Source organism: Nelumbo nucifera, chromosome 1 (genome assembly GCF_055504915.1).
Source record: "Nelumbo nucifera cultivar China Antique chromosome 1, China Antique-T2T, whole genome shotgun sequence".
Lineage (NCBI taxonomy): Eukaryota > Viridiplantae > Streptophyta > Magnoliopsida > Proteales > Nelumbonaceae > Nelumbo > Nelumbo nucifera.
The window spans coordinates 117565791-117709969 of record NC_142649.1 but is presented as its reverse complement, the minus strand read 5'-3'; the positions used below and the strand labels follow the sequence as shown (position 1 = coordinate 117709969).

Genomic DNA, 144179 nt, shown 5'->3' with positions numbered 1-144179 from the left:
AACCTGTAAAGGCCCAGTTTTTAGTTGTTAAAACTGCTAAAAGCCCACTCTGCGAATAAAGCTATATGGGTTGAACTGATCAACCCTCATTCAGCCCATATACCTAGATAATATTAATGGTTAATATTATGGATTAAAAATGAGATTTACAGATATTTAATTGATTGGATCAATTTATCCTTGCATGTGATGTATGGATGTGTGATGTGCTACGTACATGGGCCATAAGTGTTTGGCCCATGCTGAATCGATAGTGGCTCTTGCGCACCCATGGCTGAATGCACATCATTGCAATGGTGTCCCTTTTGGTCATTGGATGACCTCCCTCAATGGTGGGCCCCACACATCATGGAGAGGTTACGTGTAGAACCCTAGCCGATTTGTGCCCACCGAAATCTGGCTTTATGAAAGTCAGTGGGAGCCACTTTGGTTTGACCTAGATCAAACTAGGGCGTAATTTACTATTCCCTCCAGCTAATATGAGTGCATGTGATAGGGAGATTCATATGATGAACTCTCTAAAGGCCTTCCATCATTAGCACGAGGATGGGTCCTTCAGTAATGAGGAAACGCACCAGAAAATGGGTTATCCATTTGTTGTTGGGCTTGTCTGAGTGTTTCATAAAATGATAGGGGCGTCATAGACCGATGTGGGAGGGGCTTCACCAGAAAATGGGAACTCTCTCACGGTACCTTAGCATTCACGAATATGATGGGTAAGGACTCACTAGGCAGAAAGGTTTACCTGAAAACGACTCTGAACCTTGTCTGACAGAGGCCAAAGGGAAAGCTCATGTGATGAGTGGATATGATCATTCACAAAAAGGTGGTGGGTTTATGCAGCTGAAACAGTTGGCTCCAAGCACCCTATGTGATTTCCCACATTTCCAGAGACAACTCGCAGTCTCCGTCACTGAGATGGGAGGGAAATCTCAGAGATGAATAAATGAGAATGGAACATAGATTAAAAGCCATATCTATGTAATGAACATGAATCAAATTAGGTTGTAGACTGATGCTTGCTCTTTTATCAGAAAATGGCAAACGGACAATTTGCAAAGCTTCTTGATGACAACAAGTTGAAGGGCCTGAACTATGCCGACTGGTATAGGAATGGCTAAAAATCCTGCCCCGGAGCGTCTGGGTGATAGGGCTTCTGAGGCCCGAAGGAGAGACTATCAGGATTGGGAGGAGAAAAACTCCCTTGCCCGGTGTTACATCATTGTCTCCTTGGACAATCCAATACAGAGGCAGTTCGATCATATCGAGCTCGCCAAGGACATATTGGATAGTTTAAGAACAATGTATGAAGAGCAAAATCGTTCTATTCGACAAAAGGTCTTGAAACAGTTCATGACCGCACAAATGTCCAAAGGGCAACAAGTTCATGACCATTGTCTTCGGATGATGGGCTACATATATGAGCTTGAAGCTCTTGGATCCGCTGGACCTTGCGACCCAGCTGACAAGAGCTCAGAAATATGTTGCAACGAGTAGAAGAACTGATTAAAAAGGATGAGCCTGTAGCTATGCTTGTTGAAGCTGGCAAGACAGGCAAGAGAAAGAGGAAGGCAAAGAAGCCTCAGAAGAAAGCCACTAAGGGTAAGAAGCAGAAGAAAAACAAAGCATCGGATGCTTGTCACTTCTGCAAGAAGATCGGCCACTGGAAAAGGAGAAGTTACGCTCTGGGGCTTCAACTTGGGGACTTCTGCATCCTGGTGTATTGACTCTGGGTCTTCAACTCATGCGTGTAATTCACTGCAGGGGTTCAAGGTAAGCAGAAGGCTGGGTGAAGGAGAAGTTACGCTCTACTTGGGGACTTCTGCAAGTGTTGTAGCCGCGGCCATAGGAACCTGGAGTTAATTTTTAGAGAATGAACTATTGTACTGAAAAATTGTCTTTATGTACAAAATTTAAGAAGAAATTTGATTTTTGTCTCAAAACTATGTTCGGATGGTTATTCTGTCTTCTTTAGTAATACGATTACTATTAAAAGAAACAACAAATTCATCGCATACGGGGAACTAGAGAACGGTCTCTATGTTCTACATCCTTCTCTAGAAACTAACATAACCGAAACTATGTCGGCTGAAATCCCCAAGAAAAGAGTCTGTGATGCAGTTAATCCCACGTGCTTGTGGCATTACCGACTTGGCCATATCGGTGTTGATCAAATCACAAGGTTGGTAAAGGATGGTCCTTTGGATTTTCTAATTGTAGAAGATCTTCCCACTTGTGAGCCTTGCCTACAATGTAAGATGACGAAAGGACCATTTAATGGTAAGCCTGAAAGATGTACAGGCACACTTGACCTTATACATACTGATGTATGTGGTCCCCTGAGTGTTAGGACATGGAATCAACATGTGTATTTCATCACCTTTTGATTCATGTTCCTGTGGTGTGTTTCTGTGTAATACCCTTAAACTGGACACTTATTGAGACTCGTGTTAGTTTAGAATGTTCACAGCCAATGGATCGGTCTGGGGAGACCTATCCTGATAAGGCAGACACTGATGTGCCACCAAGTCAGTTGGGGTGGCCTGTCTCAGCCGCCAGGGTGAGACCCAAGGCACATACAATGTAAGATTAATTGAATCTTTGAACCGGACTAGATTTTCAGTATTGCCCTGGACCTTGGAGATTAATGGGCAAAACTGGAAATTTGCACCCGACCCCTAGACTCGATTATGATAATGCACTGGGTGTCGGATTGGGCTGTCTTTGATGTACCAATCAGTGAGATCCTTTGCGGGGGTCAAAACCTGGGTATGCTGGGACAGTCTGAGAATTCATCTGAGTGGGTGATCATAGTGACAGGATCAGCCCCTTTGTCGGATAAAGGTAATGATTGGGGATGCACTCTCTCTGATGGAAACCAAGACTACCGGTAGCCGATTTCAACCGTTGAGATTTGTTTTGCAAAATATATTTTATATGAGATATAAAAGTATATATATATATATATATATATTATGGTTTTCAAAATGCTTGCAAAAGGTTTTAATTCCCGGGATCCATATAAGAAGAGAGTGCAACACTGTTCCTTGCAACTGAGGGAGAGGTCCTCTCTTGTCGGGCAGTGTTTTATCGTTATGGGCATTGAGGTTAAGTGTAAAACCATTGAGGGTAATACCTAATGGGCTAATCTTGCATCTGCCCACAGTCCCTGGGTGTTACAAGGTGGCTTGGCCCAGGGACCACTTAGGGTAAATGTTGGGCCCACAGAGCCCGATATGATAGGTTTCAGAGGGTGCACTGTCCATAACAGTGTATTCGGCCAGGCCTTGTAACAAAGGCTGGGCCGAACCCATGTGGCTGATGTGTAGATCAATGTTTGGGTCCCACGCCATAACTGGGCAGCAGTTAGGAAGGCTAAATTAGCACATAACCTTAATGGGCCTAAAGCCCATTTTGAACTAGGCTAATTTAATCAGTTAAATAAGGGGCGAATTCTGGGAATGGATTAGCAGATAGGATAGGGTCTTAACCCTATCCACTCAGAGAGTCCATTCAGATCTGGAAACCTCCTAATGAGATTAGGAGAAGGCTGATCTAATCTGCAAATAAGATAAGGGTTTGCCCTTATCACCTAAAGGGATGACTGATCCAAATATGATTTGGATCAGCAACTCCTAATGGGATTAGGAGCTAATCCCTTTAAGGTTACAAAAGAAGGAGGGGGCGGCAGCCTTTAGAAGACATATTCACATCCTCTTCAGAGCTGAAAACACAGAAGGAAGAATTAAGCATCCCTGCGAAATTCATTCTTGCCGCCTCCTTCCTGTTGCCGCCTCACCTACCAGTTCGATCTCCAGTTCGGTGGGAGAAATCAAGATTCGATCTTGATATCAGTTCTTTGTGAAGGGACTGATAGGAAGCTGTGCTCACGTGCCATCCTGCTATTTCCTATGAAGGATTAGGTTCTTGGAGACAACACTGCTGATTCTGCTCCATCCTACACTGTGGCATATTCAGTGGGAGCAGTCTTTGGATCCTTCCTTGGGTGTGAACACCTTCGTTGGGAGATATTATCTCCGTATTAGGTATAATCCTCCCCTACTGCTTTTATTCAGATTTGGTTCAGTTTATGGTTCAAGATTGATCCTTGAAAATATGATTTTTTAAAATAGGGAATGCGATTCCCAATTGAAGGGAGAGAAATTTTTGAAATTCGCCCACCTTATTCTGCAAGATTTGGGCGTCCATACGATGGATCTCTCATCCCTTCACAACCTAACTTCTCTACTTAATTAGCTTAAGCCTTGTTTGGCATGTCTTTTTGTGCGGGCTGTCGGATTTTTAGAAGCTTGGTGATGTAACGGGTTCCGATCACGTATCATTTTTTCATGATGTATCAAATTTTTTGGCTAAGTACCTCATCAGTGACGTCTGCTCCCAAGTGGCCTGTGACTCAAAGGCTGAACTGGAGCTCCCTGGTGGTGAACTGCCTGGTGGGGAACTACCTTGCTGGGCTGCTTGGAGGTGAGCTACCTTGATGAGCTAACTAGAGGTGAGCTACCTTGATGAGCCGCGTGGAGGTGAGCTACCTTGATGAGTCTCTTGGAGGTGAGCTACCTTGATGAGCCTCCTGGAGATGATCTACCTTGATTACGAGCTCCCTAGTGTAGTGCAACCCGACTGCTACTCGTAGGAGGTGATCTGGCTACTAGCAAAGATGGGAACTGAACTGGCTACTCCCTGCTGGCAATGATCTACTCATCTTTGTAAGCAGTGGGAGCTGAGGGTCCTGCGAAAACTAAATCAGAGAACCCGGGGGTGTTTACCCGGTGAGGTTACTCCGACGGCTAAGTTAGAGCAGTATAGTAGTAGAGAGCTTGAAGATGATAAGAGAATGAGAGATCTAGAGAGCAGAGGTTACCCATCCCTTTTCGCATCATACTCTTGCCCCTGGGGGGTGAGCTCTTTATATACTAGAGTCCTCATGGGTTATGTGGAGCAGCTCCTGGATCCCAACTGTGATGGGACTGGCTTGTGTGTTTGGTGGGTGAAATGCCATCAAACGGTAAAACTGTCCCTTCTTGTCAGAACTGGGGAGTGGGTGAGCTAATATAGTCGTTACAAGTCACAATCCCGTAAAATGCGGGGTACGGTGGTGAGCTCCTTGAGGTTGTCAAGTGGGCACCTGTGTCAGGCTTCCAGGTCGGTGCCTGGGCCAGGCCGCCAGCTCGTGCCAGGGCCAGGCTGCCAGCTCGTGCTAGGGCCAGGCTGCCAGCTCGCGCTTGTGCCAGGTCGTGCCTGTGCTAGGCTGCCTGGTGGGACACCACCAACTTAGCAAAGGCAAGTTGTCGTCTGGGTGTCACCACATACTCTCATAGTAGACTGCGAGCTAGAAATCATAATCTAAGAGCTAGAGCTTGCTTACTTGTTTCTAAGGCTGGTGCCTTTTCAATTCGTCAGTTCGCGCCTGGGCCAGGCCACCAGGTTGGCGCCCGTGCCAGGTCATGCCAGGGCCAGGCTGCCAAGCCGCGCGCAGGCCGCACCAGGCCACCAGAGGGGCATCTTAGAGCTACTTAGTCTGCTAGCTCCCTGCACAGTCTTTGAGTTCATAAAAAAAGGAAACTATAAAGCGAGAGCTTCAGTATCTAAAAAGGGGAGGACTTAACTTTCAGGGAGAAGAGGACTTAGTCTTTTTGTAAGATAAGAACTTAGCTTTGGTTGGATGAGAACTTAGCTTTTGTAGGATGAGAACTTAGCTTTTTGTAGCATTTTCCCACAAATGACGCCAATTGATGTAACCGGTTCCGGTCACGTATCATTTTTTCGTGATGTATCATTTTTTTTGGCTAATTACCTCATCAGTGACGTCTGCTCCCAAGTGGCCTGTGACTCAGAGGCTGAAGTGGAGCTCCATAGTGGCAAATTGCCTGGTGGGGAACTACCTTGATGGGCTGCTTGGACGTGAGCTACCTTGATGAGCTGACTGAGGTGAGCTACCTTGATGAGCCCCCTGGAGGTGAGCTACCTTGATGAGCCTCCTAGAGGTGAGCTACCTTGATGAGCCGCCTGGAGGTGAGCTACCTTGATGAGCCTCCTAGAGGTGAGCTACCTTGATGAGCCTCTTGGAGGTGAGCTACCTTGATGGCAAGCTCCCTAGTGTAGTGCAACCCGACTGCTACCGGCAGGAGGTGATCTGGCTACCAGTAACAACAGGAACTGAACTGGCTATTCCCTACTAGCGATGATCTACTCATCTTTGTAAGCGGCGGGAGCTGAGGGACCTGCGAGAACTAAATCAGAGAACCCGGGGGTGTTTACCCGGTAAGGTTACTCCAATGGCTAAGTTAGCGTAGTATAGTAGTAGAGAGCTTGAAGATGATAAGAGAATGAGAAAGCTAGAGAGCAGAGGTTACCCATCCCTTTTCCCATCATACTCTTGCCCCTAGGGGGTGAGGTCTTTATATACTGGAGTCCTCATGGGTTAGGTGGAGCAGTTCCTGGATCCGAGCTGTGATGGGACTGGCTTGCGTGTTAGGTGGGTGAAATGCCATCAAACGGTAAAGCTGTCCCTTCTCGTCAGAACCGGGGAGTGGGTGACCTAATATAGTCGTTACAAGTCACAATCCTGTAAAATGCGGGGTACGGTGGTGAGCTCCTCGAGGTTGTCAGGTGGGCGCCTGTGTCAGGCCGCTAGCTCGTGCCAGGGCCAGGTCGCGCCAGGGCTAGGCTGCCAACTCGCGCCTGTGCCAGGCTGCTTGGTGGGACACCACCAACTTAGCAAAGGCAAGTTGTCGTTCGGGTGTCACCTAGTTGTTCTGAGGTGCCAGGCTACATGAGGGTGAGCTTGTTAGACAGTTTTGTATCCCCTTAGCTTCAATCAGAATGATGTACATTATGAGTTTATTGTAAATGAATAAAAGTACATATTTGATTCATGTTCCCTTGGTATGTTTCTGTGTAATACCCTTAAACTGGACACCTAATGAGACTCGTGTTAGTTTAGAATGTTCACAGCCAGTGGGTCGGTCTAGGAAGACCTATCCTGATAAGGCAGACACTGTTGTGCCACCAAGTCGGTTGGGGTGGCCTGTCTTAGCTACCAGGGTGAGACCCTAGGCACATACAGTGTAGGATTAATTGAATCTTTGAACTGGACCAGATTTCCAATATTGCCCTGGACCTTGGAGATTAATGGGCAAAACTGGAAAGTTACACTCGACCCTTAGACTCGATTATGATACTGTAGTAGGTGTCGGATTGGACTGTCTTTGATGTACCAATCAGTGAGATCCTTAGCGGGGGTCAAAACCTGGGTATGTTGGGACAGTCTGAGAATTCATCTGAGTGGGTGATCATAATGACAGGATCAGCCCCTTTGTCGGACAAAGGTAATGATCGGGGATGCACTCTAACTGATGGAAACCAAGACTACTAGCAGCCGATTTCAATCGTTGAGATTTGTTTTGCAAAATATATTTTATATGAGATATAAAAGTATATGTATATTATGGTTTTATAAAATGTTTGCAAAATGTTTCAATTCCCGAGATCCATATAAGCAGAGAGTGCAACACTGTTCCTTGCAGCTGAGGGAGAGGTCATCTCTTGTCGGGCGGTGTTTGATCATTATGGGCTGAGAGGTTGAGTGTAAGACCATTGAGGATAATACCTGATGGGTAAATCTTGCATCTGCCCATAGTCCTTGGGTGTTACAAGGTGGCTTGGCCCAGGGACCACTTAAGGTAAGTGTTGGGCCCATAGAGCCCATTTGATGGGTTTCAGGGGGTGCACTGTCCATAACGGTGTATTCGGCCAGGCCTTGTAACAAAGGCTGGGCCGAACCCATGTGGCTGATGTGTAGATCAATGCTTGGGTCCCACGCCATACAAGGAAGCCCAACTGGGCAGCAAATAGGAAGACTAAGTGAGCACATAAGCTTAGTGGGCCTAAAGCCCATTTCGAACTGGACTAATTTAATAAGTTAAATATGGGCGAATTCTGAGATGGATTAGCAGATAGGATAGGGTCTAAACCCTATCCACTAAGAGAGTCAAAATCTGAATGTGATTCAAATCTAGAAACCTCGTAATGAGATTAGGAGAAGGCTAATCTAATCTGCAGATAAGATAAGGGTTTATCCTTATCACCTAAAGGAATGTCTGATCCAAATCAGATTTGGATCAGCAGCTCCTAATTGGATTGGGAGCTGATCCTTTAGGGTTACAAAAGAAGGAAGGGGCGGCAGCCTTTAGATAGATACTCACATCCTCTTCAGAGCTGAAATCACAGAAGGAAGAATTAAGCAACCCTGCAGAATTCTTTTTGCCGCCTCCTTGTTCTTGCCACCCAAGTTTGCCAGTTCGATCTCTAGTTGTGGGAGAAGTCAAGATTCGATCTTGACATTAGTTCTTTGTGAGAGGAATGATAGGAAGCTGTGCTCACGTGCCATTCTGTTGTTTCTTGCGAAGGACAGAGTTCTTGAAGAAGAACACTGCTGATTCTGCTCCATCCTACACTGCGCCATCTTTAGTGGGAGCAGTCTTTGGATCCTTCCTTGGGTGTGAACACCTTCATTGAGAGATAATATTTCTCTGTATTAGGTATACCTCTCTCCTACTCCTTTTGGTTCAGATCTAGTTCAGTCTATGGTTCAAGATTAATCATTGAAAATATGATTTTCTAAATAGGGAATGCGATTCCCAGTTGAAGGGAGAGAAAAATTTTTGAAATTCGCCCCCTTTATTCCGCAAGCTTTGGGCGTCCATATGATGGATTTCTCATCCCTTCAGAGCTGCCTGTGGCGAGCTGCCTAGTTGTCAAGAGGCTGCACTTAGTTGTCAAGAGGCTGTCAGGTGTCATATGGTCATTGGAGGGCGAAATCCGCCCTCATCACTTGGCAACCTACGTTTTGTTCTTTTCCCATTTGGTTGAGAAAAGATCTAGTCATCGAAATCGTAGCTTCGAAAAGATGTGGGAAGCCATTTCGGGCTATTTTAGGAAGCTCCAAATGGAGCTTTTTGCCTTTTTTTCAACTCATTTTTGTGTGAAAAGACATGCCTTAACCAAACGGTCTTCAAGCTGTTAAGAACTTAATGCAAAAGCTCACATCGTCTTTTGGATGTCAAGTCTGCTAGAAGATCTTTTAAAAAAGACTTGCCAAACAACACGTTAATATATGTTTTATATTCTCCTTGCTCCATTACCCCCACCCTATATTCTCCTTTGACTCTCTATCATCTCCCCTTCCCATCACTCCCATTAAGCCAAGTCACCATTCTCAACTCCACTACCTAAAAGTATTACTATAATCTCTCTCCTAAGGTATCTCCTCTAAGTCATTAGGAACGAATCATGTTACCCCACTCCCTAATCAATTCCTAAATATTCTCTCCCAATCTATATCCACTCTCTCTCATTAAAATATTCTTATTAATTAATAAATAGTTAAGTATTGTAAATATTTAATCCAACCCATATTCAATGAGTATTAAATAATGTTATTACCAAAAGTTAATAAATACAATTAATAAATTAACAAAAATTAAATGTTCTCATTAGTATGGCTAGTAAATTTCCAAAAATTAATAATTATTGTCATTAATTAACTCATCATGACTTTTTGAAGTATTTTGGGTAAATATTGTAATATTCATGTTAATTAACAACATTTTATAGAAATTGAAAACTCTTTAATTAATTTCTATAAAATTGAGAATTATATTTAACATTTATCAAAAAGTATAAAATTTTGTTATCATTATTATTATAGTTAATAACCAAATGCAGATGGGGGAATAAAATATTATAATGTTGGAAAATGAAAATATTAATTAATTTATATAGGAAAATAAAAGATAAATTAGTGTAATTTTGTTAGTAAACTACCTAATAAAAATAAATCTTTAATAACAATTTAAAATGATTTTCAATAAATCTCCATAATTACACAAATGTAATAAATTTTTCATAAAACTACATTTTCATAAAATAAAATTTTAGAAATTAAAAGATATAAAATTTTTGAAAGTTTATTTAAAATGTATTAAATAATTATTAAAAATTATTAGAATATTTTAGAAATTTTAGGAAAATTTATTATATTTGATAGATTTTGGAAGATTATTGAAAAATTATGTAATTTTCATTGTATATTATTGAAAGTTATTAAAGATAAATGAATATGGAAAAGGGAAAATTGTAATTTGAAACAATAATTACACAAATTATTAAGATAAATTAGTATAATATTGGAAAAAGAAAATTACTAATTAATTTGTATTAGAAAATATTAGACAAATTAGTGCAATTCTGTAAGTAAACCATTTTAAAAGAAAATAAATTATTTAATAACAATTTAAAAATAAATTTGAATAAATTTCCAAAATTGCATAAATGTAATAAATTTTCCAAATTTTCATAAAATTACATTTTTTAAAATTAAAGAAAATTTAGTGTACTTTTAGGAATTTACTATGTGATTGATACTCAGTATATCCTTTTGATCATTTTTGTCATCAAACTAAATATTGGGTTGATGGGGAGCGGATGCCTTGCCTTGAACCCGCTTGACACTAGGGATGGGGTGGGGGAAATTAAAGGATCCCCCATCCTTGATGAGTAGTGGATGCTTTTCCCTAAATTTTCCTGACACTGATGACGAGGCGAGGAAGTTTGAGAATTTCCCATCCCTAATGGGGAGTAGGTGCCTTACCTTGAACCCACCTGGCACTGGGAACGGATGGAGATGGGGTAGTGTGCCTTGACTATGGGGCGGGGACAAGGGTGGGGTGGCTTGCCTCGATCCTACCTAGTTGTCATTCCTATATAATTGTTAATTATTAGTGAAATTAATAAAAATGTTAGCTTTTGTAATTATTTTTATTTATTTAAAGTCAAACAAAATTTCATTTAAAATAATGAAAATAATAACAATTATTAAAATTACTATAAAGGATTAATAAAATTAAATTTATTAAAAAATATTTATTCATATTAAATTAACAATAATTATTTTTTGTAAATCAACATTAAATGAAAAATGTAATTATTAAAATTTTAAATATTAACAATAACATAAATACTTTTAATTAATTAACAATAAATTTTGATTATTAATTTAACAATTAATTAACAGTAAATAAAATTATTCAATCTTTCAATTTTCGGATGCATAGGACGAGTTCCTACTAATAGTACAACTATTCCATTCCTTGAATCACTTCCCTAACCGCCCACACTATAGCCCAGTAGCTGAAGCATCAAAATTTACTTTTGCTTGCCGAGTTAACTAGGTATATTCATTAATACTGGATGTACTTTGACTCAGATATCAATATGTTAAAATTTATTTACTTTTCATTGAATTACATTTTACAAAGTATACTTTTAATTAATATTAATTTACATTTTATAAAATATACTTTTATGATATTTATCAACACATTCAATTAATCATATCTTATATTTGCATGTGAAGCAATGCACCATAGATTTTTTTCTTGTTTTTATTCACTTTATTTATCTTAAAATATGAAAAAATAGTTGATGACAATGTGTGTTTGGTTCCATACGCATTTATAGAAGAGTCGTTTATTACTTTAAAACATTTACTAGAAAAACTATGTTTTTTGTTTCTATTATTTGGTTGGGTCCGTAACCATTTCATTTCAAAAAATATCTAGACATTTGAAGAAACAAGAATTTGTCGTTTTTTCAAATACCTCGTATAAATCCAAACATTTATGTTTTTTAATATTTATTTGATAAACACCGAAACCAAAGAAGTTTTCATACAAATGCGAATGCCTATATGGCACTGGCACTGAGACGACGGTGAACCCATGGAAATTAAAAGAATTAGTTCACGTGTTAACTTTATTTCCATAGTTGGCGTATTTATCCTTTTCCATAGTTGGCAAGAAAGGGCAGTGGACATGGTCGTAAAGTGCAAGCCACGTAATCGGATCGTTCTTTTACCTTTTTTTCCGATACCTCCGCCCCGGAACATTATTAGCTGGGATTCTGGGTGGAGTTGCATTAGATATTAATAGCAGTTGCTGACATGGCGACCTTTTCATTTTATGACACGTGTAAAAGCGAAGCCACGTGGAACGTTTTACGTCCCCAACAGCAGCACCGTCCCCAGATTCCGTCCTCTGTCTCCCTCTCTTGATTTCATACTCTTTTTCATCTCCCTCTTCTCTTCCAAAACTCTCCTCCAACAGAAACACAGCAGAAATTCAAATTATTTACTTAGAGAAGATTATTCTTTCTTTCCTTCGTTTTTTCTTAGACTTCGAGGAAAAATAGAAGGAAATCTCCGCCAAGCGACACCGACGAGACTGCCTGATCGAGAAATGCAGGGTTACAGGAGGGAGAGTAGTACGGGCTCCGAGCTGTCGGAACTAACCGGTCGCAATTCTAGACATTTCCTTGGAGATGTCGAGGTTGAGATCCCCGTAATTTCTTTCTTTCTTTCTTTTTTACTTTGTTCATTCCTTTTCTTCTTGTTCCTTTTGGTTATTATTACTGAGTGTAGTTTTGGGGTTTCTGTAGAAGGCTGAACATGGATTGTTTGTTTTTTATCTTTTATGATTCTGGAGCTGATTTCTTAGATGAATCTTCTTTATGCCTGAAGTTCTAATTTATTTGCTTCACTGTTTCTAGAAGAGTTCCTTATTTTCATTTTGTTTTTTTTTTCATGGTGCATTCTTACTGACTAAAGCTGGTTTTGAATCGCTTTTGACGGTTTCCAGAAGAGTTCCTTATTCTGATTTATCTTAAGGTTGTTGCTTTTGACGGAAGATATTTGTTTCAATTGACCACTTCTTAGATAGAGAATATTTGCAGTTTGATGGGCTTCTAACATTTAATGAGGTTTTCTGAAAGATATTGATCAACATGACGGTCAATCTCTTTTATGTTAGCAGAGGGATGAGCTTCTTTCTTTCTGTCTAATATGACAAAGTTTGACAAAGTAGATGACTAGTGCAGGTGTTGATTAGTTTCTCAAACAATAAAAGAATTATAAGATGGGAAACTCTGTTATTCCAGATCGAGTGGTGATATTAGTTTCTAGGTTGTTCTGCCTAGATTTAATCACTTTGTTAATAGGAACTCAACGTGATTTTGCTTCTTGAGATTTTTTTTTTTTCGTTGCTGGATTTCACGTGTGGACTTGCAGATGGAAGAACCCATCTGGACAGATGAGAAGCACAGTTTGTACCTCAATTTCATGGAAGCATTGTTTGTTAAAGACCTTTATGACCACAAGTATGATTCCGTAGACTTTCTTGGTTGGTGCCCACAGAAAGAAAACCTACCAGATCGAAACTCATCAGGACAATCAAGTTCCGAATCCCCTATATCCTCTGGCAAGGTACAAAATATAATTTTCTTATCATAATTATATATACTATGTTCTCCAGGAATGGGTAAATATGTTCACCTGGTTTACTAATGTCTTATTATTGTATTTTATCATTTTTCTTATATTTTTTCCAGTTCACAGTTCTTCAAGATGGCTCATGGCAGACGAAATTTTTTGAAAGAGCTAAACCTCAATCAGGGAATGCAGGTGAGTGTTGTGGCTTTCTGGAAATTCCACAGATCCAATATTTCATTTCTGCTGGGAAACACCAAGAAGTTACATCAGCCATTTCACAACAAAATGGTTCACTGCATACTTCTGCAATTGGCATAAGAGGCAACAACACAGCGTCTCATGGAAAAACAACAAGCTCAAAACAGTTGTCAGTGTGTCAGTTTCACTTGTTTCATCAGGAATCTGTTGGGAACAGTACAGGTAGCTATCAACTGTAATTTTGTAACTGTCCATTCTTAGCCATTTCCACAGCGTAATTATACATACTGCTTAAGATGCATATCCACTTTGTTTACCCTTTCCATGCAATATGCATGCACCATGCGCTTATTCTTGAGTATTAACTGCTCCCTCCTTGAAAGAGAAACCAGTATTATGGTATGCCATACAAGTCCCATGAAATTATGCCTACTTATTTACCAAATAAAAAATAATGAAATGATAAATGTGAAAGCCACTTGCATTGTTTTGAAAAGTTTAGTATGAAAATAATGTTTTTGGAAATCATTAATGAGGTAAAATCAGTAGTAGCTCTAACTTTATATTCAGATCATAGATGCACTACAAAATCTGGAATGGAATCATGCAAGTAGAATTATGAAGTAAAACCAGAGAAAATATTTACACTTTGGTTATCAATGCACCAATGAAACCTGAACATAGAACCTAAATCTTAGATGCACCAATAGTCAGTGGAAATGTGGAACTTGAAGTGGATATGACTAAATTGAAATATGGGGCAGACTTGTGGAGTGATATGATTTAGGTCCAAAGAAATATTCTGAACCCAATGAACTCCCTTTAGGTATTTGAAACAACACTGGATGACCAATGAAACCTGAACACAACATCTAAATCTTAGATGCACCAATAGTCAGATCATGGATCACCATGAGATGAAAATGTAGAAATTTACAGTATCCTTTTTCTTTTCCCTTCCTTTTCTTTGGGGGAAGGGGGTTAGATATATTCCGGGTGTTTGAGGTTTGGCTATATGAAGTAAGCTTTTCAATGAATGAAATAAGCATGTATTACCTTTCTTCCCTTTGGGTATCAAAACCAAGGAGGAATTTTTTAGTTAGTGTTTTAAAATGCATCTAGGAAGAAAAATAAATGACTGTATTTAGTTCAATGAACTATGTCTTCACTGAGAAAAAGAGAAAAAGAATGAAGTAACTATTGTAGGACTAATGAGAAATGAAAAGTTTTGCATTTAGAGTGTGGAAGAAATCCTACGGTTCTATATGAAAAATACTCTTTTAGGCATTAGTAAACTATGTTAAACCAACCCCATGGAACAACTTCAGAATGAAAGAATGACAATCACAGAGCTTGGTTGCTAATGATAAAGTCCAACATATGAGCAACCCCCCCCCCCCAGCAGGAAAGTAAATTAATTCTATAATCACCAACAATTATTATACTGTTAATTATTGTTACATATTTGTTGCTTAACTTTGCTTTCTATATTCTTTCTACCGTTGTTACTGTTTTTATCAAAAGCTCTTTTTATCTTTCCATTTGTTCAACATGTTCTCTTACTCTTTTTATCTTTGCATTACTAAAAACTCCAATGCAGGCTAAAGTTAAGTGAGTTGACATGTTTTTCTGTTTTAGAATTTCTGCGGAATGCAATCTACATTTAAGATAACCACCACTCCTCCTTCTGTAGGGCTTGGCCCTCTTCTTCAGTCACTAGCCATTTAAAAAAAGAAATAAAAAATAAACATAACCCATCAACAAGAATTGAATTCCTTTTACACCATTATTAGTAACTGATACTTTTTCCCAAGGAAAATATTACAACCTAGTTGGTAATAAATTTCATTTTATTACCAAAAAACGTTGAGTAATCAAATCATTCCACTATTTTCTCTCTCAAAGAAGAACAGGCTGACCCACTTGCATACTCAAAAAAAAAAAAACTTTATAACCAATCTAAACCATTTCTAATAGTATTTTTACTGAATAAAAATTTTAGGCCTTTCTCCAATTCTCCATAAATAATAGGGTAAAATATAAAAACCTCCCTTGAAGTTTCACTTTAACAAAAACCTCCCTTGTAGTTTGAAAAAACCCACATTTACCTCCCTTCCATCATTGTCCCAGTAACACAGACTTGGAAGTTACTAAGTTGCCCTAGTACTTGTTAGAGCATCTTTTAACATAATTAAAAATACCAGATTTGCCCTTCTGGACTTCACTCGACCTGATGAGTTTACATAGTAAAGTTACTTTACTCTTTTCAATTTGACCCTAGGAAATTTTTTAGTTCAAAGTTCTTTTGGGGGTATTTTAGTAAATCCTCATCTAAATTGATAGACATAAGGTCAAAATGGGTATTTTCAAAAAAATAATGCATTAGTTCAACATTTTCCATCTAGGACAATGATGGAAGGGAGGTAACTGCAGTTTTTTTTTTCTCAAAACTACAGGGGAAGTTTTTGTTAAAATGAAACCTGAGGAGAGGCCTTTATGATTGTCAAAACCTCAGGGTGGTTTTTTATATTCTTACCCTAAAAAATAAGATGATTTCTTTTATAGCAATATGTTTAACATGCATCCCTTTTATTTTCTTTTAGTATATCTAATTGAGACTTCTTAATTTCATAGATCTTACAAAATCGTCTTAGATTTTATTTATTATCACATTCATGATATCAGTATTTCTAATAATGTGTTTTGCAAGTCCTTTGTATGTTATGTACAACTTCAGTTTCTATCCTCTTATCTTTTTCTATATAGCCATCTTCACTACACTTTTTCTTGTAAGGCCTTGAATTTGAAAGGGAAAGCTAATTTATAGATCTTATTACATATTCTATTTGGATTTAAAAATGAGGAGAAAGCATAGTAGAAATGAATGATGAGTTAAGCGAATAAAAATGTATAAGCTCTTAATAGAATTTTATAATTTGATATAATTACTATCCTCTGCTAAAAAAATCCCCAAAAGAAGAAAGAAGGAAACATTCCTGGCTCCACCCATGCCTTTGGTTTGACCTGTTAGCTATTACACCAAATTTGTGCTAATTAAAAAAGGAAATAAATGAAGGAAACTAAAAAGCATATCATAAAAATAAGGGAAAATTCCCAATTAGTACCCTGTACTTTGGATCTAGTGCCACTTTTGTCCCCGAACTTTAAAACATGACAATCCAGTACCCAAACTTTCAAAACACAACAATCCAGTACCTGCCATTAACAGACCGTCAGTCAAGGCCATCACGTGACATAATGTGCGGTTTAAATAATTTAAAAATGGCAAAACTACCCTTTATGATATTAGTTGGACCATTTTAACCTTTTCTTTTAAACGTTAAAAGAAAGGGAAAGGGTTCTTTTTCTCTTCAATTTGGGTTGAACGAATGAAGGAGACACAACACAGAGCAGCAGCGAACAAAAGCAGTGAACTCCCTCACTCTCAATTTTTTTTCCTTTCTCTCTCTCTCTCTCTCTCTCATTCTCCCATCCTCTTTCCATCTCCTTCCCTCCTTTTCTTTTTTCTTTTTCTTTTCTTCTTGGCACCCCTGTTTCACCACCGCCGCTGCAACTCGAACCAGTGGTGGTAGCAACCTTCCTCCTCCATCCATTCCGGCTCCCCCCCCCCTCTCTCTCTCTCTCATTCTCCCATCTTCTTTCCCTCTCCTTCCCTCCTTCCTTTTCATTTTTCATTTTTTTTCTTTTCTTCTTGGCACCCCTGTTCCTCCACTGCCACTGCAACTCAAATCAGTGGCGGTAGCAACCTCCCTCCTCCATCCATCTCAGCTCCTCTCTCTCTCTCTCTCTTCCTCTTATTCATTCTCTTCTTCACTGTCATTACCGTCCAGCAAACCAGATCTGAAAATCCCTCCTCTCATTCCCCCCAAACTGATACTCTCTAACCCTCCACTTTCCATCTTCTTCTTCTCTGAATTGAACCCATCCTCTTCTTTCTCTCCCCCCATTCTCCTTCCCAATCATTCCTTTGCAATCGAATCCGCTTCTGCAACCCAATCCACACAACTGTTGGTGCCGCCATGACGTTGCAAGCAAATATTCAACATAGCACCCCCTGCTGAAAGAACCCATGGAGCAATTGTCAATGCCTCCTTCTAACTGTGCTAAACCACCAGTCCCCATTGATCTTTAGCTTCCAATTGAAGTGCAGCCCACTGTCTTCCCTGCCCACGTCCATATTGCCATCCCAACTTTTTGAGTTTTCTCCTGTCCACTTGGAATCTCGACAGCATCGTTGTCATCTGCAGCTGAACCCCTGAATGTCCAAGCAAAACTAGAGGCGTTTCCGGCATCGTTGTCCAAGAATTTCACCATCAAACCCCTACTTCACTACACATGACCAGCTGTCAAGGTGTTCTTCTTGCTAAGTTCTTCAATGGAGAGTTACTAAATCGTTCAATCACCTGTGTTGAAAAGCCAAAGGGTAATTGCATCTTTTTGCATGCTGACTGACGGTTTGTTAATGGCAGGTACTAGATTGTCACGTTTTAAAGTTCAGGGACCAAAGTGGCACTAGACCCAAAGTACAGGGTACTAATCAGGAAATTTCCCTAAAAATAGAAGTGAAAGAAACTATGGGACTGACTTCAAACCACCAAAGCTAAAAATAAAAATTATAAAAATTTATAATGCCCTCTTCACTGGATTTTTTTCCTTTTTTTTTTAAATTTCACTGGATTTTATCTTCATTTATTGAATTAGTTGCAGACTCTTCATGATGAAAATCCTAAGTAGCTTTTACTGAAACGGATATTTTTTAAACAAGAAAAGCAAGGGGTAACACAACCTAACTAGCTATTTTAGCATATGAAATGAGCAAGACCACTTTTCCTGTGTAAACATTTATAATGCATTTTTTGGTGCTAAATTCCAGCCATTTTAGCTGCAACCTGGAATTTTCAAGCCTAGGGTTCTTCCTGTAACTGTAACAAGATCTCTATCTGGACCATTTACCATTTTTATAAGTTCATCTGATGCTGTAATTGAAACTTCTTTGGACAATTGTTTCTGTATCAGTGGTAATTCATGTCTATTGTATGTCTGTTTAACTTTGTTCTGAAGCAAGAAGCCTTTAGGTATCCTACCTTGTCTATTTCCAATTTATCCAAAGTTTACTTTCTCTAATCTCTATTTGTTTTCTGTTTATTGTCACATCAGGTCCCTTTTTCTTTATACATTCATTACCTTATTGGAAGACCCTTCCCGTTCTCTGCTAATAAATTTTCTTTGGAATAGCCCAGTGGAATGAGGATAGTTGCTTTTTTTATCACTATAAGGATAACATACGAACTATGTTTAAAATCAAGTATTCTCTAATCTCTAGGTGTTTTTGTATGTCACTTTTCATTCTCAGTGATCATTTATTTATTTTTTTCATGAGGGCGTTTTAGACAACCACCCTTCTTAATGTTGGTTAATAGAATTGTTAAACATGCCCATATATTTGTGTAAGCACAATATTTCATTTTATTATTTACTGATTCTTTTTTTGGTAAAAATACAAAAATTATTTACTGATTCAAGCTGCAAAGAAGTCATTGCAAAGGTCTTTCATGGTTTAGGGTGGGTTACACCCTCTTTCATATTGGCTAATGCTGGTGGGAAATAGCTTTGTCCATCTCTCCCTCGGTTCTTCCTCTTGCTTAAGATTTGGCTAACAAATAGAGCCATAGTTCGTTTATAGTCATTTATTTCTGTTGATTGGACCCCCTAGCATTATAGCTTTGAGATGGGAAACCTAGAATAAACGGGACTTCACTCTAGTCTCCTGTTAGATTTCTTTTAGCTCAAAAACTCTAATAGATAAAACTTAGATTTAATGTGGCGCACCTTTGGCTCGGTTGCAGATCCAAATTACCACATCTAGTTATCTACTGCATGGTACCAGTTATAGAAAAAACTCCCCATGTTTCATGGTTTGCTACACGGTAACAAAGGGAAGGAAAAGGCATTTTCTGTGTGGACAAGAAAAATTTACAAGGCCCCTACAATTAATTGGATGTGTATGCATGCATTTGGAGCACTCAATTGGTACACCACTTGAATGACAACACAAAACTAAGAAATCAATGCAAGGGGTCAAACCTACCTACACACTAGCACCCGATGTTGACCTTTTCCATCAGGGTTAAAATAGATGTGTTTTTATCTTCTCAGTGGATGGTAAATGTCACCCATCAGCATGGTTTTCAGTCATGAATTATCTTTGATCCAAGTGGGAGGTGGAGCAGAACCAGTGTTGGAGCAGAGAGGTCCTCAAGTGCCAGCCTTATCTCATAGGTCCAGAGCACATCTAAAGCATTTGTGCAGTGATATCAATAGATTACGAGCAGTCTGTAAGTTTTGTGATATCGATACTGAGGGATTGACTAAAGTTCAACGGTGCGATGAAACTTCTTTTCCACTAGTATATTACTTTCTTCTTTATTGTCTCATCAAAGCTATTCGATCTTATTAATCCATGTTTTGTATGGTTATTGGATTCCTAGCATTTTCATGGAAAGAAATTAGAGAAGGTGGAGACTTTCCCGTATGGTCCTGGGATATCTAAAATGTATTCCTATATTTGTTGGAGTGAGGTTCTATACTGGATCAGCTCCCAAACGGCAGATTATATGTCCCAAAATAGGGTTACCTACAGTAGGGCAGTTAGTGCACCATGCTACAGACTAGATATTCCTTAATCGATCTGCTCTCCTATAGTAACCAAAACATTAAGGTTTTTCATCCATATTGGGCATACAAGTATAGCGAGTAATGGTTTTACATTGCTCTTTATTTGTGGTAATTTGTTGCTTAATTTTTTTTTCTTTTTCCTGTACCGAAATGATTGGACTATTTCCACTGTTGCAGAGGTATCAGATCAGAACTTCATAGATGAAGACCAAGAAGAAAAGCTAAGCAGTCCATGCAGGACAAAGAGGATGAAGAGTGGGTTTGAATAGTTGGCAGCATTAAGCCGTAGGAATTGTATGCATGTGAAAATCACGTGTTTTGGAAAATCTAGCTTCCATATATACATATTACTCTGTTAACCATGTATGTTGGAGAATCTAACTTCCATTTTACTCTCTGTTAAATGTTGTCTCAGGTTGTTCCATTTGGGGAATCTTTATATCTGTGGATCCTAATGAAAGTTGTTCTCCGGTGAAACAACAAAAAGTTCATGGTGACTGCAATGGGGAATCATGGACAGTTTATTGTGACCAAAGTCCAGGCTTCCAGGCATTGGTTAAGGTCAAGAGCTGAAATGGTAACATGCAACGTAGTGATTACGAAGGATTGAAGTTCTAAGAAAGTGAGAAGTTGGTATAAGGATATGGAAAGGACCAGTCTTTATTACCAGGTTGAGAGATACATATAGAGAGATGAAGACAATGAGGCATCAAGGAGATTACTGCGCAGAGTAGTTAGCTTTACGCAATAATTTTGTCATGTCTAAATTCAGCGAATTAGGGCTTGCTATTGAAGATATTGGCGGTAGACAAGAGTTGACGACTTTAAACAGGTTAATAGCTGCATCGGAAGTATATATAGTATATATAGTATACGACTTTAAACAGGTTAATTTTGCATGAGGAATACAAGTACTGAATTCCGGGTGCGTGAGAACAGTACAAGTATAACATTGCATAATGCTTTCTCTTTCCATCATCTCCAAAATTCTCAAATTCTCTCTCTGATGTATTGATTTTTTTTTTTCTTTTGGTACAGCGATGTATTGAATTGAAACCCTCACATGCATAAGGGAAGGCTGTATACCCTAGTACTCTACTACTACTTTTGTCTAATCTGCACACCGCATGCACATCTTAGCGTGCATTGGGAACATCTCCTACTTGTCATTGGGAGATGTTTGTTCTGTGGGGTGCATTCTGTGGGGCACAGTTGTGAATTCCCTTTTATCCTCTTCAAACCCATTAGAGCTGCAAGGCAGAAAAAAAGTATAAAAAGCAAAATGAGTACAGATGAAGTGCCCAATTTGTTTGAAATGGAATCCTAGCGTGAAGGTTATATGGGCTTTAATGAAACATTTTAGTATTTCGTTACAAATGGTTGGTGTGATGTTCATGAGCATTTTATAATTACAAGAATGTCATTATTTGTCTTTTTAAATTTTCTACTAATTATAAAATTGATATTATTTATAACCTTTAAGTACCATAAAACAATCATTGACTTTTTTAATTGTGCATATCATATAATTACATTTGTTATCTACAAAAATGTCATTGAAAGCAATATTGCCACATTTTTCATTTATTACCTCTCTCATTTTAGGGTTGTCAAAGGATTGGATCGGACCTGATGGACACAAACTGATTGGATGAATTTAGTTTTGGTTCTTAATATATTGTCTCAATTCTTATTAGGGTAAATTACAGATACCTTATACTTTGAGTGACAGATTGGTACTTGAATTTTCAATTGTAACACTTGAATAATAGACACTAGGGTCCATTATTCCATGTTTCTATGTATGATAAAATTATTGAAATGCCCATATAATTTTTAAATTATTAAAATAAAATGTCCAAAACAGCACTGATTAAAAGCACTTCACTGATAAGGGTAATAAATCGCAAGGAGTCACTGGTGCTGGTCAAGCCTACAGCGTCACAATCATCCGATGTTACAAGTGGCGGCCTTGTAGGTGCGCAGTTGAGTGAGATTACAGGTGGAAGCGATGGAGGAGGAGGAGGTGGTGGTGGTGGTGGTGAGGCAGGTGGAAGCCTGCCTTGCCCATTTCATTTCATATATAGCAAAGCAAAATTAGGAACTATATAGGAGATGATTGCAGTAGAATAAAGAAAATAGTTGTAATTTCATAGGGGATACAACTCGTGTTATATATGCATGCAAAAGGGAAAAAACAGATGAAGCCTATCCAACTAACAGATAAAATCCAGTGTGAAAGAACTGAATCAAAGGAGATGGTATTTCTTTGACGCGCAACCTCGAGAACAGAGTAGTGCAGCGGAAGTAGCAAAAAATAAAACAACCAAGAATCTAACTTTGGTTGTGCCGATGACTTTACTCTGTATTTTCATCGAAGAAGTGATGATGGGTGGGAGACTGGGCGGTTGATGCCTTATGGTGTGTTCGACTACGGTCCTGCCATTTCTCCTTCTGGGGTTTGGATGGTTGTGGCTTTGTCTGCGAAGAAAGGACGAGACGGGGAGGTTGAAGAGCTTATTACAGGTATCTATATTTTCAAGACTCAAGATGGGTCCGAGAGGATAAAAGTGGTTGAATATGGTGGTTAGCCTTGTTGGGTCGATGACTTTAATCTGTAGTTTCATCGAAGAAGTGACGATAGGTGGTGGACTGTCTACAAAGTGTTCCTTCCTCAACACGGGACGGAACAATTCATCCCGGGTTAGTGGTAGTAGAATGAGAAGGGTAGTTTTGATATTATGTAATATTTAACTGACGGAATCCTAACATATGGATCCAAGTGTAGAGTTTAGGGCACTCAAGTGTTGTAATTAAAAGTTTTAGGTACCTATTTGTCACTCCCACAAAGTATATGGTACCTATATATAATTTATCCTAATAAATTAATAATATATATATATATATAATAAACCTATTTTCAATAGGTTTATTATAATTGGGTCTATCGGGTTAGATCTAATTGACTCGAGAACTGATCAATTTGGTTCTAAGTCTAAAATTATAAACCCTATTAAGTTTGATTCAATTCTTAAGTCTTTACTAGTTCTTGTTGGGTTGATTTTGGTTCTACTTGGACTCGACCCATTGACAACCCAATCTCTCTATCCACTCCCACTATAATACTATTTTTAATTTTTCATTTATCTATATTTTCAAATTTTCATTTATCTTCAATCACTCTCTCAATGAACTTTTACAAGATAATGGATGTTTAATATATTTTTTCAATTAATTGATTAATTAATTAAGTCTTCTAATTCTGTTTAATCTAGGCAAGCCCCAAGCTGGGATTGAAGTATTGGAAACAAACCCAATTTGGAAACTTATGGGCCTAATGCACACTCTCAAGCCCAAGGCCAGGCTTGAACAAAAAACCTAGGCCCAAGCCTTGAATTTTGAGTTTAGGTTGGTTGGGCCCAAGTTTGACTTGGGAATTTGTGAGCCTAATGTGAGATCAAGCTAGGCTAAAGTATTGGGCCAAAACTTGGACTAAAAATTTGTAGGGTAAGTCTAAACACAAAACTTAGGACCAAGCCTAGAATTTTTGGGCCAAACCAGGCCTTTTCATCTAAATCTTTTTAACATTTCAATCGAATTCCATGGAACAAAAGCAAACTAATGTTTTAAAACATTTTCTCTTTTGTCACTCTCTCCCTCCAAGAATTCAATCACTCTCTCCCATCCCTCCCCCCAACCCCTCCAATAGTATACGCATATCATATGTTAAGTTATTTAATTCTACTTAAGTGTATTTTTTAAGATTTTATTAATTATTTTAAAGTTATTAATTGTAATTATAAAATGATTTTTTAATTTGATAATTAATGTAATTTAAGTATTTAATTAGATTAATTAAATTAATAATTAATTAATTTACCATATTTAATCAATTAAGTTAAATTACACTAAATTAATTTGCTTCATTTACCCAAATAGCTAATTTTAAATCTGCCTAGATGAATAAAAATTGCCTATAATCTGATTGGATTGAAAGTTTGGAACAGACCATGCTTTCTGTTCAGAAACCATGTACTAAAGACGTTTAAATGCCATTTCAAAGACGTTAGTATTATTTGGCCTTTTCTTTGGAAAAGGTGGATTGTGGTCCGGCCATTCGAGGAAATTGTTTGTTAAGAGATTACCCTCAACTTTCTATTTGTCATTTATTTTCTGTCAAATTTTACACATCGGCAGTACTTTGTATTTAGGCCTAGTTGTCATGGGGGTAGTTCTACAGCGGAAGAAACCCGTGCGGCGTCCTGGCCAAGGTAGGCCAGGACAAGCCTTTATGCGCTTAGAGGCTAGGAGTTGCCCGATGGGATGGCTCCACCAACGTCAATAGCACTGGATCATGACCTCAAGTCCAATGGCCGGGGCACTCTCCTGGCTCAGACCGGTCCATGGGAGGCGCCGCTTACGTGCTAAAGGGGGACAACCATAATGGAAGGCGACCATGCGCCGATGAGGTGACTTGGCACCGATGTGAAGGGTCTCTTGTATGCCGATGATGACAGACACCTGTGTGCCATGATGATAGGCAACTGCTTGGGCCGGAGCACACCCGTGCGCTAGGGGCAACGGGATAGCTCAATTAGCTTGGGCAAGGGGCTCATGAGGAACCCTGGTAGCCATGCTAGCCGTTAACCAGGGCCGCCCCGCAAGGGGATGAAGGTCTAGGAGTGCCAAGGTTAGGCACCCAAGGAGGTCAACCACCCCTCCTCAAAGAGTACGTTAAGCTTTTGGTGGTCTGCCTGAAGATGACATCAGTTCTCCCAAAAATCTTATAGGCAAAAATGACGGGCATGTCCCTAACGTAAGCCTGCCAAGCGTAGGCAAGGCTAAGCCTGTGCTGAACCGTAACAGGCTCCCCCACTCAATCCATTATCGTCCTCGACAATGGGTCTTCCTCGTGAATGGGCGTCTGTGTCCCGCGCCATCCACTTCCTTGCCAGTTCCAGGGCTCGTCTGGCTAGCCCGGGTCTTGCCTATATTGGTGTCCATTTATGGGGACGGAACCATTTCACCATGCCGGCCTGCCTGGACTTCACCCCCAGTGTCGAGGTTACTCAAACCGCGCAATGGCTATGCCGTTGAACTGTGAAAGAAGGGCCCTCGAAGAAATGTGTGTGGTGCTTCGCGGAGGTCCGCCCCATGTATCATCTTACCTCAAGGCTCAACCGTCTTCTTGGTAGCTTTTCAGTGATGCTACCGAACACGTTGATAGGTCTACTCCTGTTGTTGGCGATGGATGCTGGGTGTACCCTTTCACCATGCTGGCCTGCGGTCTTCACCTCGCCCTGCGCGGGTTACTCAAACCTAGTCATGGCTTATGCTCTCACGGCCCTCGAAACTACGCTTCACCTCGCTGGTTCGGGCTACATGTTCGCTCCGAGGGGGCCCCACGCTGCTGCCTCAAGGAGATCTGACCGCTTCAAACGCGAGTGTGGCAACTTTTACCCATGAGTTGCCGAACATGCACTCGCCTTGTGATGAGCTTCTGCTGTTGCAAGTGTTCAACCTGAAAACTGAGCATGTCCACCTGAAACTTTTCCGGTGTAGGGCCGCCATGCTCCAACGGCTAGCGTAACCGCATTCCTAACAAGGCCCACGCGTCTGCCCCCGCATGAGGACAACAACCGATGCGTCTACACCCGCAAGGGAAGCTGTTTTAGGGTCATTGGAATGGGAACGCGAACATTGAATGGCCTCTTGATAGGCCTGATAAACAATCTGCTCGGGCAGTGTACCCACATTCCTATCAAGGCTCATGCGTCTGCCACCGCATGAAGACAACGACCATCGCGTCTGCAACCGCGAGGGAAGCTGTTTTAATGTCATTGGAATGGGGACACGAACTATGAAATGGCCTCTTGCCAGGCCTGATCTGAATTCTGCTCGATCCTGGGTGGAGGTGACTAGGGACCGCACCCCACAAAATGCTACTTGTCGAAATGACCGCTTCAACTGGCTCTGGGCTAATCTGCTGAAAACCAACTGCTGTTGCAATTAGCCAACTTGCTCTGATACCAACTGTCACGGGGGTAGTTCTACAGCGGAAGAAACCCGTGCGGCGTCCTGGCCAAGGCAGGCCAGGACAAGCCTTTATGCGCTTAGAGGCTAGGAGTTGCCCGATGGGATGGCTCCACCAACGTCAGTAGCACTGGATCATGACCTCAAGTCCAATGGCTGGGGCACTCTCCTGGCTCAGACCGGTCCATGGGAGGCGCCGCTTACGTGCTAAAGGGGGACAACCATAATGGAAGGCGACCATGCGCCGATGAGATGACTTGGCATTGATGTGAAGGGTCTCCTGTATGCCGATGATGACAGGCACCTGTGTGCCATGATGATAGGCAACCGCTTGGGCCGGAGCACACCCGTGCGCTAGGGGCAACGGGATAGCTCAATCAGCTTGGGCAAGGGGCTGGCGAGGTAAAGGGACATGCTTGAGCCAGACCCGCATGCCAAGCCTCCCTTGAGTATCGGTAGCGCAGTGCCAGTCCAACATTGTCCCCATGAGCAAGTGTGTGCCCATGAGGAACCCTGGTAGCCATGCTAGCCGTTAACCAGGGCCGCCCCGCAAGGGGATGAAGGTCTAGGAGTGCCAAGGTTAGGCACCCAAGGAGGTCGACCACCCCTCCTCAAAGAGTACGTTAAGCTTTTGGTGATCTGCCTGAAGATGACATCAGTTCTCCCAAAAATCTTACAGGCGAAAATGACGGGCATGTCCCTAACGTAAGCCTGCCAAGCGTAGGCAAGGCTAAGCCTGTGCTGAACCGTAACATAGTGCCAATTTTGTCCTGAACTTTAAAATGAGACGAATCACATGGCTGTATATGCAGTTTGAATATTTTCAACATGACAAAAGTATCCTCTATGACATTATTCAGACCGTTTTACCCTTTTCCAAAAAGAAAGGAAAATTTTCCCCTTCTCTTCGTTTTGGGTTGAAGGAGCAAGACTGGTTTCTTAATTCCAAACACCCACAAGGCTCCATTGAGCAAGGCTGGTTTCTTCATTCCCAACACCCGCAAGCCTCCATTGTTAAACATATGCCATTCATCCATTTCGTCATATCAAACCATGTTTACTTAAAATAAGGGAATAAAAAACATTAAAAAATCTTGCATCAAAATCAACCAGAAATTGATGTATCATAATGATATCAGTAAAAAAGCATAGAAAATAATAGCAAAAATAGCAAAAAAAAAATACCTTGATTGTCCCCTTTGGCATCGGCAACAAGAGGTTGTCTTCTCCAGCAATGGTTGAGTCGAATGGGTTCCGGAAAATATCATGGGAAGCCATGCAGCAATAGTGCAACGTGAGTAGGCTATGTTGAAGAAATGGCATTTGTGTCTGCACGCTAATGCCCAAGTGCTCATGCCCACCTGGTTACTATTGGTATACTGATGGTATAGAAGAGTAGAGTATATGATAGGAAGTAGGAGAGAGAATTCTCAGTAGCTTTTGTATTTTTTGTTTCTCTCATGCACATTTGCAATACAAGAGGTTGTATTTATAGTAGCTAGAGTCGGTGGTTGCAAGGTAAACCGACTTTACATTTGTGGTTAATATTATTTGCTCTAGATTCTTCTTTTAATGAAGGAATTTTGACCACACAAATTTACTTGCTTCTCAAGTATAACTAGGAAGTTCTAGAGTAAAGTATTCTAAAAATGTGTAGCAACTTCTAATACTCCTCCTTGGTGCATATTTCAGTAACTCCAATCATGTTTCGTAATAGTTTGAACTTGCCTTTTGGTAGTGCCTTTGTGAATATGTCTACTAATTGTTCTTCAATCTTGCAGTATTTGAGTTCTATTTCTTTGTTTGCTTCAGCTTCTCTAATGAAGTGATACTTGATGCCTATATATTTGGTTCTGCTGTGAAATACGAGATTCTTTTCCATTGCTATAGTTGATCTGCTATCGCAATAGATTTTTGTAGCTTCCACTTGTGGTTCTCCCATATCTTCAAGTATTCTTTTTATCCATATAGCTTGGCTTGTTGTCATTGTTGCTGCAATATACTCTGCTTCAGCTGATAATTGCGCAACTGTTGCTTGTTTCTTTGATGCCCAAGAAAATATCCCTGATCCAATTGTGAAAGCATATCCTAACGTGCTTTTCATGTCGTCTACTGATCCTGCCCAGTCACTATTTGTGTAGCCAATTAGTTTTGAGTCATGCGTGACTCCGTACCATATTCCGTAGTTTTTTATTCCTTGCAAGTATCTAAGTACTCTCTTAGCTGCTCCATAGTGAACTTGACTTGGACTCTGCATGAATCTTGATAGCAGACTAACTGCATACATGATGTCTGGTCTTGTAGCTATTAAATAGAGTAAGTTTCCAACTATACTTCGAAATTGTGATTCATCTGCTTTTGGTGAGCCGTCTTCTTTCTTGAATGCTTTATTGTTGTCTAATGGAGTTGATACTGTCTTACAGCCCTCCATTTTGAATTTCTTCAAGAAAGTCTCTGTATACTTCTTTTGTGAGATGAAGATCCCATCTTCTTCTTGAGTTATTTCGATCCCAAAAAAATAGTGCATTAAACCCAAATCGGTCATCTCGAAAGTCTTCATCATGTCTTCTTTAAATTTCTTGATCATCTTCTCATTATTTCTTGTGTAAATGAGATCATCGACATATAAAGAGACAATAAGTGTGTCATTTGTACCTTGAGTCTTGATGTAGAGTGTTGGCTCACTTTTGCTCCTCATGAATCCTTGCTCAAAAAAGTAGTTGTCGATTCTATTGTACCAGGCTCGCGGAGCTTGCTTTAGGCCATATAATGCCTTCTTTAATTTGAGAACTTTATCTTCTTGTCCTTGTACCCCGAACCCTTGAGATTGCTCCACATAGATTTCTTCCTTAAGGTAGCCATTGAGGAACGCTGACTTCACATCTAGTTGGAAAATCTTAAATTTACTCATGAATCCTTGCTCAAAAAAGTAGTTGTCGATTCTATTGTACCAGGCTCGCGGAGCTTGCTTTAGGCCATATAATGCCTTCTTTAATCTAAGAACCTTATCTTCTTGTCCTTGCACCATGAACCCTTGAGATTGCTCCACAGATTTCTTCCTTAAGGTAGTCATTGAGGAACGCTGACTTCACATCTAGTTGGAAAATCTTAAATTTATTCTGTGCAACTAGTGCAATCAATGCCCTGATTGTGTCAAGGTGTGCAACTAGAGCAAATGCCTCATTGTAGTCGACACCATATTGTTGTGAGTATCCTTTTCCAACTAACCTTGCTTTATGCTTCTGGGTTGAGCCATCTGAGTTAAGCTTTGTCTTGTAAACCCACTTAACTCCTATAGTGTCTTTATTTTGTGGACGATCTACAAGTTCCAATGTCTCGTTTTTCTCGATCATCTTTATCTTTTCGTCCATAGCTATTCTCCATACTTCTTTCTTAAAAGCTTATTCAAAGCTTTCTGGCTCCATAAGCATCAAGTTGCATGTCTCGTATATCTCTGTTAAGGATATATCTCGTCTTGGTGGCGAGTCTGGAGGAGATTCTGAGGCTTGTACTGGATCTAATTGTGTTGTTGGTTGAGTTGGCGATCCAGTTTGATCGTAGCCTTCTTCAATTTCTTGTCTTGGTAATAGGGGCATGTTGATACTCTTTCTTTCAACTTCTTTTGTCTCCTAATTGTATGCAGCATCTTTGTCGAATCTTATGTCTCGACTGATTATGAGCTTCTTTGTTCTTAAGCTATAGACTCGATAGTCTTTTGATTGAGTGCTATAGCCTAAGAACATTCCTTTCTCAGTCTTCTCGTCCAGCTTGCCTCTTTTCTCTTGTGGAATGTGAGTGTAGCATATGCAGCCAAAAACTCTGAAATACTTTGCTGATGGCTTTTGCCCACTCCAAGCTTCGATCGGTGTCTTATCTTGCACAACTTTGGTTGGACATCTGTTGAGCAAGTAGACTGTAGTGCTTACTGCCTCTGCCCAAAAAGTTTTTGGAAGACCCTTCTCCATGAGCATGGCTCTTGTTGTCTCCATAATTGTTCTATTTTTTCCTTCGAATACTCCATTTTGTTCTGGTGTGTATCCGATTGTGAGTTGATGCTCCATGCCTTCATCTTCATAAAACTTGTTGAATTCATTAGAAGTGTATTCTTTGCCTCTGTCACTTCTTATCGTCTTGATGTTGTGATCACTTTGCTTCTCAACATGGGCTTTGAATTTCTTAAAAATATCGAAGACTTGTGATTTATCTCACAAAAAAGTAAACCCATGCCATTCTAGTATAGTCATTGATGAAGAGAATGAAGTACCCGTTTTGATCATTTGATGGAGTACACATTGGACCGCAAACATCTATATGGATTAACTCTAGTGGCTCTTTGGCTCTCCAAGCTTTTCCGGATGGGAAAGGTTGTCGATGTTGTTTCCCGAGCATACACCCTTCGCAGACATTGTTGAGCTTCTTGATTGCTGGTAGGTCTCGCATCATGTTCTTCTATTGAAGGAGCTTTAATCCATGGAAATTGAAATGTCTGAACCTTCTATGCCATAGCCACAACTCGTCCACTTGCGCTTGCATTGCTACATTGCTTGCATATCTCCATTGTATGGGAAAACATCTATTTTCTTTCATTTTTATTTTTGCAATTTCAAGGGATTTGTCTTGCTTGTCGTAGATTGTGCAAGAATCTCCCTCAAAATGTAAAGAGTATCCTTTCTCCATCATTTGACCTACACTGAGTAGGTTTTGATCAATGTTGGGGACCAAGAGTACATCATTGATGTATTTCTTGCCTTGTCTGGTGTCAATGACAATGGTGCCTTTGCCCGTTGCTTCCATGAAGTCACCATTACCAATTTTGACTTTTGTCTTGACTTTATCAAGACTATAAAAAATGCTTTCATTTTTTGTCATGTGGTTATTGCACCCACTGTCTAGATACCAAGTATCTTTCTTTTCTTCTAATGTAGCTTGGCAAACGTAGAAGAGATTATTCTCATCATTTTTCTCTTCTGAAAAGTTAGCTTGATGGAATTTCTTCAAACGACAAGTTTTTTCAACGTGCCTGAACTTTTTACAATTTTGGCACTGGGGTTTTCCTTTAAACCAACAATCTTTCTCCAACTGGTTTTTTCTTTTACAAATACCACATGGAGGATACTTGTCATTATTTTCTTTTTGTTTTCCTTGTGACTTTCTCCCATCAGCTTTTGATTTATGAGACCATGAATTAATTTTAGACTGAAAGGCATTTTCAGTCGAATTTTCATTTTGCCTATCTCGCCTATTTTCATGTGCTTCGAGAAAGCCCATTAATTCAGTTGGTGATAAAGTTTCTAAATCCTTTGTTTCTTCTATCACGGAAATTATTGCATCATATTTTTCTGTACAAGAAATTAGTATTTTTTCGACTATTTATTGTCAGAAATAATTTCCCCATAGGCTCTCATTTGATTTACTATTTCTTTTATTCTAGAATAGTAATCTTTTGTGGTCTCATTATTCTTCATCTTAAGATTTTCAAAATCTCTTCTAAGTTTTTGTAGTTTAATAGTGCGTACCTTGATAGTTCCTTGGAACTCCTCCTGCAATGTGTCACATGTTTCCTTTGCAGTTGATGCGCCCATAATTCAAGGAAATATATCGTCTGCCATTGCTTGCTGCAAGCAAAATAACGCTTGAGAATCTTTTTGTTGATTCTCTTCTTGGACCTTCTTTTGATTTGCTGAGAGAGTAGAAGTGTCTTTAGGAATACTAAATCCTTCTTCAACAAATTTTCATAGATTTTGTGATCGAAAATAGGTCATCATTTTGATGGACCAAAAATCATAATTTTCTCCATGGAAAATTGGAAGAAAAAGAGAAGAGCGATTGGAATCGGTATTCATAATGAGTAGGAAGGATTACACCCAGTGTTGATCAAACAAAGCTCTGATACCACTGTTGGTATACTGATGGTATAGAAGAGTAGAGTATATGATAAGAAGTAGGAGAGAGAATGCTCAGTAGCTTTTGTATTTTTTGTTTCTCTCATGCACATTTGCAATACAAGAGGCTGTATTTATAGTAGCTAGAGTTGGTAGTTGCAAGGTAAACCGACTTTACATTTGTGGTTAATGCTCTAGATCCTTCTTTTACCGAAGGAATTTTGACTACACAAATTTACTTGCTTCTCAAGTATAAATAGGAAGTTCTAGAGTAAAGTATTCTAAAAATGTATAGCAACTTCTAATAGTTATGACTTACGAGAAGACGAACCCAAATGACTGGAGCGAAGGTTGCAAGCCGAAGTTCAATCAGACCTGCCACCATCCTGGGGAGGTGAAATTCGTGGAGCCTCCCCACACAGATTTCTATGGGTTTGATATTAAAACTGAAACCTTCTTACCCTTAGAATCTTGCAGGAATCTCTGCATGCAAATGTGCTCTTGTGTGACCTTTACTTACAGGCTATCAGGAGAACAATATTGCTTCTTGAAAAGTGCACTCTATAATGGATACACCTCTCCGGCCTTTCCGGCTACCATGTATTTGAAGCTGCCCAGAAATTAGGAGTATCACCAACATCAGATCCCTCCTATATATCCAGTTTGTGGGTCCGGAGAGCCTGAAATCTCCGTGGGTTCCTTTGCTATCTTTCATTCAAAAAGCAAGGCAAAATGGGCTTATCTCTATTAATTTGCTTTGTCAATTGGCGCCATGAAAGTCCTTTTTGCTTCTGGTTGGTGGTGTCTTTTAGGAGAGACAAAGAACCAACGTCGTCAACCGAGGACGGATACTGTGTGATGTTTAGCCAATTTAGGAGATTTACTTATTCTGAGCTGAAAAAGGCAACCAAGAAGTTCAGAGAAGAGTTGGGTAGTGGCGGTGGCTCCGGGGTTGTACCAGCGGCAGATGGTATTTGTTGTCGATTTCTTCTAAAATAAAAAGAGAATATCTTCGTACGATACGACACTCTAGTGTGTGATTCATTGATTTCAATGTTGCGTTTGTATTGGGGGTCATTTTCATCATTGCATTTTAATTATGTCTTTTTGCATTCTAATGATATGAATTAACGTCAGTTACTGGATTATGACATTTTAAAGTTTGGGGACTAAACTGATATTAAACCTAAGGCTGTGTTTGGTTGTAATGCAAATAAATTTGTACTACTACAAAATTATGGCAGTGCAAATGATTTGAGTGTAAATTCTGACCTATTTTTGTTTCAAATTTTAGTTTATTTTGTTTGATTTCAGTACAAATGAAGTAAATTAAGAGTAAAGCAGAATAAAGTAAAACCCAAAACAAAATTAAATGAAAAATTTACATTTTTTTCATTTGCACTCCCATGCATTTATATTAGTGCAAATAAATTTGCACTGCAACCAAATACAGCATAAAGTACAAGATACTTATTGGGAATTTCCCTATCTTTTTTCTTTGTTCATGTATGCCTCATTTCGTTCCAAAAGAGTTTTCCACATGGTAGCAAAAGTGAGTTAGATTGAATGTGCTGCAATTCCAATCTAAAAGGTTTCAAAGTCTAAGAAAACTTGCTAGTTACAAGTCCACCTAAAGATTTTCATCATGCATTATTAGGAAGGCAAATTTCTCAATTATGTCCTGTACTTTGGGCCTATTGCCACTTTGGTCTCTGAACTTTAAAATACCACAATTTAATATCCAAATTTTCAAAACGTACTAATTTAGTACCTACTGTTAATCAGCTGTTAAGTGGCATTTGAAAAAACACAAATGCCCTTCGGATGTCATCTAAGTTTATTTATCAATCGTTCGCTCAAATCAAAACCAACTGCCAAAAGTTAACTCCCTTTAATTTTTCCCTCTAAAATCAAATCCTTTTTCTGCAGCCATTGCTGAGAAATTTGAGCGATTATGCCCTTCCAATTTTTTCGATGAAAGCTAGTGTAAACTAGTTCTAAAATGTACTCTTGGTTCCCAGGGCCAAAAATTGGGTAATGAGGACAAGTGCTACATGGGATAGAAAACCCATAAGAATATCTCAATGGCATTAGTCCTTTTAAGCCTGGAAGCTACTATGAGCCAGATTTAACGCCATAATATGAGACTGATAGGTTCTCCTCCATTGATTCTTTGTTTTTTTGTTAAATATAATAAAAATATACTGCTAGAATATTGTAGCCAGATTCACATGGGAGTTAAGGCATGAGTTGAGCAAAAAGATATACAGAATATAGAAATAGAATCAACATGACCTAATTTGTGATGTAGTTTGAAGTGATTTGTTGTGCAATCGGCTCTCCTTCCCTTACTGTTAAACAAATGAGATTGGTTGTTTTCTTCCCTAAGTTTTCTCTTTTTCAAAAGAAAAGTTCAGGTTACAAAATAAGCAAATAGTGAAGGAATGGTTTTACTAGAGAGCTTAGGCTCTATTTAATCTTCTTTATTAGGAAGAAGATGGTAAACAATGTTTTATTTTTAAGAGTAATTTTGACATTTTTAAGTCTTAAGTCGCACATGATGTTACATGATGCATATAACTAACAGTCCGTTAATAGTAGGTACTGGATTGATATCTTGCAATAAGTCTTAAAGTTCAGGGTCCATTAACGGGTCTGTTCAAGTACTAAATTATCGCATTTTAAAGTTAAGGAATCAAAGTGACTTTAATTAGGCCCAAAATACAAGGTACTAGTCAGGAATTAGAAATTATGACCATATACCAAAGATGCACGTGTCTCCCCCAAATATGCATACCATGCGTGCACTAAACGCATGAACCCGCCAATGAGTGACGACCTGGGTGAAAATAGGCTAACGTTAATAGGCCTTTGACCGCTAACCGGAGTGTGTGGTTGAACAAGACACAAAACGACAAAAAGCTTATTAAAACTGCTGTCAGTTTGAACCCTCCCATTTTCTCCTTTTTCCTCCACTGAACCCCTACCCCACACACTGGCAAGCACACCACACTGGCCATCATCCATCGGCTGTGAGAATTCCGGCGACACGTTCTCTAACTTCTCCTTCTTCTTCTTCTTACAAAAGTCTTCCTGGTTTTTTCTGTTTTCAACAGAGAGAAGGTGACCCAAACCTCAGCTCACACCGGCGCTACCCTAACCAGTGAGAAACCCCATTGTAACCGACGTTTAACAACATGAAGTCACCCCTCTGTAACCGACATTCAACAGATAGAAGCTTACTTGTCTTTTTTGCTTCTAAGTTGTAATTATATGGTGGATCTATGTTTTGACATCCCTAAGCAATCTTGTAAATACATTGTGTCATCTTTATTGAAAAGGTTGATATTTACAAAAAAAATAAAAAAGAATTGTTCCCTTGGATGATGGGACTCTATTGGTGTAGGTGCAAAGATATTCATGAGCCCAGAATCAGCTTGAGGAACAACGGATGTTGATTTCCACATGCTGAGTTTCATTTTTTTTCATTTAACATAGATTGCCTATCTGAATAAATGCTCAAAATTATATTTGGTTGGATTCCAAACGAAAGCTAAACCATTCAAATGGCTACAAATAATTAACAAGAGCTCGGAAACAAAGCTACTTCAATTCTCTGGGTGTTTGGTACCTAGGTTAATCAAGATGTTCAATTGTCTAATAACGCTAACCTTTATGAAGGGGTGTCAATGGACCAGTTTCGGGTTGGACACCGCCCAAATCGAAAGTGGTATCGACGGATTGGACAGTTCTAAAGACGGTATGAACTCGCACCGGTCCATACCAAAAATCGTCCATGTATAAAATGGACTGAAGTTGGATTAATTCTAAAGTCCGATGGATCATTCCTTTCGTTTGAAACTTCCAACCGACAGTCTGCAGAGGGATGACGCCATATGTACTTGTAAGCACCGAACCCCCTTTTTTTTATTTTTTTTCCTTTTCTCTTCTCCTCTCTTTTTCCCTTTTTCCCCCGCTTCCTCTTCTTTCCCCTTCTCCTCTCCGTTCCCTCCTCTCCTCTCCCCATTTCCTCCCTTTCATTCTCCCTCTTTCTATCACTGTATCTTCCTTTTTTTTCTTTCTTCTTTTACTCTCCCCCTGGCTTTCCTTTCTTGCTCCCAAGATCTTTCTCATCTGTCCCCTTTCCTTTCTGGCTTCTCTCTCCCCAATGGCTCTTGACAACCCTCCTAAAACCCCAAAAATGAGCCCTGGAAAAACAGAGTACAAAAAGGGGAGAACGTTTCCAATACGGGGGCATTCAATAGATTACAACGTCATCGCTTTCGACTTCAAATCGGCACCAAGGGATTAACACCCTTACAGCAGCAATCCTCCTTTTTTTCTTTCTTTGCTTCACTGAGGCAAGCAACTACAGCAACCACCATTAACAGCTTCACAACAGGGCTGCAATCAGCCCACCATTGGCTCCACATATCAGATTATAGATGCAAATCCGGCAAAAATAGGCTGACGAAACACACCTCTGTTCGCTCCATTTGATCTTGGAGAGGAAAGCTTCAGCCGATTGTATGTTCCATCATCACCATATTTGCAAAAGGAGAAGAAACCCAATGTTATCTGAATAGGAAAGTACTAGATTCCCTGTCTATTGTGATTTTTTTTTCATGATCTATTTTGCCTAGTAGAATGATCTAATTAGTTTACCTTTGAAACATCTGAGAAACACATGTCTGTTTTGTTCCTTCCTTCATATTAGCAGAATCAGACCCGAATCGTTAAAATCTCTTTTGTCTAAATTAGCTATTTAACTTTATTTGATAAACTGTCATTCATTACTGATTCAACATTAGCATTTAATATTTCCTATACAAATCACCTCAGTCTTACCTCATTCTATCATTTCTTGATAATTGTAGCAGTTGTACCTACCCAATATCAGCATTCATAATCAGTCTATAAGCCTTATTTGCATTTCGTTTAACTCCCATACTGCTTGGTTGAAGTCTGTCTTGTGAATTCTGTTATACACATACATACATTTCTATTGTGTTGGTGTTCTGGGTATCTTCCGTCTGCACCCCATTCTATCATTATTCATTAATTTCCTCATTTTGCATTTAATCTAATTTCAGTACTGTATTGAAGAAGGTGCATTTTACAAAGACTTCTGCAGTAAGAATTAAGCATGCACATTTTACAAAGACTTCTGCAATAAGAATTAAGCATGTTCCAGACTTTGTGTTCTTCCCTTCTCGGTTCTCAAGGCGACGTGATGAAAAAGAAATTTAGGGGTGTCAATTGGACTGGATTTGGTCCAATCTGATCCAGTTCAATGTGGGTTCATTATAAATGGATCAGGTCCAATCTAATGCAATGAATGTTTTTGACCAATTTGGACCGGTTCAATTCAATGTTTGGACCATCTAATTTATTCAAATTCATTTTGATCTAGATTAGTTTCAACTCAAACCCGGTCCATTGACATATATTCTTATCTTATATCAATGGACCAGATATTAACTTAATCCAACCCAATCCAATATAAATTTGTTATGGATGGACCAGGTCCAACCCAATCTAATAAATATTTTGGACTAGATTGGTATCTAATATGTTTTATTGATCTGTCTAATCCATTCAAATTGATTTTGGACTGAACGGGATTCAATCCAAAACCGGTCCATTGACACCCTTAAACGGAATGATACAGTCCAAGATTCGACCTTGCTTGTACTCATTTTGGATTTAGATCATTTACCAAAGTTCATATTTTGAAATGAAACCGAACTTGATATGATAATATGGATTTCTTTTCCTACCAAATTTGGACAGTATATGATCAGCCCCGATGCACAAATATATTGGATATTGGGACAATAACTTGTTTACCATTCAGATGCGATCTGAGTTGGGTCCACTCACCCATAATCAGTATTTTCAAAATTGGACCAAACAAGATGGTCAGACTGGAAAAACCGAGAATCGATCACTTAATCAGTTCCATTTCACCCCCAAACTGCTTTTTGGCCAAAAACCATTGATTTAGTTAGCAAACTGTTGACCAGGGAAGTCAAACCGTTGAATCGTCGACCCGAATAATGGTTTTTTGCCGGTTTTTTAATTTTTATATATATATTTTTCAAAATATACGGGCCGTTTAGTCCAAATGATTGGACCATTCGACCCGAGAATCAATCCCCATAACAGTTCCTTGTAAGATCTGATTTAAAAAACTTTGCTTAGAAGTCTAGGGATAAACCTTTTATCCATAATCCACGTCACCCACTTAACTCAATTTTCCATATGAAATTGTTGTGGTTGGGTTCGCATCAATGAATGCAAGCTTTGATTCTTGATATAATTAATGCTTTTAAAACCGAACTGGATGGTTGAACCAGAAAAACCGAGAATCAGTCATCTAATTGATTTTATTTCACCCCAAAATCGCTTTTTGGCCAAAAACCGTTGATTTGGTCAGTGAACTGCTAACCTAGGAAGTTGAACCATTGACTTGGGTAATGAGTTTTGGCCTCTTTTTAATTATTTTATTTTTTTTTGTAAAAACAGATGATCCATTTGGTCCGAATGGTCGGACTGTTCGGCACTGGAACCAGCCGATTCCCTATCCAGTCAGGTTTTAAAATACCTTAGATATAACTATATAATATACTCACATATACAACTATAATTCTTGATACAGTTTTAATGTAGGCTTTATTTATGCAATTTTTAATAATATACTTATGCAATTTTTTTTTTTATATTTTCTAAACTTTCATGTAATTTTTAAAGTTTCATTTAGTTTGGACTAGATTGGGTCCAATCCAGTTCATTTGCATTTCGAATGGACTGGATTGGATTCTGTTTATATGGGGTTTGGACCAAATTTGGTCCAGATCATTTGTAAATGGACCAATGTTGGACTGGATCGGATTGGACCAAATCGAGTCCAATTGACAGCCCTGCCTTTATGAACATCAATCGGGCTGTTTTGAGTTAATCGGTTAATCCATCAAAATATTTAAGTTTAATTTAATTGGTGAAGGCAGAAAATTCTGAAACTCTTATTTGGGCTCAAAGGATACATCCGTTTAGGAATCTTGATAGTGAGAGCAAGTACAGTCATTCCATTCCCATTAATGTGTCCATTACTATTTACTAACATGCTAAGGAAAGATATTTCCTCATCTAATCATTCGTTCAGGTGAATCCTATCACCTGTTGAAAATAGAAAGGAAGAAAAAAAAAAAAAAAAGGTTTGTAAGAAGAAGAAAAAGAAGAGGGAGAGGAAGAAGACGTACAGACTAGAGGTCAGACGATTTGTCTCTCACCGCCGGGGGCTTCACCATTCACGGGGGTACCGGTATAGAGTGAAGGCGCCAATGAGCTTCTCACTGTTGGAGGTGCTAGGGTTTGAAATGAGTATAAAGAGGGGAAGAGAAAATGAAAAATTTTTGTCTTTCTATGTTCAGTGCCAAACTACGTTCCGTTACACATTCTGCGCTCGTTGGATGTGGCTGAACGTGATTGGTAGGTGCATTCATCCAATGCACCCGTCGGTGCACAGAACGAGGACTCATCTCCCCCACCCCAAATATTATATATAAAATAATGTATGTAGAAACTAAGAATGTAGAATAACATCTTGCAATAAGTATGAAACCTGGGAAATTAGTTCCTTTCTAGATCATGGGCAGCTTGCTTTTGAAGTTCTGTCATCTGTGGAAAAGAAATTAATTCCCATTATATATTCTCTAAAAGGGTAGAGAATATAGAATATGAAAGTTGTTAAGTCCACGTTAGCGGATATGAAATTCCAATAACTGAAATGATCATATTTGTCACGATCGTGGGAAAACAATTCCCCGTAAATCTGGGGTGCAAATGGATTGGATCAATCTAATTCTATTTGGTCAGGATCATTCATGTTTGGATCTTTAGATCGGATTTAGATTTTTTATCTAATCCGATATATATTATATATTTATAAATATAAATATATATAACATATATATGTTATTTATTTATTTATAAATATTTTTTACCATATTTTTATAAATTTATTATATTATTTATTTTTTTATAGAAAACATGTATATATATGATGAAAATAATTTAAAATGTTTGTATTTTTTGTTTTACTTTATTTAAATTAATATATTTTATTTTTCTTTTAATAATTTATTAATTTTTAAAGAAAACAAATCGAATCGAATCATGTCCGAAGATTCAACTTATCGATATCAGATTCGACATAAACAATATCAGATCATATTAGAATATACATTGATTCGAATCTGATCCACTCCGTTTAAACGAAGTGCCCAGGCCCAGACCCAGCACTTTCTTTTCAACCAAAAGAAAAAGAGGGCCCAGACCTAGCATTTTTACGAATCAAAGCCGAAAAACTGCTGTTTGAACTTTGAACAATGAACACAACTCTACATCAATCAATATGCCAGTGTCTAAAGGCCCTCTCAGATTCCTTCCATCTCTCTTTCTCCCAGTGTCAAAACACAATTGAATATGAATGCAAAATTTGACCCACGAATTGAAAACAATCGCCTAAAAGAACTTCTTTTGTACTTTAATGGCCCAACAGAGGGAAAAGACCGTTGTTTCACAGAGTAAATCTCATCCTTGACTCAAAGTTTACGCAAGACTTGAGGAAATAAACCCATTAATTAATTAATTTCATCAATTGTGTTCACACTTCACGCTTCCTTCTAAAATAATATAAAAATAATAATAACTTATTAGTATCCTCTATAACTGGTTATTCGACGTATTAGCACCATTAATTTTACGCGTCTTGATCTTCGTCTGTTACCACCAGCAATTTCCATTGGTTAGGTGAGAGAGAGTGACTAAACAAGCACTACACCATCTATCCAATTAAGCTATAAAATATCTACATGCCTAGAAAAGCATTTACTGTTGGAATGCTTTTTGATTTCAGCTGGTTTGGTCTGGAGTCGGAATCAGAATGGGTTATTTTGATTTCAACTGTTTGATTGGGCAGAATTGAAATCTCATTCTCATTTATGTTGGAATGGCATTCCTTCATTTGAAGGAATGGCCATTTTCTGCCCTTCCTTTGGGAATGAAATCTCATTCCTGTTGATTCCAATTTCCATTCCAATTCCTGTTTGAACCAAACAGACTATGGGAATAGGCTATTCTGATTCTGATTTTGAAGGATTTTGATTGCAATTCTTTCTACGAGCCAAATGGATCCTTAGTGTTGTGGAAATCAGGATAAAAAGTTGAATCCGATCCAGTCCAATGTGAATCCATTACAAATGGACCAGGTCCAATCCAATGAATATTTTGGACCATTTTCAACCAGTCCAATTCAATGTTTTGACCATCCAATCTGTTCAGATTTGTTTTAATTTAGATTGGTTTCAACCTAAATTCGGTCTTTTAATTTGTATTGGCTTAATCCAATACAAATTTATTATGGATGGACCACGTCCAATCCAATCTAATAAATATTTTGAACTAAATTGGTCCAATCCAATCTAATAAATATTTTGGGTCAGATTGGTCCAATCCAATGTGTCTTGTTGGTCCGTCTAATCTATCTAAATTGATTTTGGATTGGGTGGGGTCCAGACCAAAACCGGTCCTTTGACACCCTTAGATTCAAGAATTCATACACCCAAATTAATTTTGTAAGTGAGAAATCAATTTCATGATAATTCAGTATATGACAACACCCAGGTGAGAACCAATAATAAGAGGAAATTATCATGAGGAATACCAAGTCAGATATCTATGTCATGTATTTTACTTCGAAATCTAAACCCATCTTCACACTTACTTTCAAGGAGAAAGGGGCAACCTTCCATGAAAATTGGGACCTTTCTTTTACATGATTTGTTTTAATTTTAATTTTTTCTTTTTTGAATAATAGTTGCAATATGAATCAGATGTTTGAATCTTACAACACTTGACTAATAAGGATTCCGTTGACATGGCCATGTATACAAATCATTTAACTGAGGTGCATTGTGTTCAAAGCTCAAGCTTAAGCATGGGAAGCATACAAGGAGGAGATTTATTATCAATGTTTTAGGGGGCATTCTACAATGTGAATTTCTTCTTGTCATCGGTCTCCAAAATAAGTCAAAACTATATGGTTTGAAAATAGATTGTTTCTTAAAATAAAAATACAAAACATTTTATTGGTTTTATTGGTTATGTATTTTTTTTCAAAACTGAAACTAAAAATATTTTCTTGAATCTGGTTTTAAAAGCATGTTTTTATCTTATTATTTAGCATCATATTCCATAAATCATATAATTTCTTTACTAGAAAAATTGTTTTTGTTTTAAAAACCCTTATTTTGTTGGTTCCAAAAACATGCATGTATTGTTTTTTTAAACAAAACCAACTTTTTTTTTCTTTTGAAAACGAAAACAGAGTTAAAGAACATGTTTTTGTTTTTTGGTTGATGCAGCGATTCCAAAAACAAATCAAAACAAAAACACTCATTTTGTAGAATGCCTCCTTAGTTTCTTGATCATTTTAGATGGTCCCTTTTCTCTTGATTAAACCATAAATAAATTTGGAATTTGAAAACAACTATTCCTCCTAGGGTGCAAATGGATCGGATCATGATCCGAGATCCGATCCTATTTGGTCGAATTCGGATCACCCCTGTTCGAATTTCCGTATCTTCGGATCAGATTCAGATCACACCCCCTATCCGATTTGAGAAGATCTGATCCGATATATGTTATATATTTATAAATATAAATATATAACACACACACACACATATATATATATATTTTATTTATTTATTTATAAATATATTATTTACATTACTTTTTTATAAATGTTATATTGTTTATTTTTTTATAAAAACATGTATATAAGATGAAAATAATTAAAAAAATACTTGTATTTTTTGTTTTTCTTTATTTAAATTGATATATCTTATTTTTCTTTTAATAATTTATTAATTTTTAAAAAAAAAACAAGTCGGGTCGGATTAGATCCGAAGATCTAACTTAGTGATAGAATTCAAATTCAAATCGAGGCCTATCAGATCCGACATGAACAGTGTCAAATCGAATTTGGATAACCCTAATTTGAATTCGATCCAATCCATTTGCATCCCTACCTACTGGAGTTGGAGTGCGAGATCAGCCACTCAACTCGGAGGAGTACCTAGATGAAATGGGCCAAGGTTTAAACCCAAGCTGGATTTATGTATTATGCTACTTGATTTCACATTGAACTTCCATAGACAAGAAATTCAATATGCCGATGTGGCAAATTCATTCCCCAACACAAATTCGACCATCTAATAAAATGATTACTTTTATTATCCTTGTCATTAATAAAAAGTGTAAGAAAGATAAAAAGAGCTAAATTATGGGTATGGGTAGATTTGAGCCAAGCCAAGCTGAATATGTGGTTATTCAAGTTCGGCTCAACAGAAAAACTCCAGGCTCAAGCTCGAATTCAACTCGATTAAAAAAAACTTGTATACTTGAGCTTGGCTTGGCTCGAGTTTGATAGTGAGACAAACTTTATATAAAATTAAAAAATTATATATGAGCCTAGTCTCATTAGGTTCAAACTCGATTTGAAGTTCAATTTAAATTGAGCTAAATCAAATTTTTGACAAGCCAAACTCAAATAACTCATGAAAAACTTGGTTCATGTCCATTCCTAATTGTGGCATTAGACGTTAATGGCATGTAAAATGTCACATCATCCAAACATGTCATATGTGACTGGCCAACTCACAACATCTATGTGTTTTTATTTTTTTTTTATTTTTTTACTTTTTCAGAAAGACGTCTAGACAATCCATTCCTTAATAAATCTCAATTACCCCACAAGAGGACAAGGAAATCAGGTAAAGTAGATTAGGTTAGAGGAAATTAGGGGGAATTCTTTTTTGAGATTTTGAGAGGGGGGAAAGAATCTTATGTTCTTTAGTCATATTCATGTGAGGACTAGGGAAGTTTATTTTCTTGGGTACCCGTCTCCTAGGTGGGTAAATAACTTTCCCACTTAGGGGGAAAATTGATAGCACTTGAATTGGACAAAAATTCCCCTTTTAATAATGGATTTTTATGGGTAAAATGGCCATTGCCTTATTTACTTGGGAAATAAAAGAACATGGGTAAATGCACTTACCCGGGTAAGTGTTTCCCAGGAAAAGCTTACCTAGATAATTGCATTTACCCGAATAAATAACTTACCAAAAAGCGAATGGGGCCTTAGAAGTAAGAACAAACTTGCTACTCTATGTGCATCATAGTCTATTATCAAGCCCATCAAAAGTTTTTCAAAAGTAGCAGAGAGGAAGTGATCCTATCACTCACTCACTCTCGCTAGATCCAAGAGCAGCGGCTAGAGATTGGAGATCTACAACTTGATTAGCTATTTAATGGGGTTTCTCTGGCAACAGCCGTTGCAAACTTGATTTGCAACTTGAAGACCTACAACTTGATCTCTAACTCGTAAGCCGAAGTCAAAAGCGACACCCATTGCGAATATAAATGCATGGTCGGAGACAGCATCTCTACTTACTAGAGAAGGGCTGGAGATGGGGAGACGGAGAGACGGAGGCAAAGGAGTGGAGGCAAAGAGGGTGAAGCAGAGGGTTATGTTCGGTTTTCTGATTTTCAAACCCTAAGGCCTCTAAACAAGAAATCAAGAAGTGGGGTAACCTATGCTTACCCATGACCCACCCTAACCTCACCTAACCCTTTTTCACTTGACCCTAATGGGTTATTTGACCCATCTTGACCTACTACTCAAATGGGTGGGTATGGGTGGGTTGGATGAGTTAGATGGGTTAGGGTTAAATTGCCAGCCCAAGCCTTGACACAATGTATTTGGTTTGAAGAAAAATGTAGGAAAAGGAAGGAAATGGTAGAAAAACCTTTACAAACTTTATATAAGTTTCCCTATTTTTCCCTCCATTCCTTTTTCTTTCTTTTCTTACCTTTGCCTTCAAACCAAACATAGCCAAAGGGACCAAATTCCTTTTCCTTAAAACCAAACATAGTCAAACGGGATTGAATTCGAGTTCGGACAACCGGTTTCTTTAGGGTAAAATACAAAATGCCTCCCTTGAAGTTTCTGACAATCATAAAAACCTCCCCTATAGTTTAACTTTAGCAAAAACCTCCCTTCTATTTCAAAAAAAAAATCGACAAAAACCTCCATTTCATCAATGACCAAGACAGAAAATGTTAAACCTATGATAATTTTTTTCAAAATACCTATTTTACCCCTATATGAGTTATTGTATACCTATTTTTACTAAAATACCCTTTTCCCTCTCTTATTGTCTTGGTTCCTCTCTTATTACACTAGTTTCATCCATGTGGGACTCAAGGTGCTTGGGTAGAAAACTCTGGTTCAAGCCACCTAAGAGAATGAGAATTAGAGCACAATCTACCTCTCCAACCTTTACTTTTGATGCAATTGTAAACCTATTGCAATTACTTTCATGATGAATCGACAAGCTATGTAATATCAATATCCTGCCGCATGTAAAACAGAACGCCTATGGCTGAATGGCTCTCTTCTACTTCCATTGACGAAAGCAGAGAGAGAGAGAAGGCAAAAAAAACAATGGAGCTCCCATCCTATCTTTTGTTAGACAGTTTATGTATGCCCTTAGCTTCAATCTGATTTGATGTACTTGTTATTTAGTGGAAATAAATAAAGTGCATGTTTTGATTCATGTTGTTTGGTTTAATTCTGTGTAAAACCCTAAAACTGGACATTTATAGATATTCATGTTAGTTTTAAATGTTCACAGCCATTGGATAAGTCTGGGGAGATTTATCCTGTCAAGGCTGATGCTGGTGTGCCACCAAGTGTTGGGATGGCCTGTCTCAACCATCAGGGTAAGACCCGAGGCACATGCAGTATGGGATTACTTGAATCCTTGAACCGGACCAGATTTCTAGTCTTGCCCTGGACCTTGGAGATAGATGGGCAAAACTGGAAAGTTACACCTGACCCCTAGACTCGATTATGACACTTCACTAGGTGCTGGATCAGGCCGCCTTTGATATGCCAATCAGTGAGATCCTTAGCGGGGATCAAAACCTGGGTATGTTGGGGCAGTTTGAGAATTCATCTGAGTGGGTGGTCATAGTGACAGAATCAGCCACTTTGTCGGACAAAGGGTAATGATCGGGAATGCACTCTCTCTGATGGAAACCAAACTGTCGGCAGTTGATTTCAATCGTTGGAATTTTGTTTTGCAAAATTAATATACTTATATTATATGTACAGTTTCAAAAATGTTTGCAAATGGTTTTAATTCCCGGGATCCATGTGAGAGGGAGGTGCGGCACTGTTCCTTGCAGCCGAGGGAGAGGTCCTCTCTTGTCGGGCAGTGCTTGATCATTAAGGGCTGAGAGGTTAAGTGTAAGACCATTTAGGATAATACCTGATGGGCTAATCTTGCACCTGCCCACAATCCCTGGGTTTTTATAAGATGGCTTGGCCCAGGGACCACTTAATGTAAGTGTTGGGCCCATAGGGTCCATAAGATGGACTCAAGGGGTTCATTGAGCTTTTCAGTGAATTCGGATGGGCCTTGTTTTAAAGGCTGGGCCGAACCCATGTGGCTGGTGTGTAGATCAATGCTTGGGTCCCACGCCATACAAAGAAGCCCAACTGGGCAGCAGATTGGAAACTAATTAAACACTGAATACTTAATGGGCCAAAAGCCCATTTCGAACTGGGCTGATATGATCACCCAAAAGATGGGGCGAATCTGAGATTAATGTTAGTGAAAAGGATGGGGCTTTTAACCTTATCCACTCTGGGAGACCAAATTCAAATCAGATTTGAATCTGGTAACCTCCTGATAAGATCAGGAGTAAACTAACTTTATCTGCAGATAGGATTAAGATGATCCTCTATCCAGATACTGATTTGGATTGGGATAACTCCTGATTAGGAGGTTTCTTAATCAAGAAGAAAAGAGGAGAAACCCTAAGAAAAATCATCAGATTTCGAACCATCCTTTGGATACACAAGGGATACCTTCTGCGATTTTGAGATAAGATCTCATACTCTCCAGAAAAGAGAAAAAGCAGTTCAGCTTTTTTTTGTTTTGGTTCTCTCCTCCTGCCGCCGCCATCTGCCATTGCAAGATTGGATCTTTGCAAGAAAAGAAAGTCAAGAAATCTGTTCTTGACATCAGTCTTGCAAGAAAGACTAAAAAGGTTACAGTGTTTAGTTCTTCCAGAGGATTCTTGTCAAGGATCCTGTGTGTAGGACGCACCCTGCTGGTTCTGTTCCATCCACAGCTGTGTCATCTTCAGCAGGAACGGATCTTGGAGCGTTCTTTGGGCGTAAACACCAACTTTGGGAGATAGTGCTTCTCCGGATCAGGTATATTCCTCCCATTTACCTTTTGGTACAGATCTGGTTTGATTATGGTTCAAGTAGGATCCTTGAATAATATATTCTAAATTTAGGGAATATGATTCCTAGTTGGGAGAAGGTAGGAAATTTTTGAAATTCGCCCACCCATTCCGCAACCTTTATGGCGTCCATTGGATGGATCCTACCATTCTTTCATCTTTGTGATGTTGGAGCGGATCTTCTTGTTTTCAAAGAGAAAAACTCATACAGAGAAGCAAAAAAATTGAAAACATAAAAAGGCAATGGAGGGAAGGAGAGAGCTCACCGTAGTCGGAGATGAACGCCAGAATGAAGGCGGGAAGCTCAGACCCGTCGTTGCTCAGAGAGATTGGGGCACGTTTCCGTCAAGAGCCCTCACAATTTTCGTTTCTTTTCTCTCCGTAGTGATTATTTGTCTGTTGCAAATTGTGACGAGATGCTTCTTCAAACCCTACAACCGTTCGATTAAAACTTTTTAGTTGGAAAGATTGATCAAAGAAGATGAAGTACAACCGCTGGATGAAACTAGTGTAACACTATCAGGAGAACACATCTGGATGAAGTGCTTGGGTAGCAGATGTGCTTGAAACTAGCGTAACATGGACAGGAGAACCATTGTAACAACCGCGTAACAACCAGTGTACTTCATCCATTCGGTGGCCCTTACGGTTGTTACACTGGATGAAACTAGTGTAACAACCGCCCTTATGGTTGTACTTCATCTTCTATTTTCAAGCCACATGAAATTGGTGTAGCATGAACAAGAGAACACATTGGTAGCAGATGTGTAACACGGACCATAGCAGATGTGTAGCAAACTCTGGTTCAAGCCACATAAGAGAATATACTGCTTCCTCTCTTATTATAATTCCGGTGTAGAATATTCTAAACACTACAGCCACTGCAAACTAAACGAAAGGGAAGTGGAATATTCCGGTGAAGAAAATGAACTCCAGTGAAGAAATCGACCAACAAGATGAAGTACGGTCGTCCTCCGGTGAAGAATCGTTGCCAAAAGATGTATGGAATATTTCGGAAAGTGGAATATTCTGAGTACTGTGGCTGCTTGCAACTGTTAGGGTTAGGGTTTGAGTGTTTTCTCAATAGTACTGGGAGTGTAATGAGTTGCTCGAGTAAGGGCAAAAATGGTATTTTATAAATAACTCAGATGATGTCTAAGGATAAAAATGTAATTCTATACGTTTTCTGTCTTGGTCATTAACGAAAGGGAGGTTTTTGTTGATTTTTTTTAAATATAAGAGAAGTTTTTGCTAAGGTTAAACTATAGGGGAGGTTTTATGATTGTCAAAAACTTTAAGGGAGGTTTTTGTATTTTACCCTTTTTTTTATGATTTCCACTTGTTTCTGATAACAAATCCACATAAGGTTTTTTTATGGAAAATCGGTAATGCTCTATCAATTTTTTTTCTTCTCTAATATAATTTTTATGTGAGAGGTATGGGATTAAACATCATTAGAAGATAATTGGAAGAAAGTTATAGCGTGGGTTGAATTGATAACTGCTAAGAACATCATAGATATTGCCTCTTTCAAATTTAAAATTAAAGTCAAGTTACTATTTCAGCATCATTATTAATTAAGTATTACTACTGACGGATAAACAAGGTCAGAGTGAGATTGGTTTCAGTCAATGCAAGTCCATTCTCATACTGTTTGAGCCTCTTGCAATCTTACATTGAAAATATCTCCTCATGAAATAAAGCACGGAAGTACGGAGATAATCCCAATGCAAGGCTGTAAAGACTGTTCGAAGGGGCTTTGCACTTAGAAGCTGAACTCCAGTGAAGCACAATGTTTTGCGACCCAAGATCTTGTCACGTGTGAATTTTAGATAAATGGTCAACTTTATTTTATATTATAAGAGCTGTTCAACTTGACTCTGAACCTCCTGCCCACAAGAACTCTATCCACATCTACCCACATCACACCACCTCCATGAATGGGGAACATCTCCTGTGTATAATATTATATAATAGAATAAGATGCTCCCCATGTGTGGCTGCGATGTTATGTGGTTAGATGTGGACAGAGTTCTTGTGGGCAGGAGATCCAGACTCATTCAACTATTTATCTTCCCCTAAGGCTCCAAATCATATCAGATGGTTGGAAATGGAAGTCTTCCCAACATGCTTTTGTTTTTTTCCCATTTTGGAGGTGGGACCCATCCATTTGTGTTTTCTTGGTTCTAAATTCCAATAGCAAATGGCTGCATAGGGTGAGGCATGCACGATACCTTGAGCTTGTAACCCAGCCACCTTTCAATGTTTTCTTCCCACCACCCAACTTCACCCCACTCCGTTCCCACACTCCTAAAACTCAAGCTTCACACCCCTCCAAAGTTCTAGACCACCCTCTGCTTGAAGATTCCCTGCAGCTAACTTGAATCCCCATTTTTTCTCTTCTGACCACTTTTTTTATTACTTGGGCCCCCACAAGAAAACACCTGCTATTGTCTTTTGCATGCGAGATTACCAGATGTCATCGAAGGAAAACAAGGGTAAGCAGATCATCGTAGTAGATAGCAATGACATAGCATAACTTTTTGCACATGCAATTACTATAACAGCAGACCAAGAATATACCTATTTTGACCCAGTAAAAGATGCAATAAATGTCACGAATCTCACTCTAAAGGGACACATCTTCCCCAGACAACAAGTAAGTGCAGAGAACCTAGTTACCCGTGTGAAAAACCTATGGGGAATCACACATGCCTTAATAGAAAACTTTATTGAGAGAGGCACCATTGAATTCGTCTTTAAAGAAGAAAACGACAAGAGCACCGCTTTAAATGGAGGTCCGTGGTTTCATAGACAAAGTTGGATTTTACTTGAAGATTGGAAAGACTCTGTTACAGGTGTGGTTGAACAGATATGGACACAACAAGTTTGGCTTCAAAAGGCATGGTGGAAGAAGTCCGCATCAGTTTCTTTACAGCTTACGTAGGCAAGGTAACACCAAATCAAGAGAAAACATGCATTGGCCACCTCATCCGAGGTCTATATGTTCGAAAAAAATAGAGATCGATCTTCATAAGCCACTGTATACGAGCCAATTCATCTTCTATCAAGGTAAGCCAATATGGCTCCGTTATTGCTATGAGCAATTGCCCAAAACTTGTGCAAACTACAGATTAATAGGTCATGCATGGACCACCTGCATGAGACTGAATCAACAGATCACAGATTACAAGAGCTTTCTGGAAGACTGATCCATCGATAATCTGAGTGAATGGCTTCGAGTGGAGTACCAACCAGAAAAACCATTATTAATCCTAGTTTTCTCTTAAGAAACAAAGAAGCAAGAACCTTGTCATATTAGGCATGGTGATCATGGCTCTGATGAAGATTCAGAAGACGGCGTTGGAGGACATAAACGGAGATGCATTGATCAATTCAGCAACGGCTTTAGATTTTTATCCAGCGGGTCCACGAATGAGTCAACTCCCACCGATAACAAGTTAACTCACCAAGAAAGCGCCCCAATGCAGATGACACATGGTCTTCATGCAAAACCACCAATTAATGCTCCCTGCGACAACCCCATGCAAAATACAAATGGAGCGCATGCATCCATACCAAAAGTTATGCAAGCCAGCCACATAAATAACATGCATGCCTCCCATGGCCACCATATGGAACTCACGTCGCCCATGCAATCATTTCCACCACCCAACTCAAGTATTCGGTCACAGGAAGAGAAGAACAAACTCAAGAAAACATCCAACACAACAGTTGGACATCGTTTCGAATCAAACGACTACGAACTCACAGCACCAATGGACTGACTTAGAGTCTCCAATAATGGAAGCAAATCATGGGTGTTGTACATCACAAAAAAAGGATGGATAGGTGCTATTGATCTTCACACACGAAAGAAAAATCAAGGGGGCGCCCATTTTCAACCTTGTCGGATGCCACCACCAATAATATCCTGATGGTCGAAAATGGAGCACTGGTGAACTACCCCCCTAGCCTAGGACCACAGTATGAATTGCCAACTCAACCACAACCGTCTGCAATGCACCACGATCACACCCACTAGCAATCAGACTAGATGCAAACTGGGATGCCACAGGTGGTCAATAAGGTGGAATCAAGCTTGCTTGCAGGGAATCTGGAGGGTGGAGGGCTTAACCATTTTGCTCAACATCTTGAATTGAAGCCATTTTACCTCCCCATATTCACAGGCTAGGTAATCTCTCCCTCAACAAATCACTTCTAGTTTTTTCCATTTTAACTTCTCAATTATACCTACAGCAACACCGCACCCACCCCGCCACCAAAATGATAATCTTTTCATGGAATATCAGAGATGCCAACAAACCCTCAAAGCTCTGGAACCTATGCAAAACAATAAGAAAAGAAAAACCGAACATTTGGTTTCTAAGTGAAACCAGGATGGACATGAACAATACAAGAGCTTGGTACAAAACTTATAATATCGGGTCACTCGATCCAGCCATCAAGAGGTCAATCAGGGGGGCTCTTATGATGCTGGTCCGGAAACATCACAGCAAAACCACTCCACATACAGCCAAATTTCATCATCCTTCAAATTGAAACCCCCCCCCCTCCACACACCAAACCCTAGATCCTCATCTGTATATATGGCCACCCTAAAAAAATCAAAGAAAACTCATTTGGCTTCAATTAACAAATATCGTACAACAAGTCACTCTCCCTAGGCTTTTAATTGGAGATGTCAATGACCTCCTTACAACTCAAGACCAAAAAAATTACAAAAATCAAATCCCCAAAACACCTCCAAAATTTCATTCAACTTTTTAACTTAATCGGTATTGATTTTATAGGACCACCTTACACGTGGACAAACGGGCAGCATGGAAGAGCCAAAATTCTAGAAACACTAGACAGAGCTTTTGCCACATATTCCTAGACAGATCTATATCCCGACTCCATAGTTCATCATTTGCCCATCATTTCATCAGACCATGCACCCATCAAGTTAACTACAGAACAAATCACAGTTAGCAGAACATCCCATTTCTACTTCTTGCCTTTTTGGACAGACCACAAAGACTGTAGAGACATCATCACTTCAGCATGGCAGACCCACATACTAGGATCTCCACATTTTCAAATAACCACAAAATTTAAAGAGTGCAAAAAAAATCTCAAAGATTGGAATCATTATACTTTTGAGAAGATACAAGATCATCTTAACAAATTGCAGAGGGAAATTTCTGATTCTCAAATGCAAAATGAAAATCACCCAAAACTCAGAGACCTCCAAGCTCAATACTCGTACTGGTTAAGAAAAAGAAGAGGAAATATGGAGGCTGAAATCTAGGGAGCTATGGCTTACAGTAGGGGACAAGAACACGAAATATTTTCACAAAACAGCAAACCAAAGAGCAATTCAAAACAATTTTCAGTGGTTAAGGCAACAAACTAGAGAATGGACATGCAATAAAGAACAAATTGCTTAACTCTTCATCAATTTCATGCAAGAGGTGGGAACACTTAATGAATGTTTGAACACCAGCCCCTTTTCTTTGATCCCTACTCCAACCCTCACTATTCAACATGGAGAGAACCTCCTACAACCCCCAACTTTTGAAGAAGCAACATGGATAGTGAAGCAAATGCATCCTCACAAAACACCAGGTCTACATGGGTACATAGCTTTCTTTTATCAACATTTTTGGGATATTGTGGGAAATGACATACATCAAATGGTGCTGCAATTTTTTTACTCTGAACATCTCCCCAAGGAAATAAATAACACAAATCTGGTGTTCATACCAAAAGTCCATGACCCTACAGCCACCACACATTTTAGACCCATCAGCCTCTACAATGTTCTCTACAAAATTATCTCCAAGTGGTTAGTGCTCAAAATGCAGCCAGTGCTAGAAGATGTGATCTCTCCTTTTCCGATCTGGCTTTCTAAAAAATAGACAAATAACAAACAACATCATACTAACCAAGGAGATATTGCACTTAATGAGAAAGAAAAAAAAAGGTTAAGGGTCTCATTGCTCTCAAATTGGAAATGTCCAAAGCTTTTGATAGAATGGTCTGGAATTTTCTCAATGAAACACTGAACAAAATGGATTCAAATGATCTACCAATGTATCTCTACCCCAACTTTCTCAGTAAAATTAAATGGCAAACGTTATGGCCATTTCAAACTGAGACGTGGCCTTAGGCAAGGAGATCCCCTCTCCCCATATTTATTTATCACGAGTATGGAGATACTAACACAATTGCTAGCATGTGCTGAAAGTGAAGGTCTCATTGAAGGAGCCAAGATTTGCAGGAATGGCATGCCTATTACCCATTTGCTATTTGCGGATGATTGCATCATTTTCTACAAGGCGGATGTGTCACAGGTTAAAGTTCTAAACCAAATCCTATCCACTTTTGAGCAACTTTCGGGACAAAAGGCAAACTATGAGAAGTCCTCCATCATGTTTAGCAGCAATGTCCCAAGACATCATAGAAAATTTATCTCTCACATACTCAAGGTCAGAAAGCCTCTACAAGGCACAAAGTACCCAGGCACCAAACTAGGAGTACAAGACAATAGGATATTAACACATCAGCCCCTAGTGGATCGAGTGATATAAAAAATCACATCTTGGAACTCCAGATTTCTATCCCAAGCAGGTCACACCACTTTGATCCAATTAGTCATCCAAGCCATGCTAATCTACTCCATGTAGACAACAATTCTCCCCCATGGAACACTCTCTAAACTGAACAAGTTGATGAAGGATTTCTGGTGGCATGCAGGTGAAAACAAGTCCAAACACACAATACAATGGAGAATAGAAAACCAAGCAAAACAAAATGGAGGCTTGGGATTCTAAAAAAGTCAAGACATGAACAAGGCAGTCTTTAGGAAACAAGTATGGAGAATGATATCCTCTCCCAACACTTTTTGGAGCCAAATCATCAAACAAAGGTACTTCCCAAATCAAAGCCCATTTCAGGCCAAAATCACCCGCAACTCATCACTATTGTGGCGTTCCACACACAAATTTCTAAAAGAATTGAAGCCAAACATAATATGGCAAGTTAATTCAGGCAAGAACATCTTAGTTTTCTCGAACCCGTGGGTTCCAACTACCACAGGGGGAATCCCACATCCAAAAGACACAACCATCAAGTCTCACCGTAACCAACATGTCTCATCACTATTGAGCCCAGACCGGAGTTGGAACCATCATATTTTGGCCTAATTTTTTGATGAACAAACATGCTTTCATATCCTTCAAGTTACCCCCGACATAGAGTCAAGCCAAGATAACATTTTGTGGAAACACAACTCCTCCGGAACATACACAGTGAAGTCAGCATACAGGGTTTTTGAAAACCAGAAACCATCATCCTGCAAAGCACATTTCCTATGGAAAGATCTATGGAAGCTGAACTTTCCCTATAGGTGCATAGTATTCATTTGGAAAGTGGTGTGGAATGGCCTCTTAACCCGAAGTAAATGCACAAAATGGCTCCACCCTTTGAAACATACTGCCCTTTCTGTAGACATTAAAAGGAAACAGCCTCACATATACTCTTTACATGCCCTTTCACAAGAGCAGTTTGGTGTGAGGCCCAGGTAGGGCTGAACCTGAATGACATCAAAGAGGAAGAGGAAGTTTATGTTTCCATCATAAAGTGGTGGGAAAAATTTTAAAAGAACTTATCGCCACAAGAGTCTATACATCTTGTAGGGAAGGGTTGTACTGTACTATATCTCATATGGAGAGCTAGAAATGACCTCATTTTTTACCACAAGAATACCAACCCAAGGGGCATTATTTCTCGAGTGTGGAAGTATCAATGCTCTCAGGACCAATGCTTTGAAAATATAAGGATTATCACCCCAACAGACGAGAGACAGAATGCCCTCACCACACTTTACATTGATGGATCATATGACTTACTCTCAAGTCTTGCAGGACGAGCTTTCATCATCCAATGCACAGACAAAGGCACAATCCTTGCTAAAGGAGAACCATGTTGGGCCATCGACAGTTATGATGCGGAACTCTGGGCTCTAATTCAAGGGCTCAAAGCAGTCAGCCAACTCAAGATATCCAGGATCATGATATATAGTGACTCATCACAGTTGATAGATTTTTTGCAGGATAAAAGTCAACCAAAGAAGTGGATAAACCGGTTACATTGGGCACAACTATCAAGACTTTTATCTACTTTTGAACAATTAGAGTTTGTACAATATAAACAGAAACTACAACAAGGATGCTCATTCAGTAGCCTATCTGGCATGCAAAGGCCAGGTGAAAATATTCTATAACCATCATTTATCTTCATCTGTACAGTTCGGTTAAAATTAATGAAGCTTTCTTTTGAAAAAAAAAAGAGGACCCCCGACCCTGGAACTGGAAGGAAATTTTGAAACAATTGAAAGAGCCCACATGCCTGCCAAGTGTGTAGAATACAGATCAAGACACCGAAATTATTTTCTAATTTTATGGTTCATTTATTAAAACACCCCTATAGTTTCTTGAATTTATTGAAACCTATTAGTTTGCATTTTACCAAAACATACTCTTTAATTTGCAACCGATTTATTCGACCTTCTATTAGATTGAAGTGAAAATGTAATGGTTTTAATCATAATATATGTACCTTAAAAAAAAACCATAATATTTGTCTAAACAAATTTAACCAAAAGAAAATAAAAATGAAAATGTTGTTCTTAGCCCTAACAATACACAAATTAAATACTCTATTTCGTTGGATTAATTTGTTATTTGTTTGAAGAAGGAACATATATGCTATGATCTCTCTTGCTCATTTTTCTAAAATCAGATAGTTTTTCTTTCTTTAGGGGTACTTTTGAACATGGATTTATGCCCTTAAACATTTTTTATTGAGCTTGAATAGTTACGTGAGCATTTCCAAACAAACAATACAAACAATTTATTAAAATAAGGTCAATTAACCATAGGGTGTGTTTTAATATATCACTTTTTTGGGTAAATTACAAATTATCACCTTATATTTTGGGTAATAAAACTTAGCCTCCTCATGAATTTCATTGAGACAACAACCCCCTTGAACCTTTAGATTTCAACACTTTGCCCCATCCCTATTTATTGGATTAACCAAGAATGTTAATTTACTAAAATGCCCTTACGAGATTCATACATGTAAGGATGTCATTTTAAAATGACAAAAATGGGTAGAAAAGCAGTTAACTTTCATCGTCAATATGCATTGATGATTAAACTGATATGTGCTTTGCTCCTTTGGCTGTGATAAAAGAAAAGGAAAGAACACATGTAAAGATTTTATAAGTATATAAAAAAAAAAGAGAAAAATAGTCCAACAAATTAGGTAAAAGGGTAGTTTGGGATTTAAAAATGTTTAAGAAGCACATGACAGTCAATGAAAATCTTTTGAAGGGGCAAAGTATTTGAATCTGAATTCTGAAAGTGTGGGGGCTAATTTAACTTTTTTTGGTAGCCAAAATTATTTTTAATCATTCTTGTTGAAAGGCGTCTGTTAAACTCTTCTACTACATGAAGAGAGAACTGTTTAATAATAACAGAAACGACCAACCCGAACCTGCCTCACACTTGTCTGATCCTCTCTTCTTGTTCTTCTTCCTCAGAGGATATTCCCGATCGCATAAGAATCAAAAACAAGTAGTGATGAGTAGTGATGACTGTGGGCCTGTGGATCGGTTCGAGTTCGAGATCGATCCGAGCCGCTCGTCGTTTAGAGGTGAAGCCGTGAAGGACTGGTAAATCATAAATGGAAGGAGAGCGGCATAGTAGCAACGGTAGCTTATGAATTCGGGGTTGTTGGTCACTGGATTTTGTTGTTGGGGTTGTGAGTTCTTAACTGCTCTTTTGCTTTTCAGCTCCATCCACCACTGTTAACACCGTCATCAGTAATCCAGCATCATTCAATACTCTTTTTTTGTCCTTTCCTTTTCTTGTTTGGGTTGGAGATTTAAAATAATAATAATAATAATAATAATAATAATAATAATAATAATAAATCCTATACATTTTACTTGTTCCTCTACTTTTGGGGTTTAGATTAGGGTTGTCCGGGCTGCCTTTTAAATTTAGGAAGTGTTGAAGGGTGATTTTTGCATGCCTTGGCCGGAGAAGGAGAAATACAGAGTAGGACGATAAAAGAAAAAAGGGGATGGCACATAAAAGCGTTCCGGCGCCATTCCTGACAAAGACCTTTCAGTTGGTGGAGGATAGAAGCACGGACGACATGATCTCATGGAACGACAACGGCACCACCTTCGTTGTCTGGAATCCTGCGGATTTCGCTCGAGATTTGCTCCCTAACTACTTCAAACATAGCAACTTCTCAAGCTTCGTTCGCCAACTTAACATCTATGTACGTTCTCTATTCTCTCTCCCTCTTTCCTTTTTTTTTCTGTTTTCTCCATTCAAATCTGATAATGGAAGAAATCGCTTTGTTCCAATTCTATTTTTTTTTTCAGTCTTTGTTTTCTATTATTAGTTGTGTCACAAGATCAGAGCTTCCATTCTCTACCGACGAACTTCGTTATTATTTTTTTTCAAGTTTATTAGTTTGAAGGTTGTGAGTCGGCCGACTAATCAAATTGGCTCCCACTTGTATGTTTCTGAGGCAAGTGCTAGATCTTAGATCTGAGGTCAATACTAAATAGTGAGTTGGGCTGCATGCAGAAAAAAAGGATGGACAGCTCTCTTGTCTTGACAAGAACAAGCCATCCTCCTCCTTTGTTCGGTTTTTCTTTCTTGTACCGTTCGTTCTACGAATAGAATTCGGGTATAATCCCGACAACCAACCCAAGCCTACCCTATTCCCGCCTCGTCGTGGTCAATATTTTGACCAATAATCCGATGGAATCGAAGCGGATTAGTAATGCATTGGCCGACGCGTAGATCTCTCGTAGTCGTAGTCTCGTAGATCTAGTACTTGAAGACGACGGGACGTGTACGCTCACCCGTTAAGACTCAAGCGTCACACATGGTTTCTTGGGTAACCCTCGTTTGGGAGGGGTAGAGATCTGCTGAAAACATAACGCTCCCAACGCACCACTGCAGCTGTACACATCTCCCTTAGCGTTGAATTCGTTTGTTGGGACTTGGGAATAGATCTGACTCCGTCTGGGGTGATTCTAGGCTTCTAGCGATTGGCATCCCGGTAGGAAAAAGAGAAAAAAAAAAACAATGACGTTTACTCAGCAAAATATTTGACTTTATACTAGGGCTCTCATCAATTCGGATTGGACTGGTCCAAAATCTGATCGTCCAGTAGGTTAGCGGATGAAACATATATTGTCCAACGACTGAAAGGCCCATTCAGTAGTCCGCTCAATAATAAAAATCTAATCTAGCAAGGTTTAGGGTTTTTCATCTCTCTCTCTCGTAGTTTCTCCGGCGGCATATTAGAGACTAGAGAGGTTTTCTCTCCAGCAATCCAACGGTTTCAGCCTGAGGCATGCTTTGAGGGTTTTGAAAAGATCTCTCTGCCAAACTCTTCTTCATGCTGGGATTGACAGTTGTAGGTAGGTCTTATTTGGGGTTTGCATCTCATCTATGTCTATTTTCCAATGAGTTATCTTCAAGACTCCGATCATATGTCATTGGAAGAAATCTTGCCAAAGCCATAGCCCCTCTTTTTGACAGATCGAATGTGATGAATGATGAGTGACGATCTAAAGAAGGCAACGTCATGGCGAGACTCGAGAGTAGTCTGCATCAATTCTAACGACGACATTTATTCCAATAGTTGCATCAACTTTTCATTAAACTCGTCCATTCTTTCTTAATTCTTTGGTTGGAATTGTCCAATGGCGTGAATTGTGATGACAATGAAATGCAAGCAAGTGATGATGTGACAAGAAAGTGAGAAACTATTGGCGGATTCTGGTCAGTTTGAGTCCATGAAAAGAAAGAGGATTTTGATTGCTCCGTTTTTCTTCATTTCTTTTTTAGATTTTGGTTTTTTTAGTGACAAGAACTAATCAAAACAAGCCCATCATGATCTGAAGAAAAAGAAAAGAACTTTGCTAGTGGATTTGAATGTAGAAATTGTAGGATTTGATTCTAATCTCAGATTTAAGAATTAAAATTGGTTCATATCATCCAATTTTGGTTAAAAGTGGTTTATTTTCTGAATTTTCCATTAGCTAACTGAAACTGCCATTGAAACCCATTTTTCATTTTATTCGTCCTTTTTTTACTCTTCTTTTAAAATTTTTTGCATCTTTATCAATTCTTTCAAGAGGGTCCGGATTTCCTACCCATGACAATTTTACCCACATAATATTGCAACTAGGAAGGCAGAATATCTCATCCTCTTACATGTTATTATATATGCATGGAAGATGTTCCCAAAGCAATGAGTATTTTGTGGGTAGGCATGGGTAGAATTGTTGTAGGTAGGAGATCTAGAGTCTTTTTAAAATGCATTTGGTTTTATAGATGATTTTGCATATGGGGTTTGAAATAAGTGACATCAGTGTTCGCAGTTTAGTGTAGAAATTGATTTGTTATAGAAGCTCTGGATTTTATTGAAAAGCATGATTTAGTGTAGAAATTGATTTAATTTGTCTTTTCTTTTATCTTGATTTTTTTTTTTTTACTTTGATGCATTTTATATTTTTGTGAAATTTTAATATGTTTCTGTAGTTTTTTTATATTTTTTGGGTTTTACATGTAATTTTTTATCTTTCATTCATTTTGGATCAGATTCCAATCTGATCTATTTGTATTTTAGTTGGACTGGTTTGAACTTGGCTTGTATAGGTTTCGGATTGGATTGGATCTAATCCATTTACAAATAGACCCATATTAAATTGGATCGGATTGGACCAAATCTAATCCAGTAGACATATTAACCACGTTTTAAAGAAGTACTTATTGCATTTTTTGCCCAAACAACTTTTACTACAATCAGGGGTCAAAACAATGAAAGCCTTGATGTATTGTTATGGCCCCACCTTGAATTAAATGAGGTGGCATCTTGGTGGGGCCATGGGAATACATGCATCTAAGGCTATGATTCTTACTTTTAGCCTTACACTATGACATCATGGTAGCAAAAATGAACTCTTTCTAGCCCATTTTGACCTGCCACCTAATCATCAAAGTACCTATACCACTACTCCCATAAGAAAGTAATGCCTTTTGAAATTTATGTTTAGGGAAAAAAAAGTGCCTTCTCACCAAACACTATTGCTTATTTAATAAGCATTTATTCTGTAAGTTTTTATGCTATCATGTCTCTCCCTCCAATATTAAATTTGTTCTCTTTTCAATGCCCCTTTGTATTTTGACCTATTTGCATATTGGTACCCGTAGTTATATATATTTTACATTACGAGCATTATTAAATTTTAAGAAGTTGCTAATACTACGCAAATTCTTTTTAGTTCTTTCGTCCCTTGCACAAATCCATGTTCCACGTGTGTGTATATGCAAGTTCTTTAGATCCATGGTGTTCATTCATCTTCTTCCTGTAACTCTCTCCAGAGGCCTATAGTCATAATCATGCGTATATTGTGAGCAGGGATTCCGAAAGATCGTGCCGGACAGATGGGAATTTGCGAACGAGTACTTTCGGAGAGGAGAAAAAGATCTTCTCAGCGAGATACATCGCCGGAAGACGACGGTACATACCCACGCCGGGGAAAAATCTAACGGAGTGGGTGGAGGACCTATTTCGTTCCCCGCTGCTAATTCTGGCGAGAACTTGGGATCCAGTTCCACCACCTCTCCCGACTCCAAGAACCACCCGTCCGGCGAGGCGACGGTGACACAACACTTATGGGATTTGTCGGACGAGAACGAGAAGCTGAGGAAAGACAATCAACTGCTGAACTCGGAGCTGGCGCAGAAGAAGAAGCAATGTGAGGAGATCATTGCTTTCCTCTCCAAGTACGTTAGCGTATCACCTGATCAGATTAATCGCATCATGATGCAAGGGCGCAAAGGGTCCAACAGCCATGACGGATTGTTGGATAAGAAAGAAAATGACGACGATGAAAAAGAAGAGAACGTGTCATTGAAGCTGTTCGGAGTATGGTTGAAAGGAAGCAAAAGAGGGCGGGAAGAGAATGGTGTTATTAGTGGGACTAGGACCCCTCCTTTGAAAAAGAAGAAGAGAATGGACTTTGAAGCCCCATGGCCATGGATGAAGATCAACTCTTCTTCTGGAGAGACTAGCAAGGTTTGCAATTAAGTTTAGCGTTGCATTACACATTTACACCGTTAAAAAAAAAATAAAAAAAAAAAAAAAAACAAAAAGTATATAGTTGATAGTATATAATATATAAGACTAGACAATAGACATAGACTACTGACTAGTAACTAGTACATGTAACGGTGAAAGCCCCGCTCAAAAAGTAACGAAGGGTCTATTCAATAATAATTAACCAGCGGAGGGCCCTCCTTCGCACGGGTTGGAATGGACTTATAATATTGCTATTTGCTATGGTTTTTTAATAAAACTTTATAATTATAAATACTTAAGTCTTGAAATTCATATGAAATCCTATTCTTATTTATATAATATTACTATTTGCTATTTGCTATGTTGAGTTATACTTTTGAGTTCTACTTCATAAATGTCCTTTGTTTTATATCAAGAACTCCTAGTTGATTCGAACGATAGGACTGTTCGGCCTGGGAACCATCCAGGCAACCGATTCCATTTTACTCCAAACCCAATCCTTGGCCAAAAATCGTTGAATCAGTCAATGGCTTGTTGGCCTGGATGGTTGAACCGTTAACCCATTCAACGGTTTTTGGCCATTTTTATTTTTAATTATTTTTTTATTTTTTAATTTTTGTTGTCAGAACGGGCCATCCATTCAAACCGAACGGTCGAACTGTCGACCTGGAAATTAGTGGCCAAAACGGTTCCGTTTCTAGGTCATTTTTTTCTAGATGTCAATAATTAGACGAAATAACTTTGTAGTCATAGTCATGGGAAGGGTGGACATTGCAAGGGATTCCAAAATCTTGAAAGATAAGTCCAAAGTGACCTTAAACACAGAAAAAAAATTGGCAATAAATCCACCAAACTGGAAAAACCACGAAAAAAAATTAGAAAATTGAGTCCAAAGTTCCGCTTTGAGACGGAGCTAAACATACATGCAATCAAAGAAAGAGATAAAGCAGATCATCTTGTAAGAAAATAAAAAAAAAAAAAAAAACATTACACAAGAAAACCAAAAGAAAAAACAAAAGAGAAGAAATAAAATGGTAGTAAACACTAGACCGTTTTGAAGGATCTTGAAGAAGAAGACCAAACAAAAAACAAAAGTAGAAAATGAAAAAAAAAAGAACATACTGCACACACTTGAATAAAGCCCACGGTAGAAGAAACCTTTGAATAGTGAAAATCCAAAAGCATAAAAACCATGGTTTTCGAACCGTCGTTGACCCAAACGAATGGACATTTTGACCTAGGAACCGTCTAGGCAACCTGTTTTGTTTTACCCCAATCCCGGTCCCCAGCCAAAAACTGTTGAATTAGTCAACAACCCATTGACATGGGCAGTCGAAGCGTCAACCTGTTCAATGGTTTCTAGTCGTTTTTTATTTTTTTAATTGGGAAACATCCAGGCAACCAGTTCTATTTTATCCCAATTTCGGTCCCTAGCCAAAAATTGTTGAATCGATCAACAACACATTGACCCGAGCGGTCAAACCATCGACCCGTTGACCCGTTCAATGGTTTCTGCTCATTTTTTATTTTTTAATTTTTATTGTCATAATGAGTTGACTATTCGATCCGGACAGTTGAACTATCGACTCGAAAATTGATGGCTAAAATGGTTCCATTTTCGGGATGTATGAGTCACATGCTCGAATGGCATAACACATGATATTGCTTAATGGACCTTACACACTCAATTTTTTGCTTGTAATTTTTGTTGTCAAAACGGGTCCGTTTTTTTATTTTTTTAATTGGGAACTGTCCAAGCAACTGGTTCCGTTTTACCCTAATCCCAATCCCTAGCCAAAAATCGTTAAATCGGTCAATGACCCATTGACCCAAGTGGTTGAACCGTCAACCCATTGACCCATTCAATGGTTTTTGGCCTTTTTTATTTTTTAATTTTTGTTGTCAAAATGGGTCGTTCGTTCAAACCAGACGGTCAGACCGTCAACCCAAAAACAGGTGGCTAGAACGGTTCCATTTTCGGGTCGTATGAGTTACACGCTCGAATGACAGAACACGTATGATAGTGCTTAATGGACCTCACACACTCAAATTTTGGCCTATAATTTTTGTTGTCAAAACAAGTCGTCTGTTCGAATCAGACGGTAGAACTGTCGACCCGAAAATCGGTGGCTAGAATGATTCCGTAATTTTTTTTTGTTGTCAAAACAGGCTACCCGTTCAAAGCAGATGATCGAACCATTGACCCAAAAACCGGTGGCCAAAACGGTTCCTTTTTCGGATTGTATTAGTCACATGCTCGAATGACATAACACGTATGGTACTGTTTAATGGACTTCACACACAATTTTTTGTGTGCAATTTTTATTGTCAGAACGGGCCATCCGTTCAAACCGGACGATCGAACCATCAACCTGGAAACTAGTGGCCAGAACAGTTCCATAATTTTTTGCTTGTAATTTTTGTTGTCAAAACAGGCCGTCCGTTTGAACCAAACGGTTGAATCTTATGTTTCAATGAAGAACCTTTTACATATGTATATTAAAGGAAATACTGCCATTTGGCGAAAGGGGAGACCACCCCTTTCCCTTTAATATATATACGAGCAGAGGGGCCCCTATTGTAACATTACTATTTGCTACATTAAAAAAGACAATGGTTTCTTAATAACAAACTTGCAATTATAATTACTCAAGTCTTGAAACTCATATAAAGACTTAAAAGAGATCATCATGTGCTCATTTTTTAAATATTCCTTCAACAAAGCATCTCATATAAAAGAACACGATCATATAGTGATAGTTCTAAGTTCTACTTCATAATTGTCCTTTGTTTCACATCGAGAACTCCCGGTTGACCCGGATGGTAAGACCGTTCGGCTCAGGAACCGTCCAGGCAACCAATTCCGTTTTACCCCAAACCCGGTCCCTGGCAAAAAATCGTTGAATCAATCAATGACCCATTGACCCGGGCAGTCGATCCGTTGACCCGTTCAATGGTTTTTTGCCATTTTTATTTTTAATTATTTTTTTTTATTTTTCTAATTTTTGTTGTTAGAATGGGCCATCCATTCCAACAGGGCGGTCAAACAGTCGACTTGGAAACCAGTGGTCAAAACGGTTCCCTTTCCGAGTCATTTTTTCTAGATGTCAATAATTAGACGAAATAACTTTGTAGTCATAGTCTTAGAAAGGGTGGACATTGCAAGGGATTCCAAGACCTTGAAAGATAATTCCAAAGTGACCTTAAACATAGAAAAAAAAATTGGCGGTAAATCCACCAAACTGGAAAAACCAAAGAAAAATCGAGTCCAAAGTTCAGCCTTGAGGCAGAGCTAAACATATATGCAATCAAAGAAAGAGATAAAGCATATCGTCTTGTAAGAAAATTAAAAAAGAAAAACACATTGCACAAGAAAACCCAAGGAAAAAACAAAAGGGAAGAAATAAAATGGTGGTAAACCCTAGACCATTTTGGAGGATCTTGAAGATGAAGACCTTAAACCCAAAAGTAGAAAATGAAAAAAAAAAAAGGAACATACCACACACACTTGAATTAAGCCCACAGTAGAAGAAGCCTTTGAATAGTGAAAATCCAAAAGCATAAAAAGCCATGGTTTTTGAACTACCATTGACCTAGACGGATGAACATTTTGGCCTAGGAACCATCCAGGCAATCAGTTCCATTTTACCCCAATCCCAGTCCCTCGTAAAAAATCGTTGAATCGGTCAACAATCCATTGACTCGGGCGGTCAAACCATCGACCCATTGACCCATTCAATGGTTTTGGCCGTTTTTTTTGTTTTTTTAATTGGGAACCGTCCAAGCAACCGGTTCCGTTTTATCCCAATCCTGGTCCTTGGCAAAAAACCCATTGACTTGAGTGGTCGAACCATCAACCCATTCAATGCTTTTTGGCCATTTTTTTAGTTTTTAATTTTTATTGTCAAAACGGGCCACCATTTGAAATAGACAATCAAACTGTCGGCCCAAAAACCGGTGGCCATAATAGTTCTATTTTTGAGTCATATGAGTCACACGCTCGAATGACATAACACATATGGTAATGCTTAATGGACCTCACACATTCAATTTTTTGTCCGTAATTTTTATTGTCAAAATGGACCATCCATTCAAACCAGACGGTCGAACCGCCATTTTTTATTTTTTAATTGGGAACCGTCCAGGCAACCAGTTCCGTTTTACTCCAGTCCCAGTCCCTGGCCAAAAACCGTTGAATTGATCAACGACCCCATTGACCCGAGTGGTCGAACCATCAACTTGTTGACCCATTCAATGGTTTTTGGCTGTTTTTTTATTTTTTTAATGTTTGTTGTCAAAATGGACCGTCCGTTTAAACCAGACGGTCGAACCGTCAATCCGAAAACTGGTGCCCAAAACGGTTCCATTTTTTGGGTCGTATGAGTCACACACTGGAATGACATAACATGTATGATACTGCTTAATGGACCTTACACACTTAATTTTTCAATAAACGCCTGAACCAAACATTCATATATATGGGCATTTGTTGAAATGCCTATGTGGATCCGACATGGCACCTTTTATTTTTTTTTAAACGGTCATGGTTCCAAACATCCCCATAGATGAGATTAAGATAAATTTTGATGCCTCCTAGATTAATGGGTAGTGCATGATAGCTTATTTATCCAAGGACCATAAAGGCCAGATTCTCGACTTCAAAGCATATAAAATAGGAATCTCTTCCATCAATCTAGCTGAAGTGTGGGTTGCATGGAAAGCCAACAACATCGCACTCAACTATCAAAGGCTTCTAAAGTATAACTATCAAAGGCTTCTAAACTAGTAATCAATTATCTGAAGAACCGAGTGGAGCATCCTTGGAGATTGAAGTTCATCATCGAAGGTTGTTAGTCGTTGCTTAAGAGAATGGAGGGGCTTGCTAATCATGCATATTCTAATGTTGTATCTATGTCTAGTGTTGTGTAGCCCCTTATTTCTTGTTCTATAAAAAAAAGGATCTCCACTCCTATTTTCTTCTTGCATCTATCGTCATTCGTCATAGAAAAGGTAGGGGTGCAACTTGGATGGGTCTAGCCCGAGCTCGAACTGACCCAGATTGAAATTTTGCATAGGTTGGGCTTGGATTTTCGGTTCTCGAGCTGAGTTTGGGCCCAAATTTCAAGCTTTTTAATTTTTTGGGTTGGTCCTAGGCCTAGCCCATACCTAGCCCGAGCCTGGCCCAACTATAAACATTCATGCATACATATATTTATATGTAAATTTTGCATACATATTTCTATGTATATACATTATTATACATATTTGCATGCATATTTACATATACACGTACATATATGTATACATATTTACAGACATGCATACATATATGTATAGTTTTGTAGTGGGTTCATTAGCTAACCCGAGCCCAACCCAAGTGCATCAAATTACAATGCGAAATAGGCTTGGGTTGAGAAGGTCAGGCTTGACCTCGGTCTCGGTCCAGGCTCAGGCCTTAAGCCCAAATTTTAGGGTCGAGACTAGGTTGACCATAAACTTGGCCCAACCCGCCTAACTTGCGCCCCTACAAAAAGGAAAGCTTTGTGCTAAATTTTTGTACAGAAAGCTCATTATATGTTGTTGGCCTGGTGGAGACTCTTTTGTGAGTAAAACTTTACTCATTTTCTAATTGTGAAATTTATCTTTTCTTTTTTTTTTTTGGAAATTGTCTTAAACTTGCCATGACTTTTCAACATTTCTCTTAAATTCACCATAACTTTTTAAAATATTCAGGGAACCCAGGTTAGTAACTTTTTGTTTTCCAAAACTCACCATACCTTAGAGCACCGTTAATGTTCATTAACAGAAGTTTTCCATGTTAGCATAAATGCAATTTTATGACCAAACTACCCTTGAATAGCATCATGTCAACCTTATTAAACATATTTTTATGTCAGCCTAATTTTTATCCAATACACCTTTGTTCTAATTGGCATCTCATAGTAGTGTTGCATTTGAAATTAAAAGGGATAAAGTGATTTTTGTTGTTTTTTATCAAAGTTTTGCTTTATTTTCCTTTTACAACAGAATAAAGGGTAAAATAGTAATCTATCAACATCTGTTTGCCTATTTAACATCAACTTTTTGACATGGGGTTCTTTGGACATTTTGAAAAGTTATGGTGAGTTTAAGAGAAATGCTTAAAAGTTATGGTGAGTTTTAGACAATTTCCCTTTTTCTTTTGGTAGATTGCAATGATCTATATGGGTCATGCACATGCACTTTTTCATTGCACTTTCATTAGCTATCCCGTTGATGTGCCCTCAAATGCACACGGGTCGGATCTCAGGTGTAAGAGATATGAATTATGGAGCTGGGGTCTCCTTGATGAGTAGTTCAGATTGGCGGCCCAAACGTGCCCTATATACACATCTCAGTGTGCATTGGGAACATCTCCCATACTTATCACGAGGAGATGCTCCCAATACAAGGTTGGGATGTGATTAGGGGTAGCAACGAGTCGAGCTTTTCACGAGCTGCTCGAGCTTGGCTCGGCTCGGTTTCAACTGAGCTCGAGCCCAATTCATTGGCTCGATTATTAAATGAGTCGAGCTCGACTCGTGAGCTCGAATATATATATATATAATAAAAATATTATAATTATTAATTTTTTAAATATCAAATAAAAATATTTTTATATATAATTTTTTATTTTTATAAGATATTTTTCTCAAAATCGAGCTCGAGCTCAAGGTTCTAGCTCAAACCGAGCTCGAGTCTTGTAGAACAGTCTTGAGGTGAGCTCAAGCCTAGTACTATTCGGCTCGAATCCACCCCTAGATGTGATGTGGGATGTGCATGGGGCATGCTTTTGCAGGCGCCAATGGGAATTCCTTGATGGCTGAAGTTGACGTTGAATAGTTTATTATACCATCAAATACTTTATTATTTAATTATTTTATTTATAAAAAAATAATAAACCAATAAGTCACTCTCAACCATATGCCATCATTTGCCTCTTCCTTAATATGATTAATATAATATATTAGAGATAAGTCCAACTTTTTTTACGTATTTTTACTTAAAAATTATTATAACAAAAATAGCATGCTTTAGCTCCATGAGGCTGCACAACAAGGAGTAGCCCAAACCTGAACCTGTAACCCCCTCAACCTTAGTGCATGTGGGATTCGATTCCAAGTCTCCGCTACAACTAGCCAAGGACCTTACCAAATACCAACTAGCCAATTGGCACCCTTCTTTAATTAAAACATCTTGGGTTGATCAATTTGACTTGTATGGTTGAATTTCTTATCTGCCACTTGGACAAAAGAACAATTCATTTTTTGGTTTTGAATAACATGGATTTTATATTAGTAGAAGCATTTGATATAAAACCAATTATTAGCTAAAAAGACTTTAAACACATGATTTAATGAGAGAGAATGGGAAGGAGTTAATACCTTAAAATTGAATGAGGTGAAAAGTAATTCAAATTACATTTCTTGCCCTCCCATTTATAGAGGGACCAAATTAAAAAAAAAAAAACAACTAATGGGGATACTTTAGTTAAGAAGAAACTTTTCACAAGTTCATTCATAGTTTTAATAGTACTATAGATTTATTATAGCAACCATCAAATGTGCACATGCATTGCACATGGCAATTTTAGATGATAATGACGATGACAACAACAACAACAATGATGATGATGATGACAACGACGACGACAATGATGATGATGATGATGGTGATATGTTTCCAAAGTTTTTTTTATAAATTTCTTATATTTTCTATTTTGAAATTTTATTATTTAATTATCACATCCTAGGGGTATCCCATTTGACCTAGATGGTTAAACCATTGACTTAACACCTAGACAGAAAAACAATTTCATTTTTTTATTTTTTTATTTTGTGTTCCATTTTCATCATTAATAAAAATAATTTTTACTTATCATAATTTTGTTTATGACGATAAATATATAATACTAGTAGGGACTCGTGCAATGCATGAGCTTTGTTAAGTGAAAGCTAAAAATAGAAACACATAAGGGTATATAATTGTTTTATATTTCAACATTTTAAATAATTAATAATTTTTTGTATTTTATATACTATTTTTAATCATTTTTTTGCAATACAAAAATAACAATAGTTATTTTCACTAAAGTTGTTCATCAAACTGATAAAAGTGACCAAACCGACCAACCTAACCAAACTTGACCCGACGTGGTCAGTTTTCTAGTATTTTTGGTCTACTTTGGTTTAGTATTTCCTTAGTAATTTCCCAACCCGACCAGGTCAAGTTAGTTTTGGTTTGATCATTTGTAAACCGACCAAAATCAAATAAACCCTACCACACACAAACACACACGCGCACACACACACACACACACACACACACACACACACACACATATATATATATATATATATATTATTGATAATATTTTAATATGGGAAAGTGAAAAATTCCCAAATTTCTTAGTCTAAAATATTTTATATTAAAAATTTAAATATTTTTTTTCAATAATATCATTGTAATTTTTTAAATTAAATGTATTTTTTTAAGTTTAAATCTTTTGAACTGACCAACCAAACCAATACCAGTGTTTTCAACCTATCGTTGACCCAATTGGTTGAACCGTTTGAACTATCACTCGACCTTAATTTCGCGCCCAGTTCAATTGAAACCCGCCCTTGGGTAAAAAACCGTTGACTTGGTCAAAAACCATCCAACCCAAACAATTTAACCACTAGCCTATTCAACCCTATCACCGGGTTGCGGGTTACACATTTAGTGTATATGCAAACTTTCAGAGGCCACAACTTTGCACTTTGATGTCCGACTGAGGTGACCTTACAACTATCAGAAGATGGATCTACTTTTGGATTGGGAACAATGACTATATTTCCCTTCTTCTTCAAGAACTAGTTTCAAGGAAATCCAAAGAAGACCTTAACCATAAAAACTAGACATAATATAAACCAATTACTAAAGAGGGGAATGACAAAAGGGAATGAATGGTTGTAGAATTCTACAACCGGGACTAAGAATAAGTGTGACAATTTTAATATTATGTGTCCAATCAATATTCCCTACAACCAAGGTTTTAAAAGCCAACCCGAAAATGAAACTACTATGGCTATTGGTTTTCGGGTCAACTATTCGACCATCTAACTTGAATGGTTCAAGCGTTTTGGTAGATTTTACCCTTTATATTGGAATATTAGGGTAAGAAAAGGGATATTATATATATATATATATATATATATAGATAGATAGATAGATAGATAGAGAGAGAGAGAGAAATAGGTGCTTGTCGGTTAAGAAAGAAAGAAGAGAAAGAAAAGGAAAGGAAAGGAAGGAAGGAAGGAAGAAGAAGAAGAAGAAGGATGTATCATTCTCAGTTTCTCTTCAATCTCTCTCTAAGATCTTAGTGATCTCAACTCGTCTTAGTCCCTCCCCTATCTCTCATCCTCCTAGCTTCCTTAAAAAATTAAATAATTTTTATTAAACCACAAACCATTGCCTAGGGCTAATGGTTTCATGGTACGATCGCTCAAGTTAGAAGTTCTCTACCCAATTCAATGGTTTTTCTTTTTTTTTTTTCCAAAAAGTGGTCCAATTCAAAATCGGATCCAAAGACATGACTAGTTCCTGGGTTAAATGGTCCAATTGTCCAATCCGGTCTAGTTTTCAAAACTGTGCCTACAACTACTCTGATGTCAACTTTGAGAAAGAAATGGGAAAAGAAAAGTTAAGAATAAGGGTTTTAGAGAATCAATAAAGAAGATGGTAGTTTTGGAATTTTTAAATACTAGTAATTAAGCACATGCGTTGCACGTGAGAAATTTTTCTTCATATTAATTACTTGAATTTTAGATATATCATAATTAAGATAGAAATTGAAAATTAACATAAGTAACGATATGGTTAAAAATAAATTTAAATATTTATTGTTCAATTATGACATCATGGGTTTCTTTGAAAAGTTGGATCACTAACCCACCATCTAGATAAGAAAATAGATTTGATAGCTTTTGGATTAGTTTTAAATTAGGGAAAATTATAGTCGGAGCTTACTGCACATTTAAAATTAGGCTACAAGTTAGTCCATAAACCAACAAACTCTAACAACCGATTCTACATTTCAAATTATAAAAACCCTTGCCATGTCATTGGAGGCTTATGTGGTTGTTGCCAACATGGGACTCTTAATCCATGTTGGACACAACAAAAAGCTTATACTGAAATTGCCCTTTAATATTGGGTGATTGGAAAATAAAAAAAGAGTTTTTAGTTTCTCTCTCCCTCTCTCAATCTCCACCACACTCCCCCACTCACAATCATTTTTATCTGCTCAACAACTATGTGATTTGAAAATAAATAAAAATGGTTTTTGGCTTCTACATTTACATTCTCTATATCAATTTCTCTCATTCTCTCTCTACATATTGCTCTCCCTCAATCTCTCTCATTCTCTTTTTTTCGGTCAATCTCTAACTCTCCCTTAATTTCTATCATTCTCCCTCAGTTTCTCTCCCGCTCCCTCTCTCGTTTTTTTTTTTATTTTCTTACACACTTATATGGTATTAATCAAATCGTATAAAAGATATAAGACCAACTTGGTATGGTTCCAAAATTATTACACCAATTTGATAAAAATCCACAAGAAGCTCTTGGCTATGAAATTTACACCAATTGGAGAACAATAGAGATTGAGGGAGAAGGAGATATTGACCAAGAGGGAGAAGAATGAGAAAGATTGATGGGATACAATAGAGAGAGAAAGAGAGAGAGAGAGAGAGAGAGAGAGAGAGAGAGAGAGAGAGAGAGATGTTTTGATTTGATTACATACCAAAGTTAAGAGAGTGGGCGAGGCAGAGGGAACGAAGATCGAGAGATGATTGTGAGATTGATGTGAGGGAAAACAGATTTGGTCCTCACAGAATTGTCCTTACATTGTTATCACAGCCCCTTGTAGTCGTATATTGAGAATATTTCCAACAAAAACATACAAGTTCGGAGATATTTCCAATACATGGTTGCAAAATGATGTGAGGATGATTTTGTGAGAACCAAATATGAATTTGGTGTGATTTGTGAGGTGTGCTTTATGAAGAGCAAATCCCGATTCATCGTCATTGACACTAGTGATTGGAGGCTTGGAGTCCTCTCTCTCTCTCACACACACACATTAAAGATTCGGTCTGACCCCTTCAAGGGTTTGACTCTTTCAACTTTGATATGTCACTTTGGAAGAAACTAGGTCAATGGCCGGTTCAATTTTTTTAAAGGGCAAATTGCTAAAATCTTCCCTCAAGTTTGATAATTACAATCACCTCCCTTGAATTTTTTGACACAATTGAAAGTAGATTCATTTTGTTAGAATTCTCTAATAAAAGATACAAAAATGTCCAGAATACCTATATAATTACTATTTAAATTGGTTTTTATAAAAATAAAAAATAATATAATTCTATAATTGAAAAAAAAAATTTAAAGTTGTAGCTTTACCTTTGACCGATTGATAAGAAGGGCAAATTTGAAAAATAAATCTATTTCTTAAAAAGAGATTCAAAGAATTTGGATTAGCGATTAATATGAAGAGATGATTTGAAAATAAATATTTTGAGTAAAAAATAACTACATAGATATTTTTAGATATTTTCATGCGTCTCAGGATGTTAATAAAAGGGACTACTTACAATTATGAGGGAGAGGTGATTGTAATTACAAAATTTTAAAGACGGTTTTTTCAGGGGAGGTTTCAAAAATTTTAAGATATTAAATTAATTTGACGTCGGATAGATTTGAGGAATCCAGATCTATTGACTACGAACGCTGACCATAAGATGCCAGAGTTGGACATAGGAAGCATCACTCGTACTTACATGTTATCATTCATGAAAGATGATACCGATGTGCGGCTGTGATGTCCTGTTGTCGGAATATAGCCAATGTCTTATGGTTATGGTCAGCAGATCCGAAATCGCCCAATGGTCTGATTAGCTTTTGGATCGGACTTAGGTAATTGGGTTTAGGTTTTAATAATATAATCGAATTCAGCCTGGAACCGACCTGAATCCAACCCGATTACAGTCCTAGAGGCAACTGGCAAGACTTCCATTGCATTAGCTATACCTATATCTGAAAGTCAAACGCCGTCGTAATACAGTCGGACCGCCACTCCGTCAGAACATACATAGACCGAATTCCGACGAAAAAACAGGCAGCAGGCAGCAGGCAGCAACTCTTAGCCATTAAAGTCTGATATAAAATTCGATTGTTCAATCTCCCTGTTTGCGTGCGCGTGTGTTAATAAAGCCAGAAGAGAGTGGAGATGAATCGCAGTCGAGCATGATCAAATGGTCCTCTGTCGAGCTATCATCATCCATCTCTCTTTCCCGCAACTTCCGGAGAAGTAGAGGAGGGGGGGAGTGAAAGAGAAAGCGGAGAGCACAGATATATAAAACTCCTTGATGGGTATTGTAACAGGGCAGAGAGGTTCTAGAACAGGGACAACCCAAGAAGGAGTAGTTGTTGGTGGGGTTTCATCTACCAACAATAGGAAGAGATGGTCCAATCTGATGCCTATCGTTGTCGTCCTTGTCGTCGTTGCCGAGATCTCTTTCCTGGGTCGCCTTGACATGGCGAAGAACGCTGCCATGGTTAACACTTGGACCAATTCCTTCTACTCGGCCTCAACACGTGAGGAACCAGTGAAACACCAGGATGAGACTACCATGGGTGTCTTGGATCTTGACAACAACAGAGGAAAGGAGAGTTGCGAGGACTGGTTGGAGCGTGAAGACGCTGTAAGCTACTCCAGAGACTTTGACAAGGACCCCATCTTGGTTTCTGGTGCTGAAAAGGTTGGTGTTCTCTTTTCTCTTAATTAAGTGCTTTTGGTGCTTCTTGAGCAACTTTTGTTAGTATTGTTAAGTTCTCAATGGTTATGACACTAAATAATGCATATGGCGATACATTTTATCTAATTCATCAATTTGGTTAACAATTCTTCAATTTATTTCATGAAAATACAGAACGTGGGAAAATACCAGTTCAGAATTGCTAAACTGAACATGAAAGAAAGGAAGGAAGAAAAACTAGTTTTAGATACACCAATAAACAGTTTGAGACTGTAACGTTTAACCCAAAATGATAGTCTTAATCTTTGTAACAACATAGCAGGCCTCTCAAGTAAACCATCTTAGTTAGATGAAAGTGCATCTATACTTTTGATCGCATTTCAAGTTAGAAAACTAGGATTAAGTGGCGTTATTGTTCGATTTCAGATCTAAAGTTTGATTCTTGATGAGATGACAGAGATCATGATGGACTAGAGTGCCTTTTGCATTTTTGTATGGATATTTTTGTAAATTTTATTTTGAGGACTGCAAGAAGAAATGAACTTCCAATCCTGTCATCTCGGTGGATCTAATTATTCTAACTCTAGAAGCAGTCAGAACCACAGAAGGGATTAACAGCCAAAAAAGAAAGGAAAGAGTTTGTAATATCCTTGAGAAAATGCAGAGTTGAAGTGAAAGATTTGTGGGTAGAAGTCATGAAAAGTCCATGAAATCTATGAAATGTATTTTTAGCAAAGAGCTGATCCCAGTTCCATTAATCACTCTTATTTTTGAAATTCCTTCTAGAGCAGTACAAGGAGTTCTTTTAAGAGCATTTGGAAACATGTAAACATTTGGGGACCTTTTTCACTTTTTTTTGATGAATAAGTAATTTTGTTAAAGAGAATAAAGAAGAGTACAAACAGCCTTGGAGGAGACACAAGATGATACCTCCCCTTTAGGATGAGTACAGACCCAAGTCTTATCAATAAACAGAACAAAACTATAGATTAGCCCAATACAAAGAAGCCCAAGAAACCCCTTGTTTAGCCAAAGAGTTTGCCAAGGTATTTTCTGATCTGCTAATCCACTGGATGTTAATTGACATATTCCTTGTGATCCATTTTACTTTTTTCAGGAGATCTTTGTAGCCCCAAACAGCACTGTTTGGATTCAGCACCCAACCCACTACCACCTTGGAGGTCTCCTTTTACTAGTAGGTTCTGCACCCCAAGTTGGTTAGCAATCTGTAGGCCTTGTAGAGCTTCTAGTATTTCAGCCCTTGTTGAGTCTACTGTCTCCAACTCCCACTGGACTTGAGAAGAAAGGGATAACATTGCTGTCTTTGTCCCTCAAGACCCCTCCAATGCATGAGGGCCTTGGGTTGCCTTGGCTGCTACCATCAAAGTTCAGCTTTACAACCCCTTCTGGAGGAGGTGTCCACCTTACTTGTGTCCTATTCTTCTTAGAGCCTATGGAAGCCACTGTTGCCCAGCCCCTCTGAATATCATCATAAGAATTGTAGAGTTGTAGGGCAGTAATGCCTTTATTTATATTGCTGTTAGTAGGGGAAATATTGTAAGTGTACTTTTTTTAAGTTATTATATATATAACTGAGTGGGGTGGCAAGCCTATTCATTCTCTTCTCTGAAATCTTTCTCTTTGACTTCTCTCTTCTCTTTCTCTCTCCCTCTTCTCTCTCTCTCTCCCCCCCCCCCTATTCCATTCTCTGTTTTGAATTCTCATCTAGAGTAGAGCTGACCTCAGTCTCTACTAGACAACTTGGTATCAGAGCCAACCTAGGGTTTCTCATGAGAGTCTAATCAGGTCGACTGCATGAGAACTTCCTAGGGTTGGAAGTTTTAGCAAGATTTGGCAATCAGCTGGTTCTTGGAGATCATTGGCAGAGTGCAGCACCTTTTCAAGAGATATTTGGAGTCTTGGAAAGAGTTCAGTGATCAGGAAGAATCAGAGAGAAGGAAAGAAACTTGAGATTAGGGTTCAGACTGAGGATTGGAAGTGGCAGCCCGTGTTTTCTGGGTAAGTTTCGATCTTTTCTTGAAATCGGCTCCAATCAAGAATTGATCAGAGTGATCTGGGAGATTGCTGTACCAAAATGGGTGCTGTGTAGAGTGAAAAGTAATAAAATGGTAAGTTGGAGAGCACTGTTTATTAAAGTGATCTTACCACCCTTAGAGAGATGTTGTCTTTTTTCACCCAGCTAGCCTTCTAATGAACCTTTCTATGACTCAGGTCCACAGATCCTTTGATTTATATTTAGCTCCAAGTGGAAGACCCACAAACTTGGATTGTAAATTACCTCTCTGACAACCTAGAGTGTTTTCCAACTCATCAGACTTTGACACATTCCCTATAGGAATGAGCTCAATTTTTTGGAAATTCATTTTTAGGCCAGTTGCAGCATCAAAACATATGAGTAAGCATCTTAAGAATAGCACATCTTTATATCTGCCCTAGAAAATAAGATTCAATCATCTGCATTTTTTTTTGATAAATTGAATCATCTGCAAATTGCAATAGAGCTACTTGTGGGCTGCTCTGATCTTGTTTTGAAGCCCTCAATCCAACCACCTTCCAGCCCTCACTATCCACCATATTGTTCAATGATTCAACAACTATTATGAATAGGAATGGAGATAACAAATCTCCCTGTCGGATGTCCTTTCCCCTTGCAGAATAGCATCTAGGGAGACCATTCACGAATATAGAAAACATTGCACTTGAGAGGCAAGCTTGAATCTATTTCCTCCATTTGACTACAAAGCCCATTCTGCAAAGCATGTACTCCACAAGCTCCCATTGAATGTGATCATAGGCTTTTTCCATATGTAGTTTAATCATCACCTCTAGTTGTCCCATCCTCAAGCTTGAATAAATGCATTCATTTGCAATTAGGGGTCATGCAATATTTGCTTGCTATCAACAAATGCCCCCTGGGATGGGGAAATGATACTACCCATCACCTTTCTCAGCCGGTTAGCAAGCACCTTAGGTATCATTTTGTATATACTACTGATTAAAATGATGGGTTTAAAAATTTTCAACTCGGTAGCACCTTGCATCTTTGACTTAGTGCTATACATGTTGCATTAACTTCTTTGGAAATCATCCATTATCTTCATGCAGTCATTAGAGGTAAAAATATTTCCCCTTTCCCCAAAAAGAACTGAAATTATAAATGTTTTTTTTTTGCTAAACATGAATTTTTCTTGCTAACTTTTTTTTTTTTTTTAAGTTCTTAGTGTCCTTTGTTGGATTCTGTGGGTTTGGAAGATGACCTACCTTTGTTTGTAGTTCCTCTTTGCTTTGATGGAAAATTTCCTCTTTGGAACAAAGAGAACATCCTTCAAACTCTGTTCACTGAGTTTTGTCTTTTAATATTGTCATTTATTCCAGCCTCGGTTGCTACTGTCTTGGAGAAATTGAGGAGGGATTTCTTATGGGATGGTCCTAGTGAGGAGAAGAAAATTCATATGGCTTGGGATTCTGCTTGCACTCCAAAAGAGTTGGGTGGTTTGGGTTTTAGAAGGTTGAGATTGATGAATGATGCTCTGTTGTTCAAATGGCTGTGGTGGTTTGGGGAGGTCATTGCGTGCAAATATGGTAAATCTCTGATGGACTAGCTTTCACTTGCACCACAACAGTCTTATGGCACTAGTGTTTGGAAAGGAATAATGGCCCAGCTCCCATTGTTTCAGCAACATGTTTCCTTTAAAGTGGGGGATGGAAGTAGAATCTCTTTCTGGAATGACTTTTGGTGCTTGGATCAGCGTCTATCCGAAGTGTATTGTCCTCTTTATTCATTATCTGTGAACAAGGAAGGTGCTGTTAAACAGTTCTTTGAGCTGATTAGTGGCCAGGTGGTGTGGGTTCCCAGATTTCGTAGAAATCTAAATTGACTGGGAGGTGGATCTCTTGCGAGAGCTGTTAAGCAGTTTGCTTGCTATCCAACCTAATCCTAATTCTAGGGATGTCAAGCTGTAATCGAAAGGGATGAAGGGTCGGTTTTCAGTCAGTTGTTGCTACAAGGTTTCTTTTGGCGAAGGCAACAGGTCCCGTGGTTCTGGTTGTGGAAGGTTCAGGTTCCGTCGAAGATCAAGTTCGTTGTCTGGTAGGCTGTTAGGGATAGGGTCCAATCTGCTGCATATCTGCTGAGACGTGGAATGGAGCTGGATGCCACCTGTAGCCTCTGTGTGGGGAAGGATCTGAATCCATCCATCATCTTTTGATTCACTGCACCTATACCTACCAGGTTTGGTGTCATTTCATTAGGTTGTTCCACCTAGTCTGGGTTCCCCTCTCTCCTCTGAGGCCGATTTAATCAAGGTTTAAAATGTCGATGTCGATGGAAATGTCGCTTACCAAAATATAGGACATATGTCGGAAATGTCGAGGGGAAATATTGTAAAAATTAGAGACATTGTGGAAATATTATGAAATATGTGGAAATATGCAAAGATATTTTATAAAATGATAAAAGAAGCATTAATACATATTTCTAGACTATTATCTTATTCCCAACCATTATATAAAGCTAAGAAACTAAGATCAATAACAAATTAGTAAATGACGACTTACTGATTTATAATGCATTTTGATGTTTTTACAAGGTTATCTGATATTTTATTTTCTTATTTTTAGTTCTGATTTATTATAAATTCTAATATGTTTATTTCACACTAGTAAATAGAAATACATTTATTCTGATTTTTTAAATATTAAAGTTATAATACATTATGTTTTATTATAAATTTAATAAACCGATTCTCCTTTTTGTAGTATTAAGATTATGATAAATTCTGATTTCTTATAAAACTTAATGAATTTATTATGATTTTTAATACTAAATTTATAATAAATTATGATTTAGTATAAAATTTATTAAATTTATTCTGATTTTTTATATTAAATGTAGAATATGGTTTATTATAAAATTTAATAAACATTTTCTGATTTTAATAAATATTTTAAAAAATACTAACTAGTTAATATTTTATTACTTGAAAAATATTTTATGTTTTATATTATAAAGTAATTAATTTATTCTTTTGTTTTTATATTTTGTTAATTCTTTTTATAAATATTTTATTTGAAATATTAAATAGAAAAGAATAATCTATATTAATATATTGTATTATATTAATATAATATACTAATATATTATATTTTTAATGTACATTAGTCGACATCTTGTTGACATAATAGGAAAAACTGTATTTTTTTTGGTTATTTGGACCGATTTGGTCGACATTTCCGACATAATGTAATTTTTATATTACCATCCATTTTCATGTTGGTGAGCCTCGACATCGACATATGTCGGGCGACATTAGCGACATTTGACGACATTTGAAACCATGGATTTAATCTCAGGCTGGAGGTTAAACTGCTTCTCACACAAAGGTTGTTTCTTGTGGAATAGCCTACCTTTTGCAGTTTTTTGGGTGGTGTGGAAAGAGTGCAATCAATGGATTTTTGAGTCTAAATCTAATGTAGTGGAGGTGGTCCTGGGGAAGGTGGAAAGGTTGCTTCTTAGCTGGGCTAGGTGCTCAAAATTTTTTGTGGATGTGCCTGCCAGCTCTTTCTCTAATCATTGGTAGCCCATCATTTTTTTGAGTTTTCTTTTAAAAAGCTCTCACTGTATATGATCTGTGCATGGTTAAAAGCACACTTCTTTTTGTATTGAGGGCTACTCGCCCTCCTCTTTTCTATTAATACAATACATTTCTTATCACTCTAATCATTGGTGGTCCATCATTTTTTTTTAGTTTTCTTTCAAAAAGCTCTCATTGTATATGATCTGTGCATGGTTAAAAGCACACTTCTTTTTGTATATGATTTGAGGGCTACTTGCTCTCTTCTTTTATATTAATACAATACATTTCTACTCATCAAAAAAAAGAAAATATTGTCATTTATGCTATTAAACATTAAGTATGCATCATAATTCTCTAGCCAAAACCTTATTTGCGTTCGTAGTGGATCAATAGTAATGCAAATTATGCTCTTGACGTTAAGTATGCAACATGGCTCGAAAACCTATTTGAGTTTGGCAAGGATCATTGACCATTTGGGTCATTATTTGGTGCAATGGAAAATCTTGGGCTGATAAGCAGGAGAATGTGGATTATAGCATGAGGGCAGCCACTTTGTGCCAAAAAACAAAAGCCAAAAGGTTAGGTCCCTATCCAGTTTTTCCTTCCCAAGATCTTGAATAGTTGGATCATAATTTGGTAATGGCCCTTACGGATTATTAACTTAAAAAACTTTTATACGTACATATTCTTACTTTTTTTATTTCTTCTGTGGGGGTTTTATATGCAATGGCATAATGGTTGTTGTAATTTCTTCTTCCATTCAAGGTTCAAAGTATCAATACTCTCGATAAGCAAATTTCGTGTATTGAGAGTTCATTTCCATTGATTTTTTTTTTTCATTTTTTGGCTTGGTAATTTGACAACGGACATGTCACATCAATTATTAACATTTAAAACAATTGGAATCACCTAATTCTCATTATTTAGAGTATTGGTGACACTGAAGCCGATACATATCATACAATATGCAATGATATGTATTGATACTTTGAACCTTGATTCCCTTTTTATCAATAAAAAAATAGTATATTAGTTGTTAATTGCCTTCACCAATAGAAAAAGAAAAAAAATCATTAGTTTTATTTTGATTGCATATCATCACCAGAGTATCAACCAAGTGACAACACTTGGAGACACAAAAGAGCTTTGTCATAGCCTGGATGCATTCTTTACACTATAACAATGTCTGTTTATTAGGGGTGTCCAAGTTCGGTTATCTGAACCATGGACAATTTTTGCAAACCGAACCGGTCCTACCGGTTTTTCAATTTCTCCAAACTGAAACCGAACTTGTACCACCGGTTAAACAGTTCGTCGGTTTTGGTTTTTGACCGGTTCTGTTCTTCAGTTTTTCGGTTTTTTATATTTATTATATATATTATATAAATATATGTATAATATTATATTATAAATAATAAATGATATATAATATATTATAAATATTATAAAAATATATAATATATAGAAAATATGTGACATATATTTAAAGTATATATGAAATATACATATAAATATATATACCGGTCGGTTCGGTTAACTGTCAGTTTTTTTTCTAGGGTAACCGAAAACCAAACCGGTCCTTCGGTTTTTCAAAAATACCAAATCGAAACTGAACCGATCGGTTTGGTTAACCGCATTTTCCGGTTCGGTTCGGTTTTTCGTTTTTCATGGACACCCCTACTGTTTATGTGTGCATATTTTAAGTGTCTACAACTTAAAACTTTGTTGTTTTTCCTCTGCTTTAGAAGTTGCACTCTGTAAATGGCCTGATGCATTTGGGGTTTCTTTCTTTTTGACAATTTTTTCATATCTGGTGCTGAAATTTAAGGGGTCATTTTAGATTGCATCTGATGTTTTCATTGTCTAATTCGTACTTATTGTTACAATGAACTTCCATTCAGGAGTGGAATTCTTGTTCTGTTGGATGTAAGTTTGGGTATCAATTTGGGTCAGATAAGAAGCCTGATGCTGCATTCGGTTTAGTTCAAGATGGTGCAATTGCTAGTATTCTTCGGTCCATGGAATCCTCTCACTACTACTCAGAAAACAACATTGCTCAGGCACGACGGTGGGTAAGCACATTCTAAAATGGCTTTCTTTGCATGTAGGAGTTTTGTAATTGACCAAAATTGTCTTTACCTTCTTTTTGGAATTTCTACAGTCATTGCCAATCTTATTTGTTGAGTACTTGAGTGAAAAGATCTCTTTTAAAGCATGTGCGCTTTGTTTGTTATAAACAGATTTAACAATGTATGACATGGTAAAGTTGGGAGTTTGGGTTGGCCAGAAGGGGTTCAAGAACTGGCCATGACAAAATGTACAACTTCTGAACATTTCTGTTTCTTTACACCTTCTCTAGTTTCTGAAAGAAGATGAAGCAATTTGATTGGTCAGATGATATTACTGACATCGAACAAATAAATTAGGAAAACCTACAGGAAATTGTGGATAGTGCTAAAATTCATTTTGTTGGTAGTGGAGCATATTGTTACATCAAACCTACAGTTGTATGCATGTATGAGACTTGTAGTGATACATCAAACCAATTATTATTATTAATTTTTTGATCAGCAACACAAAAATTGATTCATTAAATTAAAATGGAGATATACAACAAGTTGTGGGCAGAAAAAACAAGCCCAAGAAGAAAGCCATCCCAATATTTACAAGTAAGCCCAGAACATGGATCGTCTCTGGTTCCTTGTTTAGCTAGACCATCGGCCATACTGTTTGCAGATCTCCTAATCCAATTTATTTGGATCAAGCCTATTGTTGTATATATGCATTTAAGAGACTTCCACTAATGCATTAAATGGAGGGAAGAATAAAGATAGACTATATGAAAATTTAAAGTAAATATGTAATATTCAAGAGTTGTCTAACCAAGTTGCATTTTGTTGAGGGGTCCATAAAATCACTGGAGATTGGATATAAGCAAAACCCAATGAAGATGGATGCTGAGAGTTGATTAAATAGAATGGCATTTGGTGAATTAAATGAATCATTGCCATGATGAAGGGATCTGAAAGGGCATAGTGATTTTATTAATAGAGAAAAATTAAAAGGGTACAAGGGGCAAATTACTAGCACTATGCCAATATGTCATATTCAAGCCACAATATAAGATATCTGTATGGATTTTTTTCTTCTGCTAGAGTTCCATCATTATATAAGAATTTGCAGTTAAAACTACATGCAACCTGTTCCTATTGGAATATAGACAAACATTTGAACAAAAGGCAAGTTTAACTTTCTACTATCGATGTTTACAGAGGCATTGACAAACAAACTTCATTATGTTTCCATTTTCATAATTCTTACTTTTGCCAGTGGAAAATGGGTTATCAGCAGTAATTGGAGCTCAGTAAAACTAACATTTATTTTTAAATCTTCTTCTTTCCCAGGAGGGGATATAGTGTTGTAATGACAACAAGTCTCTCTTCAGATGTTCCTGTTGGTTATTTTTCATGGGCTGAGTATGAAATCATGGCACCATTGCAACCAAAGACTGAAAATGCCCTTGCAGCTGCCTTCATTTCTAACTGTGGGGCTCGCAACTTCCGTTTACAGGCCCTTGAGGAGCTAGAAAAAGAGAACATTAAGATAGATTCTTATGGTGGCTGTCATAGGAACCGTGATGGAAGAGGTACACATTTAGAATATTAATTCTTTTATCATGTTATAACATAATAGTATGGAAAGAAAAATTTATTTTTCATAAGTAAAATTCAATAATTAACTGAAAGGGGGAAACCACTGTATACAATAGTAAAAGGACTGAATATTGTGGGTTTTTGTTCTACTTGATGCTTTCTATTTGCTAATTTTTTTTTATATTTTAAGTTAATTAAGTTTTTCTGGATTTAGTAGTGTCCTTTTACTTACCATCTCAAGGTTTATGAACTTTCTAAGCTATTTTTTTTTTATCAGTAAATATGCGTTTTATTAAAATTCAGATTATGAACTTTCTAAGCTATTGTAAAAGGGTTGAAAATGAGTTAGAGAACACAAATTTTCCATTCCAAGATTTTTCAGAACTACAAAGTAATCAGTTTTTTTTTTTTTTTTTCTGAAAGATCTCTTTATACTCCTTGATATAATTAATTTCCACCTTTCTTGTTTATGTATAATGACTTTGGCACGAATCCCCTGAATTATTTGGTAGGAGAGGGTTGCATCTGTGGCTGCAATGAAGCATGCTTGTACTGATGTGGTTGACTAACTACAACTGCTTATCTTTATCTTTATTAGTATAATGCTGATACCTGCCTTGGCTTCACATCCAGAACATGTGAAAAATCTAATCCATTTATTTACTCTCTCGGCACTCTATCATGTCTCTCTTCCTCTTTTGCACATGAACTTGCATGTGCCACTCAACTATGTCAGTAAAGTTATGGTTTGACTTATTACTGTAGAAAAATCTCTGCAACAAATTTCCATTTCCATTTCCATGTATACAGAAATACAAGATGCCTTAAGATGAAGCATCTGACATGTATTAGAAGACAAAATAGACATATAACCAAGGCTCAAATTTTGTCATGTATCGGCGGGTCACTGGTATGCTAAATAAGGGACCTTTGGGGGTTTGACCCATTTCATGGGGTAGACAGGCATAAGCCCCTGATCTACTTTTGAAAAAAAAAACACTAAAAGAAAATGGGTAGGCACAAGGTTAAAAGTACCAATACACCCCTTGTTCTGTATCGGGGTGTATTGATACTGTGAACCTTGCATATAACTAGAAACCCTTGCACTTATTTTGGCATAGGTTCAGTATGATCATAATTAGTAGGTATATAAACATGAAAACATGGCATTGACAAATATTTAGGTATGATTAGGTTTTACAACTACTGAAAATGGTTAAAAATACAGTAAAGAACATATTTTCCAATTTTTGTTACATTTTAAGAGTTGAGTAAAAATTTGTAAATGCACATAGATAGTAAATATATATCTATGCAGGCATGAAGCCACACTAAAACAATTAATGAATCTTGTGGATGATCTGAACCAACCACCTAATGGAGGAACCTTTGGATTGGCTAGATGTTTCCTCAGTTCACATCCTGCATTAGATTGGAGTTATTCCCAACTTATACATGCTGTCCAAAGTTTTGGTATTTTATTTAAAAAGCCACCCAAGAGCAGCTAATAAATTTGTAGGGGTGCAAGTTAGGTACTCAATTTGAAGAGTTTAAACTGAGTTGGGCCTAGGCTTTTGGACCAGGCCCATTCAAGCATGACAGAAGGATCAAAGGGTCCCAGGTTGCCACATGGAAGGTTCCTATATATATATATATAGTACCAGATTTCCCCTTTTTCCTGATCAAAACACATTAGATACCATTTCTAGATTTTGTACATTGGATGACATCATAAACTTAGATTTTCTCTTCTTTTCTCTATGTTTCTACCAAACAGTTACTTCCATTTCGTCAATTCACCCTCCCCCTGTGTGTGCTCACTCACAGAGCAGCTTGTGTCATGATATTTTAGGTCATCCATCTCAAGCTGGAGGTGTAAAACGGGCCGTGCCTGGCTCAACACAACCCCTGGGGCTGGGTTGGGCCAAGGGTTTATGGCCCATGGGCCGTTTCAGCTTAGATAGATAGATATAGATATCTTCATTTTTATTTCAGTTTTATTGTACTTTTTTCACTTTCATTTTATTATTTCATATATAAACAATTGTATACATCAAAATTCACATGGAATAAAATTTTTAATATATATTTTTTTCATTTTGTTGTCTATCTTGTTAATTTATTTTAAATTTTCTTAAAAAATTGTGTTGGCCCACAGCCCGGCCTGCTTGGGCCGTGCCGGATTTCCCTCTTGGGGAATTCATGCCAAGTAGGCGCAGCCTGCTAGGCCCACGGACTGGCTCGGTCTGACCCACATTACACCTCTATCTCAAGCTTCAATCAAGATGAGTAGACAAAGAAAAGTTCAAGGGATTGAAGGACAACTAGATGAAGCAAGTAATTTTAATTGTTTTATAAATTTTTATGTTTTCTATGTTATATGATGTATGGTTGGTGTTACATCTGGGGTTGGTAGATTATTAATCAAATACTAGTTGCTAACAGGTGGTGTGTTAAAGAAATGAAATGGACTGGTGGGAAGGGTTGGATTAGTAAATTAGACCTAGAAAATGCTTATGATTATGTTGATTGGTCTTTTATGAATGAATCCCTGATGAGATATGGCTTTGGAGAGAGAGAGAAAATGGATGATTGGATGTGTAAGTTCTTGTCATTATTCCATACTAGAAACTGGGACAGTTCATGATTTCTTTTTGGCCAAGAGGGGCTGATGCAAGGAGACCCCGTTTCTCTGCTCATCTTCACACTCATCATGGATGTGAAGAGGTGAGGCACAGATTTTTGCCTTGAGGCATACAGATTTTGCCTCAAGGCAAAGAGGGGGCTGATGCAATGAGACCCCCTCTCTCTGTTCCTCAAGGCATACACACCTCAGACCTCAATTTGAAACCTTCTTTACCTTGTTCTTGATTTCTTATAAAAAGAAAATAAATAGTTAGATTCTTCAGCAAAAACTACAATCACCATGACTTTGCAACAGTTTGCCAATTCACTTGCTCGATTATGGTACATTTTGAACAAATGGTGGTGGCAGCTTCAGTTTTGGTTGCTCAATACCTCTCTCAGGAAATAAGTGAGATTTTCCCTTTACTGTCTCTTGTGGGTCCGATTTTAGGGTTTTTTCTCTTAAAAATCTAAAAGAAAGGTAAAGAAGGTTTCAAAAATTGACCCCACTGAATCATTAGTTTTGATAAAAACTAAACGGAGCATCACAAGTAATGATTCCAGATTTTGAAAAATTCTTTTATTTCTTTCTGCCCAAATAGTGCTGATTACAGCCACCGGAATGGACCTCCAGACTTTTTACTAGCTTTGACAGACCTTGCAGATCCCAACATCTCAGCAGCTCCAGGGCAGAAAAGTAATGATTCCAGATCTTAACCGAGATAGGACACTGAAGAAAAAGATGATTACTATCCTTCAAATCTTGGCCGCAAAGAACAGAAAGCAAATCTTGAAGCTGAAAACCTCTTTTTCAAGAAAGCATTTCAGTTATATCTAAAAATGTTTTTGACTGACAACTGGGTTATCCTATATCTTGTTCAAGAGCAACTTTAAAACTGAATTCTCTAGTGATGGTACCTAGATATTTATGCCACAACATGAGGAATTAATTATTAAGTCAAGCACACTTTTAGCCATATTAAAATGATAAAAGATACTGAGCATATGCACGTAAAGATTCAAAATTAAAGGTTTTAAGAAGGTGAAACCAACAATTTGATATTTAATGTATCACTTGCGAAAATGAAATCCTATTTTTCAAGTTTGATGTGAAATACAGCTAGTGTTTGTGCCATGTTGCTTTCAATGCCAGAATAATTACAATATCAAGATGGTTGATGCATTCACAATTGAAGGTGCCAACTGCCAACTAGCCTGCTGGTAAGGTCTCTGGCTGGTTGTAGCAAAGGCCTGGGATCGAATCCTGCCTTCACCCAGGTTGGGGGGGGGGGTCTAGGGGTTTGGGGAAGGGCTACCCCTGTTATGTAGCCCATTACCAAAAAACGATCCCTACACAATTTGTAGCATTTGGAAGAAACAGAGTAAGAACAATAGATCCTTTTTTATAAGCAACGGTAAAAAGCTTGATTATGCTGTGATGAATAATGGGTTCCATTATTACTGATCAGAAAAAGAAAAACAATAATGGGTTCCATATTACTAGAAATCTAGGCATCCATGTACCACATGACAACCTGAAAGAACCATAGGTCCTAGGCCAATTGTTTAAGGTGGGACTGCAACTCGGGCAGGCTCAAGTTGAGCTTATGTCAAAATTTGAATGGGCCTGGCCTGAAGGCCCAAGCCCAAAGCAGTGTAAAATGCCAATTCAGGCCAACCAGAGTTGCACCCCTAGTTTAAGGTGATCTCCTAAAGTTACAGCTTTCATGGGTTGCAAGAGGATTCACTTGAAAAGAAGCTAACACAGTGATTAAATGGATGAGAGACCATGGTTTAGATCGATTAGAGGCTGAGGTAGCAACTAGCAACATTGCCCCCTGGTAATTATCTTGACATATCAGGGAGGTGAAATCCTTGGTGTCTAGAGTAAACCCCTTGATCCATGGAATTCATCATTTATTGAGCTCCCAAGAAGTGAGTTCTATTGGCATATCGTACCTAGTTGAGAGTACACATTTTGTGTATTTGTATTTTCAGGTATACCATTACCTTCCCATCCTCTTTATCTTGTTTAGTGTTTCAAGGCTTTGTACTTGCTACTACATTAAGGGGGAAAAAACTAAGTTGGGTAGGTTTGGGAGTTACTGATTATGATATGGAAATAAAGATGGACAGGAGTTACTAGATGTTTGGTGGTCTTAAAGGGCTCCTGTTGTTCCCTTTACTACTATCATTCTATGGAGCAAGTTTTGCCCAAAAAACCATCCTCGTGGAAGCTCAGTACAAGGGAGGGGGAGTGTTGATCCATTATTAGGGGAAGATGGGCAGAGAAGGGAGGTCATTAAGAGGAAGTGGGGAGACTCTCTCTCATGGAGACAAAAGTCCTAAGTCTTATGGCTGAAAGGAGATGATAACACTTCTTTCTTCCATAAAATGGCTAATGCAAGGAGAAGGGTCAACACTATTTCTCAGCTTAAAGTTAGTGGTCAATATCTGGAAGAAGAAAAAAAAAGCTATTACAGAGTTTTATGAGGAACTATATGAAAATATAGAATCTGTCAACCAAAATTGTATGGCATTATTTTTAATCAAATTTCAGGCCAAGAAAGAGACTAGTTGGAGAGCCAATTTACAGCAGAGGTGCTGGTTTCCATTAGAGAGATGGATGAGGACAGTTGCAGGGTGCAACTGAGTTGAAAGACTTCAGGCCCATTAGCTTAATTGGTAGCATCTACAAGATTATAGCCAAGGTGCTTGCTAATTGCATGAGGTAGGTGCTAGGCAGCAAAATTTCTCCATATCAAGGGGCATTTGTTTATGGTAAACAAATATTGAATGGGTCCTTGTCCTTGATAGCTAACAAATGTAGCCCAATCCCTATGACCACAACCAATGGGAGTTTGTGGATTGCATGCTTCATTGAATGGGATTTGGAGTCAAATGGAGGTGGGTTCATTCATGTCTCTCATCAGCATTGTTTTCCATTTTGGTAAATGGTGTTCACAAAGGCTACTTTGCAGGAGGAAAGGGAAACGGTGTTTGGCAGGGAAATCCCTTTTCCCATTTTTATTTATAAATAGCTGTGGAAGCACCGAGAAAGTTAGTGGATATAGATCCCTTGAAGGTGGTTGGATTGAGGGTTTCAAGACAGGAGAAAGCAGTCAACAAATAGCATTGCTGCAATTTGCAGATGACTCAATTATAAATTTATATTCTGGGGCCAAGTATGAAGACATACTATTCTTTTGATGCCTAACCATCTGCTTTGAAGCTGCATCTGGCTTGGAGATGAACTTGCAAAAGAGTGAGCTCATTCATGTGGGGGGAAACTGAGGTCTTTTACCTTCAAAATTTGTCGGCCTCCCACTTGGAGTCAAATACAAATCAAAAGAGATATGGACCCCAGTGATAAAAAGATTCTGTAGAAGGTTGGCAGGCTGGAAGAGGCAGCATCTTGCAAAGGGTGGCAAGTCACCTTAATAGTATGCTCTCTAATCCACCACTTTATTATTTCTCATTGTATTCCTGCTTCGGTGCTGCAACTACTCAAGAAAATCTTGTGGAATGGTTTGGATGGTAGCAAACACATGCATATATTGGCCTGGAATCAGGTTTGTCTACAAAAATCTCATGGAGGGCTGGGCATCAGACCACTTGAAGCAGTAAACATTGCACTTCTGGGGCAGTGGCTTTGGAGACATGGTTCTGAAAAGGAAGTTTTTTGGAGGAAAGTGATTCATGGAAAATATGGGGATGAAAACAAAACCTTTGGAAGCCTCAGATAGATTTTCAGTTAGATTATTCTTCAAATCTTTAGTTCCCAGCTTGACTGAATCCGTTCCTTGGTCATGGATTTGGGAAGCTAAATGGCCATAGAAGGTGAAAATTTTCCTGTAGTCTGCAATCATCAACAGAATTCCCACAACAGATCATCTTATTTCTAGGGGCTTGCACATTGCTAACCAGTGTGCCTTGTGGCAATCAGAAGTTGAAGATGCAGGATGCAGGTGCAGCTCATCTCTTGGTATGGTGCCCAGGCTCCTATCATATTTGGTGACTTTTCCTGTGGCTTTTCAAGGTAGTCTTTTTATCATGCTGGGGGACCTGGCTTCTTTAGTTGTGGCTTAGCCCTCTAAGATATTCAGCAGCAGGGGAAGGAGATTATGGCAGATAGTTCCTGGGGCTTTGTGCCGGGCCATTTGGCTGGAGCGTAATAGCAGAGTATTTAATCAAGTTGGGCCAGAACCTGAATGGCTTATCTGAAAGACTGAGAGGTATATGGTAGAATGGGCAAGTATACAGACTATGAAACTACAGGAGTTCAAGGGCATGAGAAGAGAACAATTCACAAATCAATGGGAAAGGACTCTTTTTGTTGATTTTTGTAAATAGCAAATAGTGGATACACTCTATACATACAGAATACCTTTTGTGTGGCTGTAAAGGCCTATTTGATCATCTCTTGTTTCTAGTTTGGGGGAATCTCTCCCTCCTTTTATGTAAATATAACACTTTTTTCAGAAGGGGGGGGGTTGTGGGGGTGATAGAACTGTAAAATTTACCCTTCAAAACTCCTTTATAATAGAAAGCCAATGCATCAACATCCATCTTACATTTTGGTTCTTTTCAAACAAAGGTATCAATATCTGCCTGATTTTCCCCTCAACTACCTGTAAAGGCAACCCCCTCACCAAAAAAAAGGCCCCTTAAATTTTCCTTTCAAATGCACCAGAAAAATGCCCAAGGCATTTCCATCCACATGGAATAGATGAAGGTGTTATGGGCCCGGACATAGGATCTCGTCACGGGTCGGTCCACGGGGAGAACCTCTTGCTTCCCCTTGCGCCTTCCCTTACGTGCAGACCCTATTGTGGAAAACCGAATGGGTGATTTGTCCAAGAGACCACTCGAACTCTCCTCACTCCTCTTACTGGAAAACTGAATGCTTTATTCCAATTCATAGGCTCCTTAAATAGGAGATTACAAGAGGGGGTTCCTTGATGTATTCGGCTAGGCTAGGATAATCCCTCTCTAAATCAAACTCAAACTCCTACTTCTAATGGTAAACAAACTCCTACTTCTAGTGTCAAACAAAACTCTTAAGAACATAAGATAAGATAAGGATAAGGGATAATGTAAGCTGGCGGCGAGTTGGCGAACAGAGCTGTTGTGGCAAGATAAGTGTGGGTCCCCTGATGAGCTGTCGTGTGGGCCCGCTCCTTACTGCTACTGCCTGTGGCGGCGGTAAACCTTCCCCACGAATGCATCCATATCATCACACCCCTCCTGGGCAACGAGCTTGTCCTCAAGCTCGAGATCAGGGTAGGCGTCGTGAAGATCCGACCAGGGGATCCAGGTGGCCTCTGCTGATGGTAGATCGTCCCACTCCACAAGGACCTCGAAAGTACCCCGGTTGATGCAGGATCGGACAAGAGCCCGAGGTTGGAGAATGGGTCTGCCGTCCTTCAAGGGGGGTAGGGGAGGTACTTGATCAGGAGGAGTCCCTGTAAAAGGCTTGAGGAGGGACACGTGGACCGGGGCTGTGAGATCGCATGGAGCATCATATTGTCTTCTTCTTGGCGAGACAAGGCATCTGCGGCGCGGTTCAAAGTTCCCGCCTTGTAGTCCACCCGGAAATCGAACCCAAGAAGCTTGCTGATCCAGTGCTGTTGCGGCGAGGTGGTAAGCCGTTGTTCCAACAAGTATTTGAGGCTGTAGTGGTCCGTCTTGACGATGATGGATCTGCCCCACAAGTACGGCCTCCAGTGCTGCACTGCCTTTGCTAGTCCAATCAGTTCCCGTTCGTAGGCGGGTAGCTTAAGGTGGCGGTCGGCCAGTTTGTGGCTGAAGAAAGCGACTGGATGTCCTTGTTGCTGTAGTATGGCGCCGATGCCAGTGCCGGATGCATCGCATTCCACCGTGAACTCGAGATCAAAGTTTGGCAACTGTAGAACCGACGTGGAGGAGAGGGCTTCCCTTAAACTCACAAAGGCTGCATCGGATGAACTATCCCAGAGGAAGGCATTCTTCTTGAACTATCCAGTGCTGCATTGCCTTTGCTAGTCCAATCAGTTCCCGTTCATAGGCGGGTAGCTTAAGGTGGCGGTCGGCCAGTTTGCGGTTGAAGAAAGCGACTGGATGTCCTTGCTGCTGTAGTATGGCGCCGATGCCGGTGCCGGATGCATCGCATTCCACCGTGAACTCGAGATCAAAGTTTGGCAAATGTAGAACTGACGTGGAGGAGAGGGCTTCCCTTAAACTCACAAAGGCTGCATCGGATGAACTATCCCAGAGGAAGGCATTCTTCTTGAGCAAATTAGTTAGTGGAGCCGCCAAAAGTCCGTAATTTTGTACGAACTTGCGGTAGTAGCCTATCAGCCCTAGGAACCCGCGGAGAGCCTTGGCAGATTGCGGTCTGGGTCATTCTCTGATTGCTTGAATCTTGGAGTCATCCACAGTGAGTCCTTGCCCGCTGATCACATGTCCTAAGTAAAGGACCCGACATTCCCCAAAGGAGCATTTGGATCGCTTAAGGAAGAGATGGTGTTGTTGCAGGAGTTCAAGAACGATCCGTAGGTGCTGCACATGTTCTACCCACGATTTGCTGTAGACTAGGATGTCATCAAAGAACACCAAGACGAATCTGCGGAGGTGGGAGTGGAATACCTCGTTCATCAGGGCCTGGAACGTGGAAGGAGCGTTGCTGAGGCCGAATGGCATAACCAGGAATTCGAAATGGCCATGATGTGTTCTGAAGGCCGTTTTCTCTACATCTTCGGAAGTCATTCGGACTTGGAAGTAACCTGACCGGAGGTCTAGTTTTGAGAAGTATTGTGCGCCATGGAGCTCATCCAATAGTTCGTCTATGATGGGGATAGGAAATTTGTCCTTGACCGTCCGACTGTTAAGTTCTCTGTAGTCTACACAAAATCTCCAAGTCCCATCTTGCTTGGGTACCAACAGAACCGGAGAGGAGAAGGGGGAGCGGATGGGTCGGATGATCCCCTGCCGTAACATGTCCGCGCACTGCCTTTCTATTTCATCCTTCTGTCGATGGGGGGTAATGGTAGGGTCGAACAACGACGGGATCCGATCCGGATATCAGAGGGATCCGATGATCATAGTCTCTGGAAGGTGGGAGCCCCTTGGGTTCTTTGAATACTGTAGAGAACTCCGTGAGGAGCCTCTCCATATCTGTTGCGCGTGAGTCCTCACCTTGGAGTGTGTGCAACTGCATTTTTGTTCTTATTCTGGTTCCCTGCCATGTCACCGGTTTCCCATCCAGGCGGAAAGTCATTGTTAGGGCGCTGAAATCCCATAGGATGGGCCCCAAAGTGATTAGCCATTTGACTCCCAGAACGATGTCAAATTCATCCAAGGAGAGTACAAATAAGTCAGTCCGAAAGGTTTCTGCTCCAACCTGAATTTTGGTGTCTTTGCAGAAACCGGGGCTGTGAACTCTTTCCCCGTTGGCCACGGCTACCTGTAACTGCGCCTGATTTCCATCGGTAATTCTAACCGACGGGCAGCCTGTTCACTGACGAAGTTGTGGGTGCTTCCGGAGTCTACGAGAATACGAACTGGTTGCCCTGCTATCCGCGCCCTTAGTTGCATGGTTTGGGAAGTTTTGATCCCTGTGATGGCGTGGAGGGAGATCTCTGGTTCTGATGCTGCAGGTTCATCCTCGTCCTCTTCGGGTTCTTCTACCAGAAGACAGAATAGCTTCTTGCACCTGTGCCCAGCGGAGTACTGATCATCGCAGTTGAAGCACTGCCCTCTTGTGCGCCGTTCTGCCATCTCGGCTCGGGTCAGCCGTCTAATGGGGGGTGCTGTCCTACTACTTCTTACACTTGCTGCCGATCTAGAGGGGTTACCAGCAGGAGGCCTTGGTTCCCCGCTGGCTGTCGAAGAAGGAGGCACCCCTGCTGTCTTTGAAGGTGCCCAGGTTGTTGCCGATCATCCTATACTGAGGTTTCCGTGGGAGAGCTGCATTTTCCTTTCGAAGGCGTGCGCGAGGTTCATCGCTGTGGCCAGGTTAGGAGGGTGTTGCATCTCTACGTCCACTCTCAGAGTTTCTACTAGCCCTGCTGTAAACATATCTACCTGCTGATCTGCGCGAACCGAGGTTGCTCTGGCGAGAAGGTTTGGAACTGGCATTGGTACTCTGCCACGGTTCCGGTTTACTTGAGATTGATCAACTCGCCCAGCGGGTTTCTTGTCAGCGGGGGTTCAAACCTGAGGAGACGATATGATTTGAACTGCCCCCAGCTGAGACCGGGTTCTTCTTGCTCCAGTCTGTAGAACCAGAGCTGCGCCTCTTCTGATAGGTGGAAGGCGGCCAGACTGACTTTATCCTTGTCATCAGTTCGCTGGTTACGGAAGAACAGTTCGCAGCATTACAGCCATCCTAACGGGTCTCCGGTGCCGTTGTAAGATGGGAATTCCAGCCGGCTATACTTGGGAATAACAGCGGCTGTCGGGGCAGCGATCTGCTGTTCGCTGGACGTCTCTGCCCAGTCCGGACGGCGGCTGTTGGTGGTGGCAGTTCCTTCAGAACTTCTTTCTTTGTTGGAGAGGAACGTTTCCAGCAGTCGTCGCAGCTCCCGGACATCATCCTTGACTTCACGAACCTCCATGCTGGTTTCAGCGAGCCTATGCTCCAGCTAGTGGACCCTGGAAGACAGCGGCTCCTGTTCCCTCATGACGGTAGGCTCTGATACCAGAATGTTATGGGCCCGGGTGTAGGATCTCGCCACGGGTCGGTGCACAGGGAGAACCTCTTGCTTCCCCTTGCGCCTTCCCTTACGTGCAGACCCTATTGTGGAAAACCGAATGGGTGATTTGTCCAAGAGACCACCCGAACTCTCCTCACTCTTCTCTTATTGGAAAACTGAATGCTTTATTCCAATTCATAGGCTCCTTAAATAGGAGATTACAAGAGGGGGTTCCTTGATGTATTCGGCTAGGCTAGGATAATCCCTCTCTAAATCAAACTCAAACTCCTGCTTCTAATGGTAAACAAACTCCTACTTCTAGTGTCAAACAAAACTCTTAAGAACATAAGATAAGATAAGGATAAGGGATAATGTAAGCTGGTGGCGAGTTGGCGAACAGAGCTGTTGTGGCAAGATAAGTGTGGGTCCCCTGATGAGCTGTCGTGTGGGCCCGCTCCTTACTGCTGCTGCCTGTGGCGGCGGTAAACCTTCCCCACGAATGCATCCATATCAGAAGGAGGATGGGGCTGTATAAAGACTTTTTTACATCATGTTACATCCTCTCATGTACACTTATTTCTTTCTCTGCTCAAGCATGAGCGAGATGCCTTATCCCCAAAAGGTGGGAAAAGAGGAAATTTGAAGGGAAGAAACCTGTAGATTTTTTTTTTTTTCATGAATGGAAGAAACCTGTAGATTGCCTAATAATTAGCAAACTATGTAGGTAAGTTCTTTCTTTTTAAGTTCAGAGAAGATTGTATTGTTGACAAGTCATCCATATATTAAAAAACTAGACCTGTGACTTGGCAGCAACCAGGTTTATTTGTTCTAAAAGTAGAAACAGCACATGCTTTTTTCCTAAGAAAGGTGAAACCTGGTATGGTATGAATACTTCTGTGAATTGATTTTGAATACATGTCCATTATCCACCAGTTTGTGTAGCAAGAGTTGAACATTCTAGAAGTTGACAAGGTAATAAACCTGCCTTTTATATATATTTTCTCTCTTTTGCAGTGGACAAAGTAGAGACCCTGAAGCGCTACAAATTTAGCTTGGCTTTTGAGAATTCTAACGAGGAGGATTATGTGACGGAGAAATTTTTCCAATCTTTGGTTGCTGGTATGAAAACTAAACATTTCCCCCAATTCCTAACCAAAAGGCAAGAAAGGAAAAAAGGAAAAGAAATCTTATTGCTCGGTTATCTTGTAGATTTTGGATGGCCAAAGTATTTATATTGCATATACTGGGATTTGAAACAGTTTTTATTTCTATTTTTATTTTTTATATATGTGCATCAATTTCTGTTTTGAAATGCTTGAGGATAAATGCATTATCTAGTAGTTTTATTCGAGTACACACATAATGTTGATTTCGTAAAATAACCTGTAGGCACTGTCCCCGTGGTTGTTGGTGCTCCAAATATTGAAGAGTTTGCACCTTCTACTGGCTCAATTTTACATATTAAGGAGTTGAGCAATGTCCCTTCTGTTGCCAAGGCCATGAAATACCTGGCAGAAAATCCTGATGCATATAATCAATCATTAAGGTGAGACGTTTTCACATTTTCATTCACTAGTACTGAATTACTAAGGAAAATGCTTACCAATTTACTATGTTGTTGAGCTATTCCATATTATCCTTCATTTTGGGTTGTCTTGTATATATCATGTTTGACAAGGTGGTGTTCATTGTGTAGGTGGAAATACGATGGTCCATCTGATTCCTTCAAGGCTCTAGTAGATATGGCTGCAGTTCACTCATCCTGCCGTCTTTGCATTCACCTTGCAACAAAAATCCAGGAAAGTGAGGAAAAGAATCCACAATTTCAGAAACGTCCATGTAAGTGCACCAGAGGTTCTGAAACCGTCTATCATCTATATGTAAGAGAAAGAGGGAGGTTCAAAATGGATTCTATTTTTTTGAGGTAATCTCATAACAAGCTGGATGTTCCTCCAGATTTTTTTTGTACTTCTATTTTGTTCTTGAATGATTTTGTTCGGTTTTAATTTTCTTGTATGTATGCTCCCTTCTCAAGTCTTGAGTAATCTTACACAGTTAAACTGTAAGAAGAAACTTGTTTTTCTAGATGGCATTGTTACATAGAACTGCAAGTAAAATGAGTTTTTACAAATTAATTTTGCCCATTTTGGTTGGCCTCCCACTACTTCGGTTAAAACTTCAATGTATCCAGAAGCTGGCAATCCAGTGATGTACTGCACTACCTTTTATAGATATTGGGTACATTTCCATCATGTCCTAGGCAAACAATGTTGTTGCCTTTTTTCAGTTTGATTGGTAGTAATACCCTGGATGAAATTTTAAATTGTGAAATGGTATTCATTACTAAATTTGTTGTGCAGGTCCAACAATTTGACCCAGGGTGCTTTGGAATATGCAATTCTCAAAAAATTCAAGTCCCTGAATCATGTACCCATCTGGAAACAGGAAAGACCTGAAAGCATTAGAGGGGATGAACTTAAAATTTATAGAATCTATCCTGTTGGGATGACCCAGAGGAAAGCTTTGTACACCTTCAAATTCAAGGGGGACTCTGATCTTAGGAAATATGTGAAAAGCAATCCATGTGCGAAATTTGAAGTCATATTCGTGTAGGGAGAGCCCTCGGTTGTCTGGCGTCAATACACTGTCTCCTGTATTATATTCTATCATGAAACACTCTTGCTTCCTCGGAGGAAAGTTTTGCAGGGTCGTTAGGCCATAGGGTTTGGTGTTCTCCTGCTTCTTCCTCTTTGTAATCATTGTCTTCAGGATTCCGTTTTTCTTTTCTTTTTTTTTTTTTTTTGGGGGGGGGGGGCGGGTAAATCGTCTTCAGGATGATCATTGAACACGTAGATATATAATGAAGAAAATGACTATTCATTGTTATGGCTTATGTAAGGTAGCTTATTTTAAGGTGTTTATTGTGCGGTTTATTCAGGTGTTCTAAAGCGTGAATGTTTAGAACTGCCACATCAGTAAAAGAAACATGTTCTTGTATGTGTTTTTGTTTTGAGTAGCAAAAACAAGTTTTTTGTTACATTAAACAAATCACATTTTTTAAACCATAAAGGTGATGGTCTTTTAAATAAAAACAAATTTTGGAGTACAGATATTGTATAATTCATGAAAGATAGGGAGAGATTATTAGTTGAAACCAGTATTTTTAAACCAGGAATTTAAGAGCACGTTTTTTGTTTCATTTTTAGGATATATACAACCAAGAACCATGTTTTATGAACCAATTTGCTGGAAAACTCAGAACAAGAAGTCAAGAATCATGATTGTTTGAAAATAAAAACTTATGCAAGGAAAAGATGTGAACCTATTTATCAATAAGAGGAAAAGATTCATAAGGCCAAGTTTCTAATTTTCTATCTACCCTTGAAAGGTCCCGGAGGAGTGCGAGTGCAGCAAGCTGTGGCTGCCACATTCTGCCACTTTATTGTATCTTTTTGTGATCGACAGGCATGTGGAACTAGCATTTCACTCAAATGAAACTAAAGCAAAACAAAATCTATGTATTTTCAAGTGATCCTTAAAATTACTTATGAAATGTTTTCATGGTTCGGAAAATGTTCAATTCTTTTTTTTTTTTTTTTTTTTCCTTTATGGCTAAGAAGTGTTCAATTCATTTTAGTAAACTGTATAAAACCTACCACTTAAAATATGTTTCTCGTGTTTACCTAATTAATGGCCATCTGAGATTTGGATTTAGTTTTATTGATATATTATTCGAGATTTATGTAAGGTTTTCTTGTATGTCTATATGTGTCTTAATTTTTCCACTATATCCATATCACCCGAAGTGTATGAGTGTTTTCAACCCGTCAGTGACGGGACTGGTTGAATCATTCAACCTACAACCCAAGTCATGATTCTGATCTGGGTTAACCTAAAACTCAAAATTTCATAAAAAACCATTGATTTGATAACAACCCACTAACCGTGGTGGTTGAACCATTGACCTGCTTGGCTCAGTCAGTAGGTTACAGGTTACAGACTACAAGGAATTTTCATACGACCAAGGTTCAAAGTATTGACATGTATTGGCTTGTATCGGTTGATACGTGATTGAGTGCGATCTGGCTGCTCTCAACTGGAGGTGATTTGGTTTCCAAACGGACGGCAGATTGAACCTGCAAGGATATTAGAGAACCCCGGGATGCTAACCCGACGAGGTCGCTCTGATGCTTAAGTCAGTAGGCTAGTAGCGAGCTAAAATTGCTTGAAAATGAGAGAGCTTGAGAGTAGGAAATCATGCATACCTTGCACCCTTAGGGGGTGAAGCCTTTATATAGTGGAGTCCTCGCGGGTTTCGCGGAGTGGTTCTGGGATCCTCGACACGATGAGATCCGTTTCCGCGATAATGGGGATAACTGATGGGGCTTATCGAGTCCGCCCGAATCGGTTGGGGGAGATAACGCTAGCTGTTATGCGGCGTGATCCCGCGAGGCCCGGAATCTAATGGCGAGATCTTCGGGGTTGCCACGTAGTGGTCTGTTAATATTACCTGAGCTACCGCTCTTTAGATCCGGCCTGGGGCGAACGCCGAAGTGCCTTGGGATCGAAGTGGTCTTGATCCGACCTTACACCGAGGTGAACTCGTCCCGAGGTGGTTTGATTATCCGAGCTCGATCTGTTGCGGACTTGGCATGTCGGGCTGAGCTGTCATCTTACTAGTTAGGTCGCGTCCACGTGTCCCCCTGTTACTAGGTCGGGCCAAATCGCCATTCATCAATACGTATTGTGTCAATGGCTTTCCGATACGCCCCTACAGGGGTTGTATTGGGTCAGACCATGATTCAGAAAGTAGCCAGGATTTAAACCGATTCCTCTGAACCGGTTTTGAAAAAAAAAAAATAAAACATAAAAAAACACTAATACTTTGAACCTTGCATAGGACATGATTTTTTCTTGGTGGTTAGTTTTTTTTTTTTTTTTTTTTTTTTTTTTTTTAATTTTGGATAACATTTTGTGATTTGTGTGATGCAAGGCATTGAAAGGTGCTCCATCCCACTAATTTTGCAAAAAAAAGTATGTTTTGGCTTCAAACCTCAATTTTTAGTTTTCTTAATTTACAAAAATAAATCATAACTAAGATAGAATTTAGTTAGACCTAAAATAAAACATATATACATATAAAATATAATATATTCTTAATGTGTATATACATTATGGGTCAATCCATTCGAGTGGAAAGTTGAACTACTGACGGGCAACCTGAAAGGAAAAATGGATCAAGATCGGTTTTTGAATTACCGGTGAATTCTGATATATCTTTTAAAATTACCTTCCGATATTCTATGTTTATAATACTCTGGACCTTGCTTTGATGCTTATTTCTTAAATGGTATTTTATTTTCTCTTTGGAACAGAAGGTAGAACTTCATTTTTCATGGCAGTTGGCACTTGGCAGGATCTATTATTAAGTTTTGTAAGGCAAATGGGAGTCCTACCAAAGCTCATTATCCAGTATTGATCCAGCTGGAATCTAGAGTCTTCAGAGACTCAGGATCTCCTGCCCACGAGAACTCTGCCCACGCCTACCCACAATACACTACCCCCCATGAATTGGGAACATCTCCCTTGTATAATACTATGCAGAGGATGAGATGTTCTCCATGTATGGCTGTGATAAATGTGGGCAGAGTTCTCATGGGCAGGAGATCCAGACTCGTCTTTAGAGGGATGGACTAGATATTGACTTAAGTTTTAATTTGTCATTCCTCTAAGTAAAAGTATACATCCTTTTATTAAAAATAATGACACGAGGGAATTAGTTGTCTACTGATTTGTTATGGTTGATTTTCTATTCATTTAAAGGTTCTTTTCTCTTCTAAGTTTGTTTTATTTTTTTTCAAATTCATTGTTGTAAGCTGGCGGTTAGAATGGTCTAGGTTCTAAAGTTGAGAAGAAGAATGGTGAAGAGAAAGATTAGGGATAGAAACAAGATATTTTTATTGAGGGAGGGGGAACTTGTATTAGGGTTGCAAATGGATAGGATGGAATTGGAGTACCTAGATTCAAATCAATATTTGTTTTTATTTAGCTTTTATAATCTTATAGATGAGATTTGGATATTGAATGCCATAAATAAATGAAATTAATAAATAAGATCAAAATATCATAAATAAACTAAAATGACTTTGATGTTATATATCATGAATAAAATGATAAATTGAAAATAACTTCATTGACACTTGAGCTTATGACTCCTTAGCAAACATACATACTGATATATAACTTATTGGATAGGGATAGGGGTGGATCCATATTCAACTAATTAATCCAATTATATAATCAGATTGAACTTACTGATTTTGAATTCCAAACTAGCCATTTGTAGCCCTATCTTACATAAACCTTAAAAACTTGATGGGTTCAGTCTGTTGGATTTGAGGTAGTATACATACGCCAAAGACCAACAAACTAGCTCTAGCTTCCATCTTCTCCTCAATGACTAATTAAGGATATATGTCCTTTTTTTTTTAAGAAAAAACCCCAAACTTTACTCCAGGTGGAGGGGCGACCACCTTAAAATTTTATTAATCAATATCAAATATAAAAAGATATTACAGGGGAGGACATAGCCCGCCTTGCCCCAAACCCAAGATAATCTCTCAGCCCAGCCCAAAAGGAAAATACAAATAAGATTATCTAATTCTTAAATTGGGCAGACCTATAAGATCTTCAAAAATTAACTTTCTTACCTGATCTGGGGTATGTGAAATGGCGTTGAAATTAGTGAATGCTTCCAGCAACCCGCCCATTTTAGCTAAGCAATCTACTGGTCTATTCGCTTCACGGTACACTTGTTTTAAGGAGAAGTTACAAAAGTCAAGAAGCCTTTTAATTTCTACTACACAGTAATATGAATACTCCATGGGATAACAAATGAATTGAAAAGGCTTACCACTGTAGAGTTATCACATTCAATCTCAATATTAAGATAACCATGATTAATGCAAGTCTTGACTCCATCCCGAAGCGCCTTTATTTCTGCTTGAAGGGAGGTGCATAAACCATAAGGGCTTGCGAAAGCTTTGATAAATCTGCCTTCCTCATCATGAATCAGACCTTCCCACTTCCTATACCTGGGTTTCCTCGACAAGCCCCATCAGTATTTAGTTTAACCTTTCCATGTGCAGGAGCTTGCCACGTTACCCATTTGTACAGTTTTGGTTTGATGGGCTTGGGGGGATTGGGATACCAGTTCTCCACCAATCATTTACGCCTTCAGTATTGGGTAATGAGATAACTTTATTAATTTCAACCAACCGGTTTATGATACGTTGGATTATCTGGCTTGCAGGGATAAACTTACCATCATAGATTATTCTACATCTTTCCACCCAGATTTCCCAAACGATCACCGAAGGTAGCACCCTAAGAACTTGGTTACGATGGGAGTTAGTGTTGCAAATACTCCACCAATCTAGGATACGATCTCTGATGTGTTGCGTGGAGTGAATAGGAATGCCAAATTTTCCTGCAAAAAACTTCTCGCATTTTGTAGCTAAGATTCCATTTGAAAAAAGGTGATCAAATGATTCTTCATTAGCATCTCTACAACACTTACATTTAGAGGCTAGCATTATCCCTTTTTGTTTGATAGCAATGTCCACTGGGATTGCTTTATTAATAAAGTGCCACATAAACATGGAGATCTTGGTGGGAATACCTGAATTTCAAACATTCCTTGACCAATTTACTTGAGTACCCTGTGGTCAGATGAGATTCCAAGCTGATCCAACTGTGAAATTTCCACTAGTCCAAATTATCCTGTCATTTGTTTCTAAAATCACAACATCCAAATTTATAGAAATTTCTTGGATGTTCTGATTAACATTAAGAGAATCTGGGAAATTCCATGAACCATCCTCGGTGATAACATCGCAGATTTTAAAATCAATTATATCCTTCGGAATCATTAAGTTCGATAAGAGACCCTTACTAGTCCAATTGTGGTACCAAAAGGAAATATTTCCTCGACTCACAATCCATTTGCTATTCATTATAGCCTGATCACTGACTTCGCAGATTTCTTTCTAGAATTTTGATGAAGACATATGATTTGATATGAGGCCAGGAGGTTTGTCATTCAGATATCTTGAATGAAAGAAATTTGCCCAACTAGAATCATTTTGGATTAGCTTGAAGCAGGCTTCATTCAAAAAGCTTTGATGATCTCAAATAAAGACCTGATCCCCAATCCACCTTCCTCCATGGGTTTGTAGATTCTTTCCAATTTATCCAGTGGTGCTTTGGCCCGTATTCAGAGTCTCCCCATAGAAATTGGGTAAAAATTTTGTGAATACTATGAATTACTTTCTTAGGGGGACTTGTTGTACTTAGAACATGAATGGTCATACTTTGAAGAACATTCCGAATAAGAGTAAGCTTGCCTACAGGAGTTAGTAATCTTGTTTTCTAGCCTTCTAACCTCTTTCTTATTTTGCCAATGAGTGGATCAAAATTCCTTATTCTTAATTTCTTCCTTCCAATTGGGGCTCCTAGATACATAAAAGGGAGTGAGGCGATCATCTCAATTCTTTGCCTCGACATCTTCTCAGAAGTGATAAAACACGATTTTTTCTTGTTAATTTGTTGTCCCGAAGCTTCTTCATAAACTTTAAGAAATTCCATAAGATTTTTCAGGCTTCTTCTGAGACCTCTTACAAAGACTATCGTGGCATCTGCAAACAGACTATGAGAGATTTGGACAGTATCTCTTGGCATTTTAAAAAACTCTATATAACCATTGTGATAAATTTTGTTGAGCCCTTTACTTAAAACTTCTTCAACAATTATAAACAAACTAGGGGATAGTGGATCACCTTGGCACAAACCTCTTGAAGATTTGAAATAGCCTATTGGAGATCTATTGATCAAGACAGAGAACCAGCAGTTACAAACTCCAAATTTAATTAGATCAATCCAAGAGTCATTGAACCCGAATTTACGAAGAGTTTTGAAAAGGAAATCCCAGTTTAGCCTGTCATAAGCTTTAGCCATGCCCACTTTAAGAACTATGTTTCCTCCTATAGAGTGTCTATTAATTTCATTAACCATTTCTTGAACAATGGAGATGTTTTCCCCTATGTAACGACCTTCTACAAAGGCACCTTGTTCTGGAGAGATGATACGAGGAAGCAGAGGTTTCAGCCTTTCCGATAACAATTTTGCGAAAATCTTGTAGAAGAAGCCACATAAACTAATTGGTCTAAAATTTGAGAACTGCTTGGGATTATCACTCTTTGGAATTAAAATAATGAAGGTAGATGTGTAATACCTGGGGAGATATTTAGTGATGAAAATAGATTTGATGGCTTTGCAAACATCATCTCCGACTATGTCCCAACAATGAGTGAAAAAACACCATCGAAACCATTCGTACCTGGAGCTGAATCCACACAATGTGCTTGATTTCATCAGAGTTTGGAACTCGTGTCAAGTTATTGTTATCCTCTTCTGTAATTAAATGAGGTATAGATTGGAGCAAGTAGTCATGATTCAATACTTCCTCCTCAGAGAGCAAGTTTTCGAAATAGCTTACTGCTTGTGTTTTTATGAGATTCATGTCATCAGTCATAGTTCCAATAATCTCAAGTCTCCTTAAAGCAGATTTGTTTCTCACAATTTTGATATAAGTGTGGAAGAAACGAGAATTTTTGTCACCTTCCCGAAACCATTTTTTTCTAGAGTTCTGTTTGAGAAAGATTTCTTCTTGTAAAAGAATTTGTTCCAAAGAATTCTTTGCATTGAGCAGATTTTGTTGGTTCTCATAGTGGTTATTGACAAGAATCATATTTTCAGCTTCAAGAATGCCCTTCTCTGCATTTAACACATTTGCAAACACATCTCCAAAAATTTGCCGGTTCCAATCTTCTAAACATTGCTTTAGCCACTTCAATTTTGAAGAGAGAATAAACGGATCATTCCCCTCTAAGGGTTGATTCCAAGAGTGTTGTACTAAGTTATGAAAATCTGGGTGCGATGCCCACATATGTTGAAGTTGAAAGTGAAAAAGGTTTCGGATCATGACACATGTTGTCCTTAATAGTCACTACTACTAGCAGAGGGGAGTGGTCCGAACAAGATCGGTTTAGATGTTCAACTGTTAAATTTTCAAACTGGTTTATCCAAGCTTGGTTGACGAAAATACGGTCCAAACGAGCCCATGAAGTACCATTAGTCCAAGTAAACATGGGCCCAATGTAGCTCATAGCAATAAATCCGCCATTGTCAATTAAATTTCTGAATTCCATCATAGGCCGATTTGAGTAGCTAGGAATTTTCATTTCTGTAGAGCTCACTTGTAATATTGAAATCTCCACCAATGATCCAAGGCCGGTCACAAGCTGTAGCAAAATTCAATAAATTGCTCCATAAATTTCTTCTGATTTAGTAGTCACAGCTGGCATAAATAACCATCAAAAAGCAATCAGTGACATCACTGGCATAAGAGACTTCAAAAGTAATAAATTGAATGGATCCCTTCCAAAGCACCCAAATCTTGGCTACATCATTGCCATTTGTCATTCCATGCTCCATGCCAATGCCAATATCTCTTTTTTATGGAATTCAGATTTGTAGCATCAATCATGGGCTCCATTAAGGCAATGATAGAAAGATTGTGAATTTGAATAAGTTTCCTTTGTTCCAAAACAAAGCTTTTACCATTTTACAAGGTTGGAGAGGCATTATAGGCGTCATCTTGAGACTTTGAAGTCTTCCTTACTCGTCTAACCCGGTTCAACAGGCCCGTTGGTTCGATCTGTTCCCCGGCCAAGTCTTGGGCGAGCCGGGTTGGATTACTGGGGCTTCCTGGAATACTTTCTTCTGCTTCTGGCGTGTCGGGAACCACCAGTGGAACACTATGGTCGATCAAGTCCTCTTCTGAAGTCGTCCTTACTCTTCTTATGGCCTCTTTGAATTTGAAGTGCAAATTTTTGTGAAAATCTTTAAGCAAGGTGATTACCTCGTTAAAACTATCATTCGTCATTCTTGGGCAACCATTAGTAGATTTTGGCCGTAAGCTTTTTTCTTCCCATTGCTTGTTCGCTGGTCTAGTTAAGGTAGGCGCCCCAATTGCTTTTCTAGTTGGAGATGGAGATCCAAATGGTTCTAGAAGAGCTTCCTCTACAGCTTGGCAAATACCTTGAGCTAACTGTTCATCATCACAGGAGATGTTTACTTGAGAAGGAGATTCCAAAACTTCAATGGTTGGGTTTTCTTTTACAGGCTAAATTGTCCCAAAATGGCTAATTGCACTAGTGGGTTTCCATTCTGTTCTTTGAGCATATTTTCTTTTGGAATTCAACTTCGACTACACTGGGTTCGTGTTGGTTTCAAATTGAACCATATGATTATCACTCAAAGATTTTGATCCTTTTGTAGTTGGAGCAGGATGCCGTTGTTCTTTTGTAATCTCCTTACAGCTCTCTGTAGCATGACCCACTTTGTGGAAATTGTCATAGAAAGTAGGTATGTTTTCATACACTACCTTTTGAAAGAAACCACCTTCTTTGCCTAGACCAATCCATATTTTTTCAGGCCTCGGTTTCGTGATATCGAGTTCAACACAAACACGAGCCTCCTTTGCAGAGGTACAATGCATCGTGGCAAGAGGAACTTTAAGAACCTTACCTACATTACTTGCAATAGATCTGATGTAAAAGTCTCCAAACAGATAAATAGGAAGTTTAGGAAAGGAGATCCAAATAGGGAGAATGGAGGGGTCCTCCCCAGAACGAAACTCCGGCGACCACTGGAAAATTCTGAAGAGAAAGCCCTTCACATAAAAAATGTCTCGCAGCCAGACATTTAAGAAATCTTCTGATACGAAGCAATAAAGAAGACAAGAGAAAATAATATTTCTTCATTCTATGTTTCAACTAGGTTACAACCCTTATTTATAATAGGGCAGGGATACAAGGTCGGCTAGTTTAAGTTAGAATACAAGGAGGATAGGTACACCAACTTTTGATAGGACTGCCTCTCCTAGAATTAAGGAGATAATATTATCTCTCCTTAATTAAGGAGATAATATTATCTCTCCTTAATTAAGGAGATAATATTATCTCTCCTTAATTCTAGGATAGTAATGTCGATAGAATAATAACATTCCCCTCAAACTCAAGATGGTAATGTGTCAGTCATCTGGAGTTTGCCAACTAGAGCACGGAAGCGAAGAGGAGAGTGAGCTTTGGTAAATATATCGGCAGGCTGATCCTAAGAAGAGACATGAACAAGGCGAACAATACCCTTGAGCACATGATGACGAATAAAGTGACAATCAGTCTCAATGTGCTTAGTGCACTCATGGAAGACATCGTTGTGGGCAATCTGTATGGCGCTATGATTGTCACAATAAAGTGAGGTTGCAGATGAATGAGTAAGTCCCATGTCATGGAGTAACCATCGTAACCATAACAACTCAGAGGTAGTGTCAGCAAGAGCTCGATATTCAGCTTCAGTACTAGAACGAGAGACAACCGTTTGCTTCTTACTATGCCAAGATATAAGAGAATCTCCAAGAAAGAATCAATAGCCAGTAGTGGAGCGTCTATCAGTAGGATCACCGGCCCAATCAGCATCAGAGTATGCGATCAACTGAAGAGAGGAAGAGCTGGAGTAGTGAAGTCCATGAAACAAAGTGCCCTTGACATAACGGAGGATACGAAGCACAACAACATAATGAGTAGTGTGAGGGGTAGACATGAACTGACTTACAATATGAACAACATACGCAATATCAGGACGAGTAATAGTAAGGTATACAAGACTGCCAACTAGTTGTCGATATAAGGTGCAGTCACTAAGAGGAGTACCATCAGTGGCTGAAAAATGGGCATTAGGCTCAATCGGAGTGTGAACAATCTTAGTATCAGTGAATCCTGCACAAGAAATAAGATCAGTAGCATACTTGGCCTGAGACAGATAATATCCCAATTGGTCGGAGGAGACCTCAACGCCTAGGAAATAATTGAGGTGACCAAGATCTTTCATTTCAAACTGTTTGCTAAGAAAAGTCTTAAGAGCGGAAATGCCCTGCAAATCATCGCCAGTAATGATCATGTCATCCACATAAAGGAGGAAAAGTACACAACCTTGAGAGGTCTTACGGATGAACAATGCACGGTCATAGGTGCTAGATTTAAAACCAAACTGACAAACAATAGAGCTGAATTTGGAGAACCATGCTCGAGGTGCCTGCTTAAGTCCATATAGAGCCTTACGAAGACGACAAACCTGATTAGGGAGATGATCATAACCAGGAGGGGGCTGCATATAAATCTCTTCAGAAAGATCGCCATTGAGGAAAGCATTCTTAACATCCATCTGAAATAGCTGCCAGTGCTTAGCTGCAACAATTGCAATAAGACTGCGAACAGAGGTGAGACGGGCAACCAGGGCAAAAGTCTCCTCATAATCAATGCCATACTCCTGTGTGAACCTTTTAGCTACCAATCTAGCTTTATACCTCTCAACGGAACCATCTGCCCGGGTCTTGATTTTGTAGACCCATTTACAACCAATCACGGATTTATCTGGAGGCAGGTCAACTAAGTCCCAAGTGTGAGTGCTTGTAAGAGCTTGAATTTCGTCTGCCATTTCTTTCTGCCATAGAGGGTCAGTACTAGCCTCGCGATAGGTGCAAGGCTCGTATAAAGATATAATGGTAGAATAATAATGAAAATCACGAAGAAGAACGGAAGGTTTAGTGACCCTACTAGAATGACAGAGTGGAGCATCAGAACGGTCAGAGTCGAACTCGTCAGGAGCAACCAAGGGCTCAGAAGAGGGTAGGGTTGGAGGATCCACAACCAAGGTAGATGCAGTCGGAGAGGTTGTAGGTTGTGCAATACTGTTAGAGCTATCAGAGGAAGAAGTAGTCGGACCCGTAGGCAAATCATCAGGAAAAAGCGAAATAGTAGGATCAATAAAGAAATGTGAAGGTGTCGTGGTAACTCGAAATTGGGAGAGACTTGAGAACATTTTGTGTTCCCAAAAGGTAACATGACGAGATATGTGAAGTCGTTGGGAAAGAGGATCCCAACATCGATATCCTTTATGTTCAATACCATACCCGAAAAAACAACATAGACGTGCTTTTGGTTCCAATTTGGTATGTTCATGAGGTTGTAATAGAACAAAACATGCACAACCAAACACACGAAGAGATTGGTAATCAGGGCAATGGCCATACAAACGTTCATAAGGAGAAATGTTACCAATAACAGAAGAGGGAATGTGGTTAATGGTATAAACCGCAGTGAGGGCTGCTTCCCCCCAAAGTCGTTCAGGACAAGAGGAAGAGATTAAAAGAGCTCGAATAGTATCAAGAATATGCCTATGTTTTCATTCTGCACGTCCATTTTGTTGAGAGGTACCGCATTTTGTGAAAGAAATTGGATAAAGGTAGAATCTTGATATTCCATGGCATTATCAGTGCGAAAAATTTTGATGATAGAGGAAAACTGAGTTTTGATCATGGTGGCAAATTGAATATAAATCGCAGGTAGTTCAGATTTATTACGCATGAGATAAATCCATGTATATCGAGAGAAGTCATCAATGAAAATCACAAAATAACGCGAACCACCCATAGTATTATGAGGCGAAGGTCCCCAAATATCAAAATGAATAAGATCAAAAGGTGCAGAAGAAACATAATCACTTGTATTAAAAGGCAAAGCATGATGTTTTGAAAGAGGACATGAAACACAATCAAAGTGAGTTGTTTTAACAGGACCCAAACACCCATTATAAATTAAAGATCCTAACCTAGAGGTAGAAATGTGACCAAGACGAGCATGCCAGACACTAGAAGTGACAACAGTAGCAAGGGATGGTAATTGGAGAGATGATAGCTCAAATAGTCTCCCAACCTTACGGCCTGTCCCAATGATCTCCCTTGTCCGTGGATCCTGCACAGTACAACCACGACTTGAGAAATGTATTTCAAAACCAAGTTCGCATAATTGTCCAACAGATATAAGATTTAGAGATAATTGAGGTACCAAAATGGTGTTAGGAAGTGATAAACGAGGTGTTGAAATAGTTCCTACACTTTTGACAGTTAAGGTGGAACTATTAGCAATATGAAAAATTGGTGCAATGGAGGGATGTGACTTGGAAGTAAAGAGGGATGAATTGGATGTCATATGATTGCAACAGGCAGAATCAAAATACCATGATGAGGTAGTACCTGGAATGATGGACAAGATTGAATTGGAAGTCATACCAGAAGCAGGTTGCAGTTGGTGAAGAAGGGTTTGGAGTTCTCGAAGAGAAAATTTTGGAGAGGTGTTATCAGAAGAATCCTTTGTGGCAGCAGCTGCAGTAAAACTCGAAGCCTAAGAACCCACGGACGAGGACTTCTGTCCAGACGCCTTTTTGGCTTGCAATCGGCGGCACTCAGAGATAGTATGACCAGTCTTTTTGCAGTAATTGCAGAAAGTCCGTTTTGAAGATTTAGAGGAAGTTGAAGAAGTAGCAAACGTACCCGGAGTAGCAAGAACGACATCAGTAGATAATAAGGATCGCTCATCTCGAAGTGTTTTTAGTCGGGTTTCTTCAGAGAGCAAATCTTAGATTACAACGTCAAGGGAAGGCAATGGGCTACGATGAAGTAGAGTCCACTAATAGGTTCATACCCATCCCTGAGAGTCATCAGAAGATGCCAAACACATTGGCGATTGCGAAGCTTAGAATAAGTAGTGGCTGCAGAGGTACTATCCCATTCAGGTTCACACTGTGCTAACTGATCCCAAAGAACTTGTAATTCAGAGACATAACTATGAATTGTTTGTTCAGGTTGCTGCTTTATACGATGAATGCGCCTATAGAGTTGAAACTGATGTACATCATCAGAAATAGAATAACGAGCTTGTAAGAAATCCCATACCTCTTTAGGAGAGTTATATCTGCGAAATTCCAACTTGATGCTTGCAATACAAGTATTGCGAAACCAGGTTAATATTTGATGATTTTTTCCGTCCCATCTTTCTACGCGTTCAACAAACTTTATCTTCTATTTCATCAGCAACTTTAGTAGGTTTAGGAATCTCACCAGTCACATATCGCCATAGAAGTCGTCCCTTGAGAAAACTGCACATCTCTTGGGACCATAAATCAAAATTTGAGCCATCGAAGATAACAGTGATAGGATGAGAAATATGTTGAGCAACTTCAGATGAATCCATGAGGAGAGACACAAAACTTTGCAGTAACACGAATTAGGGAAAACCTAATACTGACAAGCTTTTGCAGAGAGGAGCTCTGAACAAGTATTTGGAGGAGAAAATCTTTCCTCAGTTGCAAAGAAAAGCTACAAGGAAAAGCTTTTACGTGCACACCAATGTTCAGAGGAGGGAACACTTCCTTAGAATTTCGACTCTGCGATCAGTCTACGAGGCTCTCTCTGTCAACGTCAAAGAGAATTCCAGGCTTCCTCGCTACCTTTGGTCGTTCTCTTCAATCGACATCCTCTCCAGTGGTTGGATCCTATTGAAGCCGAGCACCATCCCAAGCCTTAGCCAGTATGGATCTTCGGCATTAAGACTGGAATATCGGGAAAAAACCGTTCAACGAGTTGAGAGCTGGTAAGGCTTGCGGCAGCTGTCAGCTATAGCCTATAGAGTACCAGATCATAATAGAGATTGACAACCGCAAACCAGATGGATTGGCAAGGACAAAAGCTCTCGGAACAGCTGATGCAGATCTTGCTCGTCTTATTTGCCACGGTGGCTTTTGTCACTGGTTACCTCATGGGTTCATTCCAGATTATGCTGTTCATCTATGCAGCTGGAGTCATCCTAACCACTTTGATTACGGAGCGTTGTCAACTGAAAAAAAGTTAGCAAGCTGGGATTTCTGTGGGAACACGTCCTGAGAAACGAAATCGAGATCCCTGACTTCGTGTATAATCACGACGAGGAGCTGGAGTACCGTCCGATGATGGATTACGGGTTGGAGAGTGATCACCCGAGACTGTACAATGCACCGGTGATTGATTCTCCAGTTTCTATGGGCTCTGATACCATGATACGAAGCAATAAAGAAGACAAGAGAAAATAATATTTCTGCATTCTATGTTTCAACCAGGTTACAACCCTTATTTATAATAGGGCAGGGATACAAGGTCGGCTAGTTTAAGTTAGAATACAAGGAGGATAGGTACACCAACTTTTGATAGGACTGTCTCTCCTAGAATTAAGGAAATAATATTATCTCTCCTTAATTCTAGGATAGTAATGTCGATAGAATAATAACATCTTCTTCGTCTACAAAACGAAATAGGAGATGGGTGTAATCAATCACCAAAATCACAAAGTCCTTCAGGTAGAATCTGGAGGAAAGCAGAGATTTGATCTCAGGAATAAGAGGTCTCCCGTAAGAGACTTTTACCACCAACACTAAACGAAAAGGTTCACAGCCTTTTGAGATTTCTTTTAAAGAAAAGAAGCAACTTGGTTCACCAAACTGAGTGAAAGATGGGGCTTTGAGTTCGATTTAAACCTGATCAAATGCACAGAAATCCGCAATGATAGCAGCAAAGGAGCTTTTAGAGGTCTGACCCGTGTCGATCAATTCTGGAAAGGATGCCATCGTGAAGTGCAGTGGATTAAGGATATATGTGTTGAAAGCTCTAGGTGGTCATCAATTGGCAAATTTACTAAGAGGGCCGGGGTAAATGAAGTGAAAGGTAAGTTGTCTGCGCTGGTTGTGTAAGCCACACTATAAGCCCCGCAGGTTTCTTCCTCCAGCTATGGACTATGGTGTTAAGCTGAGTTTGGCACCGTTAATTAACAGACGTTAGATAATATATATATATAGAGAGAGAGACAATAATCTCCATAGGTTTAGCTAGATATTAGAGACTGAACCCACCACTACCTTCGTAAAATAAAAACATCATATTCATAGATTGAGACCTTCATACATGTAATGTACATACATCATGATTAAACCAACATGAACCCGCAATTGCCTACGTGGCGCTTCGCTCCAATGGGTGGGCCAGAGGCCAGAAGCGGCATCACCCTCCAGCCGTACATCGAGTACATCTCCCTTGTAATACTGCGATGTGTGGCTGTAGTGTCTTGTTGGGAACAGATCCGATTTCCCATAACTTCACCGATATATTGTAATAATTTTTATTTTTTTATAAAAATAAATTACAAGTAGACAAAACAAAGTACATGTGGCTATTATATTATATGTAACAACTAACAACCCATGCACACCCTTGAAGGGGCGTGGCAGCTTGTCGTCAAGCCTATTTGTTTTTGTGTCTCTTCGTACCTTCTGGAGGCCAAAACTCAACTCCATCCCTTGCCTTAGAGGCTTAGCTTACCCCCGTCAGGCGTCCGTCAGTCAGTCACCCGTCTTCCTTCCAATTTCCACGTTCCACCCTCTTTTTCTCTCTCTTCTCTCTTGTTTGATGTCCCTAAATTGTTTTAAAAGCCACTTGAATTGAAGACCAATTATGTACATCCGATGGTCCAGATTTTTGTCTTTCCACAACGTGGGCCCTCCATACCATATTCATGGTATTGATTTAATTTTAAGGGATAACCATATTTGCGTACTCACTTGATGCACAAGTTAGCCTCCTCCGTTAGTCCGTTGCCATTGGGCTTAACAGACTCCACGGCAAACTCGCGAGTCGCGACCCTTGGTAACACCAAGAGCCAATGCCAAGGACGTCCTTGGTCCTTACCCCTTTAGAATTGAGTTGAAGGCCACACACAAACAGTGAGAGAGAGAGAGAGAAACAGAAGAGATCCCAGAGCTGCCGACTTGCCGAGCCGATTACAAAAAGGGGCCTCCATACTTCATAGTGCGTAATAGGTGCACGTACCGTCAAAGGAAAAGATATGTCCTCCTCGTCATTTCGGTTTCTGGCACCGTCGGTGCCGTCCTCATCTTCTATGAGGAGGACTCGTCGAGGGGCGAGAGCACCGGCGGCAGCGACCCCGAGCCAGGCGGAAGCACCGTCGGTGGCGAAGGAGGTAGATGGGTCGAGGCTGGAGCCGAGGGTGGAGGAGAGGGAGGGATACTGGGTGCTCAAGGAAAAGTTCAGGCAAGGAATCAACCCACAAGAGAAGGTGAAGCTGGAGAGAGAACCCATGAAGCTGTTCATGGAGGGAGGTATCAACGAACTTGCCAAGACTCCTCTCCAAGAAATTGAGAAATCCAAGCTCACCAAGGACGATATTGACGTCCGCCTCAAGTGGCTTGGCCTCTTCCATCGCAGGAAGCACCAATGTAAGCCCTTTCCTGCTTTCTTAACAAATCATTCTTTTGGTTCAATTTCCATTCCTTGTCACATTTCTCTTCCTTCCTTCCTTCGTTTCGTTTGGGAATTGGGTTTGGACTTCTTTGTCAGCTTTTCTCATTGGGTTAGGACTTGGGCCTTTCCACTTTACTAGCCATTGACATTCCATATCCCACGTGCTGCTGATGACGAGATTCAAATTTCAAAGTATGACATCTCTAAGTTAGGCCCACTTATGTTCTTGGGTTAGTAGGTCCAATGGACGAGCTAAATTGAGTATACATTTTCTATGTACACCAACAATTTTAATTGCAGCACTAACAAATTTTGGAAAATTCCCGATTAGTGACTTCTAATTTGGGTTAGGGTTAGTGCCACTTTATTCTTCAAAATTTAAAATTTTTCAAAACATGTCAATTTAGTAGCTACGATTAATCAGCCATTAAATAGCATTTGTAAATATACAAATGCCCTTTTAATGTCATTTAATTCTCTTCTCTCTTCTGCATTCTGTCGATCCAATATAACTTCACCGAAAGAGGCAATTCTTAAGGCAATGGTCGATAAAGAAAATCAGATGATATTTCGAAAGGCATTTATCTTTTCAATGGCTAATTGGATAATTGACACGTTTTCATTTTAAAGTTCATGAACCAAACTGACATTAGGCCCAAAGTTCGGGGACCAATCCAACCCATCCTGTCCCCGTCTCCGCTAATGGGACAAGGTTATCCCATTCCCGTCTCCAGGATCCCCTCTCCGTAGTATCCCATTTCCAGTAATGGTAATTATTTTGTTTCTGTTTTTTATTTTATTTAAAAATAAAAATAAAATAATTAAAATTTACCATTTTCATTAACGGGAATGAAAAATTCTCATTCCCATCACCGTTCTCACCCGTTCTCTTGAATCATTGAATATGAGCTTAGGGTTGCGACTTGGGAGTTCCAAGTTCCAACACCTCATTTTGGGCTTACGCTTGGGTTGATTTTTATTAAAATTAACCCGGACCAGATTGCACCTGGCTCAGAAATCCTTTCACTCTGGATCTGCTAGGACCGCGCCTTGGTAGATTTTTAGCCACAACTCACAACTCACAAGGTTGGTTCATTGGTTGGTATCCGATGAGTTGTTTACGCCTATCCGGATCTGCTACTCACTGGCGTCTCACGCGCACATTTCCATTATTAATAAATATTCACAGGAGATGTTATTAATGATGATGGATGTGCTGTGAGGCGCCCATTTGTGAGGAGCAGATCCCGTCACGGCTGACGGCTGAGAATGGGATAGCCACAAAAGGATAGAAGCCAAAGCTTGGATTGTTGGATAACGAGAGCGAGACTCTTGAATATTTGCCCCCGAGACCCGATGATTATAATAAAATTAATCAATACATGTAGGCCCCAGTTGGTGGAATATCTGGACTCTGGAGGGTTAAAAGAACATCAGAGAGAGAGAGAGGGGGGTGATGGTTGTGGGTCTGACCCCTCCAAGTCCAAGTCCAACTCCAATACCCCAATTTCTGACTCGAGTGTTGAATTGCTTGTGGCAGATGGTAGATTTATGATGAGACTGAAGTTGCCGAATGGAGTGACGACTAGCGAGCAGACACGTTGCCTGGCGAGCGTAATAAGGAAGTACGGCAAGGAGGGGTGTGGCGATGTGACGACCAGGCAAAACTGGCAGATACGTGGAGTGGAACTCCCTGATGTGCCGGAGATAATGGAGGACCTTGTCCGGGTTGGCTTGACCAGCCTCCAGAGTGGAATGGACAACGTGCGTAACCCCGTCGGAAATCCACTTGCTGGCATTGACCCACATGAAATCGTCGACACCCGCCCCTACACTAATCTTCTCTCCCACTTCATCACCGGCAACTCCGGTGGTAATCCTGCGGTCACTAACCTGTGAGTGTCCTCGCTCTTTCCATCTGTTTGCCTTCTCACCTGCGCCTCATATCCACACCTTTACCTTGTGTTAATTGGTTATGATTAACAGTAGTGTGTTTAATTTCTTCTGAGCAGACCCAGGAAGTGGAATGTCTGTGTCGTCGGATCTCATGATCTTTTTGAGCATCCCCACATAAATGATCTCGCCTACATGCCTGCCACCAAGGATGGACGATTTGGATTCAATTTGCTAGTGGGCGGGTTCTTTAGCCCCAAGAGATGTGCAGAGGCGGTGCCACTGGATGCCTGGGTCCCAGCCGATGATGTAGTCCCGGTGTGCAAAGCAGTGCTGGAGGCCTATAGAGATCTAGGTACCAGAGGAAACCGGCAGAAAACTAGAATGATGTGGTTAATAGATGAACTTGTGAGTAATCCCATCTTCTTCTTTGTCTTCAGCAAATCAAATCATTCTTGCTTATGCACAGTAATAAGATGACTAGATATGATGTTAATTAAAATGCTGCACTGCAGCAACGCCTGCTGTCGTTGATTTTTACAAGCTTCGCCATTAGCTGAAGTACTATTTTCCTTGCCGTTATGCCTTCCTTGTAGGGCGTGGAAGGGTTCCGAGCAGAGGTGGTGAAGAGAATGCCTGGACAGGAGCTGGAGAGATCATCTGAAGAAGACCTGGTACAAAAGCAGTGGGAGAGAAGAGACTATCTTGGTGTTCATCCACAGAAACAGGAGGGCTTTAGCTTTGTGGGTCTGCATGTGCCGGTTGGTCGAGTCCAGGGCGAAGAAATGGACGAGCTAGCTCGGCTGGCTGATGAGTATGGCTCAGGCGAGCTCCGTCTCACAGTAGAGCAAAATGTTGTAATCCCCAATGTTGAAAATTCAAAACTTGAGGCCTTGCTTAAGGAACCTCTGTTGAGGAATAGGTTTTCACCAGAGCCCTCACTTCTCATGAAAGGGTTGGTGGCCTGCACGGGCAACCAGTTCTGCGGGCAAGCAATTATCGAGACCAAAGCCAGGGCATTGAAGGTGACAGAGGAGGTCGAGAGGCGAGTAGCCGTGACTCGGCCGGTGAGAATGCACTGGACTGGGTGCCCAAACAGCTGCGGGCAGGTCCAAGTGGCCGACATTGGGTTTATGGGGTGTATGACTAGGGATGAGAACGGGAAGGCGTGTGAAGGGGTGGATGTTTTCTTAGGTGGGAGGATTGGGAGTGACTCCCATTTGGGTGATGTTTATAAGAAGTCAGTCCCTTGTAAGGATTTGGTGCCTTTGGTTGTAGACATACTGATAAATCACTTTGGTGCAGTCCCTAGGGACAGAGAAGAAGAGGGGGAAGATTAGTCCAGATCAGATACCAGCCAGAAAATCAGCAATCTTTCTCTCTACTTTCTTTCTCTTCGAGTGCTTGGGATTTGGGAACTGGGAAGAAGAATAATTAAGGCATTGAACTGGTCCCATCTTTTGTTGTTAAAATAATTGCAGAATGTAGAGGAGCCTCCCAACAAATTAAACAGGCGTAATGCATGGGAGATGATTATCACCATTCTTCACAAGTGGGATCCCTTGGTCTTGTGTTGGGTTATCATCATTCTTTTCACAGTTGCACCTTGTAATTGCAGGGTGGCGTTTGGCATCTTGAAAATTTTTACTTTGTTTCCTTTTTTCACTACAAAATATCTTAATTTTAGGGAATGCCAACAAATTAACTCATCAATGGGTTAACCGGTTAAGTTTTGATTTAGACCAAAGAATACAGGTGCAACCGTGCGAGTAAGTAAAATTTTGGATGGACTCAATACAACCTAATCTGGTCAAACCCACCTTGGCTTTGGAATGATTGTCACAATGAAAAAGATTCGGGCGCCCATAAGTGTACCCAAGAAAAAAAAATCAGATGGGCTTGAAATGCACTAAAAAAAAAAAAAGAAGGTTTAGGCTTGAAAATTGCAACCCAACCAAGATTGAGACTTCTACATCGAGTTTGAGTGGAAAGAACATGAAAAAAATGGGAATTGCCATGTTACATTTTAACCATACTTGTTTATTGATGTGGATCAATCTTGGTCCAATTCTCCCAGACATGAATTGATCTATTTTTGTTTGGTTTTTCTATAGCTTGCTAGGGCGGATGTGCTCTTCAGTGTTACCAAGTGTGCAATTCTTCGTAATTGACACTTACGTTTTGCTGGTTTTTCAGTGATCTAAGAGAATAAGGGCCTAATTTATCTACATAATTTGCTAAATCGACTTGTAGCTTCATGGGTATTTAAGGCAATTAGGTATTTCGTGATTCACCTTTTTGTTTATTTTTCTGAACATGATTCATCCATTTCAGTGAGAATATCATCCTTTGTTCAGCTACTATCGGTAATTCATAAAGTAGTTTTAGGCCAAAACTCTGCAGTCTTTATAGGTTTAATGGGCTATGAGAATTTCAGGATGTTAAATAGCTTTTCCGGTCTGGCCCAAAATTTCTTACGTAATAAAATATTGATCTACCCCACGTAAAATATCTATAATTACTAATTGAGGGAGCGCAATCTGGCCGGTCCTAATTGTCAACGATCTTGCCTCTGGTTGGAGTAAAAGGTGCCAGAAACGGAGGAGAAAGCGAGTAATCTTCGGGGAAGAACCCGGTGAGAGTGCTCCGAACCTCAAGTTAGTATTTCCTCAAAGGCAAGATAAAAAACCAGATGGCGCAAAGTTATCACATACCTTCTTCTTGGGGGGGAAGAGAGCCTTTGATAACCACTTCGCGCATTCACTCCCAAGCTTTTGTCAGGTCGGGTATCATTACCTCTGCACTTCTGTCAGTTCGGGTGTCACCACCTCCGCTGGGGCAGACAACCGCCACTGCTCTCTTTGTCGGAGCCGTCTCTGTGACTGGAGGTGGCGGTGGCAGGTGGCCGTTGAAGTGCGGCTGTCAAGTGTCAGATCCTAAGTCAGTTAGGTGCACCGCCTCAGGATACAGACTCCTTCGCGCATTCACTCCCAAGCTTTTGTCAGGTCGGGTATCATTACCTCTGCACTTCTGTCAATTCGGGTGTCACCACCTCCGCTGGGGCAGACAACCGCCACTGCTCTCTTTGTCGGAGCCGTCTCTGTGACTGGAGGTGGCGGTGGCAGGTGGCCGTTGAAGTGCGGCTGTCAAGTGTCAGATCCTAAGTCAGTCAGGTGCACCGCCTCAGGATACAGACTCCTTTGGTGTCAGGTCAGGTACAGTTGTTCAGTTCGACGTCCTGGAGACGAAGTGTTGGAGTGGTGTGCGAGGTGAAGTCTTGAGTTCGGATAGAGGTGTGGCCTAAACTGCCCTGGGGCGGGCCAGTTCGGGTTGTTGCCCTTTGCGCTCCTCGTAAAGCTCGGGGTCAAAGGGAGAGTTCGGGCTCCTTTTGGGGAGTTCGGACCGTTGGTTCCTCATTTCGGAGCTCGCGCCTTGGGCGTACTGTCGTGTCGAGCTGTTGCCTCTGCCACGTGTTGAGTGGTCACGAGGTCGGGCCAAATCTTCCTTCATCAATTGCCCCCCACTCCTCGCGCTAAGGGGCTTGCTCTGGCGCGGGGAGTTTGCGAGGTGGCAGGTGGATTTGACCCGTACTTCGAACTAGTTTGACTGATAGCACGAAATGCACGTTCGTCAGGAGATTTTCGGGTTTCTTGAGCGCCAAAAAGTCAGGAAACGCGCCAATCCGTCTATAAATGCTGAAAGACGTGACAGTGCGCGTTTATTTCAAAATTTTAAAAAACGCGCCGCTGGGAGACGTGACAGCGGGCGTTGTTTCAAATTTGAAAAAGCGCGCCGCTGCCGCCTTTAATGCGGGGAGACGTGCACTGGCGCTGCTTCAGTTTCAAAAGACGTGCGGCCAGTCACGTCTTGGTCTTAGGAGGCGTGTAGTTAGCGTGATCGTGGGCCGTTGGATTTGCCTCGATCAGAACCGTCAGTTTCGGTCACTGTGGGTATAAATAGTGGGGGACCCCAGTCGCTTTTCATTGCCATTCTCCTGCGTTTGCTTCTTGAGCTCACGTCCAAGTTTTAGCTCACGTCCAAGTTTTTAGCTCGCGTCAACCTTCCATAGTCCGTTTGCTTTTTCCGGGTGAGTCTACTTTCTTCTTGGTATCCTTTTCCTCCCGATGTCTAGCTCGGACAGCTTAGACAGTTCTTCGAGGGGGTCAGATGTAGGTTCTACGAACCGAGCTGCATCCCCCGACAGCCTTAGTGAACCCGAGGTAGAGCTCGAGGAAGAGTTCGAACCCGTAGGCCGAGTTGCCTCGGGTAGTTTGGCGTCCTCCTCCCGTCGAGGTCGGTTGTTAGACAAGTTTGGGCCCTCAACCATGACACCTGAGGGGCTTTACTCCCTTATCACCCAGTTCAACCTGCCTAGGGAGTACACTTACTTTATACCCTCGGGCGACTTCCCTTGGGAACACGGTCTTGACAAGATCGTGATATTCTGGGAGCAGCTTGTCGTTGGGTTGCGCCTACCTTTCCACCCCCTCATTGTCGAGGTTATGAATCACTTCGGCGTTACCGTCAGCCAGTTCCACCCGAATTCTATCCGTAACTTGGTGGGGACTATCTCCCTCTTTTGCGAATAGATTTTGCTTTTAGACCTGGAGATCTTTTCTTCCATCTTAATGCTTAAGAAGCAAGCGGGTCCCCTTCCCGGGCGTAGGCGGGCGTATTACCTGTCTCCTCGCCCGGGGTTCAAGCTTTTACACGATCTTCCCAACAAGGTCCCGGCATGGAAACGAGACTACTTCGGGGTGCGAAGTGCAATGGGGTGGCCGTTCCAAACTGGGTGGGGGATGGCTGCCCCCGATGTCGATGTTACTCTTGATAGGGACAGGGCCTCCGGGAATGGGCACGGCTTGGGCTAAAATGCCACCATTATCTGACGGAGGCCAAGCTCATCGAGGCCGGCCTGAGTTCGGGTAGGTTCCTTGCTTAGAGGCTCGCCTTTTGTTTTGTTTTCCGTTCTTTCGTTTTCCTGATGCCGAGTTCCTTTTGCAGGTGTGATGGACGTAGAGAAGACTCGCGGTGGGAACCTGTTTCATGTCATGAAGAGGAGGAAGCGGGTTGCCAAACGGACTCGTGCCGAATTGCCCCGAGATGCGGAGACCGAGGTACCGGGCTACCCGCCAGTGGATCCACCCAGGGAGCCCGAGATGGCCCCTCCGGTACAAGAAGCGGCAGGGGCCCCTTACGCCAAGGCTGCTTATACGGGGGCTCCTCCTTTCACCGAGTCTGCTTATACGCGAGCTGGGCCTTCAAGCTCGGGAGGCCAAGGCGAGTTCAGGAGTGTGTTGTCGCCGAACCACGCTCTTCAAAAAAGTAGGGAGGCCGTTTACCCTGAGGAGGTCGCGGCGTGGACCGAGCTTCCTTTGAACCATGTAGCCGGGCGTGCTGCCTCTTATGCCATGGTGGTAAGTCAGCGACTTTTTGTCGGTCTCCTTGTCATTACCTTTCTTGCTATTGCTCTTTGAACATTCTCGTTATTTTTCCTTTTGGTAGGTGAACTCCTCCATCCATGCCTTAGCGGCCCAAGTGGAAAGGAGCTCGAGGCGGGCACGAGCTGCCGAAGAGGCTTCCCGCGCTGCCGAAGCGGCTTCTCGCGCTGCACAGGCCAGGCTGGCGAGGTCTCAGAGAGACACCGAGGCCATGGGAGTGGTGGTGAATCACATGGCGGACCTGAGGCTGGACTTGCAGCATCAGGTCGAATACCTTCGAGAGGATATTAGAGAGAGGATAGAGATCTTTTCTCAGGGCATCGAGGATGCCAAGAAGAAGGCCGTCGATGACTACATCACCTCGCCGCACTTTGACGACCTGATGGTGGGCTCGTACAGAAGGGGCTTTAAATTGAGCCAGTGAATGATCCGGAATACGTACCCCGAGCTCGATATTAGCACCATAACCACTTCGCGCATTACTCAGGAGATGGCCAACGCTGCTGACAGTGAACCGGATTCTGAGGACGAGGCAGGACCTTCGGGTATCGTCGAAGTGCCTTCCGATGGTGAAGAAGTATCTCCGGGCCTGTGAGTTCGCTTCTGTTGTTTTTTTTTTTGGAATGTAAACAAAATATTTTGCAATGGAATGATTTTCTTTTGGTTAAGTGTTGTTGTCACTCTTTTTTCCGAACTGTCCATATGCCCAATCTGTTTTTTGCCTGGGTTACTGCACTCGTGCGGCCTGTTTTGGTGTTAACACTTGGCCTCTGAGATGCCGATGTCCCTATTAGTTCGCTGTTAGCACTTTGCCTGAGCTTTTGGTTAGCATTTTTTTCCTTTGCTTGCCCATGCCGAGGTCCTTGTCAGCTCATCATTCTAACCTTCAGGCTCTGATAGCGACTCCTAGTCCACTTCGCTTGGTAATTTATAGGTAGTATCATCTTAAGTTAACGACGTTCCACGCTTAGGGTACTTGTTTGCCCTCTAATGTTTCGAGCTCGTATGCTCCCCCAAGCGCTCTCTTTACTCGGTAGGGCCCTTCCCAATTCGATCCAAGTTTGCCCACGCCGGGCTCGGGTGCCATGATCTTACGGAGAACCAAGTCGCCGACGCGGAAGTTTCGCTCTTTCTTTGGCATTGTAGTATCGAGCTACTCTTTGCTGGTAAGCTGTGGTCCGGATGTACGCGAGGTCTCTTACCTCATTCAGTAGGTCGAGGTTGGTACGTAGCTCGTCTCCGTTTGTCTGATCATCATATGCTTCTAGTCGTAGTGTAGGTACTTCGATCTCCGTCGGGATTACCGCTTCAGTGCCATAGGTGAGGTTAAAAGGGGTCTCTCCCGTGGCGGTTTTTTCCGTAGTTCGGTGAGCCCATAGAACACTTGGTAGCTCATCCACCCACAACCCTTTAGCTCGGTCTAGTCGCACTTTTAGTCCGCGGAGGATAGCTCTGTTCATCACTTCTGTTTGACCGTTTGCCTGCGGGTGCGCGACCGATGTGAAGTTCTGCCGAATCCCCATATCTTGGCACCATTCCTGAAACTTAATGTCCTCGAACTGCTTGCCATTGTCGGAGATCAGTACCCGAGGTAACCCGAAGCGACATACTATGTTCTTCCAAAAGAAGTTCTGTACGTTTCGAGCTGTAACTATTGCGAGAGGTTCAGATTCTATCCACTTTGTGAAGTAATCTACCGCTACCACTGGGAACTTCCTCCCACCTATTGCTGGCGGGAATGACCCTAGGAGGTCGATGCCCCATTGCGCAAAGGGCCATGGACTGGTGAGATACTTGAGGTCAGCGGCAGGCTGATGGTGGATATTGGCATGCTTCTGACATTTGTCGCATTTCCTAACGAGCTCGATGGCCTCTGCCTTCATCGTTGGCCAGTAGTACCCTTGTCGAAGTGTCTTTTGGGCGAGGGCCCTGCCCCCCAAGTGTCCACCGAACAGACCTTCATGAGTGTCGCGGAGTATGAGCTTGGCTTCGGCAGGTCACAAGCAACGTAGGTAGGGGAGCGTGTAGGACCGCCGGTATAGCCGTTCGTCTATTATGACATATTTGGCTGCCTAGCGCTGCACCCTTCTAGCTGCATTGCGGTCTGCAGGGAGGGTCCCATCTAGCAAGAAGCTCGCGAGTGGGTCGATCCAGCTCGGCTTTGCTTCAAGGACGGGAGCGACCTCTACCCCACCGAGAATGCTAGGCCGAGGTAAGTCCTCTATGTACACGGTTCTCATGGCGTTGTGACTAATGCTGGCTAACCGGGACAGGGCGTCGGCCTCAGTGTTCTCTAACCTCGGGATTTGCTTGATGAAGTGTGACTGGAAGTTGAGCAGAGCCTCCTTTTCCTTTGCCAAGTAGGCGATCATAGTTAGCTCGCATGCTTCGTATTCGCCCGTAACCTGGTTGACCACAAGCTGGGAATCGCTACAGATAACTGTGTTTCGCTCTTACCTTTGGTGCTAGGGCCAGCCTGACTATCAATGCCTCATACTCCGCCTCGTTGTTGGATGCCGCAAGCTCAAAGCGTAGCGCATATTCCAATTTCGTGCTACCTGGGCCGCGCAGGACTATTCCAGCCCCGCTGCCCTGTTGGTTCGAGGAGCCATCTACGTGAAGGATCAAGGGCTCCTCATCCCAGTTCGCGTTTGGCCTAACTAGGAGAGATGCTACCCTGGCTGCTACCTCACGGGGTTCAGACTCTATTGGCCTGGGAGCTCCGGGCTCACCCGAATTGGGGATCTTGGGCTCAACCGGCGTGGGGACTTCGAGGCTGAACGTGCACTTGGCGATAAAATCTGCTAAGGCTTGGGCCTTAATAACAGTTCGTGGCTTATACTGGAGGTCGTACTCGCTGAGCTCGATGGCCCACTTCGTTAGCCGACCGGAAACCTCGGGCTTGAGTAAGAGTTGCCTCAGAGGTTTGTCAGTCAAGACGATGACAGTGTGAGCCTGGAAATATGGGCGAAGTTTCCGAGTTGCAATTATCAGTGCGTATGCCGGCTTTTCTATCTGCGGGTATCTCGTCTCTGCTCCCTGCAGAATTTTACTAACATAACAGATGGGTCGTTGGACCCGATCTACTTCTTTTATTAGTACCGAACTGACCACCTCGTCGCTTGCCGAGAGGTACAACTCTAAGACCTCGCCCTCCTCGGGCCTGGTTAAGACCGGTACACTAGCGAGGTAGTTCTTTAGCTCATCGAACGCGAGCTGGCAGTCTCGGGTTCATTCGAACCCTTTGCCTTTGATTGCTTTAAAGAAAGGCAGGCAGCGGTCTGCCGACTTGGACTTGAAGCGGCTCAGAGCGGCTATGCGGCCATTTAGCCTCTGAACTTCTTTTACTTTTCGGGGTGGTCTCATATCTAAGATGGCTTTTATCTTGTCTGGGTTGGCCTCAATACCGCGCCAGTTGACGATGTACCCTAGAAACTTACCCGAGGTGACTCTGAAGACACACTTGTTTGGGTTCAGTTTCATGCTAAATTGACGCAAAATTTGGAAGACAGAATCTAAGTCTTGTATTAATTTATGCAAAAACTGTGTCTTGACGACCATGTCGTCTACATAACATTCTATCTTCATGCCAATTAAGGGTTGAAACAACTTATTCACAAGTCTTTGGAAGGTCACCCCAGCATTCTTCAGTCCGAAGAGCATGACTTTGTAGTAGTACAGGCCGAACTCGGTTACGAAGGTGGTTTTTTCCTCATCGGACTGGTCCATCCTGATTTGGTTGTAGCCCGAGTAGGCGTCCAAGAAGCTTAGCAACTCATGTCCCGAGATCGCATCCACTAGGCGGTCAATTCTGGGGAGGGGGAAGCAATCTTTCGGGCAAGCTCGGTTCAGGTTGGTGTAGTCGACGCACATGCGCCACTTGCCATTTGCCTTTTTTACTAGTACTGGGTTGGCTACCCAGCTCGGGTAATGAACTTCCCTTATGAAGTCTGCTGCGAGGAGCCTTTCGACCTCCTCGTCGACTGCCCTCCAGTGCTTTGGGGCTAAGTTGCGTTTCTTCTGTCTAATGGGTTTGACTACAGGGTCAGTATTAAGTTTGTGAGTTATAAGGCTGGGGTCAATACCGGGCATATCGGCCGCGGACCATGCAAAAATATCTAAATTTTGAAGTAAGAAACTCACTAGTTCAGTTCATAGAGGTTCCTGGACGGAAGCACCGATCTGTAGTGTCCGAGCTGGGTCCGCAGCTGAAGTTGGGATTGTGACCATTTCTTCTGTGGGCGAAGCTCGTTCTTTGCCTTGCTCCGTAGGCCGCTCTAGTTCGAGGTCGTCGGCCACCTTGGTTTTTCCCTTCAGAGCGGCAACATACCACTTGCGGGACTCAAGTTGGTCGCCCCGCGCTACCCCCACACCGAAGTCTGTAGGAAACTTCATCGCCAAGTAGTAGGTGGAGACCACTGCCCGTAGGACATGAGTGATTGGCCGCCCTATTATGGCATTGTATGGGGAGGGGGTCGCGACCACCAGGAAATCGTGGTTGAGTCTGACCGCACAGGGCCATGTGCTGACTTCCACAGGTACTGTTATTTTCCGAGGGGCTTGACTTCCTCTCCACTGAAGCCCACCAGGGGAGTGTTTGCGGGCTTCAACTCGCTTCTCTACAACTGAAGCTGGTCAAACGCCGACTTGAAGAAAATGTCCGCCGAGCTGCCTGAATCAATAAGTACGCGCCTGACTTCGAAGTCGCTGATCCATAGTTTTATGACAAGCGCATCATCGTGGGGGTAGTGGACCCCCCGTGCATCGTCTTCGGTGAAGAAAATCGGTTCCTCAATCTTCGACCTCTTCAGAGGGTTCTGTTCTTCTCGGGCAGCTTCGCGAATTGACGCCCGGGCCACTGTCAAAGTACAACCCGCTACCACCGAACCTCCCACTATCACGTGGATGGTTCCCCGAACTGGCCTCTCTTCTGGAGGCTGTCTTTGCGACGGTTCGGCCGGCTTGCTGCTGGACTCGGGGGCATCCTTACCATGCTCCCCTTGCCGACCTGTCTTATTATTATTATTATTTTATGCTGTACAAAATTTCTCAAGTACCTGCGACGGATGAGTCCCTCTATCTCGTCCCGGAGATTATTACAATGTTCGGTACTATGACCGTGGTCTCTATGGAAACTACAGTACAAGTTTTTGTTCCTCTCGTTTGGGTTCCCTTTTAGGTGATGTGACCATTTTACGTACGGGGCATCTTTGATCGTCATCAAGATCTCAGGCTGCTTCGTGTTTAAGGGTGTGTAGTCCATCCGAGCTGCTAAGAGAGCTTGGAACGGCTGGCTTGGCTTCGTCTCCCGGGCTGGATCTTTCCTTCTTCTGTCATCCGGGTTAGAGGGCTTGCCTTCCCTCTTCCTTTTCTCGATCCCGCTTTCGGTCCTTTGGTTGATCTTCTCCTCTATTCTCATGAATTTATCCGCGAGCTTGAGGAATTCAGCTACGGTCGTGGGCTGGTTTACTACCATGTGCCACATGAACTCCTTGTGTGTCACTCCTCTCTTGGCTGCCGCGAGCTGCACCGCGGGGTCCAGTCGCGGTATCTGCAAGCACGCATCATTAAACTGCTTGATGTAGCCCCGGATGGACTCTCCTTCCCTCTGGACTACTTCGAAGATGCTCTCCTCGGTTCTGGGGCACCGCTTGCTGGTAACGAAGTGCACAGTGAAGACCTGCACGAATTGGGTCCAACTTCTTATTGATCCGGGGGCCAGGTTCCTGTACCAGGTGCGGGCCACCCCTTTGAAGGTGGTAGTGAAGGCCACACACATGCATGATTCACTGGCCCTTGCCAGGTGCATTTGGGACTAGAAGGCATCGACGTGGTCATTGGGGTCGAAGGACCCATCATACTTGTCTAAAGGGAGGAGTTTGAAATCTCTGGGCATGGGGACCGCAAGGAGTTCTGATGAGAGGGGGGAAGGGACTGAGAGAATAGGGGTAGCTTTTACCTCGTCCGAGCTTGTCTCTTCTTTACCTCGGAGCTCAGGCAGGACACGGGTGGCAGTTCGGCAACTTCACCGGTGTCTTCATTGCTGGGTAGGCCTGGTACTGGCGCTGTTGGCCTCTGTGTTGTCGAGCTCGATGGGCCCGAACTGTTGGTAGTCCGCCGCTAGGACGCTGAATCGGTTCTCTGTGGGCAGGAGCTCAGACTTGGAGTGCCGAGGTGCTGACTTGGCGGGCGAGGTTCCCGACCCGCCGGCGAGCTGCGAGGCGGGGGTGATTTTTCTTTCCCCCCGGCTCGGGGATGAGGCCTGGCTCTTGGGAGGGTTCTGAAGTTGGGAGGCTTCTCCTCGGTGATTGCATCCGCCCTAAGGGGAGGGCTTAACCGGCTTTGGAGCGGGGTGCCGAGGGGGAAGCTATGGTTGGTTCAGAGGCAGTTGGGGGAACTGCTGTTGATAGTGATACTGAGAGATGTGGTGTAGTACTTGGTGCTGCTGGAACTGCTGCATTTGGTTTTGCATTTCCCGCATGCACTGCATCAAGTCATCGAACTGGTTTTGGCTAGTCGCCAGGAGGACAACAGTTGGTTCGGTAAAGGTTGTCTCGACAGGGAGAGGAAGGGGGACGTTCATGGCGGGAAGATTCACGGGTGCCACTATTCGTGGCGCATTCAGACCGGGGATCCCATCCACTGGAAAGGGGATGGTGAACTATCCGATGCACACCACAGGGACTTGAAGTTGTTCCCCGGTGGCGTTCATCTCCGTGCTACGTCCGGCATTGCTGGAAGAAGCCATGAGTGTTGGGGTTTCTTGGAAAAAAGGGGTTATGAGAGTTTTAGAGGAAGGCTTTTAGAAGCGTATCCCACAAACGACGCCAATTGATGGAGCGCAATCCGGCCGGTCCTAGCTGTCAACGATCTTGCCTCTAGCTGGAGCAAAAGGTGCCTGAAACGGAGGAGAAAGCGAGTAATCTCCGGGGAAGAACCCGGTGAGAGTGCTCCAAAGCTCAAGTTAGTATTTCCTCAAAGGCAAGATAAAAAACCAGATGGCGCAAAGTTATCACATACCTCATTCTTGGGGGAGAAGAGAGCCTTTTATAATCACTTCGTGCACTCACTCCCAAGCTCCTGTCAGGTCGGGTATCATTACCTCTGCACTTCTGCCAGTTCGGGTGTCACCACCTCCACTGGGGCAGACAACCGCCACTGCTCTCTTTGTCGGAGCCATCTCTGTGACTGGAGGTGGCGGTGGTAGGTGGCCGTTGAAGTGCGGTTGTCAAGTGTCAGATCCTAAGTCAGTCAGGTGCGCCGCCTCAGGATACAGACTCCTTTGGTGTCGGGTCAGGTACGGTTGTTCAGTTCGGCGTCCTGGAGACGAAGTGCTGGAGTGGTGTGCGAGGTGAAGTCTTGAGTTCAGATAGAGGTGTGGCCCGAACTGCCCTAGGGCGGGCCAGTTCGGGTTGTTGCCCTTTGTGCTCCTCGTAAGGCTCGGGGTCAAAGGGAGAGTTCGGACTCCTTTTGGGGAGCTCGGACCGCTGGTTCCTCCTTTCGGAGCTCGCGCCTTGGACGTACTATCGTGCCGAGCTGTTTAATAATATAACCTTGATAAAACTTAAAGTAAAACACTAAACTGTTTATACGTTGATAAAATAGTTGTTTATATGAAATTTATCCTTTTACACATAAAAATAAAATATAACAAAAATTATAACAAATCCAAGATATCTTTATACTATTATTTGTGTTGTTGCTGTTAACCCTATAATCAGTTTGGAACAGTAAGAACCAGTCCCAATTCCATTATTACTCTGAAATAAAACCATAGAACCAAAACTAATATAATGCATTTGGTTCTATTAGGCAGATTCAACCCATTGACAGCTCCTATAGAAAAGGAGAAACCGCTTTGAAATGTCAAATTAAACTAGGGCTGTCAATGGGTCGGGTCTGGGCCTGGATCAATTAGAATCCGAACCGACCCGATAGGAAATATTGAGGGTTTGGAATTGAATCAGACTTGATAGGGTCTGTAATTTTTAGACCCAGAACCGAATCGATTGATTCTTGGGATAATCGGGTCTGACCCGATGAACCCGATTATAATAAATAAATAAATACATTTAATATATATTCAATAGTATATATATTATGTATTATGTGAATATAGCTTGGGTCGGGTTTAAATTGGTTTGGAACTAGGTGAAACCAATTCCAAATATTAATCGAGACACTATATCAAAACTCAAAATCGATCCATCGATTCCAATTCCTAGAACCAGAACCAGCCCAATTGGTTCGGGTCCATCGAGTCAGACCCAACCAAATGACAGCCCTATGCCAAACACTATGCTGCTTCTGATTTTAAAAGGTCATACTGCGTGGCTCTTAATTCAGTAACTGTTACTGTGCACACTGTACCTTCCGGGGCTGCTGCTCAAATCATCAACTTAGGCTTTGGAGGATTGCCATTGTTGAGAGAATTCCCTTTACTTGGTTACCATCAAAGTTGAAGTTGTTGAAGCTTGAAGACGACAGACAACTTTCCACCATCCAATTAACAAGTTAACTTTTTCTACCACACTTCACAGTGCTGCACTGAAACAATGAAATCAAGTCCTTAGGTGTATTGTAGTGGCCCCAACACCTGTCAATAATTAACTTCGTTCCTCTATGCTGCATATTGTAAAGTCTGTTTCTGCAGAAATTTAGAAACAAAAACAAAAATATTGTTCGAAAAGAGACTTATTTTCAAAGGATAAAATAGGATTTTTGGAATATTAAGGCACGTTCATGATATAGGAGAAGAAATGAGTATATGTTTACGTCCAGAAGTACATTTAGGTCTATTAACAGAGTTCAGGGCATGTTTGACTATTTTACATTTATTTTTTGCTGATTAACAATTTAAAAAACAAATAAAAACGAAAACCCCCTTAATGATTTTCTTTCCATAATTCAAGACAAATTTCATGTCAATAACATATAATCTCTGCCCAATTTATTTGATTGGTATAAATTTATTCTATTTTATTTTATTTCCTGTTACCCCATCTGGAAGGAAGTAAGCTTAATTTTGTATTGGAGCATTTAAGAAGAAGATACGTTCTTATGGATAAATACAAGCAATTAATATACATCTATGGGCGGAAATGAACTTGGTGACATGGATTTCCTGTGCGGAGCAATCGTTAACAGCCACAAATCTTTACACTCATCAGGACCTTGTATTAAGGGGTGCCAATTTGGTCCAATCCGATCTACCCTAATCTGAGTTCATTACAAATGCATCGGGTCCAATCCAATCAAATGAATACTCTAGATCATTTTGGATCAATCCAATTCAATGTTTAAACTATTTCAAACTGGTTTCAACCAAACTTGGTCCATTGACACATGTGTTCTTATCTTCTACCAATGGGCTGGATATTGATTCAATTCAACCCAATCCAATATAAATCACCATGATGGATGGATCAGATCAAATCCAATCTGATAAATATTTTAGACTATTAAGTCGGGACTGGCCCAATTCAATGTACTTTATTGGTCCGTCCAATTCATTCAAATTGATATTTATTTAGACAGATCCAACCCAAAACCGGTCCCTACTTGTATCATGTGATCATGTCTCTTCTTTTAATCTCTTTATTTTCATGTTTATAAAGTACTGTCTCTTTTAATGCAAGAGAGCTCAGAAAAAGAAGGACTAAAAAGAACAGAAAGCTGGATGAATGTGAAAGACGGGAAGGTGCCCAAGATGGATGAGTTTTAGCTTTTAGGCTTTATCTTTACTAGAAGCTCCTCTAAAATTCAAAGACAAAGACGGAGTAAGGAAAACCAGAGATAATGTGAAGGAATGGGAAGCTGGGTTTATTCTTTGCTGCTTTGAGCTTCAGGAGATTATGGCATGGCATGAGGCCTCCGCCAGTGGTGGTGGTGGACTCAACATGGTATAGGAAAAGAGTAGTTGGATATGGCCCACTAATCAAATGGGCCAAAACAGGGAGAACCTACCTACGTAAAGGATTTTACTTCAGTAGCATGGGGCCTGGGCCACCTAGTCACCTACCAGTCTACCACCAACCCAGTACCCACCCTACGGTCTCCCCGTACCTTTCCCTGCAACAATAACAACAACGTGGGAGAAAGGAGAATGGAGAATGGAGGAGGAGGTCGTCAGAGTCGTAATCAATCTCTGCAACGAAATATGAGGTAAAGCAGGTGCTAATATACCCTATTTTGACTACATACATCAGGTTCTTCGTCATCCAGTCCTCCATCCGTGTATGTGTATGACACAAGTCGTTGGACCTTAATTACCTGGATTTTCTTTGAGTTGGCACGACCCAATTTGACCGTAGATATGGATTCCCATGCATCAGAATTCCACTCAAAGTATATAATTCAGACCCTTTGGACGAGATCCTCCCCCTCTCTCTCTCTCTCTCTCCCTCTCTCCATGAGGTGGCTTGAGGCCCCAGGATCACAACCTCAAAGGGTTTTGTTTTGTCTGTGGTTTGTGGCCCAAGTAAAGCTCTGAATCTGTTTCAAGCAGAGCCGATGGTAGTCATTGAAGGCGTCTATAGATCATTGAGGAGAAAAAGCATAGTGGAGAGAATAGGGGTTTGGAATTCCTGGTCGGCATGGGCCATATATTTCAATTCCAATTGTTTGGTTAGATTAGACAGAATCGGAATCCCATTCTCTGGCTATTCCCTCCCTTCCCTTGAGAATAAATATTAAATAAAGTCTCATCCAGCTTATTCTAATTCCCATTCATATTCCTGTCTGAACCATGAGAATAGACCTGATAGATTTTAATTCCAGTTCCAATCCCCATCTGACTGAACCAAGCGGACCTCTAATGATAGCTAATGTCTTAGTTGTCAAAGTCTTTTAACCTCAACTGTTGCTTCATATATTATATAGGACCCGAATCCTGTGGCAATAAGTGACAGCCACGAGAGGGTCGGCCAACTAATCAACTACAACCATCCACACTGAGAGTGAAAAAGAAAACTCTTCTGTACAACAACAGCAATCGCAATTTTCTGAATATGTCAAATTATATACTGATCTCCAAGGTCCATGGACGTACTTCCAAGCCTAGCCCTAGTTTGTGGAGTGTCGACACCTGACTTGTTCACCAAAAGCTAACATCAGCATGATATCTTACTTTAGATTTTCTTGTCACACATGAATTGCCATGGTGATTACACATGTTATACATTATACACTAAGGCTGTATTTGGTATCATTTTACTTGTAACATTTTAGGTTTATCAATACAAATTTTTGAGAAATTGTCTTTTCATATCAAATCAACAACCACTTCCACTAAATCAAGAACCAAATCAAGATGGACCCTGCCAACGAAGAGAAAACGGCTTTCATTGCCGAACAGGGCCTGTATTGCTATAAGGTCATGCCCTTTGGGCTAAAAAATGCCGAGGTGACCTACTAGAGACTTGTAAGTCAAATTTTTGAGCCACTGATTGGCGACAAAGTTGAATGTTATGTAGACGACATGGTCATCAAGACCTGACTTTCGAACTATTTAATAAGTGACCTGCAATGCGTATTTGAAATCTTGCGTAAGTATAATATGAAACTAAACCCGAACAAGTGTGTCTTCGGTGTCACCTTGGGAAAATTCTTGGGCTACATAGTTAGCCGACATGGCATCGAAGCGAACCCTAAAAAAATAAAGGCCATCCTAGATATGACCCCACCTCGCAAATTGAAGGAGGTTCAGAGGCTGAATGGTCGTATAGCGGCCCTGAGTCGCTTCATGTCTAAGTCGGCAGATCGCTGCGTGCCTTTCTTCAAAGCCATTAAGAAAAGTAAAGACTTCGAGTGGACTGAGGAATGCCAGTCCGCCTTTGACGAACTAAAAAATTACTTGACTAGCATCCCGATTTTAACCCGACCCGAGGAGGGCGATGTTTTAAAGCTGTACCTCTCTGCAAGCGACGGGGTAATCAGCTCGGTACTGATAAAAGAAGTAGATCGGGTCCAACGACCTATCTACTACATGAGCAAAGTTTTGCAGGATGCTGAGACTAGGTACCCAGAGATCGAGAAACTAGCATATGCGCTGATCACATCAGCTCAAAAACTTCGGCCGTACTTCCAAGCCCACACGATCGTTGTCCTTACCAATTAGCCTCTGAGGCAAGCACTGCTCAAGCCCGAGGTATCTGGGAGGCTAACGAAGTGGGCTATAGAGCTTAGCGAATATGACATTTGGTACGAACCCCGAACAACAGTTAAGGCCCAAGCCCTGGCCGACTTCGTTGCAGAATGCACTTTCAGCACCACAACGCCCGAACTGATGGAAATCAAGTACATGAAGGAAGCATCCACCAGTGCGGAACCAGCCCCAATTAGAATGAAGTCAACTTGAGACGAAGAGCCTTGGATCCTCCACGTAGACGGTTCGTTGAATCAGCAAGGAAGCGGCGCCGGAGTCATCCTATATGGACTAGGCGGAGCGAAGCTGGAGTATGCGCTCCGCTTCGAGTTTGTGACATCCAACAATGAAGTGGAATACGAAGCACTGATAGCCAGACTCATGCTCGCAAATGAAGTACAAGCGAAGCACCTCGTCATCTGCAGTGACTCGCAACTTGTGGTTAACCAGGTATCTGACGATTACGAAACTCGCGACTCCACCATGGCCGGCTACCTTGCCAAGTCTAGGGAGGTTCTACGTGGCTTCCAATCATACTTCATCAGGAAAATTCCAAGATCTGATAACGCTGAGGCCGATGCATTATCCCGGTTAGCCAGCACAAGCAGCAATTCCATGAGGACCGTGTTTATAGAGAACCTACCTCGGCCTAGCTTTCTCGGGGGGGGCAGAGGAGGTAGCTCCTATTAGGCAAGCGGAGCCGAGCTGGATTGACCCACTCGTGAGCTACCTGTTGCACGTGACCCTCCCTACAGATCGCAATGCAGCCAGAAGGGTAGAGCGACAGGCAACCAAGTATGTCATTATAGACGAACGGCTATACAGAAGATCCTACACGCTCCCCTACTTACGCTGTTTACGACCATCAAAGGCCAAGCTCGTTCTCCGCGACACTCATGAAGGGCTGTGCGGCGGACACTTGGGGGGCAGGGCCCTCGCCCAGAAAGCATTGCGGCAAGGATACTACTGGCCAACGATGAAAGCAGATGCACTCGAGCTCGTCAAGAAATGTGATAAATGCCAAAGGCATGCCAATATCCATCACCAACTCGCTGCCGACCTGAAGTACCTCACCAGCCCATGGCCCTTCGCACAGTGGGGAATCGACATTCTTGGACCATTCCCACCAGCGATAGGATAGAGAAAACTCCTGGTGGTAGTAGTGGATTACTTCACAAAATGGGAAGAGGCGGAACCCCTAGCGACAATCACAACTCGAACAATACAAAACTTTTTCTGGAAGAATGTAGTATGTCGCTTTAGACTACCTCGAGTGCTCATCTCAGATAATGGCAAGAAGTTCGAAGATATCAAGTTTCAAGACTGGTGCGTTGAGATGGGGATACAGCAGAACTTCACCTCGGTAGTGCACCCTCAGGCAAACGGGCAAGCAGAAGTCACGAACAGAGCTATACTCCGTAGACTAAAGGCTCGCTTAGCCCGAGCTAAAGGGTTATGGGTGGACGAACTGCCCAGTGTACTATGGGCCTACCAAACTACAACCAAGACTACCACGGGTGAAACCCCCTTTAACCTCACCTACGGCACGGAGTCGGTAATCTCAGCTGAAATCAAAGTTCCCTCGTTACGCTTAGAAGCATATGAAAAAGAGGCCAACGATGACGAGCTCAGCACCAACCTCGACCTAATAGAAGAGGTACGGGACCTCGCATATATCCGGACCGCAGCATACCAGCAAAAGGTGGCTCGGTACTATAACAACTGGGTTAGGAAGCGGCACTTCCGTGTAGGCGACCTGGTTCTTTGGAAAGTAATGGTACCTGAGCCCGGAGTGGATAAGCTGGGGCCGAACTGGGAAGGTCCCTACTGGTAAAACTAATACTCAGGGAAGGCACGTACGAGCTCGAAACGTTGAAAGGAAAGCAGGTACCCTGAGTCTGGAATATTAGCAATCTAAGGTAGTACTACCTGTGACCGTTGGCCTAGAGTGGACACCCATAATAGGTCCCATTCTTCTACCCTTTTCCCGGGAGTCGATGACTATTCATAGCTATTACCTTGACACCAAAGAAGAGTTCGACACAATGCTTTATTTCTGTCCTAGTTGATCTTGATTCGACATTAGAAGTATATTGATTGTTCCCCAATAACCGAATACTTTTGTTTGTAAATACTGAATATTTGATTCCATCCATAAATCCATTTTCTTCCCTATGAGTTCTAGTATCGATAAGAATTCTAGTTCTTATTGTTCATATATTATGGTATGAATATACCATACCAATTCGTTATGTATGGATGATGAGATTCCATTGATACAGAGCCAATTCCAATAGACTTATTGAATGTTCCCATTGGCGTGCATCTATGGCTGAATGGTTAAAGCGCCCAACTCATAATTGGAAAATTCATAGGTTCAACGCTCCGCCTGGGCAAACTAAGTCCCAGTCGCCTCAACGGCATGGGCGAACTGAGTCCCAGTCGCGTCTACAGCATGGGAAAATCTTAAGAGTGGACTCTGAGTCGCTCCCAGAGCCTAAGGGCAAAGATGTTAAACTGATAAGGACCTCGGCACCAACTAACTCCCAGTCGCCTCTACGGCATGGGCGAACTAAGTCTCAGTCACCTCTACGGCATGGGCGAACTAAGTCCTAGTCGGCTCTACAGCATGGGCAAACTTAGGAGTGGTCCGAGTGGACTCTGAGTCGCTCCTCGAGCCTAAGGGCTATGAAACTGAACTAATGGAGGCTCCAAACAGTGCGTAGGACCTCATCCCCTCGCCTGCTAGAGTCAAAAGTGCAGACAGCTCGGGCATCAACCCTACCATACCTACATCACCTTGGCAACGATCACGGTTCGGGTCCATCAGAGGACCTATGTTCAAACAGACGGATTCTATGCGGACAGCTTGAAGCAAGAAACTTAGGAAAATTCTTACTAAGGTTACCCTCACTCGCTACCAAGCTCAGTAGCCTGATAGTTCAAGGTAACTCGCATAATTCGGGATGACTCCCACTTCAGTTACCCTCGCTTGTCGCTAGCTCGGGTAACCTATTTACGTATGGCTTGGACCAGAAAGGAACCATTCTAAGCAAAAAACAGTATTTCATTAACTACTAAGGTTTTTATAAAAAACTAGGCCTAACGACCCAGGAAAATACATCAAAAAGAGAAAGAAAAAAGAAGAGAAAACCGGGCTCAGCCACCCAGGAACATGCACTCAAAGATCAGAAGAAAAAAGAACAACCCCAACATCAAGGATCCACCACTTCCACGTCCTCGTCGGTCTCCTCCTCCTCTGCTACATCCGCCGTCTCCGGGGATGCGGTCCCCTTCTTGGCCTGGAGGACCTCATCCCGGGCCCGGTCCAGCTCGCGATTGAGCCTTCGTACTTCCGTCCTTTGGGCGTGGGCGTCCCTGGAATGAACGGCCGTCTGACAGGCCATGGCATGGAGGGCGGAGTTCAACTCCCAATAGAAAGCCGAGGTAAGTAAAAAAAAAAAAGGAAGGAGAAGAGAAGAAACAGAGTAAGCACTTACCACCATGTAGTGAGTCGTAGCTAGCCCCAAGAGCCGCCTAGGGTGCATCCCCGACCATTCTGCAATCTCCTCGTTGAAGATCAAGTCCCGGCTCCTCTGCGTGTCCAAGACATAGTTGGTAATGCTCTCATTTCGCCCCTCAGTAGGGAACGCTGGCATGGTAGAGGGGTTGGTTGGCGTGGATGACGGGTGCGACCCCAGAGGAGGGACCTCTTCTTCGTCGCCTTCCGCGACTACTCTCTCAGGGGGCAGGACCTTCGGCAATGGAACGAAGGACAGGTCCACGGCCTCGAACTTGGCGGCCCTAGAAGCAAACACTTCGTCTTGGCGAAACCTCTTCGCCCTACACTTGCCCCTCTGAGAGTTTGACAGGAGGCGACGCGCATCCATGTCCGACATTATAGCTGCAAAAAACAAAGAGGCGTTAGCCCAGCTCGCAAAAACCAAGAAAGAAAGGAAAAACCTAAAGGTAACCTACCGGGGCTCAGGCCGGCCTGCACGAGCTTGTCCTCAGCCAAATAGTCTGTGTAGATGAAGCCGACCTCTGCCCAGGACTGTAGCATTTCCCATGTCCTCAGATCCAAGCTAACGCCCGGATCCTAAATGGCAGCCCTCCAATGGGTCGGAAAGGGCCACCCCTCGGGATTACGAACTACAAAATAGCCCCGCTTCCAGGCCGGGATCCTATTAGGCAACTCATGGAGAAGCTTGAAGCCGGAACGAGGGGAAAAATAATAAGAGTGCCTATTTGTTGGAGCTCCAGGGGAAGCGTTCTTGATTGATAGGATGGAGGCGAAGGTATCGAGAGAAAGAGGAAGACGGTACTCATAAAACAAAGAAATGGTCCCCACCAAGTTCCGTACAGAATTCGGGTGCAACTGGTCTATGGTGACATTAAAGTGGGTGATGACCTCTACTATCAAAGGGTGTAGGGGAAGGCGAAGACCAGCCACGAGCTGCTCCTTGAAGATCACGATTTCGTCATGCTCATGCACCCAAGGATAATCGCCGGTCGGAAGGCCGTTGGTAAGCTCCCTTGGGAGGTTATATTGGAAGACCAGGGCCCGGAGTCTCTCCATCAACATGGAAGAAGGGCCAAAACTGTCCGGCTCCCGACTTCGGGAGGTGGAAGCCAGGTTACCAGAGGCTTCCCAAGCCTCCAGGGACTGCCCCTCGAGAAGTCCCCGAGCTCAAGGGGGCTTCGCCCTGAATACCAGCCCAGGAAAGGACACCATCGTACGGATACCCAAACATAATTGGATAAGGCAGAAAAGACTCACCGAAGAAGACAGGCTGAAAAAAAGACGCGAACGGGGAGAACTCGAGCAAGCGAGGCGAACGCGCGATCTCAGAGCCGAAAGCAAGGCTAGTTGGTATAAAAAATGAGGCCTGGAGACCTCCTATTTATAGCCACTGTGCCCGAAAAACAACGGCCCCGATTAAAGCAATCCAACGGCTCACAATAAAACTGGCTGCACGTCTTCCGAGGTCGAAGGCAGTTTAGCGCATTATTTGGCGCCCACATGATCTATAAATCGTATGACGTCCGCACGTGCACCTCACGTGGTCTGATAAGGTAGTTTGAATTACGGGTCAAATCCACCTGTCACTTCATGAACTCCTCGCGCCAGGGCAAGACCCCTAGCTCGAGGAGTGGAGGGCAATTGATGAAGGGTGATTTGGCCTGACCTCCTAACTAGGCGACACGTGTGCGTGACATCATATATGACAGCTCGGCATAGGTGGACCGATAGGTGGACATGACTCGACGCAGGTGACAGCTCAGCAAGCATCAACTCGCCACAGAGCGAGCTTGAGTACGCTGATGTCCCGAGCTGCGTTCTGTGTTAAATTCATCCCAGTTCGCGAACCAGAGCAACAAGTTCGCTCCAGGCCCAAGCAAGTGGGCCACCTCGAAGACAACTCGCCTCAGGCAGAATCACCTCGGCACACCACCAGTAGCTCGTCACAGGGTAGCTCTTTATGGGGCGGCTCGGTATTCTACGGGACGTTTCTCATCTGACAAAGTCATACCTGCCAGACTGCTCCCGTGTCCCTCGTCTAACGGCGTAACGCCTGCCAATTCAAAAGGTTGCGCCCCTATATCCCACCTGGCGGCGTCGTGCCTACATGTTGTCTCCTAGCTGGCAGGACCGTACCATGCAATGATCACTGTAGCCCGCCTGCTCTCGGCTCTAACAGTAACAGCCAGCCACTTCGAGGTACGACCTGATAGCGGATCGCCACAACAGGGATTTGGGATCAATCCCACTGAACCTGTCAAACGCTAGTATATTAGCACTTCGACCCCTCAGAGGCGAAGGTATCGCATATTCACCACTCTCTAGATCTCATCTTCTTGCATACTCATTCTCTTTCTCAGCTCACTACCGAGTTCTGACTTAAGCATCGGAGAGTCCCCACCGGGTCTTCAACCCCGGGTCCCTTCGTCCTTCTTGTAGGTATCTCTTACCCGTCGCCAGCTAGAAGCCTCGTAACTTCCAGCTAGGAGTGGCCGGATTGCGCATCATCACATATGCATTAATTCAATTTCTCCATCATCAACATTTTCTCCACCAAGGATTAAAGTATTGGTATCGGGTATCATATCGGTAAAATCGAATACGGATATGAATGAGTTTTGGAAATACATGGATACAGACGAAAAAGATGAATACATTAGGGAAATAAACACAAATTTCATAAATACATTAATAACCCTAAACTTAAGATCAAAATGATCACAAAATAGTATATAAATACATAGAAAATGTAAATATTAAGAATATATATGAAGAAATATATTACAATTAATGTACCAGGATGTATAATTTTATTTATAGTGCATCAATCAAGAATCCAAGACACTAATCATATGCACCTATTATATTTTAATTATTATATCAATTATTTTTTATTTTACTATTTTAATTTTTTAACATTAAGAAAAAGTCAACTAAATATTAAATTTTCAACTGCAAATTAAAATATCAATTAATAATTTATAAAAATATAATCTTATCTTAAAGTATATCAAATTTGTTAAAATTTCTAAGATACATATCATATTCAAATTCATTATTTTTAATTACTAAAATAATTTTTCCATTATTAATATTTTTATTTCTATAAATTTTATGAAATAAAAAAAAATCATTTTTTGAAATAAATATAGATTAGTGGATTTGATATATTCAATTTAAGATTATATTCTTCAATACTTTGTATATAATATTTTTATTTTTTGTAAATAATAAATATATTGTTATTACTTATTAATGTAAATTAAAATATTAATTAATAGCTTGTACAAGTACATAAAAATTTTAAGGTTTATATCATGTGCAGATTTATAAATTTCTTGATATTAAAAATCATATTTTTATATAAATGTGGATTTGATACATTATTTGTTCTATTAATTTTTAAAATACTATTTTTTTTTACTTTTAGTTAGAATTGTTAAATATAAATGTGTGCTTTTTATTTAAATTGCCTGTGAATACAAAAAGTTAATAAATTTTATTTAATTTCACTTTATATCATAAAATGAAAGATGGCTTGGTGGTTTGGAATGTTTATAGGGTTGATGCCAACTCGGAATTATGCCAACTCACAGGCGGGCATTGATGTATATAGAGTTGGGGTTGTTGATATTTTGAATGTTTATAGGGTTCATTATTATTTTAAGTTGGAGCCCCGCAAGCTTGCTTTTTCTTTCCTCAATTATTGTCCTCCTTTTATGAATGTTGAAGTTTCTACAAATACCATACAATGTTCAAGATTCACAATTAATGAGACATAGTTGATGAAAATCATCGTCCACAAGACGTGCTAAACTTGTGGAACCTCTAAGAATGAATGAAGGATGTACTATCCACCTCAGAAGTTGGCCATGCTATACATCTGGCATCTCTACATCTCGATAAAAGCGGTTAATTAAAAATGGGTTTTTAGCAGCTAATAGCAACTTTTTGCCCTGAATATTAATAAAAGTAATATTTTTATAAAATAATTTTTTTTGAAAAATATAAAGAAAAGACAATGACACTGTTTATCGTCTTCCTCTGCCTCTATATTCATGCTAAAGGTATCAAGAAATGTGTGCGATGGTTCCACTCTACTTTGCCATGTTGGGGGCGTATGGTTTGGTGAAGTGGTGGAAGATATTTACGCCGGAGGAATGCTCCAGCATCAATCGGTTCGTTGCTGTGTTTGTTGTTCCGGTAGGGTTGCTGTTCCGGGTTGGAGAAATGCTCCAGCATTCGAGTTCGTATCCGACGGTCTACGTCGTCCGCCCCAGATTCAACATTATCATCCTCCATTGGAATTGTGCATCAAACCTATCAGGAGCCGAAATCTATTCAGTAAACACTCGAACCCCACCTCGCGAGTTCAACCACGGCAACACTGATTTAGCTTTCTGCAATGCCGATTTGGCATTCGGCTAGCGGTCGGCTGCCAGCCCCCGGCTATCCGGGTATGCATCATCCGTCGCCTACTCCCTCCAGCCAATGCCACGCGCATCGAATTTCAATGAATTGGATACAACGACGGTGACAACACCAAATACACGGACATGGATCGGATCTCCAAACAGGTGGGAGGGTTTACCGACAGACGTCACCAGCATTCTCCGGCATGAAGATGGTGTGGGAGGGGGGGACAAACAAGGGTGCAAAGATGTGGGACTCGGAGATTTAAGACAAAAAGTTGTCCTTATCTACTAGAAACCGATTAAAAATTGCAACATTGGTAAGAGGCAGTCCGGATCCCCTACACTTGGGCTTTTGTGCCGATAGAATAATAATACACTGACTGATGAGAATTCAACAAATTCAGCGGGATGGTCTTAATTGGTTAAACTCCAAATAATACATGAGAATGGATGCATGCATGGTTGCTCTCACTCACCAATGAGAACAGAATTTGGATTTTTTGTTTACAAAATCCTTTTTCGCACCCATCTCACAGCACTTGCAGCTGTGATAACATCTTCCCCTGAATGAAAATATATAAAGGATGGAAGATGTTCCCTATGTGCACCTACAACGTGTTGCATGTGGGGAGGAAATCTGAACTCACGAGTATCTCATTGGTTAATGTGCAAATAAACATAAAAGCCTATAAAATGCAGCAGATCCCATACTCTAAGAGAATACTGTAGTGCATTGATTTGGGACTTTACATTACCAATATGACCATGAGCCACCCTAAGGCTAGCATGACACTAGCATCCTCCAAGGTGGCCAGTGTGGGTGCTTTACATTGGAATCATCTACTAATATGTAGCCATTTACTTACCTAACCCATACCCATGTATCGAGCCCAAATTTCTTACAAACTTTTCCTATCCACTCTCTATTCGCCCGTGAATTGGAGTCATACATCTCTTAATTCATAATAGAGATGTGTAATTCTAATTCACGACGGATAAAGAATGAATAGAAAAAATGAGTAGGTAATCCCGAGTTCCATAGACCATAGTTTAGCTATCTGGTATACGAGGCAGTTCAAGCACCAGACAAGTTTATATATGTATAATTTGGTTTCAATATATTATAAAAATACTGCAAATTAAGAAGAAGAGATATATCATGTCGCGATTTAATTGCCACAAGTTCTAATACCATTTACTGTACAAAAACAGGTTTGTTTGGATAAGCTTTACGATTTATGCCTTTAACCTAGAAGCACAAAACCCTAATTTGAGGGTTGGTGTGGTTTTGGATTAGAATGTTACAAAAAGTGTCTCTTACCAAATGCCAAAACTTTTTACTTTTCTCAAATTCGTTTTTCATAGTTAAAGCTCAAAAATAAAAGCTTACCCAAATAGAGCCTTGGTTGTAGTATGTTGTTGACAACAAAAGATGCAGGTAATTAGTAATAAGGAAATAATTTGAAAAATTTAAGAAAGATGGCACACAAAACATTTTTGATACATAATCAACCCCTTTTACATAAAAAAAAAAGAAAAAAAAAAAAGATTAGCAAAGGGGGGGTGTATTAGAGACAAAAGATAGAAGAAACACAAAACATGAGGAATCACATGGTTCAGCTTGAAGCGAACAAAGACACAAAAATAAAAATATCCACTGATATATAACCAGAGATAAAGAAACCAAAACCCAAAAAGAATGCATAAGGGATATACTCTTTTATTTTATTTTATCTTTTTGAAAACCAGAGGGATATTCTCTTTTCAAGAACAACGTTTTCTTCACAAATCCTTGTTCTCTCCAAGAAAAACATTTTTCTAATATATTAGTTGACCAACTTTCCTTCATTCTCATATTGGTGATTGTGGGTTCTCGGGTAAATTGATTTTTCCATGGTATCGTTTAAGTCCCATTCATCTTTTGATAAATCATTTATATGGATAAATGCATTTATCTGAGCAAGTGTTTTTTGGAAAATACTTACCAGGATAAATACATTTACGATTTAGCAGTATTCTTGTATTTCCCAAATAAAGTTATATTATTGAAGGGACAATAATATATTGTCCCATCATGCACTAATAATTTTTTCATGCATACAAGAAAGTTATTTACCTAAGTCTCAAGAGGATATTACTTATCCAAGCAAATGAAACACTTGGGAATCATTTTTTTTGTGGGACCCATAATACTAAAATAAGAACATGAATTTCTTTCTTTTTCATGGGATCCACCAACTTACTCAAATGCCCTTATAGTAAGTGATATCTATCTCCCACGTGGGTAACTTTTTCATATGGGGAAAAGTTTCCAAAACTTTGTCGAATAAAAGTGATAGAATCTATGGGTAAAATTGGTT

At 40.4% G+C, this 144179-nt stretch overlaps 4 protein-coding genes across 6 annotated transcripts; all 4 read left to right on the top strand.

Moving 5' to 3' along the window:
- Nucleotides 1-12110: 12110 nt before the first annotated feature.
- Nucleotides 12111-21343, top strand: LOC104601778 (cold-regulated protein 27). 3 transcript variants are annotated; one of them, XR_735952.3, is made up of 6 exons: nucleotides 12111-12419; nucleotides 13145-13339; nucleotides 13465-13765; nucleotides 20417-20533; nucleotides 20655-21164; nucleotides 21278-21343. XR_735952.3 is itself a non-coding variant. In XM_010265241.3 (5 exons), exons 1-4 carry the CDS (start codon nucleotides 12318-12320, stop codon nucleotides 20506-20508), a joined length of 690 nt encoding a protein of 229 aa, XP_010263543.2. In that variant the 5' UTR covers nucleotides 12111-12317; the 3' UTR covers nucleotides 20509-20533; nucleotides 20655-21343. The 3 variants fall into 3 exon arrangements, 2 of the variants coding, with proteins under 2 accessions (XP_010263543.2, XP_010263544.2); XM_010265241.3 differs by having other exon boundaries at nucleotides 20655-21343; XM_010265242.3 differs by lacking the exon at nucleotides 21278-21343 and having other exon boundaries at nucleotides 12111-12407; nucleotides 20655-21217.
- Nucleotides 21344-57116: 35773 nt separating this feature from the next.
- On the top strand, nucleotides 57117-62025 carry LOC104601779 (heat shock factor protein HSF24-like). Its single transcript, XM_010265243.3, has 2 exons — nucleotides 57117-57903; nucleotides 61069-62025. The coding sequence occupies exons 1-2, from the start codon at nucleotides 57700-57702 to the stop codon at nucleotides 61738-61740; spliced, it is 876 nt and encodes a 291-aa protein (XP_010263545.1). The 5' UTR covers nucleotides 57117-57699; the 3' UTR covers nucleotides 61741-62025.
- An 11735-nt stretch (nucleotides 62026-73760) lies between these two features.
- LOC104601780 (glycoprotein 3-alpha-L-fucosyltransferase FUT11-like) lies at nucleotides 73761-97966 on the top strand. The gene is made up of 7 exons (XM_010265244.3): nucleotides 73761-74552; nucleotides 82048-82214; nucleotides 83551-83792; nucleotides 96114-96218; nucleotides 96489-96645; nucleotides 96796-97023; nucleotides 97460-97966. Exons 1-7 carry the CDS (start codon nucleotides 74160-74162, stop codon nucleotides 97710-97712), a joined length of 1545 nt encoding a protein of 514 aa, XP_010263546.1. The 5' UTR covers nucleotides 73761-74159; the 3' UTR covers nucleotides 97713-97966.
- A 15877-nt stretch (nucleotides 97967-113843) lies between these two features.
- NIR1 (nitrite reductase 1) lies at nucleotides 113844-117960 on the top strand. The gene is made up of 4 exons (XM_010265245.3): nucleotides 113844-114377; nucleotides 115943-116297; nucleotides 116415-116703; nucleotides 116892-117960. The coding sequence occupies exons 1-4, from the start codon at nucleotides 113987-113989 to the stop codon at nucleotides 117633-117635; spliced, it is 1779 nt and encodes a 592-aa protein (XP_010263547.1). The 5' UTR covers nucleotides 113844-113986; the 3' UTR covers nucleotides 117636-117960.
- Nucleotides 117961-144179: the final 26219 nt, after the last annotated feature.

Excerpts from the sequence above, each read along its gene's own strand:
- NIR1 (XM_010265245.3), top strand. The coding sequence starts at position 113,987 with ATGTCCTCCTCGTCATTTCGGTTTCTGGCACCGTCGGTGCCGTCCTCA. Across the intron at positions 114,378-115,942 it reads CCATCGCAGGAAGCACCAAT|ATGGTAGATTTATGATGAGA; the intron begins GTAAGCCCTTTC and ends TGCTTGTGGCAG. Across the intron at positions 116,298-116,414 it reads AATCCTGCGGTCACTAACCT|ACCCAGGAAGTGGAATGTCT; the intron begins GTGAGTGTCCTC and ends TCTTCTGAGCAG.
- LOC104601780 (XM_010265244.3), top strand. The coding sequence starts at position 74,160 with ATGGGTATTGTAACAGGGCAGAGAGGTTCTAGAACAGGGACAACCCAA. Across the intron at positions 83,793-96,113 it reads TAGGAACCGTGATGGAAGAG|TGGACAAAGTAGAGACCCTG; the intron begins GTACACATTTAG and ends TCTCTTTTGCAG. Across the intron at positions 96,646-96,795 it reads GCATATAATCAATCATTAAG|GTGGAAATACGATGGTCCAT; the intron begins GTGAGACGTTTT and ends TTCATTGTGTAG.
- LOC104601779 (XM_010265243.3), top strand. The coding sequence starts at position 57,700 with ATGGCACATAAAAGCGTTCCGGCGCCATTCCTGACAAAGACCTTTCAG. Across the intron at positions 57,904-61,068 it reads TTCGCCAACTTAACATCTAT|GGATTCCGAAAGATCGTGCC; the intron begins GTACGTTCTCTA and ends TATTGTGAGCAG.
- LOC104601778 (XM_010265241.3), top strand. The coding sequence starts at position 12,318 with ATGCAGGGTTACAGGAGGGAGAGTAGTACGGGCTCCGAGCTGTCGGAA. Across the intron at positions 12,420-13,144 it reads ATGTCGAGGTTGAGATCCCC|ATGGAAGAACCCATCTGGAC; the intron begins GTAATTTCTTTC and ends GTGGACTTGCAG. Across the intron at positions 13,766-20,416 it reads ATCTGTTGGGAACAGTACAG|AGGTATCAGATCAGAACTTC; the intron begins GTAGCTATCAAC and ends CCACTGTTGCAG.